This window comes from Ornithorhynchus anatinus, chromosome 2 (genome assembly GCF_004115215.2).
Source record: "Ornithorhynchus anatinus isolate Pmale09 chromosome 2, mOrnAna1.pri.v4, whole genome shotgun sequence".
NCBI classification, from domain to species: Eukaryota; Metazoa; Chordata; class Mammalia; order Monotremata; family Ornithorhynchidae; genus Ornithorhynchus; species Ornithorhynchus anatinus.
In genome coordinates, this window is record NC_041729.1 from 154,529,066 (window position 1) to 154,673,244 (window position 144,179).

Consider the following 144,179-nt stretch of genomic DNA (forward strand, 5'->3'; position numbering starts at 1 on the left):
GTGGAGTGGTAAAGTGAAGAAAAAGAGTAAGTTGAGTTTAAATGGCTAAGAAAGCCTCTGCTGCTTGTCTGCTGTGTGACCTTGTGCAAGTCACTTAACTTCTCTGTGCCTCAGTTCCCTCATCTGTAAAATGGGGATTAAAACTGTGAGCCCCACATGGGACAACCTGATCACCTTGTATCCCCTGGCGCTTAGAATAGTGCTTGGCACATAGTAAGCGCTTAGCATATACCAACATTATTATAATATGAGAACCTGGAATTTGTCTTGGATGAATGGAGACCAGAAGATTCGGAATAATGACAGGCTACATACATTAAGCTGTGTAGCCTTGTACGGAGTTTCTTTTGACGCGGGAGTGGATGGGCAACCCTCGGAGGATCTTGAGGAGTGGGGAGAAGTGGACAGAATGTTTCTTGATTCTGCAGTAAATTATTTTATTTCCCCAGTGAGCAGTAACGATTCACTTATATTTAGCAATTTCAGGGCATCTGAACTATAAAAATAATAACGCAAATCTTGGGGTACTTTAAATTTACACACAAAACACCCATTCTATTTCTTTTTAATGCTTTGTCCCAACTAAGAAACAGTGATGAAAAAAGTTCAAATTTATTTTAAAAGAAGCGATGAGAAACTCTGTATTTTTCCATTGTAGAACAAAGGTAAAGTTAGGAAGAATTCGGGCCATCAGTCACTGTTGAAATATTAATTCCATATAAGGACAAATTATTAAAAGAAATCTTGTGAAATCTTGGCACCATTACCATGGCTGATTTCTCTAAGTTATTAACTCCTTTTTATGATCCCTTATGGAAATACTCAGCTATTTTTAATTTGATGAAAGTCTGTGGGAATTATTACCCCCCTTTTATTTTTCAGGAAAAGGAAACTAAGGGAGATAAATTTCTATCTTCTTCTTCTTCTTCTTCTTCTCCAAATACCTGTAACTACTATTTCTAATGCAGCCATGGCAGAGTTCCAGGGGTAGAACTTTTTCCTGAAGGAAAACAGCTTCTGTGTTTCCATTTGTCTTCTAACTAAGAAGTAAATTAGCAAGTTTAGCCATCTAACTACTAAAATTTAAATGGAGAAAACTGTAATTGATCCATCATTGCTATTTACTGAGCACTTTCAGTGTGCAAAGCACTGTATTAAGCACTTGTGAAAGTTCAGTATAACAGTTAGTAGACATATTCCCTGCCCACAAGAAACTTACAATCAGGAGGACTGTAAATGCAAATTCTATTCACTTTCTAAAAATCATTATTTTCAATTGGGAATCATTTTTCTTTCAACCTTAGTAATTAATTCAATATCAGGTTAAAAAGAAGGGTCACAGCAGCGTGGCTTAGTGGAAAGAGCAAGGGCTTGGGAGTCAGAGGTCGTGGGTTCTAATCCCGGCTCCGCCACTTGTCTGCTGTGCGACCTTGTGCAAGTCACTTAACTTCTCTGTGACTTAGTTTCCTCATCTGTAAAAATGGGGATTAAAAAATGTGAACCCCACGTGGGACAATCTGACTACCCTGAATCTACCCCAGCGCTTAAAACAGTGCTCTGCACATAGTAAGCGCTTAACAAATACCATTATTATTATTATTATTGGTGTCGGAAACAATAATTGTGATTCTCTTGTAAATCTGAAAGCAAGGCACCTGGGATCCATACTTATTTTCTCAAAACATAATGCTGCTTTATCTGCATTTAATATGCACCATCAGAATTGGAGTTGTTCAAAACCTGGTGAACAACTTCAATTCGTTTTGAACAACTCCAATTCTGATGGTGCATATTCAATAATTAATTAGTAATTATAGCATTTGTTAAGTGCTGGCTGTGTGTTAAGCACTTTTCTAAGCACTAGGGTAGATACAAGGTGATTGGCAATCAGGTTGGACACAGTCCCTGTCCCAAATGGGGCTTCATCTCCATTTTACAGATGAGGGAACTGAGACAGAGAGAAATTAAGTGACTTCCCTTAGGTCACACAGAAGACAAGTGGTAAAGTGGGATTAGAACCCAGAGCCTCAGTCTCTCAGGCCTGTGCTCTTTCCACTAGACCACACTGATTCCTGCTTATTACATACAAGCACTGTAGTAATACATCTATGATTCTGAGTGTATATATCTATGATTCTATTTATCTATTGTGATGGTATTGATGCCTGTCTACTTCTTTTGTTTTGTTTTGTTGTCTGTCTCCCCCTTCTAGACTGTGAGCCCGTTGTTAGGTAGGGACTGTGTCTATCTGTTGCTGAATTGTACTTTCCAAGTGCTTAATACAGTGCTCTGCACACAATAAGCACTCAATAAATATGATTGGTTGAATGAATGAATGAATAGTAATAGTAGTAATAGTATTTATTCAATCATTCATTCAATCAATCGTATTTATTGAATGCTTACTGTGTGCAAAACACTGAGCTTACTGGGTGCAGAGCCCTGCATTAAGGCCTGGGAGAGAAGACATAGGTGGGAATTAGAAGCAGTGTGGCCTAGTGAAAAAAAGCACAGGACTGGGCGTTCTCATGCCAGCTCTACCACCTGCTGTGTGACCTTGGGCAAATCACTTAACTTCTCTGTGCCTCAGTTACCTCATCTGAAAAAGGAGATTAAGACTGTGAGCCCTTTGCGGGATGAGGACTGTATCCAACCAGATGATCTTGTACCTTTCCTAGCGCCAAATACAGTACCTGGCACATCGTAAGCACTTATCAGAGAAGCATCCTGGCTTAGTGGAAAGAGCACTGGCTTGGGAGTCAGAGGACTTGCGTTCTAATCCCGGCTCCGCCACTTATTAGCTGCGTGACTTTGGGTCAGTCACTTAACTTCTCTGTGCCTCAGTTCCCTCATCTGTAAAATGGGGATTAAGACTGTGAGCCCCACGTAGGACAACCTGATTACCTTATATCTACCCCAGAGCTTAGAACAGTACTTGGCACATAGCCCTTAACAAATGCTATCATTATTATTATTAACAGATACCATTAAAAATTAGATATAGTTCCAGTCAACTAATCAACCAATCAGTCAATCATAACTGTAACAGAGTTGGTAGACATGTTCCTAACCATTTACATTCTAGAGAGGGAGACAGACTTTAAACTAAATTATGGATATATACATAAGTGCTGTGGGGCTGGAGTGGGGGTGAATAAAGGATTCAAGTCTAAGTGCAGATATGACACAGAAAGGAGAGGGAGCAGGGGGAATAAGGGCTTAGCCAGGGAAGATTGATTTTAAAAGGGTTTTGAAGGTGGGAAGAGGGGTAATTCATTCAATAGTATTTATTGAGCGCTTACTATGTGCAGAGCACTGTACTAAGAGCTTGGAATGTACAATTGGGCAACAGATAAAGACAATCCCTGCCCAATGATGAGCTCATCTGTCAGATAAGAAGAGGAAGGGAGTTCCAGACCAGTGACAAGACACAGGTGAGGTATCAGTGGTGAGATAGATGAGATTGCGATATGGTGAGTAGATTGGTAAAAGCAACAAGATCAACAAAGTCATATATGAGGGTTTGAGTTGACTGAATGTTTGAAAGGCAATGGTAAGGAATTTATTTGAAGCAGAGGTGCATGGATAACCTATCACAACAAGATATGGGTGACAGCTGACTGTCTTCACATTACACAAAGATCATCAAAATTTCAAAGTTTCAAAATTTCAAAGATCATCAAAGTTTGGTGATAGACTGAATATGGGGGCTGGAAGAGGGAGGAGTCAAGCATAATTCCATTATTTTGAGAGAAGGGGAGGATGGTGGTGTTGCCAACTGTGACGGAGAAGTTAGGTGGAGGAGAGCTTTTGGGGGAAAAATGACTGATTGTGCCAACAGGCCATCAATGAAGAGATATAGTGGCGGCAGGAGACTGCTGAGAAGGAGAGAGGTCAGGCCTAGAGAGGGAGATTTGGGAGTCCATGGATGTGGTCGAGCTGCCCCAGGGAGTGCGTGTAGTTGGAGAAGAAAAGAGGGTCTAGAATGAACTTTGAGAGATGCCCACATTTAGGGGGTGGGAAACAGAGGAAAGGCCAGTGAAAGAGACTGAGAAGGAGCTTCTGAATTTAGGAGGAGAACCAGAAGACAGAATCAGGACAACCACAGTGAGATCGTGTTACTAGGAGAAGACAGTGATCCATAGGGTCAAAGTCATCAGAGGGCAAAGGTGGATTAGGATGGAATAGATGGAGTAGATTTTAGTGAAATAAAGGAGCTGGATTGTAGAGGGTCAAGATGGGACTTGGAGGAAACTAAGTAGAAGAGGCAGATGCAGCATGTCCTAGTGGAAAGAGCACAGGTCTGGGAGTCAGAGATCTTGGGACACATGCCTGCTGTTTGATGTTGGACAAGTCATAACTTCTCAGTGCTTCAGTTACCTCATCTGAAAAATGGGAATTAAAATTGTGAGCCCCATGTGGGACAGGAACTGTATCCAACCTGATTACCTTCTATCTACCCACCCCAGGATTTAGAACAGTGCTTGGCACATAGTGAGAGTTTTGATAAGGTGGGAAGGGGTGGGGTTGTATGTAGTTGGTGGTGAAGGGGTAGATTTTGACAGCAGCCTGGAGATCCCTTGAGTTATGACTGAGAAGGATGAAGGAATGGCTGAAATGGTAGGCAGAAAAAAGGAGGTGAGGGGAAGAATTTAGGGAGTCAGGCTTGATAGTTTTGATTTTGTTGATGAAGTAGTTGGTAAGATCATCGGGGTGAGAGAGGGGAAAGTTGGGATCCATGAGGTTTCAGGAAGTAAAGACCTGCAATTGTTAAATAGAGAAGTGGCATGGCCTAGTGGAAAGAATGTGGGCCTGGGAGTCAGAGGACTTGGGTTCAAATCCTGGCTCTGCCACTTACCTGCTGTGTGACCTTGGACTCGCCACTTAACTTCTCTGTACCTCAGTTACCTCATCTGTAAAACGGGGATGAAGAATGGGAGTCCTATGTGATACAAGGACTTTATCCAACCTGATTATTTTGTATTATTTAAGAAGGCATTTGTTAAGTGCTTATTATGTGTCAAGCACTGTTCCAAGCACTGGGATAGATACAAGCTAACCTTCTCACTGTGCCTCATTCTCGCCTGTTCCGCCGTCAACCCCAGCCTACATCCTACCTCCTGTCTGGAATGCCCTCCCTCCTCAAATCTGCCAAACTAGCACACTGCCCCACTTCAAAGCCCTACTAAAAACTCACCTCCTTTTAAACCTTCCCAGAATAAGCCCCCCTTTTCCTCTGCTCCCCCGCCCTCCCCATCGTCCTGATTCACTCCCTTTGCTTTACCCCCCTTCCTGCCCCACAGCACTTGCATATATATGTACATATTTATACTTGATTTTTTAAATTAATGATGTGTTTATATCTATAATTCTATTTATTTATAATGATGCTACTGATGTCTGTTCTTTTGTTTCAATGTCTGTCTCCCCCCTTCTAGACTGTGAGCCCGTTATGGGCAGGGATTGTCTCTGTTGCTGAATTGAACATTCCAAGCGCTTAGTACAGTGCTCTGCACACAGTAAGTGCTCAGTAAATACAATTGAATGAATTGAATGAATGAATGAATCTATTAGCGAATTAAACAATCTTTTTCAACTACTGAGCCCTTATCATAATCAGTCAGGTTTTTGTTCTTCTTCCTACTACTCTCTGCACGTAGCTTATGGCTGCCATATTTCCTATTAGAGTGCAAGTTCCTTAAGAGCTGTCCTTTTTGCATCTATTGTTTTTGTCTAAGCACTTAGTAGATCTCAACACACAGTAAGTCCTCAATAAATACTATTGGTTGATTGTACCACAGAACACCTATTGTCCAATCAGATGTTGTATTAGGTGGGACTTCATTCATTCAATCATATTTAATAATAATAATAATAATAATGATCTTGGTATTTGTTAAGCACTTACTATATGCCAAGCATCGTTCTAAGTGCTGGGATAGATACAAGGTAATCTGGTTGTCCCTTTTGAGGCTCACAGTCTTCATCCCCATTTTACAGATGAAATAACTGAGGCACAGAGAAGTTAAGTGATTTGCCCAAGGTCACACAGCTTACAATTGGCAGAGCCGGGATTAGAACCCATGACCTCTGACTCCCAAGCCTGTGTGCTCTCCACTAAGCCTTTAGTGCTTACTGTGTGCAGAACACTGTACTAAGCGCTTGGAAAGTACAATTCGGCAACAAATAGAGAAAATCCCTACCCAACAACGGGCGCTCAGTCTAGAAAGGGAGAGACAGACAACAAAACAAAACAAGTAGGCAGGCATCAATAGCATCCATATAAATACATAGTATTATAAATGTATAGACGTCATTAATCAAATAAATAGAATAATAAATATGTACATAAATACAAGTACTGTGGGATGGGGAGGAGGGTAGAGCAGAGGGAGGGAGTTGGGGTGATGGGGAGGGGAGGAGGAACAGAGGAAAAGGGGAGCTCAGTCTGTGAAGGCCTCCTGGAGGAGGTGAACTTTCTAGGGCTTTGAAGGTCCTCTTCTCCAACTCCCTTCTTGACCCTCCACAGCCTGGTTTTCTACCTTTCTCCCTCTCCAAGTTCACTTGAGACCTCCTCCTAGCCAAATCTAATGGACTCTATCCTAATCCTCCTTGACCTTCCAACTGCCTTTAACATATGGACTAACCTTAGTTTCACTGCTCAATCCATCAGTAGTATTTCTTGAGTACTTATTCTATGCAGAACATTATACTAAGCATTTAGCAGAGCATTATAGAGTTAGTAGACACAATCCCTGTACTCAAGATGTAACAATCTAGTGAGGGAGACAGGCACTAATATAAATTAAAGGTAGGGGGAAGCAAATGCGTTTAAAGATACATACCTTAAGTACTGTGTGGAGAAGGAACAGGGTGAGTAACTAAGTGCTAGCAGATAGGACTCACTCACGAAGGTAAGGAGGTGAGAGATCAATGAGGAAAGGCTTCCTGGAGAAGATGGGGTTTCAGTTGATTGAGTTCCGTAAAGCCAATTGTCAATCAGTCGATCAATTCAATCAATCGTATTCACTGTGCACTTATTGTGGGCAGAGCACTGTACTACTACTAATAATAATAATGTTGATATTTGTTAAGCGCTTACTATGTGCTGAACACTGTTAATGCTGGCATTTGTTAAGCGCTTACTATGTGCCGAGCACTGTTCTAAGCGCTGGGGTAGACATAGGGGAATCAGGTTGTCCCACGTGGGGCTCACAGTCTTAATCCCCATTTTACAGATGAGGGAACTGAGGCACAGAGAAGTTAAGTGACTTGCCCATAGTCACACAGCCGACAAGTGGCAGAGCTGGGATTCAAACTCATGAGCCCTGACTCCAAAGCCCGTGCTCTTTCCACTGAGCCACGCTGCTTCTCAAGCACAGGGTAATCAGGTCGTCCCACATGAGGCTCACAGTCTTCATCCCCATTTTACAGATGAGGGAACTGAGGCCCAGAGAAGTTAAGTGACTTGTCCAAAGTCACACAGCTGACAAGTGGCAGAGTTGGGATTAGAACCCATGACCTCTGACTTCTAAGCCAGTGCTCTTTCCACTGAGCCATGCTGCTGCTTCCTGTACTACTAAGCACTTGGAAGAGTACAACCCAATAGTTTCTGCTTAATACAGAGAGGGAGTTTTTTCCTAGTTCTCCTCTTACCACTCCGGCTGCTCAATCTACTGTCAGTTTTTCCTCCTCCTGTCACCCTCTAATTGTGGGTGTCCTTCAAGGGTCTCCTTCTCTACTCATTTTGCACTCATTTCCTGAGAAATTCATCCCTCCACTGTCATAGTTTTATCTACCACTTCTATTTATAGGACTGCTAAATCTATTTGCTAGCCCCAACCTCTCACCTCCACTCTTAATTTTACATTTCTGCTTGCCTCCTGGATATTTCTCCATGGATCCCTCCTGACACCTCAAGCTCAACGTATCTAACCCTAAACTCCTCATCTTCCTTCCCAAACCTTTTTCCCCACACAACTTTCCTGTCACGATTAAAAACACGACCATCCTCCCCGTCTCACAAACCCGCAATCTTAGCATTATCCTTGACTCAACACCGTCTTCCAGCCCCCATTTTCACTTCTGATGCCAAATCCTGTCGGTTCTTCCTCCACAACACTTTTAGAATCTGATCCTTCCTTCCTATCAGAAAGCCCGGTCTTCCCAGCCAAATGATGAACAGAAAGGCTCCAATTCCTGTTTCTTAAACCAAGGTGGAAGGAGGGCCATTTTGTCAGTCATGGTGTGGGAGAAGCCTGAGTTGGTGTGGTTTCTCCTCTTCCTCCCAAGTTTTCCTAGCCCCTCCGCTCTATGACACCACCATTTTGTTCCATTCCCTGGAGGTTTCTGGTTGGGGGAAGGTCGGGGCCATGTGGCTGCACTAGAAACTTTACGAATACAACTCCTAACAGCATTAGAACTGCAAGGAACAGCAAAGCAGCTGCTGCAACTTATTTTATTGCTTGTCTTTCCCACCACATTATAAGAGCCTTGTGGGCAGGAATCATGTCTAACTTTACTGTCCTCTCCCAAGGGCTTATTACAGTGTCCTGCGTGTAGTAAGTCCTCAGTAGACACCATAGATTGATTTTTTTTAGTGGTATGTAAGCACTCAGTGTCTCCTCCTCTAGACTGTAAGCTCATTATGGGCAGGGAAGGTGTCGGCTGATTCTGTTGTAACGTACAGTGCTTTGCATATAGTAAATGTTCAATAAATAACACTGATTGATTGATTGATGTGCCAGGCACTGTACTAAACTCTGGGATAGGTACAATCTAATCAGGTTGGACACAGTCCTTGTCCCATATGGGGCTCACAGTCTTCATCCCCATTTTCAGATGAGGGAACTGAGGCACAGAGAAGTGAAGTGACAAGCCCAAGGTCACAGAGCAGACAAGTGGCAGAGCTGGAATTGGAAACCAGGTCCTTCTGACTCCCAGACCCCAGCTCTATCCACTAGGCCATGCAGCTTCTCCACTGATTGACTGATTGGAACTGGGAAGGAGGAAGAATGGGGAGGACAGTACCTAACATTTCAAAGTGTCTTTGCATGTGTGGGGGAGGTGGGGAGAGGATGGTGGAGAAGGGGTGGAAGTTTATGCCACACGGCTCTTTTGCTCTGCTTCTCCTATCTGTTTGGCCTTGCCTCCTGAAAGCCCCATTCCACATAGTTCTCCAGAAAATTGGATGAACTTAGCCCCAAGCCTCCAACAAAAGGTAGATGGTTCCTTTTGGGTTAAATGAAATATTTCAAGGGCAGGATATATTTATTTATAGGTAAATGTAATAACTGTAGTTTTCATTACTAGAAATCCATGATCAGGTCATACTAATTGCAAGCAAATAACTTCCCTCTATAAAGAACGCATCCAGGTTGTGTTCAGACAGGAAAGATGGCAATTAATTGGCTAGTTTTGAAAAGGTTGAACAAAGGTGAAGTAGGTTTCTATGACCCTGGTTGTGTTTTCACAAGAGCTTGTTTATCAAGCTCAGTGGAAGGAAATCTCCAGCTTAAAGTTAAGCTGATGAGCATCTGGTGGCAGTGAAGCAGCATGGCCTAGTATAAAAAGCCTAGGCCTGGGAGTCAGAGGATCTGGGTTCTAATCCCAGTTCTGCCATTTTGTCTTCTGGGTGAACTTGGGCAAGTCACTTAACTTCTCTGGGCCTCAGTTCCCTCTTCTGTAAACTGGGGATCAACACTGTGAACCCCATGTGGGACAGGGACGAACCCCATGTGGGCCAGGGACTGTGTCCAACCTGAATATCTTGTATCTACCCCACCAGTGAGGGTAGTGTCTGGCAGTACACAGTATGAGGTTAATGAATATCATAAAAAAAGGAATGGGAACAGAATGGCATGGTGGACAGTCTAGTGCTTCTGACCCTTCATCAATCAATCAATGGTTTTCATTATGTACTTACTCTGTACAGAGCAATGTTCTAAGTGATCTAACTGGGAATTAATTCTGTGAACCCCATGTGGGACAAGGACTGTGTCCAACCTGATTAGCTTTTACCTACCTTAGAGCTTAGTATAGTAGCTGGCATATAGTAAGAGCTATAACATTATATCATGAATAAATGAAAAAGAATACAGTTTTTATGGCATTTATGGTATGGTATGGTATTTATGTTTCATATTATCTAGACCCTGAGTTGGGAAAAATAACAGGAGTCTTCATTTTAGCCTAAAGATATACTATCACTGAAAATGATTTTATTCTAGGAATTTGGAAATGTACTTGGGCACTGCAGCAGTGAGCTGGACCAGTGAGTATACAGTTTTCTTCCATGCCTAAAAGTTACAAACAGGGATTATTACTCCTGAAATCTAAAAATAATAATAACTGTGGTATTTGTTAAGCATTTACTATCTGCCAAGCACTTTATTAAGCCCTAGGGTAGGTACAAGTTAATTGGGTCAGATACAGTCCCTGTCCCATATGAGGTTCACAATCTAAGTAGGAGGGAGAATGGGTATTGAATTCCAATATTTCAGATAAAGAAACTGAGACACAGAGAAGTTAAATGACTTGCCCATGGTTACACAACAGGCAAATGGCAGAGCTGGGATCTAGAATCCAGGTAGTCTGACTCCCTGGCCTGTGCTTTTTCCACTAGGTCTCATCCAATCACTCAATCGATCAATCATATTTATTGAGCACATACTGTGTGCAGAGAACTGTACTAAGCTCTTGGGAGAGTACAATATAGCAGTGTAACAGACACATCCCCTGCCACAAAGAGCTTACAGTCTAGAGGGGGAGACAGACATTAATGAAAATAAATTAATTATGGATATGTACATAAGTGCTGTGGGGCTGGGAGGGGGAATGAATAGAAGGAAGAAGTCTGAGTGTCACAGAAGGGAGTGGAAGAAAAGGAAAAGAGGGCTTATTCAGGGAAGGCCTCTTGGAGGAGGTCTACCTTCAATAAGGCTTTGAAGAGGGAGGAGTGATCGTCAGGTATGAAGAGGGAGGGTACTTCAGGCCAGAGGAAGGGAGTGGGGGAGAGGTCGGTGACAAGATAGATGAGTTCGAGGTATGGTAAGTTGGCATTAGAGGAGAGAAGTGTACAGGCTGCATTGTAGTAGGAGAGTAGCAAGGTGAGGTAGAAGGTGCTTTAAAGCAAATGGTGAGGAGTTTCTGTCTGATGTGGAGGTGGATGGGCATTCACTGGAGGGAGTGGGGGAGTGGGGGAAGGTGGCCTGAATGTTTTTGTCAAAAAATGATCTGGATAAAAGAGTGAAGTATGGACTGAAGAGGCAGGAAACAGGGAGGTCAGCAAGAGGGCTGATAGAGTAATCAAGGTGGGATAGGATAAGTACTTGGATTCACATGGTAGCAGTTTGGATGAAGAGAAAAAAGCAGATTTTAGCTATACACGTGAAAGTTGAACTGACAGGATTTAGTGATATATTCAATTTGTGGGTTGAATGAGAGAGAGGAGTCAAATATAAGGCCAAGGTCAAGGCCTTGTGAGACAGGAATGATGGTGGTAATGTCTACAATGATGGGGAAGTCAGGGTTTGGGTGGGAAGAAAAGGAAATCTATTTTTGACACATTTTCGAGGTGACAGCAGGACATCCAAGAAGAAATGTCTTGAAGGCAGGAGGAAATGTGAGATTGCAGAGAGGGAGACAGATCAGGGCTGGAGATGTAGATTTGGGAATCTTTTTTTATGGTATTTGTTGGGTGCTTACTGTGTCCCAGGAACTGTTTTAGGTGCTGGGATAGATACAGGGTAATCAGATTGGACACAGTCCCTGTCTCACTGTCTAAATCCTCATTTTACAGATGAGGGAACTGAGGCACAGAGAAGTGAAGTGACTCACCCAAGGTAACACAGCAGACAAGTGGGGAAGCAGGCACTGGAACCCAAGTCCTTCTGACTCCCAGGCCCGTGCTCTATCCATTAGGCAACACTGCTTCTCTTCATCTGCATAGAGGTGGAAGTTAAAGCCATGGGAGCGAATGATTCTCCAAGAGAGTGGATGTGGAGGGAGAAGAAGGGCACCCAGAACAGAACCTTGAGGGACACTCACATTTACGGGGTGGGAAACAAGAGAGTCCAGGAAAGAAACAGAATCAGCCACCAGAGAGGTAAGAGAAGCAGGAGAGGCAAATGTCAGTGAAGCCGAGGTTGGATTTGGCAAGAAGGAGATTGTTTGTGACCCTTGAGAGGGTGGTTTATGTGAAGTAAGGGATGGAAGCTAGATTGGAGGGGGTCAAGGAGAGAGAACTGAAGGAGAGGAACTTGAGACAGCAGGTGTAGACAGCTCACTCAAGGTGTTTGGAAAGGAATGGTAGGAGGGAGATGGGGCGGTAACTGGCGGGAGCCATGGGGTCAAGGGAGAGTTTTTTAGGATGGGGGAGACACGGGTATGTTTGAAAGCAGTGGGGAAGAATCCAGTGGAGAGCTAACAGTTGAAGATGGCATTTAGGGAGGGAAGAAGGGAGAGGGCAAGTGTTTTGATAAGGTGCAATGGAATAGGGTCAGATGTGCAGATAAAGGGTGTGGATTTTGAAAGAAGGCAGGAGAACACCTATCAAACTACTGCTGGAAAAGATAGGAGAGTTGAAGAAGGGACAGGAGAAGGAAGGGTCTTGGGAGGGGCCGGAGAGAGCCAGGTTTCAGTGTTGGCGAGGAGGTGCAGTGACTGAATCAAGAACAGGTCGAAGATGAGGGAAGGTTCTCCATGATGGAGTTGGTGGTCCACGGGCCGCACTTGCTGAGGCTGTTGGCAGGGCTGGTTGGAGAGGGGACAGTGCAAGCCGTGGGAGGGGTTGGGGTCATTCATTCATTCAATTGTATTTGTTGAGTGCCTACTGTGTGCCAAGCACCGTACTAAGCGCTACAGTGTACAACAGAAGAGAGTACAATAAAACAATAAAAGGACACATTCCCTGCTCCCAGGGAGCTTGAGCTGACGGGGGCGGGTGCAAGGCGAGAAGGATGAGGGGTGGGGCTGGGACAGGATGGTTGGGATGGGGTGGGGGATCATGCAAGGGGTGAGGAGGGGTTGGATGGAGGAGTGGAGGGGATGTGTGGGGGGCAGCTGGAATGGGCTGATTGAGGGATGCGGGGTGAGGGGAGGTGAGATCAGGGAAGTTTAAGGGTTCCAAGTGAGGTAATCAAGTGACTTAGGCATCCGCCTATACTTTTCCATACTAGCTGCTCGGGTTGCTCTACAGTCCAATTAATCAGATGTCACATGGTAAAGCCTCTCCTCCCTCTGAATAGCTTGGTTATCGGAACACTTCCCTTGATGCAAAACCTCTATACTTGGCTCTTTGTTGCACGATTCTTTTGTAATCACCCTTATTAAAACAACTCTTTTTTATAACTTTTAGCGAGCTTGGCTTTCTAGAAGAGTTTCAAACAACGGTCTATTCTCCACTTCTTCGTAAAACATGTACCAGGAGGTACCCGGGAGACAATCTGGAAGACCTAAGTTCACTTTTGTAATTTCTGAGCTAGCTTCTGAACATGTTCTTCTTTCTTGCTCTCAAGGTTTTGTGACACATCTGCGTGGGACACCCTAATGCCCAAATTCCTTAGGCTAGCTCCCTTCAACACTGTGGACCACTCCCTTCTTGACACATTATACAATCTTGGCTTTACTGACACTGTTCTTTTCTGTTTGTTTCCCCTCTAGGCTGTAGAATCACCATGGGCAGGGAATGCGTCTACCAACTCTGTTATGTTGTACTCTCCCAAGCACTTAGCACAGTGTTCTGCACCCAGTAAATGCTCAATAGATACAACTGACCGATCGACACTCTGAAGGTTTGAATGCCGGCAATAATGTTAGAAAGCTGAAAGAGCCTTCACCCTGTTGGACTGCAGGCTGAACTGCAAGCACGACCAGACTTGCGGGCAATTATTCTTTTTTTTGGTGTTTGTTAAACGCTTACTGTGTGCCAGGTGCTGTACTAAGTGCTGAGACAGACACATGATAAACAGGTTGGACACAGCCCCTGTCCCACAAGGAGCTCAAAGTCCTAATCCCCATTTTACAAATGAGGTAATTGAGGCACAGAGAAGTGAAGTGTCTTACCCAAGGTCACGCAGCAGTCATGTGGCAGAGCCAGGATTAGAACCCGGATCCCTATGACTCCTAGGTGGGTGCTCTGTCCACTTGGCCACGCTGCAGACTGAACATGTGACAATTGCCAGTCATGCTGGGCTTTTCGGGCACCAGTCTACATAAGGGATAATGAGGAGTGGAAGGATTTGAACCCCGACTTGTATGGGAAAGTGGGGCGGGGCTGGATAATTTATAAGGACCGCCATTCCAGTCAGGAGAGGAGACTGACATATGGGCTATCCTCCGCCAACCGTGGGGTGCCCTTCTGGGGTGCCCTTCCCTCCCCACCGCCCTCCCGTGACCCACCCGGAGCCATGCTAGCCCTCTGCAGTAGCCCTCAGAGCTGCTGGTGGCCATCTGGCTGCCTGGCATGTAGCAGTTCAGGGCCCACAACATGGCCTCAACCAGGGGCCAATCGTCTCCTTGCCCCACGTGCCAGTGAAAAGGGAAGCCAGGCCGCTCCGCTTGGAAACAATTCATGCCTGCTCTTATTCTTTCCCCGGCTGTTCTGCTTTACTTTCATCCTAGGAAGTAAATCTCAAGAGCAAGAGCACCTTCATAAACATGGCAGTGGGGCCTAGTGAAAAAGAGAGCAGTCCTGGGAGTTAGGAGATTCGAGTCCTGACTTTACTACTTGTCTGCTGTGTGACCTTGGGTGAGTTACAACTTCCCAATGTCTCACTTTCCTCATCTGTAAAATGGAGATATAATACCTGTTCTTCCTACCTCTTCAGCAACGGATCCACCTGGGACAGGGGCTCAGTGCAATCTGATTATCTCATATCTACCCCAGCACTTAGCACAGCGTGCGACACATCATACACACTTAAAAAATATTGTATTGTTATTAGTACTCCTCCACAAATATTTATTGGGTACCCACTGTGAATTTCAAATTATATCTAGCACTTCTTACCTTCACGTTATTCTAAATTAACGTTAGTGGCCACAGATTGAACAATAGTTGTTATTTTACTGGAATTTTTCAGAATTAAAAGTGAACTTGCCTTCAACGCAGTTTGTAAGAAGGTCTTAAATACCTGTCGCATGGTGGTGGATTCCAGTCCCCCCTCCAAGGGGCTGCACTGAAAACTAAGGCAGGGTTAGGTATCTTACTATCAGTCCACTAAGCATTTTCTTGAATTTTACTCCAACACGTATTTTATTCAGACCAAGTTTTAGTGAAAGAACAAACAATATGCATAATTTTAGTTCACATTTTAATATTTAAAAACTATATTGTTTAACATTGAAGAAAACTTACATTTCTTTATTTACACACACAACCTGAAAAAAACCCAAAATCTATTTTGTTAGCTATGAACAGTAAAGTGTGAGGTGAATTTCAGGCACCTATCCGAAATTGAATTATACATCAATAAGACAGTAGTACTCAGCATGTACTGAAACCGAGTGAAGCCTAAAATACATTGGACTAAATATGAACAAATGTAAATTAAAGTTTTATGAAAAATATAATGTAGACATTACTTGTTGGCTGCAACACTGAAAACAGGAGGTAACCATTGCGAGAGTTTTAAAAGCTCAGCAAAACAATGAATGACCTTTAGGTTTCTCTTTCAAATTTGTGCTCATATTAAAGTAAAAGTTAAATTCAAGTTTTATACTTCCAAAGCTCCCCAAGTTTGGAAAAAGCAATGACTCCATTTTAAACTTTTATGTCCGACTCTTGTTTTTCATAAATACTGTGTAAGACATAGTACCGGTGCTTAAATGAAAGCACAATGTACACAATTTAATTGGTCACTTTTAGCTATAGTGTCAGTTGTACCACAAAGTAGTTTTAATGTAAACGATTTACATGTAGTTCAGAAAACACCTTTTTAAATAGCGAATTACACCTAACAGGAGAAATTAACTGAACTCCTGGGAAAAATTCTGACATTTCTTTTCTAAAATAAGAAACACGATTTTTAGTTCATGAGGCAACTCTAGAGTATGGGAGAGGGAATACATTGAGCTAGTTCGAAAACTAAATTAATAATCATAAAAACACTAATTCTTTATGCAGAGATACTACTTAAACACTTCTATTTCCTTGTGGATCAACAACTGCAAAAATATACAGCCTATTAATTTACAGTATATTTACATACAAAGGAAACATCTCCTACAATCAACCACAGCTGCATAGATTCTTCCTTTTAAAACATATATTTAGGCTTGTATACAGGACGGGCCCAATCTCATATGCCTTCTATATTAAAAAATTCCCATGAAGGGGAATAATATCAGAATTTGTGTGTGAATTTTTACCTCCTCTTTGCCCCTAAAGTCATCGGCAGTTTTCACTTTAAACTTTTCCCTGCTTTTCAATGAAAACCCTTCACTGCGGGCAGGGGACACATCTATCGACTCTGTCGTATTCTCCCAAGTGCTTAGTACAGTGCTCTGCACACAGTAAGCGTTCAATAAATTCAGTGATTGATGGATCGATAATGATTATCATTGAAACATTTTCTGTGCATTCATTTGGAAAATGGTTTCTGCTAACAAGGGCTTCTCCGAATGTTGGTGTATAAATGTTGCGGGTTTTACCACCCAAATAGAAAGTCATTGGCTGGTTTTACTAAACAATACGGACTCTTTTCCCTCTATTTTTATGCCATGTGAATTTTTTTGTAATTGACATTAAAAGTTGCTTTGATGGCCCTTGTATTGAGTAAGTATTGACTAATAATTTTGCTCTGAAATATAAACATAACTCATTGTAACCTTAAACACATTTCTTCCCCCTGAAAGGTGCATTTATCGTGCCATGTGACATACAAAACAATGGAACACCAACTAGGTATTCCTACTGGGGAGAGAGCCCAAATTCCTTAAACAGAGGCCCAACTTCCCACAGGAAACTTCTCTTATTTAAGGAGGACAGAATTCACTCCTTTAGACAATGAAGATAAAATCGGAGAACAAATCCTCGATCCCAAACACAGTATTTCTTCCAAGACTGTAATGCCAAAAATGTTTAAAATCTTGTATTTTTAAAGGCAAAAAGCTTCCTTTTCATTTCTCTCCAAAGCCAAAGGTAAAAGATATATCCCCAATAAGATTAGGACCCTTTCTGAACTAACAACCCCCCACCCACCCTTCCAATGTCTATCATTAAGTAAATTATGGATTTAAAATATCCTGTTACTCTATCTAGAAAGCAGTTCTAAATCCAAACTACATAACTTGCTTGCACTGTTCACAAGAGTGGAGAACATATCTACCAAAAGAAAGTGTGTTGCCATCTACTATTATGACACAGTACTCTCAAATCTACTAATTTAGCAGAGGAGCTTCTATAGATCTTTACTGTTGCTGGAATTCTAGCTAACATCTGTGATACACATATTTTTGGCTACAAGTTCACTATTTTGAACAAAGAGAATAATAGCAGTACACTTAACAGCTAATCTGGCCCAAATAATGCTATCCACCAGAGGTATCTGACAAATGACACCAGGGTTCTGTTAAGAACAAATAAACTTTTAACACAAAAAGCAGATTTAAAAGAAATTCTGTATCACAGACATCAACGAACATGTGCTTTCCTTAACAAATATCTTTTAAATCATTAAAAAATCATGTACTAACACACAAAATCCACAGATCCACAGACATCACGAAATATCTCACTTCTAATGACAGTGTTCTAAATTTACTTTGTGTGTGTAAAACTACTGTTAGAGATGAATGAGTCTTTAAGGAAATGTTAACTAGCACAATTTGAAATTTTTAAGGACTCAACTGTGTCTTTGGATAAACGGAGGAGGAAGAGGACGCCAAAGCTCAAGTTGTCTCATCAATATGAGTTTGACACGAGCATCTGTGAGCAGAATTTTGACGTTTTGGGTTTGTCTGCATTACTCCTTTAGCTAGAGTAGAAAATAAAGTAACGTAGCAGAACAGCGATGTAGTGATTCTGTTTTTCATTTACATTCAGTATATGAATTCTTGAATTCCTGCCTGTTTACTGGTTTTGATGTCTGTCTCCCTGCTTCCGGTGGGAGGAACTGTCTCTCCTTGTTGCTTAATTGTACTTTCCAAGCGCTTAGTACAGTGCTCTGCACACAATAAGCGTTCAATAAATACGAATGAATGAATGAATCCTCACCTTAGACAGATAACCCTGTAGCAGTTTCTAAAATTCTGCTGCTCTCAAGCAATATGGAAGTGCAGAATTGGAATTGTAAATAGCTTTGAATTCTCTGTATTTACTCTTGATGGAAAATCAATGGAGAAGAGATAGAAAATTAGGCTTTTTTTAAAAGGTACAGAACCTTGGTTTTACATCACTTAAATAGACAGATACAAAAGAAGTTTTCTTAGGATCCCTGAAAAGTATCTGATATAAAATAGGAATCAGTCATCCAAGATCATCCTTAATTAAATGTCTAAGAACAATTATTGTTAGTGACAAAGCTGGTGGAGATGAGTAAAGCTGCTGGGATTAGATTTTTTGACAGTTTGCTTTTATTATTTTTTTCAAGCAAAATCAGGTGTAGCAATGCTGGCCACTTTGAATCATAGAAGCCCCCAGGTTTCCAAGGCATTTGGGGCAATAGAATTGATCTGGAGCAGATCAATGCTTATGTTGGAAGGCAAAAAGGTCCCCCAGATTAATTTATATTGTTTTGCCAAGACAATCAACAGCAACATGGGTTTTAAAGAATGATCCAAATTCGAATCTGGTTTGAGGGTACACTCAAAATTACTTTGGGATAGGGTGTGCTGATAGCACCATGCCCCCCTCCCTCAACCCAACCTTGCTGGTTTTCACAGGTTGATGCTGGTTGTGCCCATTAAATATCCTACTGTGCTACACTGACCCACATAGGCTATTTACCAAGACATTGTCAAAGCAAAGTGAAATATTTACACCAATTAAGTTTGTTTGATCAAGAAAGAAAGAGTTCGGGTGAGCTGAAGAGCAAGTGGAAAACTGTTACTGAATCAGCTGAAGAAGAAAACCTTTTCCCTGCCTCCAGTGAGTGAAGACTGTGTTTTACAAAAGTTCCAAGAGATTACCTCTGGAACAACAGAATTTAAGAAAATGAAAAGTAACTGATTGTGAGTAGTAACAAGGACAAAGGCTAGGTAAAACAGAGAATGCAGTCAACGGAATATTTAAATTGATCCAAGGAGATTCTGGTAGAACTGAAATTCGAATGGGATTCCATTTGGAAAAGGTGTGTAACCATTCTCAATATTACACCTCATTTTGCTTGTGCAAACTGGCCAAGAAGGAGTGGGTTGACTTCGATGAGCCTCCAACAGAAATGCAGGGATTTTTCATTCAAGCGGGGTTTCAATGACCTTCGCTGTTGCTGGCTGAGCATGCCCAATCATAGATGACCAAAGGAATGCTTACTAAGGAAAATAGGACTCCCAATCCCAGGAAGAGAGAGGCCTAGGACAAAAACAAAAGACATTGATTCTTTCAAATAAGGCAACATTTCTAAGTGCATCAATAGCAAAGCCTGTTTACCTCAGTTGAGGAAAAAATAGAATACTTTCCCTCTAAACCTGCCCTTTGAATAATCATAATTATAACTGTGGCACTTTTTAGACACTTACTATGTGCTAAGCACTGTACTAAACCCTGGGATTGAGTGGATCAGACCACAGTCCTTGTCCCACATGGAGCTCATGGTCTGGTCAGTCCTTCCCGAGACAACAGCAGCCAGGTGTGGTGGACAGAGCATGGGCCTGGAAGTCAGATGGTCATGAGTTTTAATACTGGCTCTGCCACTTGTCTGCTGTGTAACCTTAGGCAAGTCATTTCACTTCTCTGGGCTTCAGTTCCCTCATCTGTAAAATGGGGGATAAGACCGTGAGCCTTAAGTGGGTCAGGGACTGTATCTGACCCGATTTGCTTGTATCCACCCCAGCGCTTTATACAGTGCCTGGCACATAGTAAGCACTTAACAATTACCATAAGTATTATTACTGTTTTTATAATAGCCCAAGATAACCACCAGGCCCCAGTGGACAGAGCACGGGCCTGGGAGTCAGAAGGTCTGGGTTTTAATGCCGACTCCACCACTTTCCTGCTGTGTGACCTTGGGCAAGTCACTTCATTTCTCTGTACCTCAGTTCCCTCATCAGAAAAATGTGAATTAAGACTGTGAGCCACAAGTGGGACTGGGGCTGTGTCCAACCCAATTACCTTGTATCTACCTTAGCCTCTTAGAACAGGGCCTGGCACACACACAGTAAGTGCCTAACAAATACCATCATTATTATTATTATTGCAATGAAAACTTAAGTTCTTGATTATTAAAAGGATGGTCTATACTAGAGCCAAAGAGTGTCTACTGCAGCATTCTAAGGAGGAATATCACCCCCCAAATCTGGATAATTTGGAGACTAGTTACTTTCAAACCCTGACCTCTATTTAACATGCCAGGATTACTTGCATAAAAAAGGTTCTAACTGTTTCCAGTAAGGAAGGAAATGGCACCTGGGACTTTTTTTAGCTTAGTAAATTTGCATCTGAATCCAAAGCGTTGAATTTGCAAACCAAAATATTTTCTACTTCTATCAGAACACATCTGATAGAAGAAGGTAAGGAATGAACAAGGAGTCAGCAAGAATATAATCACCAAACCCGAAATAACAACTATGATATTTGTTAAGTGCTTACCATGTGCCAAGCAATGCATCAAGTATTGGGGTAGATACAATATAAGCAGTTTGGACAAAGGTGGGGGGAGATCATGTTGAGGAAGTAGGAGAAAAAAAAAGATAGAGTAGAGAAAGTGCCACTAGCACAAATCTGGCTGTGCCCATATTGGGCAAATTATTTTTTTTTTTAGGAATTTTTTTGAGGGGGACAAAAGTCCATTTTTGGCTTCAATCTGCATAACATAGCTTAATTCTTATACATCTAACTATAATGGTCCAGGAGTTTTTATACAAGACCGTGTTTTTGGAGCTATATGCCTTAGTCCCACATCTGAGCCGGTCCCTGGGCCCTGAAGTCAGCTCATCTGCCTGAATGGCAGACAGTATATATATCAGGTTTTCCCCCAGGCAGTTGTGGTGCCCCCCAAGCCCCTGTGTGTGATCCTGCAGCAACTGCCAGAGTGCAGGCATAATCTCCAGTCCCAGAATCTCCATTCCCAGGGAATCCCCATTCCCAGAAGAGGGAATTTTCACAATAAAAATACCTTATCTGCACAAACCCAATCTAATACTGGCGAAGCAGCATGACCTAGTGGATAGAGCCTGGATGTCAGAAGGTTATGGGTTCTGATCCTGACTCTGTCACTTGTCAGCTGTGTGACCTGGAGCAAGTCACTTCACTTCTCTGGGCCTTAGTGCCTTCATCTGTAAAATGTGGATTAAGACTGTGGGCCCCATGTGGGACAAGGATTGGGTGCAATCCAATTACCTTCCATCTACCCCAGCGCTTAGAGCAGTGCCTGGAACATAGTAAACACTTAACAAATACCATAATTATTAATATTTATCAATGCTGACAAGGGGATTGACCACAGAGGAAACCGTTCTATTAGGAAACCCGAAATGGTATTAATCAGCTAAGAGCAGGGAAATTTCCTTTTAGTAGTCTGTGGGACATTTCCCCTATTTATATCAATCAGATTTATTACGTGTTTACTGTGTGCAGGCCACTGTACTAAGCCCTTGGGAGGGTACAACACAACAATATAACAGACATATTCCGTGCCCACAATGAGCTTACAGTCTGGAAGGGAAAAAGGACATTAATATAAATAATATAAATCTGTGTGTAAGTGCTGCTGGGTTGGTGGGGCAGTGACTTAAGGGAGCAAGGCAGGGCGATGAAGAAGAGAGTGGGAAAACAGGAAACGGGGGCTTAGTCAGGGAAGGCCTCTTGGAGGAGAGGTGCCTTCAATAAGGCTTTGAAGATTGGCGGAGGCGGGGCGGGAGAATAATTGTCTGTTGGATATGAGAAGAGAGGGACTTCCAGAAATCTAAATCTCTACCTAAATCCAAAATCTAAGTATCGAGCCGACTTCATCCGCTTCATCCTTGCGTGCCTTAACTCTGCCCTCTCCTCTCCCCACAGAATTATTTATCCACCTATGCTCATTGCTCTCTCCAGTGACAGACATTAACTCCCTCCTCAAGCCCCCGTCCCACTGCCTCCCCCACCCCTTGCCCCCAGTGACCTGGCCACCTACTTTATTAAGAAAATTGACACTATCAAGTATGAGTGCCCTAAAATCTCCCATACCCCTCCCGATTCTGTCCTCCCTCCTCCCCCTTCTTCAACTCTTTCGTCCTTCCTGGCAGTTACTCAAGAGATCTGCCTTCTCTCAAAATCCACCCTCTCCACCTGTGCATCCGACCCATTCCATCACACCTTATTAAAACTCTCACCCCCTTCCTTCATCCCTCCCTAACAGCCATCTTCAGCTGTTCAATCTCCAGTGACTTCTTCCCGACTGCTTTCAAACATGAGCCCTATTCTAAAAAAACGCTACCTTGATCCTATGGCTCCCTCCGGTTATCATCCCATCTCCATCCTACCATTCCTCTCCAAACTCCTTGAGCGAGTTGTCTACACCTGCTGTCTCTAATTCCTCTCCTCCAATTCTCTCCTTGACCTCCTCTAATCAGGCTTCTGTCCCCTTCACTCCACAGAAAGCACCCTCTTAAAGGTCATCAATGATCTTCTTCTTGCCAAATCTAATGGCATCTACTCCATCCTAATTCTCCTCAATCTCTCGGCCGTCCTCGCCACTGTGGATCATCCCCTTCTCCTGTAAACATGACCCAAACTCGGCTTTACTGACACTGTTTTGACACTGTCTCCTGATTCTCCTTTTATCTCTCTGACTGTTCATTTACAGTTTCCTTTGCAGGTTCCTCCTCTGCCTCCCACGCCCTAACTGAGGGGATCCCTCGAGGTTCAGTTCTGGGTCCCTTGGAGAACTCCCTTGGAGAACTAATTTGCTCCCATGGCTTCAACTAGCACCTCTTTGCAGATGATACCCAATCTACATCTCCAGTCTTGATCTCTCTCCCTCTCTCCAGTCTCACATTTCCAAGTCTGAAGACATCTCTACCTGGATGTCCTCCTTTCACCTCAAGCTTAACATTCCAAAACAAAACTGCTGATCTTCCCACCCAAACCCTGTCCTCCCTCTGACTTCCCCATCACTGCAGATGGCACCCCCATCCTTCCTGTCTCACAAGTCCATTACCTTGGCGTTACCCTTGACTCCTCTCTCTCATTCTACCCACATATTCAATCCATCACTAAATCCTGCCAGTCCCACCTTCAGGACATCAATAAAATCCGCCCTTTGCTCTGCATCCAAACTGCTACCATGTTAATATAATCACTCATTTTATCCTGCCTGGATTACTGCATCAGCTTCCTTGCTGACCTCCCAGCTTCCTGTTTCTCTGCCCACTCCAGCCCATACTTCAATATGCTGCCCAGATCATTTTTCTTCAAAGCCCGTTCAGGACACATTTCCCCACTCCTCAAAACACTCCAGTGGTCGCCCATTCACCTCCACATCCAACAAAAACTTCTCACCATTACCTTTAAAGCACTTCAATCACCTTGCCCCCTCCTACCTCATCTCACTACTCTCCCACTACAGCCCAGCCTGCACACTTGGCTTGTCTAATACTAACTTCTTCACTCTGCCTTGCTCTTGCCTATGTGGCCACCAACCCCCAACCCACATCTTGCCTCTGGCCTGGAATGCCCTCCCTCCTCATATCTGACAGATGATTACTCTCCACCTCTTCAAAGCCTTACTGAAGGCACATCTCCTCCAAGAGGTCTTCCTGACTGGGCCTTCCTCTTCTCCCTCTCCCATCTGCATTGCCCTGGCTTGCTCCCTTTGTTCCTCCCCCCTCCCAGTCCCACGGCACTTACGTATATACGTGAGGCCCAGAGAAGCAGCGTGACTTAGACGAAAGAGCACAGGCTTGGGAGCCAGAGGTCATGGGTTCTCCTCCCAGCTCCACCAATTATCAGCTGTGTGACCTTGGGCAAATCATTTCACTTCTCTGGGCCTCAGTTCCCTCATCTGTAAAATGGGGATTAAGTCTGTGAGCCCCACGTGGGACAATCTGATTACCTTGTATCCACCCCAGTGCTTAGAATAGTGCTTGGCACACAGTAAGCATTTAAATACCAACATTATTATTATTATGTATATATCTGTAATTTATTTACTTAATGTCTGTCTCCCACCCGCTAGACTGTAAGCTCGTTGTGGGCGGGGAATCTGGCTTTTATTATTGGGTTGTACTCTCTCAAGCGCTGAGTACAGTGTTCTGCACACAGTAAGCACTCAATAAATTCAACTAAATGAATGAGTGAATCTGAACAGTTGACTAAGGCTAGCGAATCTCAATCTTAAATAAAAGTTAAGAATTGAAGCAACAGAAATAAAACCAACCCAAATCCTCTGAGTTCCTTTCTCTCCATCTTGACTTATGATTTTCAAATATAAAGATGAAGGAAGAATGAAAATCAACATATTGGCAGATGTCACCCCTGTAAAATGAAAGCAGCATTGTATTAATGTACTGTGAAAGTCTAGCTTTCTGAACAATTGCTGTTACTACACAAGTTGAGTTTTAACAGGCTGTACCTACGACTCCAAAAATATCCTTCATGGAGGGTATGAAGATTACCAAGAGGTTGATGAATACCAGGAGGATGAGAGTAACCAAGATATGGCGACATAAATTGAACTTGGTCTTCTTCGCCAGTTCAAACAAAGATGAACGTACCTAAAGGCGAAGAAAACAAGAATTACCACATAAAATTAAACTGTTACTCCCTAGGACAGCAGAATTGTAGTGTTGTGATCCACCCTGAAGGCAAAGAAAACAAGGATTACCATATAACATTCAAGGGTTTCTTCTGAGGGGGGCAGAATCATAGTGCCGTGATCCAACCCTGAGCTTCTTCACCAGTGGGGAGGTGGGGCCCACATAGGCAACCTCATGGCTAAGCCCTCCCCCATTCTCCCGCTTATTGGAGCAGGGGAGAAGCTGCCATCACAACAGTTAGAATGTTGGGAAGCCTGGAGCATTTTAGCCCAGCCTGTACTAATGAGAAACTTAAGGAGCAGCAGTAGAAGTCATGAGTTTGACTGAGCACCCACATCCACTGTACTAAGTGCTTTAGAAAATACAACAGGATCGTTATTGCACTGCAATCCCTCCCTTCTTTCAAAGCCTTACTGAAGGCACATCTCCTCCAAGAGGCCTTCCAAGACTAAGCCCCACTTTTCCTCATCTCCCACTCCCCTCCGTGTCGCCCTGACTTTCTCCCTTTGCTCCTCACCCCTCCCTGCCCCACAGCACTTGAGTATGTGTCAGTAATTTTGATGAATGAATGAATGAATGAATGAACGAACAATAATTTTCTTTGCAAAAGACCCTTCACTTTCCTTATTGGGTCTGGTTTCTCAGTTGCACCACCCCAGGATACTTACTCAATTTAGGTTCTCTCTGTGACCACCTTCCCACCCAGGCTGAGAGGTGACAGCTCTGCTTTGTCAGACTGCAGAGCAGTGTTTACTTACAGTGAAAAATAGCACTGGAACTGTGAGAATGACTGCAACGATGACAGCCAAGCGAACTGTCAGGATGAGAACATCATCTTTACTCTGGTACTTGTGAAGCAGATCTGAATGTACATTTTCTACAAAACAGGACAGTAAAATTAACATTCTAGAACGGTCAGCCAAGTCAGGTGACAGGTTTTCTTGAACAACAAGTGACTGATCTTCAAACTAAAAGGCACACAATAAAATATCTCAAATTTTAAGTCAATTATTCTCAAAGCAAAATTTTAGCTCCACAAGACTAATTCTTAGCACGAGCTGTGATTCCACTGCTTATGTAGTCCTAACTAAAGGGATTGAAAAGATATTACGGTTTTATTTTTTTTTCAGTGTTTTAAAGTAAACACTTAAAGAAATCATATGTGGTGGGCAGGCTTGGTATAAATTATTTCAACTAGAAAAAACAATTGAAACAACATTTCCAAGGGAGAAAAACAAAGTCCGTTTTAGTCCAGTTCTTCCTCAATTTCAACAAAAGATTCCCTGTACATACCAAATAACTGCTGGAATCCTGCTTTCCATGTGGCCCTTCCATAGATACCAAACTTCAAACAGTCACAAATTGTCCATGGCCCAGATCCGGGCCTGCCTCAGTAAGTAAGCAAGTTGGTTAAGGCGGTTCCAAGAGCTAGCTCTCTATTGACACACATGAAGTGCCTGTGACACTACTGAAAAGGCAATTTTGGCAGGCTGCGGGATCACCTCACAAGCACACCATAACAAGCTTGGGCAGCTCCATCCCTCTCTGGAAATGAGGTTTGGCTCAGTTGGGTATCTAACAGGCCTAGGTTGGGACAAACCAATCCACAGAGGTTATGAAGAGTCCTTAGCAACCTGTGTGAAATCCCTTTTCTCTTCACCTTCCCCTATTCCTTTTTGATTTTAGTCAAAGTCCTGCTAACTGTGATGATGATGAGAGGAGAAACGCCTCACTTTCTTCACCAAAAGCCAATTTTCTCCCCAGACACTGCTTTCAGCTCTTGTCAGGTTCAGAGGCTAGGTTTTGTGCTCAGGATTCAAATTCCAATCTCGCACTTGTCAGTGTGTGGAGCTACTCCACCAGGCTCAGTCAGACTTGCGCTTTCACAAAAGTAATATGACATTTTGTGGGTAAAGGAAAAGGTGCCAGAGGGATAGCACTCTTTTAATAGAGTAGGTAAAACACATTTCTTTTAGCCTTAAAGAAAATGGTTACAACTAAGAAAAATCAGAAGAGTTGAAACTGGAAAAAGGGGTGAGGAGAAGCTTCACTAAGCAGAGAATATAGTTGTTTTTTAAATGGCATTTGTTAAACACTTATTATGTGCTAGGCACTGTACTAAGTGCTGAGGTAGATACAACCTAATTAGGTTGGACACAGTCCCTGTCCCACATGGGACTCACTGTCTTAATCCCCATTTTACAGATGAAGGAATTGAGGTGCAGAGAAGTGAAGTGACTTGCCCAAGGTCACACAGGGGAAGAATGTAGGAGCAGGACTAGAACCGAAGTCCTTAAGACTCCCAGGCCCATGCTCTACCCACTAGGCTACGCTGCTCCTTCACTAGAGCAAGAAGTTCAATTAAATCCATAAAAGTAGGACTTTTACTCCTACTTTCAAATACCATTTATTTTATGTTCCCGTTTTATCCTTCAAATATTTGGAATGATTAAGCATTTTGTGAATAATTAAACATTTTATTTATAATTTGAGAAGGGTGTCAGAAGTGTTGGCACCTGGTTCCTTCTCACTTTCAACATTCTCTCATTTTTCTATTAATGGAATTTGCCCTAATTTGCAAAAGTCAATTAAGTACACCTTTTCTGATCACTTATTTTAATGTCTGCACATTTTCAAGTGAAGAAAATAGTTTGCTAAAACCTGATTTCTCTTTTGGACATTCTTCAAAGAGCACAATATGGGATGTCACTGAAACTTGTTACTTTTGTTTCATGGTTAGGTATCACTTTTTAACTTTAGAGGAAGGAATCAGAGAAGCAGCATGGCCTAGTGGCAAGAGCACAGGCTTGGGAGTCAGAGGATGTGGGTTCTAAACCCATCTCTGCCACTTGTCCGTTGTGTGACCTTGGGTAAGTCACTTCACTTCTCTGTGCCTCAGTGACCTCACCTAAAATGGGGATTAAGGCTGTGAGGCCCACGTGGGACACAGACTGTGTCTAACCTGATTAGCCTGTATTTTCCCCATTGTTTAGTACTGTGCTTGGCACATAGTAAGTGCTTAAAAAAAATACCATAAAAAAATGAATACAGGAGCAGAATGGCCTAGAGGAAAGAACTTGGGCCAGGAAGTCAGCAGTCTTGGGGTCTAATTCTGCCTCCTCCATTCATCTCCTGTGTGACCATGGGCAAGTCACTTCACTTATCAGTGCCTCAGCTTCCTCACCTGTAAAATGGGGATTCAATGTCCTCCATCCTACTTAGACTGAGCAACCCATGTGGGACAGGGGATATGTCCAGCGTGATTAATTTGTACCTGCCCTAGCACTTAAAACAGTGCTTTTCACATAATGAGGGTCCACAAATGCCATAGGAATAATACAGGACTTTTACCTCATTTTTAAAAAAAAAGCAGAATCACATTAAGAGTAAAATTCATTTTCTAATATTTGAAGAAAATACCCCAAGTGTTATAAAGAAATTATTTTCATACTAACTCTTTCGAATGATATAAGTTTTACCAATGTATATTAGTAAGAAGAGATGAGAGCAGGTATTTCCTTACCATAGAAAGTCAAATAGCCAAAAATTGCAGTCATAAAGTACATGACAAACATAGCAAAAAAGGAAATATTGGAAACCATCTGCATTTTCTTCTGTGAACGACTGGAAAAAAAAAATTAAAAACATCATAAAAGGATCTGAACAGTATTGACACTGAGCAATTCCTAAGTAATCTCCCTTCCCTCAGATTAAAGCAGGTTTACTTGACTATAATTTCTAGAGTGACGTAGACAAAAGCTTTCTCAAGTGGAGTGCTGCTGTACACTGGTGAGTCACAGGAAGCAGCTAAATGTGTTCTGAAAATATTCTTTCTACCATTCTTGTAATTCTCCAGAAAGGTGCTTGCAGGGAAATAGAAAATGTCACTGTCCCTTGGCTCAATCCAGAAGCTCATTTCCCTTGTTTCTGGTTTTCAAGGGTTCTTTGGGGTTTCAGAATGAGAAGGAGGAGATGAGTATGCAATTAGCTTAAAAAAATTGGGATGAACTCTCCTGTAGGGCAAAGAGAACTTGGAGAAATATGGATGCTTGGAGAATACTACTTCGAGTAATCCGAATTCTCAATTTAGCGGAAAGTATGAAAATCTTTCTAGAACTAAAAGCACTGCTTAAATCTCAATTTTACCACGTCTTTGTATGAAATGATATTTAAATCCCATGTTGCAGGAGAAGTCAGTGGCAGAGTTGGGGTTTGAACTCAGGTATTCTGTTTAAATCTTCCACCTTTTACCTGATTTGCCCTAGACCAAAGTAAAGGGTATTCATTCATTCATCCATTCAATAGTATTTATTGAGTGCTTACTATGTGCAGAGCACTGTACTAAGTGCTTGGAATGTACAATTTGGCAACAGATAGAGACAATCCCTCCCAATGACGGGCTCACAGTATAAACCGGGGAGACAGACAGCAAAGCGAAACAGAACAAAACAAGAACAAGTCATCATCAAGATAAATAGAATCAAAGGGATGTACACCTCATTAACAAAATAAATAAGGTAATAAATAATATATACAAATGAGCACAGTGCTGAGGGGAAGGGGAAGAGCAGAGGGTTGTGGGGAGGGGGAGCAGAGGGAAGGGGGGGGCTCAGTCTGGGAAGGCCTCTTGGAGGAGGTGAGTGCTCAGTAGAGCTTTGAAGAGGGGAAGAGAGTTTGGTGGAAGTGAGGAAGGAGGGCATTCCAGGACAGTGGTAGGACGTGGGCCAGGGGTCAATGGTGGGACAGGCGTGAACGGGGGACAGTGAGGAGGTGAGCGGCAGAGGAGCGGAGCGTGCGGGGTGGGCTGTAGTTGGAGAGAAGGGAGGTGAGGTAGGAGGGGGCAAAGTGATGGAGAGCTTTCAAGCCAAGAGTGAGGAGTTTTTGTTTCATTGCGGAGGTCGATAGGCAACCACTGGAGGTTTTTGAGGAGGGGAGTGACATGCCCAGAGCGTTTCTGTACGAAGATGATCTGGGCAGTGGAATGAAGAATAAACTACAGTGGGGAGAGACAGGAGGAAGGGAGATCAGAGAGGAGGCTGACACAATAGTCCAGTCGGGATATTTCAAGAGCTTGTACCAGCACGATAGCCATTTGGATGGAGAGGAAAGGGAGGATCTTGGCGATATTGTAAAGGTGAAACCAGCAGGTGTTGGTGACAGATTGGATGTGTGGGGTGAATGAGAGAGCTGAATCACAAATGACACCAAAGTTGTGGGCCCATGACATGGGAAGGATGGTCATGCCATCCACAGTGACAGGGAAGTCAGGGAGAGGACAGGACTTGGAAGGGAAAATAAGGAGCTCAGTTTGGACTGTCATCCAGTCATCATGGTGCCTGCCAGAGAACGATGCACCTCTGATGACAATGGACAGGGTCTTTTTAAAGCACAAACTTTGGTCTAGCTTTGGAAAGGTCACGCAATTCTTTGCACTGTCCAAATCAAAATGGAACGAGTGGCAATTCTATCTACTTCTGTTCTCAGTCCTTGATTAAGGAATTTGGACAGCTGGGTTTGCCATAAAAACTTTGAGAGCTAGAAAGAATAATACATGCAGAAGCTCGTTCGGAAATCGCCAAAGTGAAAATTTCAAATTTCCTTATTAAATATCAAAGGAAAAGCTACACAAAGGCAATATCTCATGAAGTCCTAAAAATTCCAAATGCTTCCTAAATTTTTCTTTATTTAGAACTTACGCTGATATAAAAAATCTTTATTCAATAATTCTATTCCTTTGACCCTTATCACCATGATACCTACATGCAAAAAAATGGAACCTAAGCCACTACAATTTTTAATAAGAAAGACTAACATGAAATAACAGTTGGCATTAGAACTAGGCAGTTAACTCTTGGACAATTTAGCCTCGATAATTATTCTTTCCTTTTGGATGCCCTCTGCTTGACACCTCTGTTCAGCCTAATTAGGCAAAAGTTTTGCAAATTAACATCTATCAACAGATTTAAACATACTAGCAGATTTCTGAAGCAGGCATGATTTAAAGTTCAAACTAATCTTGAAAATCCAAAATGGTTTAAGAAAAAGCCAATGTACAACATCCCTCAAACCACTCTAATTCCTCCTTGAATATAATACTTTCTGTTTAATTCTATCTCCCAATTCATTTAAATTCTTACTTTATAACTATCAATCAATTATATTTATTGAGCACTTACTTTGTGCAAGGCACTGTACTAAGCCCTTGGGAGAATACAACACAACAATATAACACACACGTTCCCTGCCTATAACAAACTTTCAGTCTAGAGGGGGAGATGGACATTAATATAAATAAATAAATTACAGATATGGACATAAGTACTGTGGGGCTGGGGACTGGGAAAGTGATGCAGTAAAATCAGAAAAATAATCTGATATAAAAAATTGAATTAAATTTCTTACTCTTTCAGTTCACTATAAATTGGAAGCACTGATGGGTGGCAGACAAATGCAAATGCAATGGTGGGTAAAGCGTAAACCGTCTGTTAAAAGAGAGGAAAAAAAAGAATTAAGAAAATGAGACAATAAACCTGAGTGTGTCTTCAGTTTTCAGCCCTTAAAACAGCACTACAAGATGCTATTATTAGTATTACTTCATTGTCATTAAAAAGGATTCACTCAGCAACTAGGTTTGAGAGTTGCTTATTTGGCTACTAAATAAGTGGTAATAAAGGTATTTATTGAGCACCTACTGAATGCAGTACACTCAAAGACTATGAGAAATATGGAGGAAGCAGAAAACATGCTCCATGGGGCACTTACACTCGAAAAGAGGGGAACAAACATAGAAATATTGAATATGTACATACACGTAAGTGCTGAAGGTAGCCATAAGACAAGGCATAACAGTACCAGTAAACAATTGACTTTCATGGAAAATCCTCCTTAGTATTCCTGAAAGAGCTAGTCACATTCTTTTCATGCAACCACTTCTGGTTCAGCTCACCAAGAGTATTCATTAACATTCAAGAGATCATATATTTTCCTAAAAAAAACACTATCTTCACAGTCTCTGCATTGGGTGCTACTTAGGGTGTATGCACGAAACAACCAAAACCCGTTTGTCTGGAATAATGCAAAACTTAAACTCATAATTATATCAGAATTTCAGGCTGAAACAAGGGCAAGAATTTCTTTAAGGCATGCAATTCTGTGCAGATGGAACTGTCTTTGTTGAATGTTGTAGTTATGTTCTTGAGCAATGGGATTTTAAACAAAACTATGTTAAACAAATGCAATTGCCCTCAAACTAATTCATGTAAAACTGGAAGAGGAGGAGGCTTCAGGGAAAAGGCAATGTACACATGTTCCATATAAGTTTTAAATACCTTGAATGAAGTTTTCAAAATGAACCTACTTTTGTAAAAGCGCCTATATTATAATAATAATAGTACTTGTAAGTAAGTGTAAGTATTAATAGTACTTGGCACTTTACTATTTGCCAAGCACTGTTCTAAGTACTGGGATAGATACAAGGTTAATCAGGTTGGACACAGTCCCTGTCCCACATGGGGCTCACAGTCTTAACAGAAGTAATGTGGCTTCATGGCAAGAGCATGGGCTTGGGAGTCAGAGGTTGGGAGGTGGTGGGCTCTAACCCTGGCTCTGCCACTTATCAGCTGTGTGACTTTGGGCAAGTCACTTAACTTCTCTGTGCCTTAGTTACCTCATCTGTAAAATGGGGATTAAGACTGTGAGCCCCACATGGGACAAGCTGATTTCCTTGTATCTACCCTAGCACTTAGAGCAGTGCTTGACACAAAGTAAGTACTTAACAAATACCATAATTATTATTATTATTAAATCCTCCTTTACAGATGAGATAACTGAGGCACAGAGAAGTTAAGTGACTTGCCCAAGGTCATAGAGCAGACGAGTGGCAGACCTGGGATTAGAACCCACATCCTCTGACTCCCTAGCCTGTGCTGTTGCCACTAGGCCATGCTGCCTCTCAGATACCAGATATCAGTTACCTGTGAAAGTTACAAATTACATTATCAGTCATCAATGGTATTTATTGAGTGCATCCAAGATAATTATTGAGTATTTACTATGTGCATATATGTTCCTACGTATAAACTTAAAACAGCTAAAAATTCCTATGCATAAGCAACTGATAATTAGGATGTAGGGAACCCCAACCCCCAATGAATCTAAGAGCAAACCTTTTCAATCAATCAGTGGTTTAAGAAACACCAATGTATCACATCCCTCAAATCATTCTTTAATTCCTCCTTGACTATAACACTTTCTGTTTAACTCTATCTCCCAATTCATTTAAATTCTTACTTCATGGAATATAGTGATCACTCAACAAGTACCAAATACGAATAGAATCTATTGTTGTATTGAATTTTTCCAAGCACTTAGTACAGTGCTCTGCACACAGTAGGTGCTCAATAAATACTATTAATTGAACTTATTGAGTGCTTACAGACTAAGGACTGAGTACTAGGACTTTTCTATTATGTCTTTCTGATGCTTGGAAGGAGTGAATTGGACTGGTGGTCCGGCAGAGGCTTGGTGCAGAAAATATTTTCAGCAGCCAAGCATTGGCTCTGGTACCCTTCTACATTGATTGCAACGTGTCTTTCAAAGCCTCTCACTTTTTTGTTCATTGTCTCCCACTAATGCCCACTTACTTAGAGGACTCAAGATACTCCCCAACAGGTCCAGCCTTTGATCAGAGCTTCCAAAGATACAGCACCTGAAGATGGATGCCACTCCTCCTCTCTCCCCCTGGATGTAGCCTATCCTCCAGACATCTGAGTGAATGCACAAATACCCTTTAGTACAGTCCTGCTCCATAGAACAATTTCCAAGCAACCAACAATACTTATTGAAAACCTGTTGTGTGGCGATCACTGGTCTAAAAGCTTGAGAGAATACAGGGGGGAGAGCGCATGATTCCCACACCTTTGCTCTGCCTCAGAAGAAAGTCTAATAAATACTCATTAAATTAAGTGAACATCAAGACACACACCTTGGAGTTAAAGGTGACATACTTTGGTGTACATGAGTCATCGTACGTTGCATTGGCAATCGATGTTGAATTTGTGTACATTGAAATACACTTGATTTCAAATTTCTTGTAGATTACCTGGAATTAAATAAAAAATCATAATAGCAATGGAATTTATTAAGTGATTACTGTGTGCCAAGCACTGTGCTAAGGTCTGGGGATAAAAGAAGATAATCAGATTGGAACATGGACCCTGCCCCATATAGGGCTCCAAGTCTAAGGGGGAAGAAGAAAGGGTATTTTATCCCCTTTTTACAGATGGCTATTATTATGGAATCTATTATGCACTCACTAAGGGTCAGATGAGGAAACTGAGGCAATGACAGTGTTACTTATCCAATGACCTAAAGCAATCAAGTGGAAAGGCTGGAATTAGAACCCAGGTATCCTGACTTCCAGTCCCATGCTCACTGCCACCCAAAAGACCATAAACCAAATTTGCAATAAATGTATAATTATGTTATTTGTTAAACACTTCCTACATGCCAATCACTATTCTACGTACTGAGCTATAGCCAAACAAAGATACGTGTTGAAAGAGAACTGTGGCACGAAAACTCAAACTAACAATTTCAAGAAGAATTTACCACTATGAGAAAAAAAACCATGCAGCTCAGGGAAAATCCACTTGTATATCCCAGGTATCCTGGAAGGAGTAAAAAAAAAAAGTTATTATTTTAGCTTTATGGACTCTGTGATTCTCTGTTTCAAAACACTGTTAAGTTCTAACATTACACTTTCGATTGTAAAACGGTTACAACCCCTGCCCCAGCGGGAACTCAAGTTTGGAAAGGGCACTGCAGAATCAATCAATCAAACAATCGATCATATTTATTGAGTGCTTACTATGTGCAGAACACTCTACTAAGCACTTGGGAGACTACAACATAACAGAATTCGTAGACACATTCCCTGCCGACAACAAGCTTACAGTCTAGAGGGGGAGACAAGCATTAACATAAATACATAAATAATGGAGATGTACATAATTGCTGTGGGGCTGAAGAAGGGGTGAATAAAGGGTGCAAGCGCAAGGGCGATGCAGAAGGGAGTGGGAGTAGAGGAATTGAGGGCTTAGTCGTGGAAAGCTTCTTGGAGATGTGTAGAAACCACTAGCACTGTATCAGCTTCTTCTGCACAAGTTCTTGATCCCCAAGTCTTTACAGCTGAACTAAGGCTCATCCGTCCTTTGTAATAATAATTATGATGGGGTGTGTTAAGCGCTTACTATATGTAAAGCACTGTTCTAAGCACTGGGGTACATGCAAGCTGAACAGGTTGGACACAGTTCGTATCCCACATGGGGCTCACAGTCTTAATCCCCATTTTATAGATGAGGTAAATGAGGCCCAGAGAAGTGAAGTGATTTGCCCAAGGTCACACAGCAGACAAGTGGCAGACCCGGGATTGGAACCCAGGTCTTTCTGAATCCCAGGCCCATGCTCTAGCCAATAGGCCTCTAAACTCTATCGTCATCACCATCACCACCACTATTATGGAAATAATTTTAAAATTATTTTATACAAGGATATTTCACAATGCTTCTTAACTTTGGCTTCAAGATTTTGTTAAAGTTTGATTTTCATGTCTACATTAGGATTCTCCTTTGTCAAATTTTAGGAAGGAATGGCCACAAGGGCACCAACCTATAACCTAGCCTCAGCATGTGTGGATTTGATTCCCATTCTCATGATTTCTGCATATGCTTATTTATTTATATGCTTATATACTTTATGTGTACAGTAAATAGTTTACTCAGTTATATCATCTTAATATATCTGTGCTACTTCCTGATCTACCTTTGTTCTTCCTCATACTTCTATTTGAATATAATTTCTGTAAGTCTATCTTCGCCACTACACTGTAAGCTCCTTGAGGGTAGGAAACTTCTGTTCTACTCTCTCAAGCAGCTAATACAGCTTCTCAAATGTTTCTCTTGTTATGAGAAGCATCATGACACAGCGTATGGAGCGTGGGTCTGGGAGTCAGAAGGCCATGGTTTCTAATCCTGGTTCTGCCACTTGTCTACTCTGTGGCTTTGAGCAAGTCACTTCACTTCTCTGGCACTCGGTTACCTCATCTGTAAATTGGGGAGGCTGTGAGCTTCATGTGGGACAGGGACTGTGTCCAACCCAATTTGCTTATATCCACTCCAGCAATTAGTATAGTGCCTGGCACATAGTAAGGGCTTAACAAATATCATCATTATTATTAATATAATAATTGTGATATTTGTTAAGCCCTTACTATGTGCTAAGCACTGTTCTAAGCACAGGAATAGTAGAAGGTAAAGTGTTGTCCCACGTGGGCTCATGGTCTTAATCCTCAGTTTACGGATGAGGTAACTGAGGCACAGAGAGGTTAAGTGGCTTGCCCATAGTCAGACAGCAGACACTTGACAGAGCTGGGATTAGAACCCATGTCCTTTGATGCCCAAGCCTGGGCTCTTTCCACTATGCCACAATTATAATAATGGTGGTATTTGTTAAGTGCTCACTATGTGCAAAGCACTGTTCTAAGTGCTGGGGGGATACAAGGTGATCAGGTTGTCCTACGTGGCGCTCACAGTTTTAATCCCCATTTTACAGATGAGGGAACTGAGGCACAGAGAAGTGAAGTGACTTGCTCAAAGTCACACAGCTGGCAAGTGGCGGAGCTGGGATTAGAACTCATGACCTCTGACTCCCATGCCCGGGCTCTTTCCACTGAGCCACGTTAATACAGGATCTAGCCCTTAGCGGAAGCTCAGTAATACCAGTGATTGATTGACTGAGAAAGAAAGACTAGGTGTGGGTACTGTGAATTATTAATGAAAAGGAAATATTAATATCAATATTAAATGAAATATTGAAATTACTATTCAAATACGAAGCCCACATTATTTTAGGGAGAGATTTGCCCAACTTCATGCTGGGGAAAAAATATTTAGGAATTCAAAGATTTATGAACTGATGCTAAATCACATTACTCACATATTGTGAAAAACTAAAGATATCATTTTTACATTGGTTGTAGTGTGAAATGCATGGCCTTTTTTTTGGGTATGTGTTAAGTGCTTACTACGTGCCAGGCACTATTCTAAGCTCTGGGAGATACAAGGTAATCAGGTTGGACACAGTTCCTGGACCACATGGGGCTCACACTCTTAATCCCCATTGTACAGATGTGGTAACTGAGGTCCAGAGAAGTGAAGTGACTTGCCCAAGGTCCCACAGCAGACAAGTGGCAGAGCTGGGATTAGAATCCAGGTCCTTCTGACGCCCAGGCCCACGTTCTATTACACATCTCTCCACTGTTAGCCATCCCAGAGAACTTCCACCTGCTGTGCGGTATCGGTGTGGCTTAATGGAAAGACCCCGGGCTTGGGAGAGGACGAGGGTTCTAATCCCAGTTCTGCCATTTGTCAGCTATGTGACCTGGGCAAGCCACTTAACTTCTCTGTGCCTCAGTTACCTCATCTGTAAAATGGGGATTAAGACTGTGAGCCCCAAGTGGGACAACCTGATTACCTTGTATCTACCCCAGTACTTAGAACAGTGCTTGGCACACAGTAAGCGCTTAACAAATACCATCATTATTATTATTATTATTAAAGATGCAAATTACATGCACCATGAATTTATTTCAAGGAAACTTTAAAAAAATGTTGGGGTTCCCCAGAGCGTACTTTGTTACTCTGACTAAAATAACTGTTTATTCCTTCCAGACATGAAAACTGCCACCCGTCCAGCCGCTCCCAGGGGAACTAGTCATCCCACCATCTGTGCTGCCTGGGGGACCCCCCACCATTTTTAGGGGGAGGTCATGGTGGCTTTAGGTCCCTTCGGGCTGAGTTCCAGGCAGAAACAGATGGAATCAACTTGGGCCCCCATGATTTCCAGCAGCTTCAGTTCCGTTTAAATTGTTCCTATGTTGCTAACCCTTTGTGCCCTACCCTGAATCACCATGGCAACCATGGCACACTTACCTAAATTCTTAAGGAGACACAAAGGGAGAATGATACAAAATGTCACTCCCACCACAAGGATTCGTCCATCCACATACCATGCCCTGGAAAACACAAATCATGAGTCAAGACAGCTTCACTTCTAAATCGGCACTCCTTTCTGAAATATAATCTTCAACTCTATCCTATTTTCTCTGCCATCCTTTTAGACGTTCTAATTTTCCCTAGTACTAATTTAAGCAGAGTGCAGGCAAAACTGAGGTAAACCGTTGAATTTTAAGGGATTAGAGGATACTTATTTTATGAGGGGGAAAGGGATATTTTCTTTCTCTCTGCTTATAAAAGTGTCTTTCCTGTGAATAATTGAAGTGGTTTCACAATTGGACACACACATCACATTCTGTCAGGTTACAAGATGTCATTAATTATTTAAGAATATACTGCCTTTTTAGTTTTATGAAGCTAGCAATGTCGGCAAGAAGCAATTAACCACATCCAATGTTTCCTTTCTTTTGCTGCTTTATGCAGTAAACCTCTTTATCTTGAAATTAAAGGGATCTCTATTTAGGGAAGCTTGTTACTTGGACCTTCTTTAGTGAATGTGTAAATGTGTAAATCAAAAATGTATAAATTGCACTCTGAATCTTAGGACCAGTAATTTGGTAGGGATATTTGGTTGTAAAAAGAGCTACACAATTTATTCTATAAAAAATTTAGGACATTTATCTTGGTATTGAGAATTTACTCAGGGACTCCTCAGTTCTCTGAGAAAATAATGAAAATCAGTAATGACTATTAATGACAATAATTATTATGATCCTAAAGGCAATAAGCAAAAGTCAAAGTGTCAAAAATGCTCTTCTGAATTATCAAGGGCATACATGCCTTAAAAGACAGAGTCTACCTAGGTCAGGAAAATTGGTTGGTTCCCACAAGTAGTAGCCAAACTCCAAAGTGGCTGCAAACTACATGTCCATTTTAACATCTCTCGCAATAGTGACTTCAACTTGCCCTCAGATATGAGAGTAATAACTATCTCTATTTGTGTTCATTTTTCCATTTCCCAAAGAAAACCTACCACATGACTATGAGCACAACCAAAAATGGTTCACTTTCTGCCATTTAATCAAGAGAATGTTAAGGGCCATAACTAGCTGCATACTTAGGTGTCACATCAAAGAACAGACACAGTCACTGATCACAAGGAAACCAAAACTCTAATATATCTACAATGAAATTTAACTATCAAGTGAAAAGAGAAAAATTGCCATTAACTTACGAAAATGCCTCTTCTTTTCCCATAAGAAATTTTATAGCAGAGGGCAGTTCATTTTTGACTATGAAGAGGTAGCTCAGCATTGCTGTGGAGAAAAATGAATGTCTTTAAAAAGGAAACTCCTCCATGCATATTCCAGACCATACAAAGGCTACAACTGGGCTGGCCACTGAGGCCACTCACAATACCAGACACTCTTCTGTGGGCCCACAAAAATGGATACATGTTTCGCAGCAGACATTTCGTTGGTTACATAAGGAGCCAAGGCAGAGGTGGGTTGGACCCTTAAAATACCAGAAATAAAGTTAAAAAAATTCAGTGCCATACCAGTAGAGGACAGGGTTCAGGCGAGCTGAAAAAATCTAACAGTCTCGCATAAAACAGGACAAATGCCACTTTATCTATTATTTATCCCAAGCTTACCCTTAGTAACACACTGAAAAGTGCCTGGCAGTATGGTGAGTTCTAAACAAATGACAACTGCTTATTCTACAGTTCATTTTCATGTACCATGAAAGCAACAAAAGGATAGTGTTGATGGCTTGAAATATAATAAACTGTATGCAGTTTTCCAGAAGCAAGCCACATGCAGAAGAGGAATGTTCTTTTCAACTATAAAGTTTTATATGACACATGACTGTACCAAGTTTTTACATTCTAGTTACCTCCAATGTTCTGAAGAGATGTGGCTCCAAATATAACCAGTTTTCCCGGGGTGCCAAAGACTTGCTCTCCAAGCTTTTCATAAACCATACAACCTGTTTTAAATCAATACGAGGCAACATCAGAAACAACAGATGGCATAAAATCAAAACAGCTAAGACTCAGCCTCATTTGAGGGACTATTGTTTGCCTCCTCGCCACAAGAAACCAACAGCATTCTTTTTTTTTATGGAACTTGTTAAGCACTTATATGTCAAGCACTGTTTTAGGCACTGGGGTAGATATAAGTTAATCAGGTTGGACACAGTCCCTGTACCACATGGGTCTCACAGTCTTAATCCCCATTTTACAGATGAGGTAACTCAGGAAAAGAGAAGTGAAATGACTTCCTTAAGGTCACACAGCAGACATGTGGTGGAGCAAGGATTGATGATTGTAAACTTGTTTTAAATCAAACTCTTAAGCATGTTAAATGTCAAATGTGACCACCACTTCCCATTTTTAAGTTGGCTCCAGAAACAAAACAACATTAGACCCATTAAATCATCTGGCCTGTTTTTAAATACCCCAAATAGAAAGGGGCCTGGGAAAATTACTGCTCAGATTTTAATTGAAGCCAGTCTACACAGTTAGAACACAGTGGAGAGTTCATAGAATTAACCTAATAATTCAAGCCAAAGTAAGACTTTTATGTGAATATTTTGGTGTAATTAAGCTACGGTTGAGGGGTTTTTTGCCAGTGTGGTAGCCATTTATAGCCTGTCCTTAAATGCTTCTTTCCCCCCATGTTTCACTAATTTCATTCCAGTCAAGGGATTTATTCTTCTTAAATGAAACAGGACTGCTATAATGAGCAAGACATCACAATACAGATGATTTGGGAGGATAACATCAATAAAGTTCAAGTCAAGCTATCCAAGGGACCATAAAGGAAGGGAGTGGCAGTTCACAGTGACAGAACATAAATCAGCTATGTGAAAATTCCGCTGACTTCAACGTACTATTTCAATGGCTTCCGGTGTCTAATTCATTCAATTTTTAAATGTGATGTTTAGATTTCTTCATGACATTAAATGAATCTATTGCCTCATTGAGAGCATGAATGTCAAGCCATTATTAAAACTTTATTGCTTAAATGGGCAGAAACCTGAGGTTCAAACAAAACAATAGCTAATTCCTCAATTTGCTTCAGAATGCTCTAAATAAAACATGGGTCCAATAGCTTGGGGTTCAAATGGGGTTTTAGCTAATGAAAGAGGTGAAGCATTATGTTAACAATTCAGGGAGCTACAAAAATGGTAAACAAACCTTTCAGGCATTACGCTGTCCAGATTATAAAATAGAATTGCCTCATAGGGCATGCTGACACACCAGTTACTGGGTGAGTAATATTTTCTCTTTGGAACTTGCACAAATGAGAATAAATGAATAAATTCCATCTCATTTTAAATCTCTTATTTTTAAAGCCTGGGTGTGGCACTAGATTCTGTGGGACTTTAGTATGGACTGGGGATTAAGTGAGCTTTCAAATTGAAGTCAAAGAAAAGCGGATATAAATGGAAGCTCACCTTAATCGGACTATTTGTAGATTGTACATACAATAATTTAGAACAACCGTGAGCAATTTTACTCTATCTATACTGACTCTCAACACCACCAAATTTGCTGTCCTTTAAACATCCAATGTGTTTTTCCATCTTGAAATCAAACTGCTGAATATAAAGCAAGGTCCTGGGTGCATGATAGCACCACGAACATCTCTCATCCTGTCCTTTTAACACTTACTAAATTAGATGTAGCATTTCCCCAGATTACCTGTTTCTTTTGAACATATCAAGAGGAGATTTATTGAGTAAATGGACAGCAGAGTCACTGAAGTTAAAAGTATCCTGAAACAGAATAAAAGATTAGTCTCCATTATAATAGCTGAAAATGAAAAGGTTCCTGACATTGAGAGAATGTTTTTTAGACACACATTTATTTATTCAGTTAGAATTGCTCTGCTAATAGCACCTAGAGTTTGTCATTTCCTTGTCACCCTCCTTTTTGATCCACAATAAAAATATCCCATCCAACAGGTAAGTGCTGATCAGAAGCTGAATAACCCAACATTCCAACTCTTTTGCCTAATTCAGAACAAATACTCACTCCTTAAATCTGATCAATGATTTAAACTGATCCCATGACCTATTAAAGACGTTACACAAGAGTGCTTTTTATCAGTTTTAGTTTAAAGTTTACATTGCCAATTAGTGCTTAATTGGAATTCCTTGCAGTTTTTTAGCTGGCACTTTTGTCTCAGTGTTTTATTCCTACCCTTTAAAAAATGTTTAGAAAACACTCGCATCTGCTTTTAAAAGTTCCGTCATTAAACATACTCACGACTTTCCTGAAATTGCCCTAATATTTTAGTTTGGAACATCTAAACTCTTCACTATTCTCTTCTCTTGGCAAGCAATTCAGATGAATTGCCCCTGGACAACGAGGGGTGTCTGTAAAAGTAAAAGTCTCCAAAATAGCACCCACGTATTGTTTCTGCATGAATCATTTTGCTGAAGTAGACACAATCACCTTTTTTAAGATAGAAAGATAAACACCAAGAAAGTCTTCCATTTAAATTATTCACTTCCAGGCTCGTGGAAAAATAATTGTTCATAAAATGGCCTAAGGCAAACTATTTCTTAAGCAATGGAATACGAACTTCGAGCAATAATTTTCAATAGCCAAAGGGTATTTTCCTAGTAAGTGAATGCAAAGGTCTTAACGTAACACTTTGTAGAAAAGACAAAACTGGGGGTGGCTTTTGTTGCTATGGATCTCAAGGCAGAGGAGGACACAGGTTTACCCAGGAGTGAGGAGGTGGTGAATGAAGTTAGAGGGGAACTTGGAAAAAAACCACCACCACACCTGCTTTCTGTCTTCCTCCCCGACTGGTCCTTTGGTTGGCTGCCTGACCTACCCCCTCATCCCCAAAACCATTTCAAGGGTTGTTGTTCTGCGGGAGCTAGAGTGAAGTTCTCTTCCAAAGGATGAAAACGCACAAGAAATATTCTTCTCAGTTCTATCAAGAGTCTGAGAGGAAGGATTATGCTTTAAAAATTCAGAATGGAAGCTTTTAAGCATGGTTAATAATAATAATAATAATAATAATAATAATAATGTTGGTATTTGTTAAGCGCTTACTATGTGCAGAGCACTGTTCTAAGCGCTGGGGTAAACACAGGGGAATCAGGTTGTCCCACGTGGGGCTCACAGTCTTAATCCCCATTTTACAGATGAGGGAACTGAGGCACAGAGAAGTTAAGTGACTTGCCCACAGTCACACAGCTGACAAGTGGCAGAGCTGGGATTCAAACTCATGAGCCCTGACTCCAAAGCCCGTGCTCTTTCCACTGCGCCACGCTGCTTCTCTGCGTTTAGACTTTAATAAAATCCACACACGAGTATTCTTTAATAAAACCCCACACATGGGAAGGTAGGATGGCCAAGTGGATAGGACATGAAAATGGGAATCAGATCTGGGTTGTAATCCTGCCTCTGCTACTGGGCGAATTACCTATCCTTTCTGTGCCTCAGTTTCCTTATCTGTAAAATGGGGACAAGATATCACTCTCCTCACTTCTTTGACTGTTCACCCCAGGTGTCTTAGGGACTGGGTCTGATCTGATTTTAATTATATTAATGATAATTAAGGTACTTGTCAAGGACTTACTATGTGCCAAGTACTGTTCTAAGCGCTGGGGTAGAGACAAGTTAATCAATCAGGTTGGACACAGTCCATCTCACATGGGGCTCACAGTCTAAGTAGGAGGGAGTAGGATTCAATCCCCATTTTACAGATGAGGTAACTGAGGCACAGAAAAGTTAAGTGACTCTCCCAGGGTCATATAGCAGACGTAGCGGAGCCAGGATTAGAATCCAGGTCCTCTGACCCCTGGGCCTTATCAGCTAGTATTTAACTCATTCCTTGGTATATTGGAAGGTTGCAATGATTATCAGAAGTTTCAAAAGAGAAATCGTCCCACCTAAGCTCTGTCTTCCCATAGATTTTCCTGTCATTATAGACACCACCACCACCCTTCTTGTCTCACCAGCTTGTACCCTTGAAGTTATTCTTGACTCCTCTCTGTCATTCAACCCACATATTCAACCTGTCACTAAATCCTGTCGGTCCTGCCCGTTCCTCTCCATCCAAACTCCTACCATGTTAACACAATCACTCATCCTATCCTGCCTGGATCACTGCATCAGCCTCCACGCTGACCTCCTAGCCTCCTGTCTCTCCCCACTCCAGTCCATCCTTCACTCTGCAACCCGGATCATTTTTCTATAAAAATGTTCAAGACATGTCACTCCGCTCCTCGAAGACTTCAGTAGTGGCCCATCTACCTCCCCATCAAACAAAAACTCCTCACCATTGGCTTTAAAACACTCCACCCTCTTGCCCCCTTCTACTTAATCTCGCTTCTCTCCTTCTACAATCCAGCCTGCACACTTCACTCATTTAGTACTAACCTTATCCCTGTGCCTCAATCTCGCCTATCTCACTGCCAACCATTGCTTCTGGCCTGGACACCCTCCCTCCTCAAATCCAACAGAAAATTACTCTCCCCCTCTTCAGAGCCTTGCCTCATCACCCACTCCCTTCTGTGTCTCCTTTGTTCCCCTCTCCCAGTCCCACAGCACTTATATACATATCTGTAATTTTACTTGTATTGATCGTCTACCCCCCGCCCAGACTGTAGGGTCACTGTGGGCAGGGAATGTGTCTGTTTATAGTAGTATTGTACTCTCCCTAGTGCTTAGTACAGTGCTCTGCACACAAAAAGGGCTCAGTAAATACAACTGAATGAACGAATGAGTGATGGCGAGGAGTAGTATTTATGAAGCACTTACTGTGTGCAGAGTACTATACTAAGCTCTGGGAGAGAATGCACAGTTGGGAATTAGACACAGTTCCTATCCCTTGGGGGAAGCTCACAATCTAAGAGATTATAATACATAAATGATTGGATGAATATAACATAGGCCAGATACTGCAGCATGAATAAACTATTTCTTATGAGTAATTTGATCACTTTGGAGGTACAGTGATGGATTACATTACAAAGGCTGGATGCTGCCTTTGCCTGTTATGAAGGAAGGCCTATAATAACTGTATAACTGTATTTTATCCCTAACCTGGAGTCTTCAAAAATGAAATTAAAAAGTGCTGGAGCTTTGAATAGAGGCGCTGTTGGATTTATACCCACACATTGGCTTGTCTAATGCCATCTTGTGCCCATACCCATCTTATATATGTTGAACACGACTTCATTCACAGGAGCTAACATTCCAGTGCTAAAAAATTGAAAAAGCAATAGTAAGAATTGTACCTCAAATGAGATATTTTTAATGACTGTGAAATAACTGTAGTAGGAAACATATGTTAAGGGACATTAGATCTTATAATTTAAAATTTTTATGGAATATAAAATTTAGACTCAAAAATAAAAAGTGAGACTATAGAAGAGCACTGAAATGACTTCTAGCTGTATTTTGACTACAGTGTCTCATCCTGATTGGTTTTATTTTCATAATAAATGTAATTTATTATGTAATTTATTTATATTGATGTCTGTCTCCCCCGTAGACTGTAAACTTGTTGTGGGCAGGGAATGTGTCTGCTTATGGTTACACTGTACTTTCCTAAGTGTTCCTTCCTAAGTGTACTTTCCTAATGTGCACAGTATTCTACACATAGTAAATGTTCAATAAACATGATTGAGTTAGTGAGTGATGCACAAATCCAAGACAACATGAGAAACTATCACACCCAAGGCCAGAGAATGTTACCCTAATTGCTAAAGGATCGAGTCCTCGTTATCTTGTGTAAATTTAGAGAATCAATCTATCAATCATTCAACCAATCAATCGGTGATATTTATTGAGCTCCTCCTGAGTGCAGAGTACTGTACTAAGATCTTTTGAGACTACAATGGAATAGGTAGACATTATCTGTGTCTTCTAGGAGTTTATGATCTAGCAAATTCAGTTGCATGTCCTGTTGAGAAGAGTGGAGATCTCAGTTTCAAGTTCAGTACACAGAATTTCAGGAAATTTTCAACCTAAATCCTGGCCAAAATCCTGGTTGTATGCTCTCTGTGGGCAGGGAACATGTCTACCAACTTTTATATCATATTCTCCTAAGCATTTAGTACAGTTGCTCTGGAATACATTAAGCACTCGAGAAATATTACTGATTGACTGAAGAATACTTAGAGTCACTGGAGGAGTCCCTGGATCTGTGAGCCATTCCTGGGTTCTAAAGCCCTTCATTTTCCCCCTTCCTGGGTTCAGCAGGATTTGAGGATACCTGCTTAGTGAATCCCCCAACCTGGCTCCTCTATAGCTGCCACCATCTCTTGTCTCAAGCCCAGGCATATTCCTGAAGGCAAAGGAGAAGCAGTGTGACCTAGTGGGTAGTGCATGGGCCTGGGAATCAGAAGGATCTGGGTTCTAATCCCCCTCCACCACTCATCTGCTGTGTGACTTTAGGCAAGTCACTTCATTCCCTGTGGCTCAGTTACCTCATCTGTAAATGGGGATTAAGACTGTGAGCCCCACGTGGGACAACCTGATTATCTTGTATCTACCCAGTGCTTAGTTCAGTGCCTGGCACATAATAAGTACTAAATACCAAAAAAAAAAGAAAATGAGCGGGGGTATTCAGGGATCAGCCACCAGAATCCTCCAGGGGCTGGCTACTGGAAATTTGTGGAGAGGGAGCTCTAAAACTCTCCCCTCATTGAGGGTCTTCCTCCCCAATTACGTGTCGCTTCCCCCCAGCACTCAACATGCTTCCCAATCCTTTCCTTGATTGGCTCCCTTTCAAAGTAATACCACATAAGGCATCCCTGGCTGCTCAAGTGAATGCCTCCCAACTCCTCAAGAACCTCCAGTGGTTGCCCATCCACTTGCACATCAAAAAGAAACTTTTCACCACTGGCTTTAAAGCACTTAATCACCTTGCTCACTACTTCTTCACCTCACTACACTCCTACAACCCAGCCCGCACACTTTGCTCCTCTAGTGCTAACCTTTTCACTGTACCTCGAGCTCATCTATCTCACCACCGACCACTCGCCCACGTCCTGCCTCTGACCTGGAACACCCTCCCTCTTCATGTCCGACAATGACTTTTCCCACCTTCAAAGCCTTATTGAAGGCCCATCTCCTCCAAGAGGCCTTCCCTGCTTAAGTCCTCTTTTCTTTTCTCAACTCCCTTCTGTGTCGCCCCTATACTTGCTCCCTATACTCATCCCCCCTTCCCAGCTCCACAGAACCTATGAATAGAACTGTAATTTATTTATACATTCTGTCTCGCCCTTTAGACTGTAAGCTCATTGTGGGCATGAACTGTGTTATATTGTACTCTCCCAAGTGCTTAGTCCAGTGCTCTGCACACAGTAAGCACTCAATAAATACAACTGACTGACTGAACTTCCTTCAGGGAGGGGCATTTAGGAATCCTTTGCCAGAGCTCCTCTCCCCATCCTGAGTTGGAGACTGGTTAAAGTGACTGCTAAAGGCCATATTTTTATAAGATAAAAATCTGGACTGACATTTCATCCACAGACAAGAGAGGCGTAAAACATAAACATGACAAAATAGAACCTTGAGCCAAAGAATGAATGCTTTAGGCAAAGGGTGGAGCTGTTCAGTTCGGATGGTATTAAAATATTACGCACGAGGCAGTAGATCACCCTCAGTTATTAAAAACAACTTGGAGCCCAACAAGTGAACTTCTTGGAATTCATATCACTTACATCGTAAATGATTCCTAAACTATGTGTAATTTTCCACTCTACAAAATAACACTCTTGGTAGTCATCAAACGCTGACTATAGGCCAAGCACTGTGCTAAGCACTGAGGTAGATACATGAGATAGTGAGAGAAAACAAAGGGTGGGACCAAAAGCATGTCCATGCTAACTGTGTTCATGAAGCGATCATTTATTTTTCCCCTAGTATATACACTACTTTTTTGGTAGCACTGTTTTGTTCTTCTGAAGGTTTGTTCTATTCTCCTTAGTTACATGCTTCCATCCCCTTTCCCTCTTTTTGGATTTCAAATGCTGGATGTGTCCCTTCCCCTCTTTATTTTTAACAAACAGGAATCTCGGTTGCCAATGAATTTGGTGCCAGCTAAAAGACAACAATTTTCTCTGCATTTCATTTCTAAGGAAACATGACTATTACTCAAAGAATTTTGAAAGTGAATAGAAAAGATTGACAGGGCAGAAGAGTAAAATGGAACACACAGACTTTCTGGGGTCCCCAGTAAAAGCTGTATTCCTTTACTGATTTTCACCTAATTCTCTAAAGTTTTTTGTTGGAGATCTTATTTGGTCTTTTAGCAGTGGCAGAAGCCTTTATATGCATTCACAAAGTTACCTAAAGAATTATTAGCGTTTTTGACTCGATTCATATTAACCCTACGTGGACATGATTCTTGTTTTGTAGACAATAACAAGAAATAAATGAAAAGCACGGCTCATTCTATAGGAGTAGGGTATTTGCCAGGGCACCCAGCTGGAAGATTTTCCAATGAACCATGGCAACCCTATATTCTCAAGATAAGCAACACGGCCTAGTGGATAGAGCATGGGCCTGGGAATCAGAAGGTCATGGGTTCTAATCCTGGCTCTTCCACTTGTCTGTTGTGTCACCTTGGGCAAGTCACTTAACTTCTCGGTGCCTCAGTTCCCTCATCTGCAAAATGGGGATTCAATATCTGTTCTCTCTCCTACCTAGACTGTGAGTCCCATGTGGGACCTGATTATCATGTACCAACTCCAGCACTTAGTACAGTGCTGGATACACAGTAAGTGATTAACAAATATTATTATTATCAGTCAATCATATTTACTGAACACATAGCATGTGCAGAGCATTGTACTAAGCACTTGGGAGAGTACGATATAATTATTATAATTATTATCCTCCAGCTTAGAGCAGCAAATTTGGGGTGGGAGTGGGGTGTGGCCCTCTTTTCCAGGAAAATATAATAATGAATACTTTTATAAACAGTAATGCAAGGCCCCAGAACATAATTTTCCCAAATGCGATTTATGCCCTACAAGCTATAAGAGGACACTGCAACAAAGTAAATGAAGGGGTGGGATTTCTTGTTTGGTCCAGAAGTGATTTATCATTAGAGTGGTGAACTGCAAACACAAGAAGATGCTTCCCTCTAAAAAAAAAAAAAGGATGATGGAAAAAATAGTAAGTCAAGCCTAGTATTAAAAGTGGAATTAAATAAAGCAGCGTGGCTCAATGGAAAGAGCCTGGGCTTGGGAGTCAGAGGTCATGGGTTCGAATCCCAGCTCTACCACTTGGCAGCTGTGTGACTATGGGCAAGTCACTTAACTTCTCTGTGCCTCAGTTATCTCATCTGTAAAATGGGGATTAAGACTGTGAGCCTCATGTGGGACCAACTGATTACCCTGTATCTACCCCAGTGCTTAGAACAGTGCTCTGCACATAGTAAGCACTTAACAAATACCAACATTATTAATAAAGGGTAATAAAGGAAGATGTGTCAACACAGAATTGTTTTAAGCTCTCTTCACTACTACTTCTTTTGCTGAAAGAAAGGAGACAAGCTTTGCTTTGTAAATTCATGATTTAATGTAGTTTTATAATCAATGACAATATGATGACAATATTATTACTGATGATAATAATAATAATAATAATTATGGTATTTGTTAAGCATTTACTATGTGCCAAGCACTGGGTTAAATAAAATATAATCAGATTAGAGATAGTCCCTACACCACATGGGCTCTCAGTTTAAGGGAGATGCAGAACAGATAGATAATCCCCATTTTTTAGATGAGGAAACTGAGGCACTAAAAAGTTCAATGACTTGCCCAAAGTCACACAGTAGGCACATGGCGGAGCTGGAATTAAAACTCTGGTCTCTGACTCCCAGCTCTGGATTCTTTCCAGTAGGTCCAACTGCTTCTCTAATTTGCTCTCTGTATTTGTTCTCTGCTTGTCTGGAAATAATTCTCCAATTATTTACAAATTCTTAATTAATATACTAGGGAGTGGCAATAAGCTCTGTGCTTCTGGGCAGCAAAATAATGATTAAACCATGGGAAGGCCCAGAGCATGACAGCCTCACAGGAAGAAATTAGGGTTAAACCGGACCAAGCTGGAGGAGTGAGTGGGGAAGGAGGTCATTGAACCCTCCTCCCCCCCCCCAGCCCACCAGAGGCCTGGAACTTCATCAGAGAGAAAGGAGGTCAGCCTCTATGGTCCCTCCTCTCACATCAGGAGCCTGAGAATAAGGGACACTGAACACTCTTCCCACCCCCCAAAGCCCCTTCTCTGACGAGCCAAGGGGAGGGTCGCCAATTTCCTCCCACTCTCCCAACCTCGCACACCCTTGGCCTGGAAACAGTCCAGAGGGAACTTTAACTCGTCCAATACTTCGGTTTATTTTTTGATACACTGTGATACACATTTTCAATGGGTACAATGTTAGGGAAATAAGATAAGGGATCCCTGCTTTAAAGCAACATTCTTACATTTAATAGACTTTGAATTTGGAAAATCAGAAGCAAATCTAGAGTGGATGGGTTAATAACTGTATTACTTGTTAAGTGTTTACTATGTGCCAAGCACTCTTCTAAGCACTGGGGCAGATACAAGTTAATCAGGCTGGACATAGTCCCTGTCCCACATGGGGTTCACACTCCTAATCCCCATTTTACAGATGAGGTAACTCAAGTGAAGTGACCTGTCCAAGGTCACAAAGGAGACATGTGGCAGAGACAGGATGAGAACCCAGGTCCTTCTAACCCCCAGGCCCATGCTCTATCCCCTAAACCACGCTGCTTTGTTATACTTGCCTTCCAAAAATATTAGAACTGTAAGAAAAGACTGATGCTCTGAAACTTTGAACATAATTCACTGTATCCAGTTAATCACATAAAGGTGAACTTGACTGGACTGAAATCTAAGAGCAGGCTAATTTCTGTGTTATCCTTGTGACCACTGAAAGGTTGAAGAGCTCCAACCAAAAATGAGCTGACGGTTTTATCTTCCACAAGTCTGGGTATTTTAAAGTCTTCACCGTATGAATGATAGCTGACCTGATAACTCCCTACTGTTACAGTTCTCACAAATTCTCAGCCTAGAAATGTTTCAGGTCTTCTTCAATTTCTGTTCAGGCGAAGCTGACAAGTCTGATTACTCTGGTAGTGAAGTCATAATATTTTAATCAATCCCTTGATAAAACAGAACTTCAAGAGTCTCAAAGAAAGAGGGCACTCACATTATATGTGCGGAAAATATAGACACTTAAAAAAATGAAGCACTTCAATAAATTTTAATCAGAAGCCCTACTTTTCCTGACCATATCCAAAGCAGAGAGGTATTATGACCAGCTTAGATTGGTTTTTAAAGAATTAGAGCATGTTTTTTATTGGAATAATACCAAGATAATTAAATCGTACTGATTTAAAATTATTGAAAAACGTTTTATTTAGCTCCAGATAGAAATTCACTTGAAATTTCAATTAACCATATGAATTTCATCCAATCGATGGTAAAAGCATAGTGGATAGAGCACAGACCTAGGAGTCATAAGGTCACGGGTTCTAATTCCGGCTCTGCCACTTGTCCCCTGTGTGACCTTGGGCAAGTCACTTTACTCCTTTGCACTTCAGTTACCTCATCTGTAAAATGGGGATTGAGAGAGTGAGCCCCATGTGGGGCAGGGACTGTGTCCAACCTTATTTGCTTGTATGCACCCCAGTGCTCATAGTATGCGCTTAACAAATACCATCATTATTATTTATTGAGCACTTATTGTGCAGAGCAGTGTACTAAGAGCTTGGGAGCGTGCAGTGGAACAATATTACAGACACATTCCTTACCCACAATGAGCTTTCAGTCTGATACCAAGACCATCCAATCTGCTACCAGGTTAATCCAACCACTTATCCTATTCCGCCTTGATTACCATGTCAGTCTCCTTGCTGACCTCCCTGCCTCCTGTCTCTGCCCACTCCAATCCACACTCTACTTTGCTCCCTGGATCATTGTTCTACAAAAACGTTCAGTCCATGTTTCCCCACTCCTCAAGAACTTCCAATGGTTGCCCATCCACCTCTGCATCTAACGGAAACTCCGTACCATCGGCTTTAAAGCACTCAATCATCTTAGCCCCTCCTACCTTACCTCCCTGATTTCTTACTACAACCCAGTCTGCACACTTTGCTACTCTAATGTCAACCTTTTATTATACTCTTCCAGCCAATGCATAGAGTAGGTGTTCAATGAATATTATTGATAGATTGAGAGTTGAATGTTGAAACCCAGCAGCTATTTGATAGAACTACATGCCAAAATATCATGGTTGTGCAGAAGTTCCAAATTTTCCAGGATTGGGAAAAAGGGTTAGCTAGAAGCCAGACAGGAAGTGAGATCTTTTTTGCCATGTGAAACAGGGAGCGGAGACTGTATGTGAAGATGCTTCTGATATACCATCTAGGTCTGCTCACACAGAGAAGGGTGCTGGTGAAGTTAAGTTGGATGAATGCCCTTTTTCAATGAGCCAAAGTTTGCTTAAACTCTAGAATGCGAATAAGTCTAGACAAAGCAAATATTTTGTTCCTTGGTTTTATTTTATGCTCTTAACTAATGCTATGTTGTGGGCAGGGATTATCTCTATTTCTGAATTATGCCTTCCAAGCACTTAGTACAGTGCTCTGCACACAGTACGTGCTCAATAAATATAATTGAATGGATGAATGAATGTGCAAGATTGCAGTTTGTTAAACGGTAATTACTCATTTGTTCTGAAACTAATTCCCTTAATCCACATTTTTGACCTTGATGGAATGCTTTCATATAACACTCTTAAAAAAACCCAAACCCTGTGAGCATTTTGTTTTTCTAGGATATCTAGGCTGACATTTTGCACTTTTGGAAGTTAGGAGAGTGACGATGATAAAGTAATGGTCAAAGCCAGACTAGGAAGTGGAATGGTCTAGTGGAAAGAAAACGGGCCTGGGAATCAGAGGATCTGGGTTCTACTCCTGACTCCTTGACCGTTTTTCCCAGCGTCACCTACGGGCCAGACTCATTATCAAGTGGCAGGACAAGACCATGAACAATGAAGTTATAGTGTGCCTTACTGTAGCATGTTGCTATATTTGCGATCTCGCTTTTTATTGTTTATTGTCGTCAGATTTTGAATTTGATCAGGTCGCCCCTTAATCGAGTCTACCCCCGACCCTGGTCATCACCCCTTTTATTAACACGACTATATTGTATCATACTGTATCATGTTGCTATATTAGCACCACTGTATTGTATCATATTGTATCATGTTGCTATATTACCGATTTCGTTTATTACTGTTTATTGTTGTCAGTGCTGCCACCCACCTCTCTGGCCTCGCCATGTCCCTCCTCCCCCCCTCCCCCCTCCCGCCCCTTCCTATCCTCCCCTTCCCCTTCCCCTTCCCCTCTCTCGCTCAGCTCTTTCCCGCTCTCTCCTCTGTCTCCTCCCCGCCTCCTCTCTCCCGCCCTAGAACCCCACTTTACCAGCGCTACCCCTCTTCCCCCTCCCCCTACTCTTCCCCCCACCTAACCCCCTCTTCACCCCCTCCCCCCTTCTCTCTTCCCCACCCATGCCCCATCCCAGTCCTCTTGTCCCACCGCCACCCCTCATCCCCCTCTCCTCGTCCAGGGCCCCGCCACCTCCTTCCCATCCAAACCCTCCCCTCCCCCCGCCCTTCCCCCCCTCCTCCCCTTGCACCCACAGCTACTTTCAAGTGTGGCCTCTGGAACCCCCGCTCTGTTACAGGCAAGCTACCTTTCATCCATGACCTTTTCCTCTCCCGCTCTCTCCTCCTCCTCGCCCTTTCGGAAACGTGGCTCTCTCCCGAAGACACGGTCTCCGCCGCCGCTCTCTCCAGCGGAGGCCTCTCCTTCTCCCACTCCCCCAGACTCACCGGTAAGGGAGGAGGCGTCGGCTTCCTCCTCTCGCCCCGATGCCGCTTCCGCACTATCCCTCCTCCCCCCTCCCTCTCCTTCCCCTCCTTCGAAGCCCATATCATTCGCCTCTACCACCCACTCCAGTTACTTGTCGCCGTCATCTACTGCCCTCCCGGTCCCACCTCCGACTTCTTCAACCACCTTGACCCCTTTCTCACCTTCCTTCTCTCCTTCTCTCTGCCCACTCTGATCCTTGGAGACTTCAACATCCATACGGATGTACCCGACGACTCCTCTGCCGCCCGCCTGCTATCCCTCCTCGACTCTGCCGACCTCCTCCTCCACCATACCGCGCCCACTCACCGACTCGGTCACACCCTCGATCTCGTCATCTCCTACCGCTGCACTATCTCCTCACTCACCAACTCTGAAATCCCTCTCTCGGACCATAACCTTCTCACCTGCCTCATCTCTCACACTCCCTCCCCCTGCAAATCTTCGCTACTGCCCCACAGAGACCTCCGCTCTCTCGATCCCATCCGTCTTTCCAATAGCATCTCGCCTCACCTTGCCGCCCTGTCCTCTCTTCCCACTCTCGACGATCAGGTCTCCGCTCTCAACTCCACCCTCTCTACTCATCTCGACTCTCTCGCCCCCCTTTCCCTCCGCCGCTCTCGCGCCACTAACCCACAGCCCTGGATCACCTCCTCCGTCCGCCTCCTACGCTCCTATGCTCGAGCTGCTGAGCGCCGCTGGCGAAAGTCCAAGCACCAAGCCGACCTCACACACTTCAAATTTATCCTTTCCTGCCTTAACTCTGCCCTCTCCTCCGCCAGGCAAAGCTTCTTCTCCTCCCTCATCGACACCCATGCCCGTCACCCCCGCCGATTGTTCCGGACCTTTAACTCTCTCCTTAGGCCCCCTGTTCCTCCCCCTCCCCCATCTCTCACCCCTAATGATCTGGCCACCTATTTCCTCACGAAAATCAACACGATCAGGTCTGAGCTCCCCAAAGTCACCCCTCCGCCTCTCCCCTCCCCCCCAACAACCCCCTCCCCTACTTTCCCATCCTTCCCTGCAGTATCCTCAGAGGAGATCTCCTCCCTCCTCGCAAGTGCCACCCCCTCCACCTGCGCCTCGGACCCCATTCCCTCTCACCTTCTTAAAACCATCGCCTCTGCCCTCCTCCCTTCCTTAACTTCTATTTTTAACCACTCAATCTCCAAGGGCTCCTTCCCCTCTGCCTTCAAACACGCCCACGTCTCCCCCATCCTAAAAAAACCCGCTCTTGACCCCACTTCCCCCTCCAGTTATTGTCCTATCTCCCTACTACCCTTCCTTTCCAAAATCTTAGAACGAGTCGTCTACAATCGATGCCTAGAATTCCTTAACTCCCATTCTCTCCTAGACCCCCTCCAATCTGGCTTCCGTCCCCTCCACTCTACCGAGACTGCTCTCTCTAAGGTCACCCATGACCTCCTTCTTGCCAAATCTAATGGCTCCTACTCCATTCTGATCCTCCTTGACCTCTCTGCTGCCTTTGACACTGTCGACCATCCCCTCCTCCTCCATACCTTATCTCACCTTGGCTTCACGGACTCTGTCCTCTCCTGGTTCTCCTCTTACCTCTCTGGCCGATCATTCTCGGTCTCCTACGCTGGAGCCTCCTCCCCCTCCCATCCTTTAACTGTTGGAGTTCCTCAAGGTTCAGTTCTTGGCCCTCTTCTGTTCTCCATTTACACTCACTCCCTCGGTGAACTCATCCGCTCTCACGGCTTTGACTACCATCTCTACGCAGATGACACGAGATCTACATCTCCGCCCCTGTCCTCTCCCCCTCCCTTCAGGCTCGCATCTCCTCCTGCCTCCGGGACGTCTCCACCTGGATGTCGGCCCGCCACCTAAAACTCAACATGAGCGAGACTGAGCTCCTCATCTTCCCTCCCAAGCCCGGTCCCCTCCCAGACTTCTCCATCACCGTGGATGGCACGACCATCCTTCCCGTCCCGCAGGCCCGCAATCTCGGTGTCATCCTTGACTCGTCCCTCTCGTTCACCCCACACATCCTATCCGTTACCAAGACATGCCGGTTTCACCTCTACAATATCGCCAAGATCCGCCCTTTCCTCTCCACCCAAACGGCTACCTTACTATTACGGGCTCTCGTTATATCCCGGCTAGACTACTGTGTCAGCCTTCTCTCTGACCTCCCTTCCTCCTCTCTCGCCCCGCTCCGGTCTATTCTTCACTCCGCTGCCCGGCTCATCTTCCTGCAGAAACGATCTGGGCATGTCACTCCCCTTCTTAAACAACTCCAGTGGTTGCCTATCGACCTCCGCTCCAAACAAAAACTCCTCACTCTAGGCTTCAAGGCTCTCCATCACCTTGCCCCTTCCTACCTCTCCTCCCTTCTCTCTTTCTACCGCCCACCCCGCACGCTCCGCTCCTCTGCCGCCCACCTCCTCGCCGTCCCTCGGTCTCGCCTATCCCGCCGTCGACCCCTGGGTCACGTCCTCCCGCGGTCCTGGAACGCCCTCCCTCCTCACCTCCGCCAAACTGATTCTCTTTCCCTCTTCAAAACCTTACTTAAAAATCACCTCCTCCAAGAGGCCTTCCCAGACTGAGCTCCTCTTCCCCCTCTACTCCCTCTGCCATCCCCCCTTTACCTCTCCGCAGCTAAAGCCTCATTTTCCCCTTTTCCCTCTGCTCCTCCACCTCTCCCTTCCCATCCCCACAGCACTGTACCCGTCCGCTCAACTGTATATATTTTCGTTACCCTATTTATTTTGTTAATGAATTGTACATCGCCTTGATTCTATTTAGTTGCCATTGTTTTTACGAGATGTTCTTCCCCTTGACGCTGTTTAGTGCCATTGTTCTTGTCTGTCCGTCTCCCCCGATTAGACTGTAAGCCCGTCAAACGGCAGGGACTGTCTCTATCTGTTGCCGACTTGTTCATCCCAAGCGCTTAGTACAGTGCTCTGCACATAGTAAGCGCTCAATAAATACTATTGAATGAATGAATGAATGAAAGTTCTGGAACTCACTACATTCTCCTAGTAGCGAGGACGTTCACCTTAAAAGAGCTATAATGGGAGGGACCTAAGAGGAGAATGAGCGACAGTAGGATACACAAACAGCTCCTGTTTCAAGGCATGAAATTGGGACACTGAAAGCAAGGAGGGCAGAGGAAACGTTTTAAGGACCCGGTAAAACGAAGCCTCACACAATACTGAAGCCTCTAGATGGGAAGCACAGTGTGAGCGGGGAATGTGTCTCTTTTATTGCTATACTGTACTCTCCCAAGTGCTTAGTATAGTGCTCTGCACACAGTAAGTGCTCAGCAAATACGATGGAATAAATAAATACTGCATCCCAGCTGAAAACCTAAAGGTAATTTCTGAGTACCGACCTGCATGGCACACTGCAATCAAGCAAGGACTGACTCTCTTTGAGCAAAAAACTTTCACATAAAAAGAAAGAGGCAAAAGAGAAAACATCATCAGGTGCTTCATTCACTGTGCAAAACACCACAACAAAGGATAAACTAGCTTGTTATAGGCAGGGAACCTACTAATTCTGCTGCATTATACTCCCCCAAGTGCTTGATATGGTGCTCTGAATATAGTAGGCACTCAGTAAATACCATTAATGAATTAATTGATTATGCCCAGTGTGACCAGTACTCTTGTCCTGGCTTTTCACCCACACATACACTTATAGTGAACGTCACCATTAGTGGGGTCTTTTTTGAATACTCAAGACAACTAAGTGGCATTTTTTTAAGTAGGATTTGTTAAGTACTTACTATATGCCAGGCACTGTACTAAATGCTGCGGTAGGTACAAGCTAATCGGGGCTGTCACAGTCCATGTTGCATATGGGGCTCACAGTCTTAATCCTCATTTTACAGGTAAGGGGTACAGAGAAGTTAAGTGACTTGTCCAGAGTCACACAGCAGACATGTGGCAGAGCTGCGATTAGAACCCATCTCCTTCTGATTTCCAGACCTATACTCTATCCACAGGACCACATGTGTAAGAAATTACATTCTCGGAAGACAAGGAAATAGGATGGGAAGATGAGAGGTTAGTGAAGATGAGAGATTAGTCAGGGAGGGTAGACTAAAGGAGATGTGATTTCAGAAGCAGCATGCCTTAGTGGAAAGAGCCCGGGCTTGGTAGTCAGAGGTCGTGGGTTCTAATCCTAGCTCTGCCACTTATCAGCTATGTGACTTTGGGCAAGTCACTTAACTTCTCTGTGCCTCAGTTATCTCACCTATAAAATGGGGATTAAGATGGGGATTGTCCCCATGTGGGACAATCTGATTACCCTGTATCTACCCTAGCGCTTAGAAGACTGCTTGGCACATAGTAAGTGCTTATCAAATACCATCATCATCATCATTTCAGAAGGGCACTGAAGGTGGGAAGAGCAGTTGTCTCCTGGATGTGAAGGGGAAAGTTCTAGGAAAACGGGAGGGTGTGACCAAGAGGTCAGCAACAAGAGCAAACAGAGGCACAGTGAGTATGCTGGTATTAAAGGAGCAAAGCGTGCAAGCTGGAATAGAGTGGGGGACGGGTGACCATAATTAGGAAGAAGAGAGCCAACTGAGTGCTTCAAAGCCAAGGCAAAGAGTTTCTGCTTGAGCAGGGGAGGGGAGGGCAACCACTGGAGGTTTTTGAGGAGTGGGAAGTCGTACCACAGGGAATAGGGGTCATCACAGAAGACATCTCACCTAAGTCACTGCTTCTGCCAAGATATCCATCCGTATCCCACAACAACTCTTCCCCAGACTAATCTCTCATTTCCCCTACTCCCTCTCCCTTTTGTGTCACCTATGCACTTGTATCTGTACCTTTTAAGTACTTGATATTCGACCCATAATAATGTTGGTATTTGTTAAGCGCTTACTATGTGCAGAGCACTGTTCTAAGCGCTGGGGTAGACACAGGGGAACCAGGTTGTCCCATGTGGGGCTCACAGTCTTAATCCCCATTTTACAGATGAGGTAACTGAGGCACTGAGAAGTTAAGTGACTTGCCCACAGTCACACAGCTAACACATGGCAGAGCCAGGATTCGAACCCATGACCTCTGACTCCAAAGCCCGTGCTCTTTCCACCGAGCCACGACCCATCCCCAGCCCCATAGCACTTTTTTATTGTACATGTTAAGTGCTAACTATATGCCACATACTGAACTAAGTGCTGGGGTAGGTACAGGTAATCAGGTAGGACGGAGTCCCTGTCCCACAGGGGGCTCACACCCTATGTAGGATTTAATCCCCATTTTATAGATGAGAAAACTGAGGCACAGAGAAGTTACATGATTTCCCCGAGGACACACAGCAGGCAAGTGATGGAGCTTTGGTTAGAATCCAGGCCTTTTGGCTCCCAGACCCATGTTCTTTCCAGTAGGCAATGCTGTTTCACTTATGTACATCCCATAATTTATTTTAATATCTGTCTCCCCCTCTACACTGTAAGCTCCTTCATGGTAGGGAACATGTCTACCAACTTCGTTGCATTGTCCTCTCCCATGTAAATTACACACAGTAAATGTTCCACTGTGTGACCTTGGGCAAATCTCTTGTCTATGCTTGAATTACCTCATCTGTAAAATGGGGATTAAGATCGCGAGCCCCACGTGGGAAAAGGACGATACCCATATGATTAACTTGTACCTACCCAAGCACTTAGTAAAGTGTCTGGCATGTGATCGGTGCTTAACAAATACCATTAAAAAAATGCCACTGATTGACTGAACACAGGATCCACCCGACACCCTAGTATTCCATGCTTCTTCCCCAATGCATGTTATCTCATTTCCCTGGCTCTAACCCCCTCTTCATCATCATCATCATTCATCACCATCTTCAACAGTGGTATTTTTTGAGTGCTTACAGTATGCAGAGCACTGTACTAAGGACTTACAATTCCACTTTACAATTCTACTGACTTCCAATAAATCATGGCTAGTGCCTAATGTATTCAAATTCAAAACCTAAATATTTTTGTTAACGGGCAAAGCTGGATAAGATGCACACAACCAAACTGAAAGGACTTGTGGCCAACTGAAACAGTGTCACTCTTAAGCATTCCAATCAATCCAAAAAAACAAGTCCCACCCTCAGCTGAAAAAAACAAGTGGCGTCTTCAATAAGGTCCAAGAAAGTTTCCAAAGGTTCGCAGTGAATAGATCACCAGTGGGCCCTCCAAGAGTCAATTGGGATTTTTTACCGTTGCCATTCAAAAAGAATTTGGACCAGCTTGCTACCCCAGGGCTGGACAATGATTCTGGAAAAGTGCCTTCGACCTGTTGAAACCTGCCAGTTACATCTTGGCTTTTAGCAGTTGCATAAACAGTTGGTCTTCTAGTGACCACAAATCCAAAGCCATTTAGATTAGGAGGGAGAAGTCTGAGTTTGTGTACCAGTTCTGTTCCCCTGTTAGCAAATACATAAAGTTTAGCTGATATCCACAGTATGGAGTCCTAGCTGTTAAGGCTGCTTCGCTGAATCCTCAACTGCTAACTCTGAATACTCCTTTCTCATTGCTGTTATCTCCCCCATCCTAAGAAAGCCTTCTACGGAACCCACTGTCCCAGTGAGCGATCACCCCATCTTCTTCCTCCCATTTCTGTCTAAATTCTTCCAATGGGCAGAATACGTTCGGAACCCCCAGTTCCTCTCAAACATCTATCTTTGAACCTCAAGTGCCTTGTTTATGTCCCCTTCCCTACATCCACTAGGCTCATTCTCTACAAGGTCATCGATGACAGACCCCAGCTCTTCCCACCTTCAAAATCCTTCTGAAATCACATCTCCTCCAGGAGACCTTCCTCGAATAGTTGCTAATCTCCTTCACTTACCACTTCAGCACTTCCATGCCACCTAGGAAGATTGAGTATTCATTTCCCCCATAGCACATATGCTTATCTTACCTATAAACCATGCTCTTTCCCATTGTACTTTCCCAAACACTCAATACAGTGCTCTGCTCACAGCAGCCACTTTAATATATACTTTTGATTGTTACTTCAACTATCTCTGTTCCTTTGGCTCTTAAGACTAGTATTAATAATAATATTGATAATAGTAATAATTATCGTATTTGTTCAGGATTAACTAGTGCCAAACACCGTACTAGGCACTGGAGAAGACACAAAATAACAGTCAATCCTATTTATTCAACCAATTGTATTTATTGAGTGCTTACTGTGTGCAGAGCACTGTACTAAGTGCTTGGGAAAGCACAGAATAACAGAGCTGCTGGACAAGTTCCCTGCCCACAATGAGCTTACACTCAAGATGGGAGAGTCCTTGCCCTTCATAGGACACATAGTCAAAGTTGGAGGAGGAAGAACAGGTAATGAACCCCCATTTTATTCATTAATTCAGTAGTATTTATTGAGCACTTACTGTGTACAAAGCACTGTACTAAGCATTTGGGAGAGCACAATATAACAATAAACAGGCATATTCCCCGCCCACAATGAGCTCACAGTCTAGAGGGGAAGACAGACATTAATATAAATAAATAAATGACAGATATGTGTATAAGTGCTGTAGGGCTGGGAGGGGGGTGAATAAAAGGAGCAAGTCTGGGCGACACAGAAGGGAGAGGGAGAAGAGGAAAGGAGGGCTTAGTCAGGGAAGGCCTCTTGGAGGAGATGTGCCTTCAATGAGTCTTTGAAGTGGTGGGGAGAGTCACTGTCTGTTCGATTTGAGGAGGGAGGACATTGCAGGCCAGTGGCAGGACATGGGCAAGGGGGCAGTGGCAAGATAGACAGATGAGGAAACTGAGGCACAGAGCAGTTAAGTGACTTACCCAAGTTCACATGGCAAGCAATTGGCAGAGCTGGAATTAGAACCTAGGCCCTCTGACTCCCAGGCCTGTGCTCTTTCCACTAGGCTTCTCAGATAGGTCTAAGAGGATGCCTTAGCCACTAACAACTCCCACTGCCTCTTTGATAAAAACACAGGTTGGTCACATGTCCTTCTAGCAAACAGTATTTTGAAAGTTAGCTACAGAAGAACCACCTACCACATCTATAAAAGGGCCAAAAATATGAATGGGCCACAGCAGAGCAAAAAAAAAATCCCAAGGCTTATCATTTCCTCCAGGCATAAAATCGGACACTTTTAAGTTAGAAAATGGAACAAACATTTTACAACAAGTCAACTGCCAACAGGTAGTATTCGTGTTACACTCAGCAGACAAAGGACTTGCACAAATGGAAAATGAACAACAATCTACACATCACAGTCCCAAAAGAAATCAAGAAAACCAGGATAGAAATCAGGTACATTCAGTTCTACCATAAGGCAGATTTTCACTTTTTCAAATGCTGCATTCTTCAGTAGTTAGGAGAAGATTGAAAATTGGACAAATATAAAATTTCTCGTCACAAGATTCAGCTCTTACTATGAAGCACAGCAGAGCAAACTCAAAAAAAGGTTTAGATATACTCGGTTCTCCTATAACCACAGACACCACCACCATCTTTCCTGTAAACTTGGCATTATCTTTGATTCATCTCTCTCGTTCAACCCACAATGTCAGTGTCATGAAATTCTGTCAGTTCTACCTCAAAACATCACTAAAATCCACCCTTTCCTCTCCCTCCAAACTGCTAATTCAAGCTCTAATCATAACCCACCTTGATCCTGCATCAGTCTCCTCGCTGACTTCCTGGCCCTCTGTCTTTCCCCACACCATACTTCACACTGCTGCCTGGATCACTTTTCTAAAAAAAGTTCAGTCCATATCTCCCCATTCCTCAAGAAACGCCAATGGTGACCCATCCACCTCTGCATCACACATATGCACCTTACCACTGGCTTTAAGCATTCAAGCAGCTACTACAACTCTTAACAAGAAGCAGCATGGCTCAGTAGGAAGAGCACAGGTTTGGGAGTCAGAGGTCATGGGTTCTAATCCCAGCTCAGCCACTTGTCAGCTGTGTGACTTTGGGCAAACCACTTAACTTCTCTGTGCCTGAGTTACCTCATCTGTAAAATGGGGATTAAGACTGTGAGCCCCAAGTGGGACAACCTGATTACCTTGCATCCCCCCAAGAGCTTAGAAAAATGCTTGGCACATAGTAAGTGCTTAACAAATGCCATCATTATCATTATTATTACCGCTGCCTAATCAGCACACTCAGCTCCTCTAAGGCCAACCTACTTTCTGTAACTTCTGCTCATCTAACCTGTTGCCAACCTCTTGCCCATGTCCTCCCTATGGGCCTGGAACTTCCTCCCCCTTCATATCCGAAAGACCTCTACTCTCCCCGCCTTCAAAGATCCTCTAATTATAATAATAGTAATTATGGTATTTGTTAAGTGCTTACTATGTGCCAGGCACTGTACTAAGTGCTGGGGTGGATACAAGCAAATCAGATTGGACCCAGTCTCAATACCCATTTTACAGATGAGACAGTAAAGTGAAGTGAAAGTGAAAGCCAGAGAAGTGAAACGACTTGCCCAAGATCACAAAGCAGACAAGTGGCAGAGCCGAGATTAGAATCCATGACCCTCTGACTCCCAGGCCCGTGTTCTATCCTCCATACTGCTTCTCTGAAAGGTCTTCCCTGACTGAGATCTCATTTTTCCTCTATCCAACCCTCCCCTCTGTGTTGACTAAGAATCTGGCTGTCTAGCCCTAAAGCACTTTGATATTCAGCCCGGCTTCACAGCACTTTTGCAAACGTTAAACATTCTTATATTCTACTATTTCCACTAAGCCTAATCTATTTTAAGTATCTCCCCGTATAGACTGCATAGGTGTTGGGGGCAGGGATCACATCTCTCAACTATACTGTACCCTCCCAAGGGCTTAGTATGGTGCCCTGCACACAGTAAGTACTCAGTGAATACCAGTGACTGATTGATTGATTGATTGATCCTAAAACATGTGGGGGGGGGGGGTTACAGTCTTCATGAATCTGGTGTGAAAGATCATTCAAATTGTACCATGCATGTCTTCATCGTGCATAAACATGCACAAACTCTTCTTCCAACACTGCATTCTGTCCAAAAAGATGCATTACTATCAGAAGAACGCTCCCTAATTCCCCAACAGCATTTTCACTAAAAGCAAAGTGAAACGAAACGTGCCTTAAAGACGAACTGAGTCTACCTTCCTTTAGATGTAAGACTAAGACTGTGTAACCTCTTCAGTAATATCTATTTTGACTGCTAAATTCTTAGGGGTTTGTGACTTTTAAAACCATGAACTGATTTACCTAGGTTAGTAAAAAAACAAAATGTTATTCTCAATGGTTTATAAACACTCTATAAATGCAAGTATTCTTAAAAAAACAGTTTCAACAGACAGTGCTTAAGCACTTACCAAAAGAGTACTTACAAAAAGAGCAGTATTCCTGTGTTTGCTAATGCGAAGGCAAGTCCTAAAATTCCACTGCCCATGATGGCATTGCTTAAATTAAAAACAGACATCCCTAATGAGGTGGTTCCTGGAATCTGTACAAAGGGAAAAATTATTAGGGAAAGTGCTTTGATTTTAGCAGTTCATATCCTAAATCAAATAAAATTTTGAGTTACTGCAGAGAAAACAAGCCAAAAGTGAAATTCAATGGAACCTTTCACAGAGAAACAATAAACCCTGTTCTGAATTATCGAATTATTGCATTACAAAAAATGACTCAAATTAAGGAAAGATATTCAGGGAGACACTGTATTCAGTATAAAGCCAATTAGATGAACTTAGGTTATCCCAAAAAGCTGATTATCCAGACAAGAACTGCTTGAAATAACCCCCACGAATTTGTATAAAGGAATAAAGCAGGACACATTTATGTTTCAGAAAGTCAAATCAAATAGGTTTTTTTAGTTACAATTGCCTGAATTAACTTCAGTTCAATTAATTGGGCAATCATTTTTCTTCCATTTACATTGATGTTAGCTTTATCCTATATTAGGTCAATTATATATGCAATGGCTCTAGTAATTTAGAACCACATGCTCTTCTACACTGTAACTGAAATATTTCCAAATTAAGTAGTGGGACTTACATATTCATCACATTTCTTTTTTTCCAAGTGACTGTTGGTCAGGCTTCTTCTACTCTCACGATCTGAAATAAACTTGCTGTAAAGAGAGATGGTCTGTTTTTATTAAGGCAGTTACAAAATAAAAATTGTAAATCTTGACTATTTAATGATCATTTTCCAAAATAGAATGTACAAAATAGGATACAATTTTGTGACTGCATTTGTTATGGAAAACATTAAGTCCATAAAAACTATATATATCACTTCAGTAAGAAATTTAACAAACTGTTCCTCTAAAAAAGCATGGTAATCAACTTTCATATAGATTTTTATCTGACAATGACATCCTATATAAAGACTTGGAAAGATATAATTGTAATGTCTTAAATGAAACAAATTTTTAAAGGTATGCCTTTAAAAAATAAGTTTTACTGTGGATCACTTTCCACTTATTTGTTCACCTTGATGTCTTCTTTCTGCAGTCTCCTCAATTTACTGTTGATTTTTAGGTGCTAGTATTTTTTGAAGAAAAATTGCTCATAATGGAAGCATACTTTTAATGGGAACTCAACACTGCCTAAGAATTGAATTTTCATTTCCCTGAAACTAAATTGTTGTTCGGTCATTTGACAGGAAGTTATCATATGGCTTGAGTAATACCTATTAGAGATGAGAAATAGTCTAGTAAAAAGCAATGGCACAGGTGTCCCAAATGACTAAAAGTGTGCACAACTCTTCCTTAACACATTTTTACTACACATATGGGGAATATTCCAATATCTCACATCTTTTTAGAGAGAACCTTATGCAACATCAGAAGAAGCGTATGTGTAGTGTGGTCTAGTGGAAAGAGCAAGGACCTGGGAGTCAGAGGCCCTGGGTTCATTCATTCATTTATCATTCAATTGTATTTATTAAGTGCTTACTGTGTGCAGAGCACTGTACTAAGTGCTTGGGAAAGTACAACAATATACAGTGGCAACCCCTGCCCACAATGAGCTCACAGCCTACAAATAAATATTACATATAATTATATATACATTTACATTATTTTATATGATATAAAATGTATATTTTTATATATTATTTTTATAATATATAAATTATATTTATGTGCTGTGGGGCTGGCGGGAGAAAGAGCAAAGGGAGCAAGTCAGGGCAACAAAGAAGTGAGTGGGAGATGAGATGAGGGTTCTAATCCTGGCTTTCCACTTGCCTGTTCTGTAACCTTGGGTAAGTCACTTAACTTCTCTGTGTCTCAGTTTCCTCGTCTGCAAAATGAGGATTCAGTACCTGCTCTCCTAATTAGAGATTAGACTGTAAGCCCATCATTGGGCAGGGATTGTCTCTGTTGCCTAACTGTACATTCCAAGAGCTTAGTAGAGTGCTCTGCACATAGTAAGTGCTCAATAAATATTATTGAATGAATGAATTGTGAACGTCAAGTGAGACCCCTGAGACCCCTCTCAGACTTTGTCGTGATTAACTTATGCTCACCCTGACACTTAGTGCTTGAAACATAGAAAGCACTTGACAAATACCATAATAATACCAACAATGCATGGAGCTCTGATCAATATTACATACTAGAGGGTGTGTTTCCTTTTTGTGGCATTCATCTAGAACAAAACCTCTGGAAAACTATGGATAATGTTTTCCTAACCAGAGCTGCCTCAATAGTGGGTTGTGTAAGTAGTGGGAAGAATGAGAAAGAAAAAAACAAACCTGATTTAAATGTATTATCTAGATCACCTGACAGGGTTGTTTCTTGCAGGTAATTGTGATTAGGCAGAGTAATACTTCCTGCTGCAAACAATTCTGGCATGTTTCTATAACAGACCAGATACAATAACCAATAAACTACTATTTTTAACATTAGGCCTATATGAGTTAGTTTGGGGATATGTCTGTGATATAGCACATTTCTCAAGTTCCATTTGCCGGAGGAAGAACAATGAGCTCCTTGTGTGGGGGCCACGCAGTTGATGGCCCAGAAAAAGAGGGAACTGAGTTTTAGCCACAAGCCCAGACATCTGGAGAGAGGATATACGACTGCATTAAGGTGATGACAAAAACTCCTTTAAACCGTTTGCCTCTCAGAGCAGTTTCCTGTTTCTTCTGAAGATAAACAGCTCATTGTGGGCAGGGAATGTGACTGTTTATTGTAATACCGTACTCTCCAGAGCACTTAATACAGTGTTCTGCACACAGTAAGTCCTCAATAAATACAGCTCAATGAATGAATGTATCTGTTTTATTGTTATATTGTACTCTCTCAAGCGCTTAGTATAGTGCTCTGCACACAGCAAGCACTCAATAAATACGATTGAATGAATGAATACACATAAATGCGTTGACTTAGTCGGCAGGAAACGTGTCTACTAACTCTGTTATACTGTGCTTTCCCAAGTGCTTAGTACAGTGCTCTGCACATGGTAAGTGCTCAATATATATGATATATGGATTGATTGGTATTGGATCTGTTGGAAGTCATGAATATAAGGACTGTGTTTTGCTTTAAGTTCGTTTTGGGCAAGGACTGTGTCTATTTATTGTTCTTTCATTCATTTAATTCACTCATTTATTGAGCGATTACTTGTGTGCAGAGCACTGTACTAACAGCTTGGAAAGTACAATTCAGCAACAAATAGAGACAATCCCTACCCAACAACGGGCTCCCAGTCTAGAAGTGAGGAGACAGACATCAAATCAAGTAAACAAGCATGCAGTTTCTCTGGCTGGCTTTTCGGGCCTACAGCAAGTAGCTGCTTTCAGAAGAATGAAAGGCAAGCAGAGAAGGAAATCAACAGAAACCCCACAACTAACAGATACTGTTGTATTGTATTGTCCCAGGAGCTTAGTACGGTGCTCTGCACACAGTAAGCACTCAATAAATATTCATTCAATAGTATTTATTGAGCGCTTACTATGTGCAGAGCACTGTACTAAGCGCTTGGGATGAACAAGTCGGCAACAGATAGAGACAGTCCCTGCCGTTTGACGGGCTTACGGTCTAATCGGGGGAGACGGACAGACAAGAACAATGGCAATAAATAGAGTCGAGGGGAAGAACATCTCGTAAAAACAATGGCAACTAAATAGAATCGAGGCGATGTACAATTCATTAACAAAATAAATAGGGTAATGAAAATATATACAGTTGAGCGGACGAGTACAGTGCTGTGGGGATGGGAAGGGAGAGGGGGAGGAGCAGAGGAAAAAGGGGAAAAAGAGGGTTTAGCTGCGGAGAGGTAAAGGGGGGGTGGCAGAGGGAGTAGAGGGAGAAGAGGAGCTCAGTCTGGGAAGGTCTCCTGGAGGAGGTGAGTTTTAAGTAGGGTTTTGAAGAGGGAAAGAGAATCAGTTTGGCGGAGGTGAGGAGGGAGGGCGTTCCGGGACCGCGGGAGGACGTGGCTCGGGGGTCGACGGCGGGATAGGCGAGACCGAGGGACGGTGAGGGCGGCGGAGGAGCGGAGCGTGCGGGGTGGGTGGTAGAAAGAGAGAAGGGAGGAGAGGTAGGAAGGGGCAAGGTGATGGAGAGCCTTGAAACCTAGAGTGAGGAGTTTTTGTTTGGAGCGGAGGTCGACAGGCAACCACTGGAGTTAAGAAGGGGAGTGACATGCCCAGATCGTTTCTGCAGGAAGATGAGCCGGGCAGCGGAGTGAAGAATAGACTGGAGCGGGGCGAGAGAGGAGGAAGGGAGGTCAGAGAGAAGGCTGACACAGTAGTCTAGCCGGGATATAACGAGAGCCCGTAACAGTAAGGTAGCCATTTGGGCGGAGAGGAAAGGGCGGATCTTGGCGATATTATAGAGGTGAAACCGGCAGGTCTCGGTAACGGATAGGATGTGTGGGGTGAAAGAGAGAGACGAGTCAAGGATGACACCGAGATCGCGGGCCCGAGAGACGGGAAGGATGGTCGTGCCATCCACGGTGATAGGGAAGTCTGGGAGGGGACCGGGTTTGGGAGGGAAGATGAGGAGCTCAGTCTTGCTCATGTTGAGTTTTAGGTGGCGGGCCGACATCCAGGTGGAGACGTCCCGGAGGCAGGAGGAGATGCGAGCCTGAAGGGAGGGGGAGAGGACAGGGGCGGAGATGTAGATCTGCGTATCATCTGCGTAGAGATGGTAGTCAAAGCCGTGAGAACGAATGAGTTCACCGAGGGAGTGAGTGTAAATGGAGAACAGAAGAGGGCCAAGAACTGACCCTTGAGGAACTCCGACAGTTAAAGGATGGGAGGGCGAGGAGGCTCCAGCGAAGAAGACCGAGAATGACCGGCCAGAGAGGTAAGAGGAGAACCAGGAGAGGACAGAGTCCGTGAAGCCAAGGTGAGATAAGGTGTGGAGGAGGAGGGGATGGTCGACAGTGTCAAAGGCAGCAGAGAGGTCAAGGAGGATCAGAATGGAGTAGGAGCCATTGGATTTGGCAAGAAGGAGGTCACGGGTGACCTTAGAGAGAGCAGTCTTGGTAGAGCGGAGGGGACGGAAGCCAGATTGGAGGGGGTCTAGGAGAGAATGGGAGTTAAGGAATTCTAAGCATCGATTGTAGACGACTCGTTCTAGGATTTTGGAAATATGACTTACTATTATTGGCAGAATGTACCCTTCTGAAAATGGAGAACTCAATGCCTGCTCTCACTTCTGGTCTGCCCAAGTTCCCTTCTCCCGGATGTTCTTCAGGAATCCCTGGCCACGGCATGAGGTGCACACCTCTGAGAAAGAAAGGCCTAGGCACCTAGGATACATGCTAGCCATAAATGGAGCACTGAGGGATTTTCTGCCCATACCCACTAGGTAAGGGTACTTGGAACAGAGTCCTCAAGGGAACAAATCCGATCCTGCTCCAAATTGAGGAATGTAGGCCCCAGCTCAACCCCAGCTTGGCCTAGCCACAGACCGCTGCTCTATCAAAATCTAGGTCAAGTCAGATTCTCCTAGCATCTCCACATGCTTCACACACTCATCCCATGAAGATACTGTTCCATAAATTACAGCTTCAGTGCATTAGTTAGAATTACTAGCACTCGGTTATACTGAGTAAGATACTGCTTCGGGGTATTCAATGGTTTTCTCATATCCTGAAAGAATGAAAAAAGCTTCTAAACTACTAAACAAGAAAACTGGTTCCGCATCAGGGAGAAATTGGCTCACTGGCAATGAAGTAGTAAATGGTATTTTAGGAAATACCTCCATCACCTTACCGCCTCCCACCTCATCTCCCTTCTCTTCTTCTACAGCCCAGCCTGCACACTCAGCTCCTCTGGTGCTAACCTCCTCCGCTCCTCTGCTGCTAACCTCCTCCGCTCTTCTGGTGCTAATCTCCTCACTGTGCCTCGTTCTCCCCTGTCCCACCATAGATCCCTGGCACACATCCTACCTCTGGCCTGGAATGCCCTCCCTCCTCAAATCCACCGAACTAGCACACTTCCCCCATTCAAAGCCCTACTGAAAGCTCACCTCCTCCAGGAAGCCTTCCCAGATTATGCCCCCCTTTTCCTCTGCTCCTCCTCCCCTCCCCATCACCCCGACTCCCTCCCTCTGCTCTACCTCCCGCCCTGGCCCACAACACTTGTATATATATGTATATATTTATTCCTCTGTTTTTATTAATGTGTATGTATCTATAATTCTATTTTTTTATATTGATGTTATTGATGCCTGTTTACTTGTTTTGATGTCTGTCTCCCCTTTTTTAGGCTGTGAACCCGTTGTTGGGCACGGACTGTCTCTGTTTATGACTTGTACTTTTCAAGTGCTTAGTACAGTGCTTAGTACTCATTCGCTCTCACGGCTTTGACTACCATCTCTACGCAGATGACACGCAGATCTACATCTCCGCCCCGTCCTCTCCCCCTCCCTTCAGGCTCGCATCTCCTCCCGCCTCCGGGATGTCTCCACCTGGATGTCGGCCTGCCACCTAAAACTCAACATGAGCAAGACTGAGCTCCTCATCTTCCCTCCCAAACCCAGTCCTCTCCCAGACTTCCCTATCACCGTGGATGGCACGACCATCCTTCCCGTCTCTCGGGCCCGCGATCTCGGTGTCATCCTTGACTCGTCTCTCTCGTTCACCCCACACATCCTATCCGTTACTGAGACCTGCCGGTTTCACCTTTACAATATCGCCAAGATCCGCCCTTTCCTCTCCACCCAAACGGCTACCTTACTACTACGGGCTCTCGTTATATCCCGGCTAGACTACTGTGTTAGCCTTCTCTCTGATCTCCCTTCCTCCTCTCTCGCCCCGCTCCAGGCTATTCTTCACTCCGCTGCCCGGCTCATCTTCCTGCAGAAACGATCTGGGCATGTCACTCCCCTTCTTAAACACCTCCAATGGTTGCCTATCAACCTCCGCTCCAAACAAAAACTCCTCACTCTAGGCTTCGAGGCTCTCCATCACCTTGCCCCTTCCTACTTCTCCTCCCTTCTTTCTACCGCCCACCCCGCACGCTCCGCTCCTCTGCCGCCCACCTCCTCACCGTCCCTCGGTCTCGCCCATCCCGCCGTCGACCCCCGGGCCACGTCCTCCCGCGGTCCTGGAACGTCCTCCCTCCTCACCTCCGCCAAACTGATTCTCTTCCCCTCTTCAAAACCCTACTTAAAACTCACCTCCTCCAAGAGGCCTTCCCAGACTGAGCTCCCCTTCTGCCTCTACTTCCTCTACCACCCCCCCTCCACCTCTCCGCAGCTTAACCCTCTTTTCCCCCCATTTCCCTCTGCTCCTCCCCCCTCCCTTCCCATCCCCTCAGCACCGTACTTGTCTGCTCAACTGTATATATATTCATTACTCTATTTATTTTGTTAATGAATTGTACATCGCCTCGATTCTATCTAGTTGCCATTGTTTTTACGAGATGTTCTTCCCCTTGACTCTATTTATTGCCATTGTTCTCGTCTGTCCGTCTCCCCCGATTAGACTGTAAGCCCGTCAAACGGCAGGGACCGTCTCTATCTGTTGCCGACTTGTTCATTCTAAGCACTTAGTACAGTGCTCGGCACATAGTAAGCGCTCAATAAATACTATTGAATGAATGAATGAATACAGTGCTCTGCACACAGTAAGCAGTCACTAAATATGATTTTAGGAAAGTCCTTAGATTCTGCCTTTTAAAAATTGTGATTTTCACCTCTATTTCCTTTACATTTTGTGCCCGTTTATAACACATCATCCAATCCTCCAGATACCTTGTTAATCAATCAGTTAATTAATGGTATTTATTGAGCACTTACTACATGCAGAGTGCTGTACTATGCACTTGGGAGAGTACAGTACAAAAGAGTTAAGAGACACGTTCCCTGCCCATAATGAGTTTATAGTCTAGAGGGAGAAAGCATGTTCTTTAAAAATCATTCCCAGCAGCTTTCATCAATAAAGCCCTGAGATCCCTAAAACAAAGATTTTTCCCCAACCAAATCACCTATTAAATAATCAGGATTTGTGGTCTGTCATTTAATTGTTTTAATATTTATATTTTCAGATGTTGGGAGAACAGGTGCGAGAAGCAACTTGGGAATTCTGAACTGATTTTTCCTTTAAAAAGCTAATAAAAAGGCTTGGTTTAGAATGTCATCCAAAATTTTTAAAAAAACACAAACAGCTGAAATCCCAACATAAAGTACGCAGCGAGGCCTAATGGATAGAGGCATGGACCTGGGGGTCAGAATGACCTGGGTTCTAATCCCAGCTCTGGCACTTGTCAGCTGCATGACCTTGGGCAAGTCACTTAACTTCTCTGGGCCTCAGTTACCTCACATAAAATAGGGAATAAGACTGTAAGCCTCATGTGGGAAAGTCCATCATTTTTATTGAACATTTACTGTGCAGTGCACTGTAATAAGTGCTTGGGAGAGTACACTATAACAATATAAACACATTCCTGCCAATATAAACACATTTTAGTGCCATTGTTCTTGTCTGTCCGTCTCCCCCGATTAGACTGTAAGCCCGTCAAACGGCAGGGACTGTCTCTATCTGTTGCCGACTTGTTCATCCCAAGCGCTTAGTACAGTGCTCTGCACATAGTAAGCGCTCAATAAATACTAATGAATGAATGAATTCCTGCCCACAGTGAGTTTACAGTCAGAGGGACTGAGTTTACAGTCAGAGGGACTGTGTCCAATCTGATAAGCTTTTATCTATCCCAGTGCTTAGTACAGTGCCCAGAACACAGAAAGCCCTCAACAAATAACATAAAGAGCAGCATGGCGCAGTGGATAGAGCAAGGGCCTTGGAGTCAGAAGGTCATGGGTTCTAATTCCAGCTCTGCCACTTCTCTCCTTTATGACCTTGGGAAAGTCACTTTACTTCTCTGAGCCTCAGTTACTTCATCTGTAAAATGGGGATTGAGACTGTGAGCCCCATGTTGGACTGTGTCCAACCCAATTTGCTTGTATACACCCCAGTGTTCAGGACACTGCCTAGCACATAGTAAGCACTTAACATATAACACAATTATATTATTTTTAAAGTAAACAAAAAAAAACTGACTTTGTTCTCCTAGCACTGAAGCTATGCTCATCTTAACATATATAGGGGTGGAGGGGGAGGTATGTGAGGAAAATGAATGACAGAATCCTATTAGCTACTTTATGGGGAGCTGAAATTGGGAAAAGCGAGAGCCAAGGGGACAGAAGAAGCAATTTAAGTATGTAGTAAAGCAAACGTGCAGTAAAGCTGAAAACTGGGAGTCAAAGGCTAAGGACAGACCTGCATGACTCATAGGTAGCAAATACAGAATGGCTCTGAGCGAAAATTTCACACAGAAAGAAACCCTTATAACTTGAGATGCAGTGTGCCTAGTGAGTGGGTAGAGCACGGGTCTGGGGGTCAGATGGACCTGGATTCTAATTCTGTCTCTGCCACTCATCTGCTGTATGAGCTTGGGCAAGTCACTTCACTTCTCTGGAATCCCAGCTCTGTCACTTTCTCTGCTGTGTGAGCTCGGGCAAATCACTTCACTTCTCTGAGTCTCATTTACCTCATCTGTAAAATGGAGATAATAATAATTATGGTATTTGTTAAGCGCTTACTTTGTGCCAATCACTGTACTAAGCACTGGGCTAAATATGAGCAAATCGGGTTGGATGAAGTCCCTGTCCCATATGAGGCTCAGAGTCTCAATCCTCATTTTACAAATGAGGTAACTGAGGCACAAAATGAAGTGATTTTCCCAAGGTCACACAGCAGACAAGTAGCGGGGATGGGATTATAATCCAAGACCGTCTGACTCTCAGGCCTGTGCTCTATCCACTATGCCATGCTGTTTCTCAGATGAAGACTGTGAGCCCTATGTGGAACAGGGACTGTGTCCAATGTGATTAGTCTATATTTACCACAGTGCTTAATTCAATGTCTGGCACATAGTAAGCATTTAACAAATATCTTAAAAAAACTTAATCCATCAGTGGCATTTACTGTGCAGAGCACTATACTAAATCAATCATTGATATCGAGCATCTACTATGTGCAGAATACTGTACTAAGCTCTTGGGAGAGTACAAGTTGGTTGACATGATCCCTCCCACAAGCAACTTACAGTCTGGGGGGGGGGGGGGATAGTCATTAAAATAGATTAGAGATAGGGGAAATATGTGTAAGAATATTTACATAAGCATTGTGAAGCTGGGGTGAGTCTCAAATTGCTTAAGAGGTACACAGCAGAGTCAAGACAGAAGGGAAGATGCATAAGGGAGGGTGGAGGCAAAAAAGAGAAAACAGCACCAGGCACTGCAAACACTATATACAGCAATGCAAGACTGCCATTTTGTATGCCCAATGAAGTTGGAGCAGTGGATTCTACACCGGCTTTTTCAACCACATCTGTACCCACAGGTGAATGTCACCAACAGGGGTGTTTTCTTCTAATAACAAAGACAATTATGCACATAAAATCCCATGCGCTCACTCCAATGAGCCTTCTCTTCTTCATACCTATTATTGAACTGAAAAAACCCACCAGTCATTTTGAGATCTTATGTATTTATTTCTCTCAGCACATGTGTAGAAACGTTGATTTAATTATACAATTCATGGTTTATTTTCATTACTCTAGTTATATATAGTTAAACCCATCTCCTCCTTTAGTGTATAAAGTAATTGTGGGTAGAGAACTTGTCTCTATTTTCTTTGTTCTTTCCCAAATGCTAAGAACAGTACATTGCACCCAGGAGATACCTAATAAATACTACTAATGCTAATATTACTAATAAATATTACTACTACTACTACTGAGAAGCAGCATTGTCTCTGACTTCCTAGTCCCTGGGAAGTCAGAGGACCTGGGTTCTAATCCCAGATCCACCATTTATCTGCTGTATGACCTTGGGCAAGTCACTTAACTTCTCTGTGTTTCAGTTCCCTCCTCTGCAAAATGGGGATTCAATACCAGATCCCCAATTTACTTAAGACTGTGAGTCCCTTGTGGGACCTGATTATCTTAGATCTACTCCAATGCTTAGTACAGGGCTTGGCGCATAAAAAGCACTTAACAAAAACCATATTAAATAAATAAATAAATGAACTATTACTAACTCTAAGGGTGACGGGGAGAAATTCAGTCTGAATTGAGGATTAATCCAAATTCATGCATTTTTTAAATGTAGTTTAATTACAAAATTGTGGAGTAATTTTCTCTGTATGTCTGTGGGTGTAGTTGTGTGTATGTCTCTGTGTGTCTGTATATGTTTAGGGATGTGTGTCTAAGGGTTGTGTTGAGTTCAGTAATATCTTGTGGAGGCTTCTATTGGGTTTTTTTATCATCTTACATCTCTCTGTCCACAGCTTAGTCAACAGGAAGTGCTCTAAGCATCTCTATTTCTCTGATTTCCCTAATGCTCTGTATATTTTCTGGTTGCTAGTCTACAGCTTTATTAATGTCATTACACTAAGACTGTAAACTTGTTGTGGGCAGGGAACGTGTCCCCACAACTCTTATAATGTCCAGGCCTGGGAATGAGATTCGGTTCTAATCCTGGCTCTGCAATTTGTCTGCTGTTTGACCTTTGGCACATTATTTAACTTCTCTCTGCTTCAGTTCCCTCATCTGCAAAGTGGGGATTCAACATCTGTTCTCCTTCTTTGACTGTAGGCCCCATGGAGGACCTGATTATCTTTTATCCACCCTATGGCTTAGTACAGTGCTTGGCACATAGTAAGCACTTAACAAATATTATTATAATCATAATCATCATTATTATTCTCCCAAGTATTTAGTATAGTGCTCTGCACACAGTAAGTGCTAAAAAAAATACCACTGATTAAATATTAAAATATTTTTACCCTGAATAAGTATTTTGGGGGACAACAATGGACTGTAAAGCTCACTGTAGACAGGGAATGTGTCCGTTTATTGTTATACTGGATTCTCCCAAGCGCTTAATATAGTGCTTTGCACAGTAAGTGCTCAACAAATATGACCAAATGAACAATAGAGTAAAAAGAGGGAGCAAAAAATGCCAAAATTAATGAAGTTCTACTGTGCTCCAAAAAAAATCTAGAAATCATAATGGGTCCTAAAGTGCAAATTAGAAGATGTTTAGAAAGTAAACTACAGTATGACAGAGCATGAAGAAAATGAAAAAATTCCCCCTCAACTTTGGCACTGTTCAGGTTCTTGCTGGAACACTGTCTAATTTTGGTCTCAGTAACTTGAAAATGCTATGAAAAAGTTGGTGAGGGAAACAAAGGAGAGCTACAAAAGTGATTAGGAATAAGGGGCAGCTTACTGTGTGGAGAAAACTTGAGGAGAGTCAGGAGAACCGGGTTCTCCTTCCAGTTCTGTGAAACACCTGTTGGCTGACTGAGCCTGGGCAAGTCGCTTAACCTTTCCGAGTCTTGCTGTCCTCATGTATAAACTGCAGATAAGATACCTGCTCTCTCTACCTCTTTGACCGTGAGCTGTAGGTGAGACCCAAGAGGTAACCAGTATGATTATCTTGTTTCTTCTCTAGCACTTAGAACAGTGACCCTTAAAAGTCACTGTTAATTCGAAAAACTGGGATTATCTCAGAGGACTTTAAGGGTAATACTGTTTATCTTGAAGAAGAGCAAGACTGGGAAGCAGTGTGGTCTAGTGGAAAGAGCACAGGCCTGAGGAGTTCTAATCCCAGATCTGCCAAATGTCTGATGTGTGGCCTTGGGCAAGTCACTTAAATTCTCTGTGCATAAGTAACCTCATCTGTAAAATAGGAACTAAATCCTTCCTTTGACAGACTTTGAGTCCTTTGTGGGTCAGGGACTGTGTACAACCTGATTACCTTGTATCTAACCCTGTATTTAGAATAGTGCTTGACATGTAGTAAGTGCTTAATACCATAAAAAAAATGAAGAGATGGCACTGGGACAAGAATTCCAAGTCTAAGGAGATAAAAAATAATAATGATGATGATGATGGTATTTGTTAAGCGCTTACATGTGCCAAGCACTGTTCTTGAGGAGGTCAGTGACCCCACGGGAAAAAAATGGCATGATCCTTGACTCATCACACATTCAGATCCTACCAGTTCTACCTTCAGGACATCTCTAGAATTCACCCTTTGTTTTCCACCCAAACTGCTACCATGCTGATCCAAGCACTTGTCATTTCTCACCTTGACTACTGCACCCTTCTCGCTGACCTCCCTACCTCCCGTTTCTCCCCACTCCAGTCCATATTTCACTCTGCTCCAAGGGTCATTTTCCTAAAAAATGACTCTTCCTGTCTTCCATGTCCCTGTCTCTTTGCTCCTCAAAAACCTCCAGAGGTTGCTTAATCCACCTCTGCATCAAAACAGAAATTTTTACCTTTGGCTTTAAGGCATTCAATCAGCTCTCCCTCTCTTATCTTACCCACTGATTTCCTCCTACAACCGGGCACCACACTTCACTCCTCAAACTCCAACCTACTCATTGTACGCTGTTTTCATTAGAGGAGCGGCGTGGTGTAGTGGACAGAGCATGGTCCTGAGAGTCAGAAGGTCATGGGTTCTAATCCCAGCTCTGCCACCTGTCTGCTCTATGGCCTTGGACAAGCCACTTCATGTCTCTGTGCCTCAGTTACCTCATCAGTAAAATGGGGATTGAGACTGGGAGCCCCACGTGGGACAGGGACTGTGTCTAACCCAATTTGCTTGCATCCACCCCTGTGCTTAGTACATTGCCTGGCACATAGTAAGCACTTAAAAATACTGCTTATTTTGCCACCAATTCTTTACTCAGTTCCTCCCTCTGACCTGGAACTCTCCCCCTTCATATCCGACAGAACATCACTCTTCCCACCTTCAAAGCCAGCCTAATATCACAATTCCTCCAAAAGGCCTTCCCTGATTAAGCCCTCCTTTCCCCTACTCCCTCTCCCTTCTGCGTCGTCTATGCATTTGGTTTTGTACCCTTTAAACTTTGATACTGACCCAGCCTCAGTACTACACCACTTATCTACATACCCACACACCTTAGGCCTTGTCCCCTATCTGTATTTGTTTCAAACTCTATCTTCCCCTCTAGACTTTATGCTTCTTGTGGGAAGGGATTGTGTCTAGCAACTTTACTGTACTGTCAACCAAATGATGGTATTTATTGAGTGCTTACTGCCTACAGAGCACTGCACTAGAGTACAGTGTACTTTAAAAAGCATGAGCTGGGGAGTCAGAAGACATGGTTTCTAATCCCAGCTCCGCCACTTATCAGCTGAATGACTTTTGGGCAAGTCACTTAACTTCTCTGGGCTTCAGTTTCTTCATCTGCAAAATGGAGATTAAGACTGTGAGCCTCACATGGGACAACCTGATTACCTTGTATCTACCCCAACACTTAGAACAATGCTTGGCATATAGTAAGCACTTAACAAATACCATCATTATTATTATTATTACTAAGCACTTGGGAAGACAAAGTACAACATATATTTTCCCAAGTTTTTAGAACAGTGTTCTGTGTAAAGTAAGCACTCAATAAATACCACTGATTGATTCCCACATAATAATGTTGGTATTTGTTAAGCGCTTTCTATGTGCAGAGCATTTGTTCTAAGCACTGGGGTAGACACAGGGTAATCAGGATGTCCCACATGAGGCTCAGAGTTAATCCACATTTTACAGATAAGGTAACTGAGGCACAGAGAAGTGAAGTGACTTGACCACAGTCACACAGCTGACAAGTGGCAGAGTCGGGATTCAAACCCACAACTTCTGACTCCCAAGCCCAGGCTCTTTCCACTGAGCCACCCTGCTTCTCTGTGAAGCTTCTCTGTGAAGGGAAGGGAATCCGACTCCAAACACCCCAACTACTCATAAATATGACTGAATGAATAATCCCCATTTTAGAGATGAAGGAATTGAGGCACAGAGAAGTGAATGGACTCACCCAAGATCACACAGCAGACAAGTGGCTGAGCCGGAATTAGAAACCATGACCTTCCGACTCCCAGGCCTGGGTTCTATCCACTATTCCACGCTGTGGGTTTTACACAGGGCTTGTCAAATGGGCTCTCTGTCTGTCTGTCTGTCTCTCTTGGGATTTTTCAGGATGGGCCTGGCTACAAACCAGAGACAAGAAGCCCCTTTTGGAGTCAGACGAGATCCAGGCAGAACGGGAGCAGCAAACACCGTAAGTTATTTCTGCTTGCCTGTCTTCCCTAATGGTTTTGAAGACGGGGTGGCCAGGCGAGAGATACGAACAGTGCCTCGGTGACCTGCTCCAAATCTGAGACCTTCCTGTAGGCCAGAAATCTGAGGTTTGGCCCCATCCCACCCAGTTGGGAACACAGCTGTTTTAGATACAGCCCTGCTAACTTGATGTGCCCATGGGGGAAGAGAAGAGTCTTGTGTCTGAAAAGACCAGAGGATAATCCCAAACCTATGCAGTGTTGGAATGAGAGCTATAACAGCTTGATGCAAACCAGGACAGGCCCTGATCTAAGATATACAGTGCACTTACACCTTACATGGTAGAAGTTTACCTTGGGTACTTTTGAAAAGAGCACAATCGAAAAACAAGAAGTAGGGTAAATGTGGATGCTTCGCTCTAGAAGCAGTAAGGCTTTATGGAAACAGAATGGGCCCAGAAAGCAGGAGGCCTGGGTTTTAATCCCAGCAGTGCCACTTGCCTGAGTGACCTTGGGCAAGTCACTTAACTTCTCTGGGCCTCAGTTACCTCATCTGTAAAATGGGGTATGAGCCCCAGGTGGGACAACCTGATTACCTTGTAACCCTCCCCCCAGTGCTTAGAACAGTGTTTGGCACAAAGTAAGCACCTAACAAATACCATTATTATTATTATTATTACTTAGCTTCTCTGAACCTCAATTTCCTCATCTAAAAAATGATGACTAAATATCTGTTTTCCCTCTTACTTAGATTATGAGCCCTTTCTGGGACTGTGTCAGACTGTGTCTGACCTGATTATCTTGTATCTATCACAGTGCATGGCACACGGTAAATGGTTAACAAATACCACTATTATTATATTTCTGGCTAGAAAGTATTATTTTCTGTTGTGGGTCATTCACTTGTCAAACTCCATAGTTGACATAACAGGAAAAGGAAGAAGAATGGCTTTTAGTTTTAAGGAAGATCTTTCTGTATACAGTAAACTAATCTACCATAAATTAGTCATAAACCACCCAAGTAGTTTAGATTGTGGCTCGACATGACATTATGCGGAAATACATTTTTAACAGCTGGACTTACAGGGTGAGGGAGAAAGAGTAGTTTACAGAAAGAGTTTTTATAGAATAAAGGATATTTCTACAGTTTATACTAAGGACAGCTTCTGCCTGTGCCCGAACTGCCTGTTTCAAAAGATTCAGTGATGCTTAAAAATGTTCCAAAGTTCAATGTTTATCTGAAACTTCTGAGACCACATTGTTGAGCATAAACTACTTTTGATGATACTGAGAAAATAATAATAACAAAAATAATAATAACTCCTCTTGATATATTTATGCATTTTCGCTTTGGGTCTGGAGAGATACCAAGAATTCTCAGGTGTGTCGAAATGGAAAAGCATGCTAGCTGAGCCACTGTAGATGCAAATAAAGATTTTGTTTCATTGCATCTTGTCTGAAAAACATACTTTGTTTTTATTTTTTCAGATTGATGCATCCATTCTTCACTTTGTTTTCCTCTGAGCGCTAGTTCTTGGTCATTATTTGACTTTACAGGGTAAAGAAATTAAGCCACATGAACATTATAAATGAAGATGGACAAAAAAGGGCAGTAGAGGGTATACTGAAAATATGCACAGAACAACAACAATCAAGTGGTGCAGACCCACAATCCCTCTCTACACCACACAGATTCTTAGTCACAGTTTGTGGAAAGGCGAGATCACTTTTGGCCTATATCCTGATTAAGTCAGGGGTGAAGAATGAATCATCCTCTAACAAATAAGTGGCAATTGCGGACAAACCAAATAATTTTTGTTCACATTTAAAAGAACCAAGGATCTCAAGCAGCATAACTGATTACCTTGGTTATGGCCGCCTAAATATAATCCAAAAGGGAAAAGTTAAAGGGAGACTTCAGAATTGAAATTTAGGCTTGGAGAATGCCGCCTAACTTTGCCCTGTCGGTTTTTGACATTTAAAGCGGTTCTTGCCTTCATCAATGGTCACTTGCTGTGGGAATTAGAATTAGATCATTGCTTTGTAACCACAGAGAATGAAAACTATTTAACACCCTAGGCTTCTCTATTCAAGCTTCTCTGTAGGTGGTGCAGTACATATTAATATATATGAACGAGGATATCATTGTTCATCAACCAAAGGCATTTACTGAGAGCTTACTGTGTGCAGAATACTGTACAAAATGCTTAAGAGAGTCCAATACAGTACAGTTGTTAAACATGACACCTACCCACCAGGATCTTACAATCTAGTGAGGAAGACAGACCTTAAAATAGATTAGATAGCGGAGGTGGTTGAGGGAGGGGTAAGTATCAAAGTGCTTGAGGGGTACATAACCAGATGCAAGGATGTACTGATTGCTACAAATGCCCCACAGCTGTGGTAGTTTCCATGCTAACTCCCAGCCCCGTAATCCACTGCTGAGGTGGAGGATTCCTGATGGAAACTTCTAAGAAGCTAAAATAATGATGGTACAGTACTCTGCACACAGTAAGCGCTCAATAGATATGATTGAATGAATTTGTTAAACACTTACCATGTGTCAAGCACTGTTCTAAGAGCTGGGGTAGATACCAGCTAATCAGGTTGGACACATGGGGCTCAGTCTTACTCCCCATTTTACAGATGAGGTACCTGAGGCCCAGGTCATGCAGCAGACACGTAGCGGAGCCGGGATTAGAAGCCAGGTCCTTCTGACTCCCAGGCCCAGGTTCTATTCACTAGGCCATACTGCTTCCCTATGAACCCTCCCTATTCCTTTCTTGCCTTAAAAGGAAACGAATCCACTGAACATGAGTCGCCCCATCCAGCATTTAGAGGCCCTTTAACACGGCCCCCTTTTCCCTCCCTCCCCACTGTCGTCCCGACAGCCCCTTCTATGCATAATGGCTCCAGAGAATATCTGTGGGGTTATGGGGTTTTGGAGATGGACTGGCTGGTGTGTTAATAATAATAATTCATAGTAATGGTATTTAAGTGCTTACTATGTGCCAGTTACTGTACTAAGTGCTGGGGTGGATACAAGCAAATTGGGTTGGAAACAGCCCGTCCTACATGGGGCTCACAGTCTCCATCCCCATTTTACAGATGAGGTAACTGAAGCCCAGAGAAATGAAGTGACTTACCCAAGGTCACATGGCAGACAAGTGGCAGAGCCAGGATTAGAACCCATGACCCTCTGACTCCCAGGCCTGAGCTCTATCCCCTACATCATGCTGTTTGTTGGGGGCAGAGTGTAAAATGTGGGGTGGGGTAACTAATGTACTTTGAGTCATGATGTTTCTGATGCTGTGTGGGAGGAGAAAGGAAGAGGAAGGAAGGGGAGAGCAGGGAGGTTCATTTCCTAATCTCGGGCAAAATGGCACAGCTAAAATAGTGCAACGTATAACCTCCAGTCAGGGACTGCATCCAGCCTAATTTGCTATCTATCGCAGAGTTTACAACTGTTCGGCACATTTTTATTTTTTGGTGGTTTTTTTTAAGTGGTATTTGTTAAGCCCTTATTTTGCATCAGACACTGTACTAAGCACTGGGGTAGATACAAGTTAATGAGGTTGGGAACAGTCCAGGTCCCGCATGGGGCTCATAGTCTTAATACCCATTCTCGAGATGAATAGCTGAAGCAGAGAAAAGTTGAATGACTTGCCCAAGGTGGCACAGCAGACAAGTGGCAGAGCTGGGATTAGAACCCTGGTCCTTCTGTCTTCCAGACCCTTGCCCTATCCATTAGGCCATGCTGCTTAACAAATACCATAAAACATATATACATAAATATATATATATATATTCATTCAATCATATTTATTGAGTGCTTACTGTGTGCAAAGAACTGTACTATTCATTCATTCACTCCATCGTATTTATAGAGCGCTTACTTTGTGCTCGGCACTGTACTAAGCACTTGGAAGAGTACAGTATAACAATAAGGAGACACATTCCCTAACCAAAACAAGCTTACAGACTAGAGGGGGAGAAAGGCATTAATATAAATACATTACACAATAAATTACATTTATTATATATAAATAAAACCATTCAGAATGCGACACACTAGTCAAAATAAAGCTAGGAGTCATTTAAGTGTTTTCCTGTAGTCTCATTTTTTATTTTTGAGTCTAAATTTTATATTCCATAAAAATCTTAAATTATAAGATCTAATGTCCCTTAATATGTTTCCCACTACAATTACTTTACAGTCATTAAAAATATATCATTTGCGGTACTATTCTTACTATTGCTTTTTTAGTTTTTTAGCATTGGAATGTTAGCTGCTGTGAATGATGTTTTGTTCAACATATTTATCAATAATAATAATAATAATGGTATTTAAGTGCTTACTATGTACCAAGCACTGTTCTAAGCACTGGGGTAGGTACAAGCTAATCAGGTTATCCCACTTGGAACTCACAGTCTTCATCCTCATTTTACAGATGAGGTAACTGAGGCACAGAGAAGTTAAGTAACTTGCCCAAGATCATAAAGGTGACAAGTGGTGGAGGTGGCATTAGAACCCATGACTTCTGGCTCCCAAACCCATGCTCCTGCCACTAGGTCATGCTGCTCTGCATGGGTGTAGGGTGTAGGCACAGGATGGCAAAAGATAAGCCAGTGTGTGGGTATAAATCCAACAGCGCCTCTATTCAAAGCTTCAGCACTTTAAAATTTCATCTTTGAAAATTCTAGGCTAGGGATATAATACAGTTGTACAGTTACTATATAAAACTGAAAGATTTGAAAGAATAAACAAATCACTCTTCTGTCTGCTTCATCTGCTATTGCTGTCTTTCCCCAACAGATGTCACATATGAATATAAATCGGGAAGCAGAATGGTCTAGTGGTGGAGCACGGGTCTGGGAGGCAGAAGGATTTAGGTTCTAGTCTTGGCTCTGTTATGTGACCTTGGGCAGATTACTTCACTCTTCTGTGCCTCAGGCTACCTCATCTGGAAAATGGGGATTAAGACTGTGAGTCCCATGTGGGACATGGACTGTGTCCAACCTAACTACCTTGTATCTACCTCTATGCTTAGAACAGTGCCTGGCACATAGTAAGTGCTTAACAAATACCATAAATAAAAGGTTTTTTTTAAATGAATTACAGCTAATAGAGCATGGCTTGATGAATAATTCAGAAGAAAGAATATCAGAATACTTTAAAAAAGAATTTCTTGCACTGGATACAGAAGGCATCACTTAAAAAAACAACTCACCTATTTATTTGTCCATTTTCAACTTCTGTAAAATCATTGGAGTCATTACTGACATTATCATCTTCCGGGACAGTCATATTCTGCAACTCAGTTAATTCCAGTCCACTTTTAAAATGCATCATGGCTTTGGAAGAGTATGCTTCCAAAGTTTTCTTCAAGTTTTAAGGATTTTTGGAGTGTATATTTATCACAGGAGGGCACCAACCCTAAGCGCTTGATATACCTGAAATGCAATAAAAATAGTTAAAATATTTTGATAACATTTCTGATCAGAAATAACTGAAACAGTTAAAAAAATTAATTTTTCTTAAATAAACATGGTATTTTTAACCCTCTTTAAGGAAAAGTAAGACTATATAGATAATAATAATAATAATAAAGATGGTATTTGTTAGGTGCTTACTATGTGCCAAGCAGAGTTCTAAGCGTAGGGGTAGATACAAGGTAATCAGGATGTCCCATGCGGGGCTCACAGTCTTAATCCCCATTTTACAGATGAGGTAACAGGCACAGAGAAGTGAAGCAACTTGCCCAAAGACACAGAGCTGACAAGTGGCGGAGCCAGGATTAGAAGCCATGACCTCTGACTCCCAAGCCTGTGCTCTTGCCATAGTCTAGCCTCTACTCTTTGTTCTCCCCTTTGAACTATGAAATGTCATATATTAGAATTTTTATTTCTTAAAGCCCTAAGTATACCAGTTGCAGGCAACCTAGAAATATGCTTTTGTACAGTGCACTGCACACAGTAAGCACTCCATATATACCACTGATTGACTGATCATTAGCAAGTTCCTTCTCAAGAAAATCTCTTTTAAAATGACTATGATCCAGTTATTTAATATGCAAGATCAAAACTTTGTAATTGGTGAAAATTGCTCAAAAAAGTAAACATCTTCCTTGGACATCCTATCTTAATAAAAATGTAAATCCAAAAGGAACAACATTGTGAGTAATCAAATTCAAACATGATGAGCAACCCAAGGCATATAAATCGGTATTTTTAAACTCAGAAAATGTTTATATTCCGATGTAAGTGGTTAAATCAATCTCTTCAGTGGAATCAATCCACTTAAAGGAAACATAAATGAGACCCATAAGGATTTGGGATAATCCATCTGAAAATAAATTTATTCATAGAAATCTAAGAATATTTCAGAAACTACATTTTGCTGCAATGAGTTGATTTTTCAAGGTAACATTCACTTGGTTTAATATTACATTGGGAAATACAAGTCTCTACTTCAAAAGTAGAGGGCTGTATATTGAGATTTAATCACTACTCCATTTCAGAGGTAGAAAATTTAGAAAATCTGGTCTTCCAGAATATACCTGAGATATATTATTTTTGGAATATCATTCTGTAAACCATGATATAGAATACATTTGTCTTCAAATAATGAATCAAAAGACAGCATTTTTAGGAGCATATAACAACATACACATCACCCCATCTAGGTCCCCTTCCATTCTCCCTCTACACCCACTCTCTTAGAATACTCATTCGCTTCCATGACTTCAACTACCACCTCTATGTGAATGATTCCCAAATCCATATCTCCAACCCTGATCTCAACTTGAATGTCCTGCCATCACCTCAGCCTTAGCATGTCTAAAACAGACCTCATCTTCCCACCCAAACCCTGCCCTCCCACGGACTTTACCGTCACTGAAGACAGCACCACTATTCTTCCTGTTATCCTTGACTCCTCTCTCTCATTCAACCCATATATTCCATCCATCATTAAATCCTGTAAATTCAACCTTCACACCATCGTTACGATCCATCCTTTCCTCTCCATCCAAACTGCTACCACGTTAATCCAAGCACTTCTCCTATCCTGGCTTGATTACTGTATCAAGCCTCTTTGCTGACCTCCCAGCCTCCTGTCTCTCCCCAGTCCAGACCACACTTCACTCTGCTGCCCAGATCCTTTTTTCTACAAAAACATTCAGTCCATGTTTGCCCATTCCTCAAGAACCTCCAGTGCTTGCCCATCACCTACACCTCAAGCAGAAACTCCTCACCATTGGCTTTAAAGCATTCAATCACCTTGCCGCCTCCTACCTCACCTCACTACTCTCCTATTACAATGCAGCCCACACACTTGGCTCTTATAATGCCAACCTACTCACTGTACCTCCGTCTCATTTATCCTGCTGCTGACCCCTCGGCCACATTCTGCCTCTGGCCTGGAATGCCCTCCCTTTTCAAATCTGACAATTACTCACCCCATTTTCCTCCAAGAGGTCTTCCCTGCCTAAGCCCTGGTTTCCTTTTTTCCCCACTCTCTTCAGTGTCACCCAGCCCCACAGTACTTATGTACCTACCCACAAATTATTTATGTTAATATCTGTCTCCCTCACAGACTGTAAGCTCACTGTGGGCAGACGAGTCCATTATATTGTGTTATGCTCTCCCAAAGAACTTAGTATAGTGGTGTGAACTGACTGATTCATTACTGAACTAACTGAATCCATCTCTGACCAAAAGGTTTAATCACTTGATCCATTTTGGTCATTAATCCCTGAATGGAAGTTTTCTCTTTCTTGGGATCTAATTTGTTATAAAGGAGGTCCTATCTACTGTTCTGCTAGGGAGCAACATGGCACCCCAACTTTTTTTTTACTTTGTATATACACAAATCACATCTTTTTTTCATTCATTCATTCAATCATATCTATTTAGCGCTTACCGGGTGCAGAGCACTGTACTAAGCACTTGGAAAGTACAAATCAGCAACAAACAGAGACAATCCCTGCCCAATAACGGGCTCACAGTCCAAAAGTGGGGGGACAGATATCAAAACAAATACACAGGCAATAACAGCATCAATATGAATAAACAGAATTATAGATATTACACATCATTAATAAAATAATTATATATATATATAGATACACACATACACACAAGTGCTGTGGGGCGGGGGGTAGGGCAGAGGGAATGAGTTGGAGCAATGGGGAGGGAAGGAGGAGCAAAGGAAAAGAGGGGCTAAGTCTGGGAAGGCCTCCTGGAGGAGGTCAGCTTTCAGTAGGGCTCTGAAAGGGGGGAAGTGTGCTAGTTTGGTGGATTTGAGGAGGGAGGGCAATCCTGGCCAGAGGTAGGACGTGGGTCAGGAGTTGACGGCGGGACAGGTGAGAACGTCACACAGTGAGAAGGTTAGCGGCACCAAAGGAGCAGAATGTGCGGGCTGAAGGAGAGAAGGGAGGTGAGGTGGGAGGGGACAAGATGATGGAGAGCTTTGAAGCCAACAGTGAGCAGTTTTTGCTTGATACAGAGGTTGATAGGCAACAACTGGAGATTTTTGAGGAGGGCAGTGACATGGCCAGAGGGCTTCTGTAGAAAGATAATCCAGGCAGCAGAGGGAAGTATCGACTGAAGTGGGGAGAGAGAGGAGGCTGGGAGATCAGAAAGGATGCTGTTGCAGTAATCCAGTAGGGATATGATGAGAGATTATACTAACAGGGTAGCAGTTTGGATGGAGAGGAAAGGGCAGATCTTTTTAAAGGAGTTAGCCTAATGTCTTCATTTGAAATGTGTCCTTAAAGTGGGACTTTAAACATACACCTTTCAGTTGATTTTAGGAAATAGTAATTAACAATTATGGCACTTGCTAAGTGCTGGGGCTATGAGATCTGAAATCTTCATTTGCTCTCTAGACTGTTAAACTCGTTGTGGGAAGTGAACATGTCAACCAATTCTGCTGCACTCTACTCTCCCAAGTGCACTCTACACAAAGTAAGTGCTTAATAAATACCATTGATGATGATGACAGCGTTTTTTCAAACGAGGTGATCTGGATATCGCCGATCCATGTTGCTTTCCTTCCCCAGCTACGTTCACCATTAATTCAACTGGCCTTGTTGGCTTTCTATTTCTTTAGTTGTTTCACAATTGACAGAAACAGATCTTTTCAGTCATTATTCCTTGGGTCTCCCAACTTGTCCTTTAGAGATTTATCTCTATCTAGCTCAACCTCTTTTTTATTATTATTATTAGGGTATTTGTTAAATGTTTATTATGTGCAAACTATTGTACTAAGTGCTGGGGTGAATACAAGCAAATCAGGTTGGACACAGTCCCTGTCCCACATAGGGCTCACAGTCTTAATCCCCATTTTACAGATGAGGAAACTGAAGCCTAGAAAAGTGAAGTGACTTGCCCAAGTTCACACAGCACTGAAGTGGCAGAGCCTGGATTAGAACCCATGACTTTTTGACTCCCAGGCCCGAGCTCTATCCACTAGACCACGTTGCTTCTCTTGTAACGACAACTTTAATTCTTGAATATGTGGAAACATTTTCCCCTCTAGACCATAAGCTAAGAGTGTGCAGGGAACATGTCTGCTAACTCTATTGTGTTCTACTCTCCTCAGCACTTAATACAGTGCTCTGTATATAGTAAGCGCTCAATGAATATCATTGATTGATGTGACTGATTATATCTACCAAGCACTTAGTACAGTGCTCTGCACACAGAAAGGACTCAATAAATACAACTGATTAACTGATTGATTTCCCTTTCCAATTCTGCTGCACCACTTGCAAAAATACCCCATGTTCTATTTGCCATCAAAACTTATTAATTCCTCCCCGTTGGGTTTTCTAATACAACTGCAAAAGTTCTGGTGAGCTGCCATCCCCCCACTTGACTCCTCTGAGCACATTCATACAGTAAGGGCAATTGAACATTTTTATTTCAGTCACATAATCGTGCCGCATTTCCCCCTGAAAAACCCATGCCTCAAGTTAATTCCAGTTGAATCAAAAATGACATTAAATTCTGATGAGTTAAAATGCTTCCTGTAGAGCTTCGTTTTCCCCCAAGAGGTGCTAGTGTCCTAATTCTTTGCATCGCTTCCATTGCCATTGGCCACGATAAGCTGAGGGAGAAGAGAAGAGGGTCGACAGATGGGAAGAGCTGAGCTATTGGATACCATTTCCTCTGACCCTGGGGGCTCTTCATGAAAGGTGCCAGGCCTGTGCCCACAGGTTAAGTCCTGTTTTTTTGCAATCCACAAGCCCAAAAACCAACCAGGATTTGGAAGTCTCAGAATTTTCAGTTAGCTGGCAGAAGGAGTGAATGTGGTCACAAGTTGCAAATCTTGAACAAAATCCAGCTTGTTCTCTGATGGTATGCAGTCCGAGGTCATTATTGATGTGGTTACTCTGGTGAAGATTTTGTATATTTGTAAGAAAGTTATTGGATAGTAGTTTTGAAGGTCTTCAGAGTCTTCTTTCTTCATCAACAGTATTGTCCGTTCTTTTCCATGCAGTCGGCAGGCTGTCGTTCATAATGGGCCCATTGAAATGTTGTGCCAGGGCTTTTGAGGTAAACCTTCTGCTTTGAAACATTCCAGTCATATATCATTCCTGCCTGGGACAGTTTTTACATTTCACACTCTGAACAGAATGTTCCACTTCTTCCCAAATTGCTTCTGGGACTGGTTCTTCACTTACTCAAGAGACTTACTGTGACTTTAGAGAAGGAGCGATCACTGTAAAATGTGATTTTGATCCTATTTGCCATCCTTGACTTTCAATTACTAGATTCTGTGTTTCAGCTTTATATTTCTTCAGCTCTTCTCAAATTCTCCCTCATGTTTTGTTCTTAATCTCAACATACTTCCAAACAATGCTTGTCTATTCCCTGTCCTTCCTTCTGCCTCTGCCCACTTCAGTCCATACTTCACTTTACTACTGGGATCCTTTTTCTATAAAACTATTCAGTCCAGGTTTCCCCACTCCTCAAGAACCTCCAGTGGTTGCTCATCCACCTCTGCATCAGAAAGAAACTCCTCACCATTGGCTTTAAATTCAATTCAATTTTTGAGTGCTTAGTGTGTGCAGAGCACTGTACTAAGTGCTTGGGAGAGTACAATACAACAATAAACAGACACATTCCCTGACCACAACACGCTTACAATCTAGAAGGGGGGAGACAGACATTAATATAAATAAATTACTGATAAGTACCTAAGTACTATGGGGCTGGGAGCGAGGAAGAAAAAAGGGAGCAAGTAAGGATGACACAGAAGGGAGTGGGAGAAGAGGAAATTTGGGGGCTTAGTCAGGGAAGGCCTTTTGAAGGAAATGTGCCTTCAATAAGGCTTTGAAGTGAGAGGGGAAAGCAGATGTCTTGTAAGTAATTGTGTCTTACGCACTTTGATGTCCTGTTCCAAATTCTTGGTCACTTTTTTTTTTAATTCTGTCTGCATTAAAGTCCCTTTTCTTCACCTCTTGAAGCACATCTTTGAGCTTTCTTAAAACCGAGTTGGTCGCACTGGGCTGTACACTTCTTCTATCTCCAATATGCTGTGATGTCTAAATGGCACTAAGTATCATAACTGTGGGTGTCATAACTGTCACTCTCTTTCCCAAGAACTCCATGATCCACTTCACAATAAATCCAAAGCCTTTGGGTCGATTTTATAGTCTGCATTTCCATTAGACTGTAAGCTCCTTGTAATCAGGCAACAGGTCTTTTGCTACTTTCCCAAACTCTTAGCACAGTGTACTGCGTTCCAAAAGCACTCAGTAAATATCATTATTAATAATGTTAATAATGTTGGTATTTGTTAAGCACTTACTATGTGCCGAGCACTGTTCTAAGTGCTGGGGTAGATACAGGGTAATCAGGTTGTCCCACGTGAGGCTCACACTTAATCCCCATTTTACAGATGAGGTAACTGAGGCACAGAAAAGTTAAGTGACTTGCCCACAGTCACACAGCTGACAAGTGGCAGAGCCGGGAGTCGAACTCATGACCTCTGACTCCGAAGTCCAGGCTCTTTCCACTGAGCCACGCTGCCTCATTATTACTTCTTCTTTGCAATGGCCTATGTGCTGACAGTGTTTGCTTAAACCCAGGCATCTATGAGTAGCCCATCTCATGACAGGATTTGAAAATCCTGGCCTCCTCAAAGCAATTTGAATCTTTCTCCATTGTATCTTGTGCAGCCCCAAAGGAAGTTGTTCTTTACCCTCATTTGCCAGTTTGTACCACTTCATTCCCCTCTCAGGATTGCTCCTGGAGAGTTTCCAGTACTGTTCTAGTCTTGGCTATGGGAGGGAGAATCGAACAGAGGCATACCTATTCCATTCCTAGCTTGGGCAGTGGCTAGTGATTGGAAGGCAATCTGCTACAGGTCAAAACTCATCTGTGCTGGGCAGCAGCAGCATGGGAAAGAATTGAGGGCAGAGACCTTGTTTACTGAGTAAACCACTTCTGTACTTTTACCAAGAATATTCTATGGACACACTACCGGAATGATTGCCGATGGATCTGGGGCATTCCGGGAGCGATGTGTCCATGAAGTCGCTATGGGTTGGAGACAACTTGACAGCATAAGACAAGACCACTTCATTTGGTATTCATTATTTGCCAATTTTTGGCGGGGAACTCTATGGCTGCCTATCTTTGGATTATTTGACTGTGATAGATCTCTCACTTTCACCAGGCTGGTTCTTGAATGATAGGGGCATGATCATATATTTATAATTCTATTTATTTATATTGATGCCTGATAACTTGTTTTGATGTCTGTCTCCCCTCTTCTAGACTGTAAGCTCAGTGTGGGCAGGGACTGTGTCTCTTTATTGCGGAATTGTACTTTCCAAGCACTTAGTAAGCACTCAATAAATATGACTGAATGAATGAATGAACAATCAAAGTCACTAATGTTCAAGATTCTAACTTGACGTCTTAGTAGCTGGGCTCGACCTAACAAAACATACAGACTACTGAACTTCTCACTATAGAGCTCCCACAACAGTGACAGAGAGATGTTTTTTGTGAGTACAGCTTTATCTATAAAATCTATATACTATAAAATCATTTAAAAATCTATAAAATGCTATTCAATACACATAATAATTATTGTATTCATCAAATGCTTACTATGTGCCAGACACTGTACTAAGCACTGAAGTAGAGACAAGATAACCAGGTTGGACACACTGTCTGTCCCACACGGGGCTCACGGTCTTAATCCCCATTTTACAGATGAGGAAAATGAGGCACAGAGAATTTAAGTGACTTGCCCAAGGCCACACAGCAGACAAGTGGTGGAGTCTGGATTAGAATCCAGGAATTCTGACTCCCCGGCCCATGCTCTCTAAACTAGGCCACGCTACTTCTCATGTAACTTTCTTCCATTACAGGTAACTCTTGATTATGCAGTGGTAGGTTATAAAATTTTGCATTAGCCATAAAACTTGTTCTTTTTTCTCTCCTTCAATGGGAGAGACATCTACATCTCAACACTGTTTAGACAGGTAGGTCACAACCAAAGCAAAATAGGTCTGGTTGAAAGAAAGCAAAGGAGTTGCAGGGGAGGAAAGGACAAAAACACAGAGAGTGAAGGACTGGTATGCCTACATTTTCCAGAAGCTATTGGGGCATTCAGGGAGGAATCTGCCTTTTCTGCCACAGGTAGTGAGTTCTTCCACTCTCTGGGAAAAGCTGAGGTAGAGCTTGTTTTTTTCCTAAGGGTGTGCTCAGAGGGAATCTTCTCTCTGCCTATTGCTTTTGCTCCAACTGGTAGATTACCTCTTCCTCTGGTTGCTGACTGCATACCCACATTCTGATCTGCCAGAAGATTTCCCAACGGTGAAATCGCTTATCTTGGCTAAACCAAGTAATGGGGCCAAGTGAGAAGCAGCATGGCCTAGTGGAGAGCGCACGGGTCTGGGAGTGAGAAGGTCATGGATTCTAATCCAGGCTCTGCCACTTGTTTGCTGTGTGATCTTAGGCAAGTCACTTTTCTTCTCTGTACTTCAGTTACTCATGTGTAAAATGGGAATTAAGAGTGTGAACCCCTTGTGGGACATGGACTGTGTACAACCAGATTAGCTTTACCCCAGTGCTTAGTGCAGTGCTTGGAACATAGTAATAATAGTAACCATGGTATTTGTTAATCGGTATCTGTACTATGTGCCAGGCACTGTACTAAGTGCTGGGATGGATACATGCAAATCGGGTTGGACACAGTCCCTGTCCTATATGGGGCTTGCAATCTTAATCCCCATTTTACAGATGAGTTAACTGAGGCACAGAGAAGTAAAGTGACTTGCCCAAGGTCACACAGCAGACACGTGGCAGATCCGGGACCAGAACTCATGACCTTCTGATTCCCAGGCCCATGCTCTATTCACTACACCATAGAATGCGCTTAATAAATACCATTTTAAAATGTCTGTGGTAAAACTGGACAAGGTGATCTAATTTGGAGTTACTTCACTTTTAAACTGTTTCCACGCCTTCCCTAAGGAGAAGCACCATGATGAGAACCATGTTTGCTTTGCAGACCATAACCAAGTAACATTTTAAAATCTCTCTGCATCTTTTCATTAATCCCTGGGTCTTCAGTGACAAATCCCAGTGTTTGAACAGTATTACTGGTTCCTCCTTAACTTTGGCGATTATTTCGTTTGAGGACCTTGTTCAGGTATGATTACCAGGGCTTTTCTAGAACTAGTTTCTCTATCCCCTCTTTTCCTCTGCGAGGTGCTGAATATAAGAGGGTGCATTTCAATTTCCACCCTTATTCAGTGTCGTGCAGCAAGAAGGCCCCAATTTTATGAGGCATGTGCATTTCTGAGTCTAAAAGTACCTTACCTACTAAAACCAGACATGAATCAGAGAAGCAGTGCGGCCTCATTGACAGTATGGGCCTGGGATTCAAAAGGACCGGGGTTCTAATCCTGGCTCTGCCACTTATCTGTTATGTACCCTTGGTCAAGTCATTTAACTTCTTTGCTCCTCAGTTACCTCATCTGAAAAATGGGGAGTAAGACTGTGAGCCCATGTGGAACATGGACTGTATCCAACTTGATTAGCTTGTATCTACTCCAGTGCTCAGTACAGTGCTGGGCATAGAGTAACCACTAAAGAGATACCATAAAAAAAGACTGATTGTTCAGTGATACTGACACTTTCAGCCTGTCCAGGTCATGTTACTCTCACAACTCAGATAGCTATTCATAATCAAAATAATTCAAGTAAATGTAAAATTCTAATTGTTTTCCAGTCAGAAAGCACTGATGAAGAAATCAGCAAGAATGTAAAGGCCAGGTAGATGGAAGGGCACCATGGCTCAGTGCACAGAGCCCAGGCTTAGGAGTCGGAGGTCATGGGTTCTAATCCCAAATCCGCCACCTGTCAGCTGTGTGACTTTGGGCAAGTCATTTAACTTCTCGGTGCCTCAGTGACCTCATCTGTAAAATGGGGATTAAGACTGTGAGCCTCATGTGGGACAACCTGATTACCCTGTATCTACCCCAGTGCTTAGAACAGTGCTTGGCAGATAGTAAACGCTTAAAAAATACCAACATTATTATTATTAATATTAAGGGCACCCATTTGATGCAATGAGGAATCTCCTTGTTTAAAAGCAGGAGTCCTTGCCTCATACAGTCACCAAATAAATTTTCTAAAAGGAGAAGTTGATTAATTTTGATACACCTGGGTACTGGGAGTTGGTAATCAAGCCCTGAGGGAAACAATGCACACTGTTATGAAAGCCTTTGATATTCTTTGACATAAGCAGGCTTAAATTTCAATTTCAGGGCTTCTCAATATTGTATTTGCATGGATGCTTGCATCCATTTTGCCATTTAAAATACAAAGAACATAAAAAGTGTATGAAAAGGAAATGAAGAAGATAATGAAAATGAAGAAGGAAATGAAAAGGTAATGACAGGCAAGGACAGTTGTGTAATGGGGCAATAATAAAGAAGTTAATCCTTGAATTAATTTAAGAAATCCAGAATGGTTTAACATCCTTTGATAGTGGTTAATTGAATGGTTCTAACAAATGGTAAAGAGCCATTTGGTTCTTTAAATAGCAAAGCCATATATAGTAACTATAGGAACAATAAGAAAATCAATGCTCTAATATATCCCTACGCTAATCAGTCAATCAATGGTATTTATTGAGCGCTTACTGTGAGTACAGCAGTGTACTAAGCACTTGGGAGAGCACAATTATTCAATTTATGTCTGTCTCCCCCCTAGACTGTAAGCTTGTTATGGGCAAGGAACTTTGTTAATTCTGTTGAATTGTATTCTTCCAAGTAAGCACACAGTAAGTGCTCAATAAATATGGTTGATTGATTGATACAATGCAACAGAGTTGGCAGACACATTCCCTGCCCACAGTGAACTTACAGTCTAGAGAGGGGAGAAAGACATTAATATAAATATATAATTTATAGAAATGTACCTAAGTGCCATGGGGCTGAGGGTGGGGCAAAAACCAAATGCTCAAAGGTCACAGAACCAAGTGCACAGACCTAATAGCTTAATGTATGAACATAATCTTAAAAGTAACAGATGTCTAATCAAAAATGTTTGTTCATGTGTGCCAAAAATGAACCATAATTAATACACTTTAAAATTTATGTCTTTTTTTAGAAGTAGCATTTATTTTACCATTTACTGGGCACCCACTAGGCACTGTACCAGATGATGAGAACATAAATTTGTTGTGGGCAGGGAATGTGTCTGTTTATTATTCTAATGTACCCTCTCAAGCACTTAGTACAGTGCTCTGCACACAGTAAGTGCTCAGTAAATGTGATTGAATGAATAATCTGCATATGAAAATGCATTGCTTATCCATGACTATTAATTCCTATGAAAAGCAAACAAAAGAAAAGAGACAAATACTAACTTTTGGGCTTTTCAACCACCTTTCATTAGACTCACCCTGACTTTCTGACAGGACTTTGGTATCAATCAGTGATATTTATTGAGTACTTACTTTGTGCAGAACACTGTACTAAGCACTTGGAAAGTACAATTCAGCAATAAAGAGATGATCCCTATCCACAATGGGCTTACAGTGGCGGGGGCGCGGGGGAGGAAGAGGGGGCGGGCAGAGACAGATATCAAAACAATTAAACAGGCATCAATAGCATCAGCATAAATAAATAGAATTATAGAGATATACACATCAAAACAAGTAAACTGGCATTAATATAAAGAGAATTATAGATATGTACAAATATACACAAGTGCTGTGGGGCAGGGAAGGGGTACAGCAAAAGGAGCGAGCTGGGGTGGTGGGGAGGGGAGGGGGACCTGAGGAAAAGGGGGGCTTAGTCTGGGAAGTCCTCTTGGAGTGGGTGAGCCTGCAGTAGGGCTTTGAAGAGGGAGAGAAGTGTGACTGTTTGGCGGATTTGAGGAGAAGGACATTCCAGGTTAGGGGTAGGGTGCAGGACAGGTGAGAATGAGGCCCAATGAGAAGGTTAGCATCAGAGGAGTGGAGTGTGTGGACTGGGATGTAGAAGGAGAGAAGGGAGGTGAGGTAGGAGGGGGCAAGGTGATGGAGAGCTATGAAGCCAACAGTGAGGAATTTTTGCTTGATATGGAGGTTGATGGACAACCACTGGAGATTTTTGAGGAGGGGGGGTTACATGCCCAGCGCGTTTATGTAGAAAGATAATCCGAGCAGCAGAGTGAGGTATGGACCGAAGTGGGGAGAGACAGGAGGTTGGGAGGTCAGAAAGGAGGCTGATGCAGTAATCCAGTCAGGATACGATAAGCGATTGTATAACAAGGTAGCGGTTTGGATGGAGAGCAAAGGGCGGATCTTGGCGATGTTGGGAAGGTGAGACTGGAAGGTTTTGGTGACAGATTGGATGTGTGGGGTGAATGAGAGAGCAGAGTCAAGAATGACACCAAGGTTGCGGGCTTGTGAGACAGGAAGGATGGTAGTGCCATCCACAGTGACAGGCAAGTCAAGGAGAGGACAGGGTTTGGGAGGGAAGCTAAGGAACTCTGTCTTGGATATGCTGAGTTTTAGGTGGCAGGAGGACATCCAAGTAGAGGTGTCCTGAAGGCAGGAGGAGATGTGAGCTTGGAGGGAGGGAGGGAGAGAAAACAGGGGAGGAGATATAGATTTGGGTGTCACCTGCACAGACATGATAGTTGAAGCCGATGGAGCAAATGAGTTCACCAGGGGAGTGAATCTAGGAGAGTACAATCTAACAATATAACAGACACATTCCCTGCCCACAATGAGCTTAAAGTCTAGAGGGGGAGACAAACATTACTATAAATAAAATTACAAAAAATTTAAAATACTGTGGGGGGCGGTGAATAAAGGGAGCAAGTCAGGGCAACGCAGAAGAGAGTGGAAGAAAAGGAAAAGTAAGCTCCCTGAGGGCAGGGATCATGTCTTTTGACTCTACTGTGCTCTCCTAAGTGTTTAGTACAGGGCTTGGCAAGGAGTTGGCACTCAATAAATACTGCTGATTGATTAATAGTTGAGGATCACTGCCCTAGGTGACAAGTGAGGTTGGGACTAGTGGCTGGATCAGGCTGACCCAGATCCCAGAGCCTTGGGCATGTGAGCAGTGTGAGAATAACAATAATAGTAATGTTGGTATTTGTTAAGCACTTACTATGTGCAGAGCACTGTTCTAAACCCTGGGGTAGATTCAAGGTAATCAGGTTGTCCCACATGAGGCTCACAGTCTTAATCCCCATTTCACAGATGAGATACTGAGGCACCGAGAAGTGAAGTGACTTGCCCAAGGTCACACAGCTGACAGGTGCAAGAGCCGGGACTAGAACCCATGACCTCTGACTCCTAAGCCTGTGCTCTTTCCACTGAGCCGCGCTGCTTCTGGAGACTTGCCAAGGAAAGTTATGGGCTACATTCATTCATTCATTCATTCATTCATTCATTCATTCATTCAATCGTATTTATTGAGTGCTTACTGTGTGCAGAGCACTGTACTAAATGCTTGGGGAAAGTTCAATACAGCAATAAAGAGAGACAATCCCTACCCAAAACGAACTCACAATCTGGGGGGGGGGGGGGGGGGAAGACATCAATACAAGTAAACAGACATCAATATAAATAAATAAAATTACAGATAAATTTCATAAGCACGCTGGGGCTGGGAGGGGGTGATGAGCAATGGGAGTGACTCAGGGTGACATGGAAGGAAGTGGCAGGGAGGGGAGGAGGGGGAGAGGGCCATGCCCTGAGGCAGAGCACTACAGTGGCTGCGGAGGGTGCTTGCAGCCTGGAGGGGCCCAGATGCCAGCGCCTAGCAAGGTGTGGGCACCTCACTGCCTGGGGGGAAAACGGGCCAGTTGGGACCACTGCCCCTCCGGCTCCAGCCCTGGCCCCTAGTGGGGCTCTTGCTGGCAGCCTGGGGGCTCCTGTGGGGCAGGGCGATATGTATCCACCCAGTGCTTAGTACAGTGCCTGGCACAAAGTAAGCGATTAAATACCATCATTATGATGTGTTTCCCTACTGCACATCCACCCCAGGGCTCAGTACTACGCTCAGGAGAGCTGAGTCCTCAGCTCTGATTCATTGACTGAGTATACATTCAGTTGTATTTATTGAGAGCTTACGGTGTGCAGAGCACTGTACTAAGCACTTGGGAGAGTACAACACAATAATAAAAAGACATCTGACAATTACTCTCCCTCCCCTTCAATGTCCTGTTGAAGGCAGATCTCCAAGAGGCCTTCTCGAAGTTCCCTTTCCTCTTCACCCACTCCTTTCTACATCACCCTGACTTGCTCCCTTTGTTCTTCCCCCCTCCCAGTCTCAGAGCACTTTTGTAAACATCTGTCATTTATTTATATTAATGTCTGTGTCCCCGCCCCCCCCCCCCCAGTCTGTAAGCCCATTGTGGGCAGGGAATGTGCCTGTTTACTGCTGCATTGTACTCTTCCAAGCACTTAGTACAGTGCTCAGCACAAAGTGCTAAATAAATACGACAATGAATGAATTAATTAATTAAGAGAGAAGTTGGTGCCAGGGGGTACTACTGGAACAAGAGTGGTGAGCCAGGGAAAAGAAGGACATCCCACTTTCATCTTAGACTGAGTGCCACGTGGGACAGGGACTGTGTCTCACCTAATTATCTTGTATCTACTCCAGCAGCTTAGAACAGTGCTAGACACACAGTAAGCATTTAATAAATGTCACCATTATTACTAATTGAACATTTAATCACTTTATTTGGGACTTCTCTTTCGTGAGAACCTTGGGATGCATTTTAGAGTGGGATGATAGAATTTAATGAATGCTTACTCTGTGCAGAGCACTGTACTAAGAGTACAACATTCATTCAGTCATACTCATTGAGCACAAACTGTGTGCAAAGCACACAGAAGAGTACTCTACAACCTGCTGTGGTGTTGTGTGACCTTGGGCAAGTCATTTCACTTCTCTGGACCTCAGTTACTTCATCTGTAAAACGGGGATTGAGACTGTGAGCCCCACATGGGACAGAGACTGTGTCCCACCTGACTTGCTTGTAACCAGCCCAGCACTTAGTACAATGATGGGTACATAGTAAGCATTTAACAAATGCCACAATTATTATTATTATTATTATCTCTGCCCTCAAAGAATTTACAACGTAGCACGGAAAACAGACATTGAAATAAGTTATAGGTAGGCAATAGGCAATAGATTATAAAGATACTCTTTGAAGGCCCAACATATTCTTGTAGCCTAAAAATATATTAGATTTTTATTAATTTTTCAACTTTACGACACTACTTGGTCTCCTTCCAAGAGGAAGGCACGATCAACTAATGTGAGCCAATGAAACCATCCTATAACTCTATTATTGCAAAGAGAGATTTAGTCATAAAGTGCATATTATATTAAGAGCTAAATTAAATCTAGAGCCAGGGCAGGGTTGTCAATATTGCCAAAATTCACATGATGAAAAAATTGCTGGACTAATTTTAAGTCATTTCTCACAACATACTTTTTGGGTTGAAATTAATCTGGATTTGTTTCTGACCCAAGGGAAATACTTGACTCTTTTTACACTTAATCTAAAATATTCACTATGTAAATGTTTTAATGCTTCCATTAAACGAATTGCTGTAAAATTAAAATCACCCGGTCAAAATGTAAGCCACTGTATGTCATCCTTTCCTCACCAAAATGGCCTTTTCTTGGAAAAACACAGGTAATGAATAATGCTTGAAGATGTCGTGCAGTGGCAAACATTAAAAAAAAACCACCTATTAAATATGCCTTGATCGTTCATGGGTGATTCTTGGAAATCATTTCGAAGTACGGAGAAATAGGGAACAGAGAATGAGCCACTGGGGTTTTGGCTGAGGTAACGGTATAATTCAGTTCCGTACATCAGAGCTGGAGTGAGCCGCCTCTACAAGTATCCTATTCATACTCTGACTCTGCCACAGCCAGTTTATACAGGAGCAGGAAAGGGAGGTTCCCCCTCCAATGAGCAGTGCTACAGTGGAGCATCTCCAAAGATATTCATTCAGTAGTATTTCAATAGTATTTATTGAGCGCTTACTATGTGCAGAGCATCAATCTCCCCCACAGTCTCTTAGCTCCACATCTCTCTCCACTTATCTCAGTATTTAAGATATCCATGACCATTTTGGGCAGTAGCAATTTCTCTGGCTGTGCTTGTAGCCTGTGAGCTCCAGAGGCAAGGCCTGGGTCTAACCTGATTATCTCACGTTCCTGCTGTGTGACCATGGGCAAGTCACTTCACTTCTTTAGGCCTCAGTTCCCTCATCTGTTCTCCTTCTTATTTAGACTATGAGGCCTATGTGGGACATGATTATTTAGTATCAACCCCACCTTATAGTACTGTGCCTGGCACAGAGTATGGGCTTAACATGTACCCATGTTAAGATGATTAATGTAAGGGGTGGAGGGTGGGGAATGGTTCTGGCCAGTGGAATGATCACAGGACTGGGTATCAAAAGACCTGGATTCTAATCCCAGCTTTTGACACTTGCCCTCCATGTAATGTTGGGCGAGTCACTTCAATCAATGGGCCTACCTTCATCTGTATAATGAGGATAAAATCCCTGTTCTCCCTCTCCCTTAGACTTTGAGCCCCTTGCGGGCCAGGAACTGTGTCCAATCTGCTTATATTGTGTCTACCCAACGCTCAGTACCCAACATGGAAGCGGCACGGCATAGTGGATAGAGCAAGGGCCTGGGAGTCAGAAGGTCATGGCTTCTAATCCCGGCTCTGCCACTTGTGTGCTGTGTGGCCTTCGACAAGTCACTTCCCTTCTCTGGGCTTCAGTTATCTCATCTGTAAAATGGGGATTAAGACTGTGAGCCCTATGTGGGACAGGGACTGTGACCAACCTGATTTGCTTGTATCCAGAATTTAGTATGGTGCCTGGTACATGTAAGCGCTTAACAAATACCATAATTATTATTAGTAGTAGCAGTACAGTACTTGGCACTTATCAATGCTACAATAATTACTCTTCTGGGGAGGGGCGGGAGGAGGTGGGCCTGTGGCTATTACTGGATCAGATCCACCTTCAGAGAGAACCAGCTAGATGGAGCTAACTAGGCCAGGCTCTCTGGGAAAAGTGAGGTAACTGAACCTCCTTTCTGCCCAGACCTTGTCTTGTCTTTTACCTCCCAAATCTCTGTAACTGTCATTTAGCATACCTCTCTCCATTCTTCAACACCTCCAAAGGCTACTTATTTTCCCCCCACAGAAAGCAGGAACTCCTCACCACTTACCTATTACTCTGTCAAGCAGTCAATCAAGCAGTCAGTGGTATTTATTGACTGCTTATGGGTGCAGAACACTGCACTAAGCACTTGGGAAAATGCAACACAGTTGGAAGACATTTCCTATGAGTTTACAGTTTTCTCTCCTTTAAAGTCAACATTTTAACTATACCCACTATACCCATTAACTATTCTCTCTTTCCCTTCTATATCATGATTACACTTGGATCTGTACCCTTTAAGCACTTGATATTTACCCCACCCTCAGCCCCACTGCATTTACATACTTATCCACTATTTATTTTAATGTCTGTCTCCCCCTCAAGACTGTAAGCTCCCTATGGGCATTGAGTACATCTACCAGCTCTGTTGAGTTGTACTCACCCAAGCACTCAGTACTGGCCTCAGTAAATACCACTGACTGATTGCTTGATCGTGCCGTTAAAACACTCACTGATCTCTGACTCCTTGAACATGCCATTACCTGGAACTCTCTCCCCCTTCAAACCTGCCAAGCCATAGGTAATTCATCTTCAAAGCCCTACTGAAATCCCATCTCCTCCAGGAAGTCTTTTCCAATTAATGCTACACCAATCAATGGTATTTATTGAGCACTTCCTGGGGGCATAGCACTGTGCTAGGTGCTTGGATACATACAATATAAAAAAGTTGGTAGGCATGTTCCCTGCCCACAAGGAGCTAACAGCTAACATCAACCTTGCCCCCTCCTACCTCACCTTGCTTCTCTCCTTCTACAACTCAGCCCGCACACTTTGCTCCTCTAGTGCTAACCTCACTGTGCCTTGATCTCACCCAAGTCCTGCCATTGGCCTGGAATGCCCTTCCTCCTCAAATCTGACAATTACTCTCCCCCTCATCAAAGTCTTACAGAAGGCACATTTCCTCCAAAAGGCCTTCCCAGACTAAGCCCCTGCTTCCTCTTTTCCCACTCCCTTCTGCTTCACCCTGACTTGCTCCTTTTGTTCTTCCACCCTCCCAGCCCCATAGCACTTATGTACATATCTGTCGTTTATTTATTTTGTACTGATGTCTGTCTCCCCTCCCCCAGACTGTAAGCTTGTTGTGGGCAGGGAATGTGCTTATTGATGTATTGTATTCTCCCAAGCGCTTAGTACAGTGCTCTGCACACAGTAAATACGAATGACTGAATGAATGAATCAACCTAACAGTCACCCATGGTACTTAGGTATTTAAATCGATCATCAGCACTTACATATATATCAATTTATACATTATAGTCTATATCAGTGTATTATATTTATCCCTTTATTTCATCTTTCTATACTCCTGCTACTACAAGGTGTATTCCTCCTGCCGCCACTACACCCAGGTCAATCAATCAATCGTATTAACTGAGCACTTACTATGTGCAGAGCATTGTACTAAGAGCTAGGGGGAGTACAATATAATAGAGATGGTAGACTGTTAGAACGCAGCTTTTGGCCGGTTATTTTGATTATAACACTGTTAGGGAATTAGAGAATGTTTATCTAACAACATGAGTGCATTCGGGAACAGTCTGTTCAGAACAAACAACTTCTACCCATGAGCCTTTCCTAAGCACCGTACACATCACCGTGGCATTTCCTGCGTATTACTGTGGCCCGGCAATGTGAATTTTCCTTAACAAAGAGTTTCATGACGATGCACCCCCTTCATTTCAAAGAAATGCATTTATTTGTAAATAATCTGTCTGCTTGTCTCCCCTAGTAGACTGTGAACTCCTTGAGAGCAGGAACTGTGTCATTTTCTTGGATTGTACTTTCCTAGTACTTAGTATGATGATGATGATATTTGTTAAGTGCTTAGTATGTGCAAAGCACTGTTCTAAGCGCTGAAGAGGATACAAGGTGATCAGGTTGTCCCATGTGGGGCTCACAGTCATCCCCATTTTCCAGATGAGGTAACTGAGGCACAGAGAAGTTAAGTGACTTGCCCAAAATCACACAGCTGACAAGCGGCAGAGCAGGGATTTGAACCCAAGACCTCTGACTCCCCAGCCCATGCTCTGTCCACTGAGCCAAGCTGCTTCTCATTGTGCTCTGTACATAAAAAACCATTGATAAATACTATTGACTGATTTATTGAAATGTGTTCCCCAGCCACCTTCTGCCTCACCAAACATTTAAACTAAGACTTGCCATCCATTCAGACGCATTCCTCGGGAAGGCTGAAAGTTGGACAGCTGGTAGACGCTGATGACCAAATGCCATATTTATGACGATGCAGCTGTCAATCCAGCAGTCATGTGGATTGACTGAGAGTCGTGCCATATGGGAGGGAGTAGAGAGGAGTGACCGCAGGTGAGGCTTTCGGCCTGACAACAGTCCAAAGACTAAACAGTGAATTGAAAGAAAGTGCTCATGTCACAGAAACTGGGGGGTGTTTTAATCCGGTCTGTTAAAACTGGTCAGTCTGGGCAAACAAAGCTGCTGGAGAACAATTCAGTTAGTTTCCAATCAGCATAACAGTAAACTCTCAATTAGAAGGGGTGGATCCCTTCTCACCATTCAGGTACTGTTCACTCACTCCTCTCAGAGAAGGCTGATGGAGAGAAAGGGAAATGGAGCTCAAATTGGTTATTTTTTTTTCCAATCCCGGCTCTGACACTTGTCTGCTGTGTGACCTTGGATAAGTCACTTAACTTCTCTGGGCCTCAGTAACTACATCTGAAAAATGGGGAGCGAGACTGTGAGCCCCACGTGGGACAGGGACTGTGTCCAACCCGATTTGCTTGTATCCATCCACACCAGCGCTTAATACAGATCCTGGCATATAGTAAACACTTAACAAGTAACATAATTATTAGTATTTATTTCATAGTTTAAACAATCATCGAATGGCACCTACTGAATACCTACTGAGTCCTCAATCCTACACCAAGGGCTTGGGAGAATAAAGTAGTGATAAAAACACACTGTCTCTGACCTCCAGTTTACAATCTGGGGGAAACACACAAAAATTATTTACAGAATGAAGGTGGGAGGAAATGCACCAGGATAAAACAGCTGAAAAAATAACTGAATGAATGAAAAAATGAAAGAAGACACATGTACACAAGTGCTGAGGATACAGTTCAAGTACTTAAGTGGCATGGGCAGCTGTTGGTCTGATTTGTGAATTAACAGGGGAAGGCTTCCTGGAGTAGGTGGAAATTTAGAAGGGCTTTAAAGACAGGGACAGCTGCAATCTGGTGGATTTGTCTGGTGGGAGAATTCCAGTCTCTGGGGGCAGCATGAGCTAAGGGTCAAAGGCAGGGCTGTTGAGAATGTGATAGACAGGAAGCTTGAGACTGGAATAGTGAAGCAGCTTGGCTTGGTGGAAAGTGCCCGGGCTTGGGAGTCAGAGGTCATGGGTTGTAATCCTGGCTCTGCCGCTTGTCAGCTGTGTGACCTTGGGCGAGTCACTTAACTTCTTTGGGGCTCGGGTACCTCATCTATAAAATGGGGATCAAGACTCTGCGCCCCACATGGGACAACCTAATTCCCTTGTATCTACCCCAGTGCTTAGAACAGCACTGTGCACTTAGTACGTGCTTAACAAATACCAACATTATTATTATTGAGAGGAACAAAGGGTGCCACCTGGGGAATAAGTGTTAGGTGAAGAAAGCGTGTGGTATTTGTTAAGCACTATGTGCCAAGCACTGTACTAAGTGGTAGGGTATAGATACCAGATAATCAGGTCAGATATTAGAGGGACAGAGTTGGTGGACAGCCTTGAAGACAATGAAAACAAATGCCTACTCGATACAGAGGTAGATAGGTAACAATTTTAGGTAATCAAGGAGGGGAGGGATGTGCAGCAAGAGATTCTGTAAGGTGGCCCTATAGCTCAGGGGTGAGAGCACTGGTCTCGTAAAGCAAGGGGCATGAGTGCAAATCTCATTAGGGCCTGCTCTGTAATATTTTACAGAAGCAGCATGGCCTAGTGGATAGAGCACGGGCCTGGGAGTCAGAAGGATCTGGGTTCTAATCCCGGTTCTGCCACTTGCCTCCTGTGTGAACCTAGGCAAGTCACTTCACTTCTCTGTGCCTCAGTTACCTCATCCGGAAATTAGGGATTAAGACATTGAGGCCCATGAGGGACACGAACTGTGTCCAACCTGATTAGCTTGTCTCTTCCTCAGTGCTTAGTACAGTGCCTGTCTTATAGTAAATGCTTAACAAATATATATATAAAAAAAGATCCATGGTGGCAAATGGACTGGAGTGGGAAGAGGTTGGAGGTAAGGAGGCCAATGAAGAGGCTGATAAAGTCATCGGACCATGATAAGACTTAGAACTTTATGCTACCTGGACGAGGGGACGGGAAAAGGCAGAACTAGGAGATGTTATGGAACTGGCAAGGTGTAGCAAGCAGCATGGCTTAGCAGATAGAGCACAGATCTGGGAGTCAGAAGGACCTGGGTTCTAATCCCAGCTCTGCCACATGTCTGCTGTGTGACCTTAGGCAAGTCGCTTCACTTCCTCTGATGCTAACCTCACTTATACTCGATTTCACCCATCTCACCGCCGCCCCCCCCCCCCCCCACCCTGGTCCAAGTCCTGCCTCTGGCCTGGAATGCCCTCTCTCCTCAAATCCGACAGACGATCACTCTCCCCCCGCTTCAAAGCCTTATTGAAGGTACATCTCCAAGAAGCCTTTCCTGACTAAGCCCTCCTTTCTACTCCCACTCCCTTCCACGTCACCCTGACTTGCTCTCTTTGCTCTCCACCCCCCAACCCCATGGCACTTATGTGCATATCTGTAATTCTGTAATTTATCCATTTGCATTCATGTCTGTGTTCCCTGCTCTAGACTGTAAATTCATTGTGGGCAGGGAATGTGTCGGTTTATTACTGCATTGTACTCTCCCAAGCGCTTAGTACAGTGCTCTCCACACAGTAAGCGCTCAATAAATAGGACTAAATGAACTTCTCTGTGCCTCCGTTACTTCATTTATAAAGAATGGGGCTAAGACTCTGAGTCCCAAGTGGGTCAGGGACTGTGTCCAACCTGATTAATTTGTATCCACCCCAAAAAATAGAAGAACGTTTGGTACACGGTAAGTCCTTCGGAAGACCGTAATTATTATTATTATTAATTATTTGAAGAATGTGAGGGCTGAAGCAAGGAGTCAAAGATGATGCCAAGATTGTGGGCTACTAGGATAGGGAGAATAGTGGTGTTATTGACAGAGACAGGAAAATTAGGTGGAGAGACTGGTTTGGGAATGGGAGGATAAAAAGTTTAGTTTTGAATGAAGAAACTGGGGAAAAGCTGAAACCAATGGCTAAGGCCTGGTTATTTGTGCATTCATTACGGCTCACTTCCATTAACTGGGATGACCAAGAAGACAAGATGAATTTCCAAAATCTGGGATGGAACCACAAATTCTGACTCTAGTCATGTGTTCTCGACAATGGACTTGGCTGTGCTGAGAACACTGGAGAATCTAATCCCCAACAAATGCAAAATTATATGACAAATCAGTCCACCAGTTGCCAAGCACTGCTTTTATTTCCAGTGTCCTTCTGACGTCAATTTTTTTTTTTAAAAAGAAGTTATTGTACCAATATGTTCCCTACTGTCAAGGTGACAAATGACAGACGCCCTACGCACTGCCCTCTAGCAAACAAGAGATTTAAAATCTCTTCCCCCCAGACCCCCATGATTTGAAACAATAAACTTGTGAACTAGTCTCCTGAACAGTGGTCTGTTTCAACTCATTTAAGACTTCTGAGTTATCTTAAATTTTAAGAGAAGCAGCATCGCCTAGTGGATAGAGTCAGAAGGTCATGGGTTCTAATCCCTGCTCCGCCACTTGTCTGCTGTGTGACCTTAGGCAAGTCACTTCACTTCTCTGGGCCTCCGTTCCCTCATCTGTAAAATGGGGATTAAGATGCTGGGCCCCGTGTGAGACAGGGGCTGTATCCAACCCAATTACCTAGTATCTATCCCAGCACTTTAAACAGTGCCTGGCACCTAGTAAGCACTTAACAAATACCCTGATGATAATATATTAATTGCTAGATCTCCGGTGCATTTCTGTTGGAGACCGTAGTTGACCGTAGTCTCCACCTAATTTCCTGTCTCTGTCAGGACTGTTGGTTGTCCTGTGTTTGGGTCATTTCCGATCCGTGACAGCAGCACCAGCTTCAGTGAGGATACACAGACACAAAGGATTTCAATTTTAGCACCTCCTTCCAAGCAAGGACAAGAACCTTTCACAGTGCATGCCAGCATAGTGACGTCGAGACCGCCAATTTTTTTTTTTTTTTTGCTGCCATAATCTACTTCCTACCTTTTCGATTCATCATGAAAGCAGAGAGCAGTCCCTGGGTTTTCGATGCAATCTGGGAGAGAGCCGGAGAGGGATCAGATCGGGAGGAAAGGATCCTATTTAGGAGATGCTCCTGGAAGCGGGTGGGGAAAAGGGAGAGACAGTGTTTTCCTTCCCTTGAAAGCCTGGCCGAGTTTTGGTGCCTTTTGCAGAAGTCTCAAATACAGAATACAGTTTGCATTCTGCCTTTTGCAGAAAACTCCAGACACAAATGTATGGATGGGAGGGGAAGCAGGAAATATGAGGGAGCCCTGGCCCAAGGTGGGTGGGTGAGTGAGTCACCCCTTCAAAAGTCACCCTGGCAACCCAGTAATGACCCTGTCCCCTTTTTTCCTTGCAAATGACTTTTTTTTTTAATTTAAAAGCATTTCCTCGGGGCAGGAAAGGACAGTGAGTCACCGTGGACGTCGTTTTGCAGTTTCCTCCACATCCTCCCACTCATCGAGCTGGGGGAGGGGGGAGGGAAAGGGGGGAAGGAGGGAGGGAGGGAGGGAAGGAAGGAAGGAAGGAAGGAAGGAAGGGAGGAAGGAAGGAAGGAAGGAGGGAGGGAGGGAGGGAGGGAAGGAATGGAGGGGGGAAGGAAGGAATGGAGGGGGGAAGGAAGGAATGGAGGGAGGGAAGGAAGGAATGGAGGGAGGGAGGGAGGGAAGGGAGAAAGAAGGGAAGACAGGAGGGGGAAAAGGAGGGAAGGGAGAAAGGAAGGAGGGAAGGGAAGAGGGGAGGAAGGAGGGAGGGAAGGAAGGGGGAAGGAGGGAAGGGAGAAAGAAGGGAAGGAAGGAGGGGGAAAAGGAGGGAAGGGAGAAAGGAAGGAGGGGAAGGAGGAGGGGAGAAAGGAGGGAAGGGGAAAAGAGGGAAGGGAGAAAGAAGGGAAGAAAGGAGGGGAGAAAGGAGGGAAAAAAGGTGGGAATGGAGAAAGGAAGGAGAGGAGGAAGGAGGGAAGAAAGGGGGAAGGAGGGAAGGGAGAAACAAGGGAAGAAAGGAGGGGAGAAAGAAGGGAAAAAAGGAGGGAAAGGGGAAAGGAGGAGGGGAGGAAGAAGGGAAGGGGGGAGGAGGGAAGGGAGGAGGGGAAGGAGGAAAAGGGGGAAGGAAGGAAAAAATGAGGGAAGGGAGAAAGGAAGGAAGAAAGGAGGGATGGGAGAAAGGAAGGAAAGGAGGGAAGGAAGAGAAAACGTGGTCATTTTAACTCCCTGTCAGTCTCTGGCTGTACCTTTTCAGCAACAGATAGGGGTCGGAGGATGGAGAATAATAATAATAATGGCACTTTAAGTGCTTTCTATGTGCAGGTACGGTACTAAACACTCGGGTGGATTCAAGCAAATCGGGTTGGACCCAGTCCCTGTCCCATGTGGGGCTCACAGTCTCAATCCCCATTTTGTAGATGAGGGGACTGAGGCCCAGAGAAGTGAAGTGACTTGCCCAAGGTCACACCATAGACAAGTGGCGGAGCGGCATTAGAACCCATGGCCCTGGCCTCCCTGACAATCCTGCCCCTTTTTAAATACCCTTTGGGGGAAGCAGGGAAATTCCCCAAATTCCACAAACTGAAAGACTTTCTCCCCCGCACAGATATGAGTGGTTTGCGCCCACACGGAGTCACATTCAGATTATTCAAACACTCACAACGGTTCTCTCTGCCTTGGGACTGGAATATTTATATTGCTCTTGGGTACTTTATTTGATGCCCGACTCTACGTAGACATAAAAAAAAAAAGCCCAAAACCCGAAAAACAAAACCCAACAATAAAAACCAAAGCAAAAACCCAGAAACGAAAAAGGACAGCCCCTCAACGTGCAGGTGAAGCATCCATGCATTGTTTGTTTCTCGCCAGAATGTGGAGGGAGGAGGCCATAGGCGTGGACAGTACATCTCCATAGGTCTCAAAAACGGTCCTTTTTCTACATATTTTCTCAACACCGAACCCTGGGTTTGGAAGCTCCAAACATTCGCGCATTCATTTCACATCAAAACAAACAAAAAAAAACAAGGGTTTTTTCCCCAGGTCCCCCGGCTTACTTCACCTTGGCCAGAATCTCCGGCCTTCCCTTGGCTCTTTCCTTCTCCCCTCCCTCCCGCCAAAGAGAAGAAAGCCGGAGAAGGGAGAATCATCTTACCTTAGCGAATAAAAGGATAGGATGGAACAGAAGAGGCCTTCAAGGTGTCCTCCACATCCCCTCTTTTTTTCTCCCGGCCTGATGTCCTTTGTGGAAAGATGAGGACGCCTGGGCGTGGGGCTGCAAAGAAGATGCAGAGCCTCCTGCAGAATGAAAACAAAAAAGCCAAAAAAAAAAAAAAAGACCCCCACGGAGGTATTGTCCGCTGCTGAGGCTGGGAGGGAAGGGGATGGGGAGCTGAAAGAAGCGGGGAGGGAGGAGGAGGAGCAGCAGCAGCAGCAAGGAGGTGCTGGGCGACCTTCACCAGGAGCAGCGTGGCTGATTCCAGCCAGTGCAAACAGTCACTCCTGCTCCTCCTCCTGCTCCTCCTCCTGCTCTTCCTCCTCCTTCTCCCTCCTCCCCAGGGCAGATTGCATCAGAAATCCCCTTCCCCCTCCCGACGCCCGCACCCTCCCGGCCGCACGGCGGGGCCCTTACAGTGACGGGTCCCGGCGGTGGGCTCCCCGGTTTGTGAGCATTCCGTCCGGGCCCCGAGCAACGGGCCTCGGCTCCCACGCTCTGCTGCGGGCTAAGCCCGGAGACGATGCCGCTCGCCCCGCCCGGATTCCAGGACAGTCGCGAGGGGGCGCTGTGGCTGCTCCTCCTCCTCGTGCTCCTCCTCCTCTTGCTCCTCCTCGTGCTCCTCGCGCTCGTCGTGCTCCTCCTGGTGCTCCTCCTGGTGCTCCTCCTGGTGCTCCTCCTCCTGGTGCTCCTCCTCCTGTTGCTCGTGCTCGTCGTGCTCGTCCTCGCGCTTGTGCTCGTCGTGCTGCTCGTCCTGCTCCTCCTCCTCGGGCTCGTCGCGCTTGTGCTCGTCGTGCTCCTCGCGCTCCTCCTCTTCGTGCTCCTCGCGCTTGTGCTCGGCGTGCAGCTCCTCGAGCAGCTCCTCGTGTTCCTCCTCCTCGTGCTCCTCGCGCTTGTGCTCGGCGTGCAGCTCCTCGTGCAGCTCCACGTGCAGCTCCTCGTGCTCCTCCTCGTGCTCCTCGCGCTTGTGCTCGTCGTGCACCTCCTCGTGCTCCTCCTCCTCTTCCTCCTCCTCCTCGTGCTCCTCGTGCTCCTCCTCCTCTTGCCCCTCCTCCTCTTGCTCCTCCTCGTGCTCCTCGTGCTTGTCGTGCCCCTCCTCGTGCTCCTCGCGTTTGTGCTCGTCGTGCTCCTCCTCGTGCTCCTCGCATTCGTGCTCACCGTGCTCCTCGTCCTCATGCTCCTCGCACTGCTCCTCGTGTTGCTCGTGCTCGCCGTGCTCCTCTTTGTGCTCCTCCTCATGCTCCCCCTCATGCTCCACCTCGTGCTCCTCCTCTTGCTCCTCATGCTTGTGCTCGTCGTGCTCCTCGTGCTCCTCCTCCTTTTACTCCTCCTTGTGCTCCTCGCACTCGTGCTCACCGTGCTCCTCTTCCTCGTGCTCCTCATCCTCGTGCTCCTCGCGCTGCCCCTCCTCGTGTTGCTCATGTTCGTCGTGCTCCTCCTTGTGCTCCTCCTCATGTTCCTCCTCGTGCTCCTCCTTGTGCTCCTCATGCTTGTGCTCGTCGTGCGCCTCCTCCTCTTGCTCCTCCTCGTGTTCCTCGTGCTTGTGCTCACCGTGCTCCTCCTCATGCTCTTCGTGCTCCTCCTCGTGCTCCTCCTCATGCTCCTCACGCTCCTCCTCATGCTCGTCGTGCCCCTCTTCTTCATGCTCGTCGTGCTCCCGCTTGTTGTGCTCCTCCTCCTCGTGCTCCTCGCGCTCCTCCTCGTGCCCCTCGCACTCCTCCTCGTGCCCCTCCTCCTCGTGCTCCCCCTCATGCTCCTCTGCTCGTGTTCGTCATGGTGCTCGTCGTGCTCCTCGTCATGCTCCTCCTCCTCAGGTTCCTCGTGCTCACCGTGCTCCTCCTCCTCGTGCTTCTCCTCGTGTGCCCTTCGTGACCCTGCCACTGCGCCTCCTCATCCTCCCACTGCTGCACCTGCACCTGCCCTCCTGCTCCTAATATTATAGCGATACCATGTGTTAAACGCTTACTATGTGCCAAGCACTGTTCTAAGCACCGGGGTAGGCACAAAGTAATCAGATTGTCCCACGAGGGGCTCCCAGTCTCAATCCCCATTTTCCAGAGGAAGTAACTGAAGCCTAGGGAAGTGAAATGATGGCCTTTCTTAAGCGCTTACTATAAGCCAAGCACTGTTCTAAACTGGGGTAGATACAGGGTTATCAGGTTGTCCCATGTGAGACTCACAGTCGTAATCCCCATTTTCCAGATGAGGTAACTGAAGCCCAGAGAAGTGAAATGATGGCCTTTCTTAAGCGCTTACTATATGCCATCTAGTGTTCTAAGTGCTGGGATAGATACTAGGTAATCAGGTTTTCCCACATGGGGCTCACAGTCATAATCCCCATTTTACAGATGAGGGAACTGAGGCACAGAGAATAATAATAATAATTTTAGTATTTGTTAAGCACTTACTATGTACTGAGCACTGTTCTAAGCACTGGGGTAGATACAGGGTAATTAGGTTGTCCCACGTGAGGCTCACAGTTAATCCCCATTTTGCAGATGAAGCAACTGAGGCACAGAGAAGTTAAGTGACTTGCCCACAGTCACACAGCTGACGAGTGGCAGAGCCGGGATTCAATTCCATAACCTCACACTGCCCAAAGTCACAAGGCTAAGTGGGGGAGGTGGGATTAGACAATTAGACTGTGAGCCCGTCATTGGGCAGGGATTGTCTCTTATCTGTTGCCGAATTGTACATTCCAAGCGCTCCGTACAGTGCTCTGCACATAAACACTCAATAAATACTATTGAATGAAATGAACCCACGACCTCTGACTCCTAAATCCGCGCTCTTGCCACTAGGCCATGCTGCTCCTCCTGCTCGTGCTCCTGCTGCTGCTGCAGACTGAGCCCCCCCCCTTCCCTCTGCTCCTCCTCCCCTCCCCATCTCCCTGACTCCCTCCCTCTGCTTTAATAATGTTGGTATTTGTTAAGCGCTTACTATGTGCAGAGCACTGTTCTAAACGCTGGGGTAGATAAAGGGTAATCAGGTTGTCCCACGTGAGGCTCACAGTTAATCCCCATTTTACAGATGAGGGAACTGAGACACAGAGAAGTGAAGTGATACCCACAGTCACACAACTGACAAGTGGCAGAGGCAGGATTCGAACTCATGACCTCTGACTCCCAAGCCCGTGCTCTTTCCACTGAGCCACGCTGCTTCTCACGCCCCACACCACTTGTGTATACATGTACATATTTATTCTACTTATTTTATTAATGAGGTGTATATATCTATAATTCTATTGATCTATTTTGATGCTATTGATGCCTGTCAACTTGTTTTGTTTTGTTGTCCGTCTACCTCCTTCTAGACTGTGAGCCTGCTGTGGGCAGGGATTGTCTCTCTTTGTTGCTGAATTGTACTTTCCAAACGCTCAATACAGTGCTCTGCACACAGTAAGCGCTCAATAAATATGATTGAATTAATGATGCTCCTCGTGCTCCTGCTCCTGTTGCTGGTGCTCTTCCCCTTCCTCTGACCTGCCTGGGAAAGGTGTTGCTCCAGAGAAGGAACAGATTGGGGGGGGAGGGGGGCGGGAAGGGGAGGAAAGTGGTGCCCAGGGAACCAGGAGTCCAGGACCTGCCCTGCCCTGCCCTGCACTGCTCCAGGCGGTGCAGCCCACCTCCTCCCCCCGGGCCGAGGACGCTCCCATCCCATCCCATCCCCGGCTGCACGCCGTCCGCCCCGATACCCCCATGCCCTGATGACCCCCTTGCCCCACCGCCCCAGTACCCCTGTCCCAACAACTCAGCGCCTCGAGGGCTCTCTGGGCTCGGGACCAGCCCAATAATACCATGGCTGATGGATGGACTGGTGAGCTGACCCTCCCAGGGAAACTGCCCTCTCTTCTCTTCTCTCTGTCCTCTCCTTTCTTCTCTCCTGTCTCTTCTCTTTCCTCTCTCTTCTCTCTCCTCTTCTGTCTCCTCTTTCCTGTCTCTCCTCTTCTCCTTTCTTCTCTCTTCTCTGTCCTTTTCTCTCCTCTCTTCTCTCTTTCTCCTCTCTTTCTCCTCTCTTTCTCCTCTCCTCTCTTCTCTTTCTACTTTCTCTCTTCTCTCTCTTCCCTTTCATGTCTCTACTCTCCTCTCTTCTCCTCTGTCCTTTTCTTTCCTCTCTTCTCTCTTCTTTCTCCTCTCTTCTCTTTCCTCTCTGCTTTCTCCTCTCTTCTCTGTCCTGTCTCTCTCTTTTCTTCTCCTCTGTCCTCTTCTCTCTTCTCTTCTTTCTTCTCCTTTGTCCCTTTCTCTCCTCTCTTCTTTCTTCTCCTCTGTCCTTTTCTCTCCTCTCTTCTTTCTCTTCTTTCTTCTCTCTTCTTTTTCCTTTCTCTCCTCTCTTCTTTTCTCTCCTCTCTTCTTTCTCCTCTTCTCTCCTCTCTTCTCTTTCTCTGTCTACTCTCTCCTCCTTCCTCTCTCCTCCCTCCTTTCTCCTTTCACCTCTCCCTCCCTCTCTCCCTGCAGCTGGCTTCATTCACTCGTGCAGGGGATTTCGGTGTGTGGTTCCCTAAAATGGCGACAGGAAATCCCACCTGTCCATCAACCATCAACTCCGGCATTACAGGGAGGGTTTGCAAGAGGGAAAGTTTTCTGTTGCATCAACAGGCTCGTTCTTTCTCCTTCAATGGGTCAGGCATCTGGTGATGTCCAAAACAGGAAGGAAAGGTAAACTACCAGGCTACATCAAGAAAGGAGAATGAGCCTGAGCATGTTTTCAGTGCTTCTTCGACCCTCGTGTTTGTCTCTCTCTTCTGCTGACAGAAATATAAGCTCCAACCTCAATGGCTCCTTTAAACTATTCAAAACATTAATTAGTAAACATTTTTAGTTTTCTCTGCTGAAATGCAGATGAGTGGCATCTCTCTTGTAAAAATTGGCCAACTTAGAAAGATGTGAAGATAGAAAATATAGTGGTCAGTCTTTGGAGAGATAAAGCCAGCCTTATTTAAAAAAAAACAAACCAGCAAACATGTTTTTTACCAGTCAATCAATCAGTGGTACTTAATGAGGGTTTACTGTGTGCAGACCACTGAACTAGCGCTAGGAGAAATACAGTAGTAATAACTGAGGAATTGTTAAGTACTAACTGCATGCCAGGCACTGTACTAAGCGCTGGGATGAATACAAGCAAATCAGGTTGAACACAGTACCTGTCCTACATGGGGCTCAGGGTCTTAATCCCCATTTTATGGATGAGGGAATTGAGGAACAGAGAAGTGCAGTGACTTGCCCAAGGTCACACAGCAGACTAGTGTCAGAGCTGGGATTAGAACACAGGTCCTTCTGACTCCCAGGCCCATGTTCTATCCACTAGGCCATGCTGCTTCACTACAACCATTAGAGTACAAAGGTACAACAGATTCTCTAGATGCGACCCCTGAACACAAGGAGTTCACAGTCCTCAGGGGGAGACCAACATTAAAATGTTAGGGATTGGCTAGTGCCACCTCATTTTTCCATATTTTGGATTGGGGCTCAAGCTACTGGGTCTATTCTATTTTTCCATCATGGATTTTAGGCTGTGAAATTCCAATCTCCTGCATCCTCCTGATTGACTCAGGAGTTCCCTTAAAGGATAATTGCCTCCCTGAAATGCCGAAAGCTTACTGCTGCTCTGATCATCCTGTTGTCTTCAATCAACCAATCAGTAGTATTTACTGAATACTTAGTGCAGAGAACTGAACTCTCTTAGGAGAACACAATAAAATTAAAGAAAGAGTACAGGACTGGCAGTCGGGAGACCTGAGTTCTAATCCCAGGTCTGTCACTTGCCTGCTGTGTGAAATCAAGTCACTTGATTACTCTGTGCTTTACTTTCTTCATCTGTAAAATGGGGATGGATCAATCAGTCAGTCAACTGTACTTCATTCAGTCGTATTTATTGAGCTCTTACTCTGTGCAAGCCACTATACTAAGCACTTGGGAGAGTACAGTATAACAACAGACACGTTCCCACCCACAGCGAGCTTTCAGTCTTGACGGGGAGGCAGACAGTAATATAAATAAATAACTAAATAAATTACAGATATATACATTCGTGCTGTGGGGATGGGAGGGAGGATGAATGAAGGAGCAAGTAAGAGCGGTGCAAGGGAGTGGGAGAAGAGGAGAGGAAGGCTTCTTGAAGGAGATGTGCTTTCAATAAGGCTTTGAAGTGAGGGAGAGCAATTATCTGTCTGATAAGAGGAGAGAGGGTGTTCTAGGCCAGAGGTAGGATGTGGGCAAGAGGTTGATGGCGAGATAGAAAAGATCGAGGTACAGTGAGAAGGTTAGCACTAGAGGAACAAAGTGTGCAGGCTGCGTTGTAGTAGGAGAGTTGTGAGGTGAGGTAGGAGGGGCAAGATGATTAAGTGCTTTAAAGCCAATGATGAGGAGTTTTTGTTTCGACGTGGAATGCTTACTGTGTGCAAAATTCTAGGTGTTTGGGAGAGTACAACATAGTAATATGAGAGGTGGTAGACATATTGCCGGCCCACGGCGAGTTTACAGCCTAGAAGAGGAGACACACGTTCATATGAATAAATACATTACGGATATGTACGTAAGTGCTGTGGGGATGAGGGATGGGTGAATAAAGGGAGCAAATCAGGGTGATGCAGAAGGGAGTGGGAGAAGAGGAAATGAGGGCTTAGTCAGGGAAGGCCTCTTGGAAGAGATGTGCCTTCGGTAAGGTTTTGAAGGTGGGGAGTGTGATTGTCTGTTGGATATGAACAGGGAGTGGGTTCCAGACCAGAGGCAGGATGTGGACGAGAGGTCCAGAGTGAGATAGACGAGATGGAGGATGGGGGGGCAGGTTGGCACCAGCGGAGCCATCCTTCGATTGTGAGCCCCGTGTGCAGCAGAGATTAAGTCTGATCTGATTGTATCGTATCTGTCTCAGGGCTTAACACAGTGTTCGGCCCCATGGTAAGCGTTTAACAGTTACTGTGATCCCTGCCCTTAAGGATTTTACAATCTAGCAGAAGAGACACTAAAATAAATTAATGGTAAAGGGAAGCAACAGAATGTAAAAAATGTACACATTCTATGTAGGGATGGGGGAGGGCCTATCCAAGTGCTTAGGTAATTTGTAAGCAGTGGGCCCAGGATGGCAGCAGGATGAGAGTCCAAGGCTAGGGTCTGAAATAGCTCAGATTGGTCTTGTCTATCAGGTGGTTCCCAAATTAGGGTAAGAATAGGGTAAGATGTGTAAGGGCTTCCAGACGTCTCAACAAAGCAGCATGGCTCAGTGGAAAGAGCATGGGCTTGGGAGTCAGAGATCATGGGTTCAAATCCCAGTACAGCCACTTGTCATCTGTGTGACTTTGGGCAAGTCACTTCACTTCTCTGTGCCTCAGTTACCTCATCTGTAAAATGGGGATGAAGACTGTAAGCCCCACGTGGGAAACCTGATCACCTTGTACCCTCCCCAATGCTTAGAACAGTGCTTTGTACATAGTAAGCCCTTATTTGTTTTACTCTCCCAAGCACTTAGTACAGTCCTCTGCACACCCTAAGCTCTCAATAAATACACTTGACTGACTCCTGCTCTAGGCATCTTGGAATTAGGCCGAGGTCTAATTTCCCTTGAGACCACCAGCCCAGATAAAAGCAACAGTCTTGTATGTAGGTGAATCTGGCCAGCTTGGCCCTTGTCTCCACTCCCTCACTCTCTCCACTCTGATCTCTCATTTTTTTCCTCTCTCTCCCTTTGTCCCTTTGCACTTTCCCTTTGCTGTCTCCTTTTTTCATCTTCTTCCTATCCTCTCTCTCTCTCTCTGGCTCTGTCTTTTTCCTTTTTCTGGTCCCACCCAAAGGGGTCAGATTCTGTAGCTGTAAAGGTACAACTCCCTCTTCCTGGCTCTCGTCATGCATTCGTATTTTGGGCCCGTGGTTGTGTCATGCGGATTCAGGCCATAAGAGGAATTTTCCACTAAAAAAAAAATTTGGCACCGGCACAATGGAGAAGCGACTATGAATTAAGAAGTTATTTCTGTAGGTAGTGACCCCTATCTGTTCCAAGTTATTTTTATGAACCCAAGTTTTGCCCAGATAATTTCTAACAAGACTTTTTATTTAATTGGGAAATTTTATTACTACCGTGTTTAGTCGTAACATGAAGGCTGCAAATGGATGAAAATATGCCTACCTTTCTTCAACCAATGGGATTTTGGGGATAATTACAGCTCCATTTAAACCCAAAGATCATTATTACTAGCTTTTCACTTAAGTGCACAAGCTATGCCTTCGGTTCCAAAAGTCCACTTATATAAAATCCTGAACTATGTCCTACACAAATGGCTGATGTAATACAAGAATCCCAACTTTATGTCCAATCCCTGCAATCAGTGATATTTTTTAAGCTCTTAGTGTTCACAGAGCACTATACTAAGCCCCCAGGAGAATGCCATTGAGAAGAGAGACATGATCCTTGCCCTCAAGGAGCTTACAGTCTTTAATTCTCTCCATGCTTCTTCTTCCCTTTACCCCGCCTCCTCCCTGCCACTTCCCAAACATGGACTTGGCCTAATTCCTCCACTCTGTCCAGGATCCTGGGGCAGAGGTGCCAGAGGTAGGGGCCAGGTAGAAGGGACAGAGCTGTTAGGCTTCTCTGCTGCCTTGATTCTACGCTGCTTTGGGCTGAAATGGAAAAATCATCACTTGATCATCCTCCTGCCTCACCTCCTTCTCATATCTCCGAACACACATTGGATGTCCAGTTTCTCCATTTCATCCAAAAGTAGCACAGAATCAAGATGAAATAGAAGAGGGTGCCTAAATTATTCATTCAATTGTATTTATTGAGCGCTTACTGTGTGCAGAGCACTGTACTGAGCACTTGGACAGTACAATTCGGCAACAGATAGAGGCAATCCCTACCAGCAACAGGCTCACAATCTAGAAGGGGGTAGACAGACAACAAAACGAAATAAGTAGACAGGCAACAATAGCATCAAAATAGATAAATAGAATTATAGATATATGCACATCATTAATAAAATAGAGTAATAAATATGTACAAATATACACAAGTGTTGTGGGGTGGGGAGGGGGGAGAGCAGAGGGAGGGAGTCAGAGTGATAGGGAGGGGAGGAGGAGCAGAGGAAAAGGGAAGGTCCATCTAGTATCTCTGCCAACTCTACTTCACCCCAATTCTGCACTGCTTTTGGATGAAACAAAACATTCCATTTCCGGATGTCGATGCTGGAAGCAGAAGAGATTGTGATGGCTTTCACTAAGGCTAGAATTCTAGCTCCACCACCAGATGAAATTCTTGATTTAGAAAGCCTTACATCAATTTTCAAGAAAGCAGAAGAACTCTTAAAAATGATTAAAGATAAAGACTCAGCAAGATGAATTCAGATGTGTGCACAGATGTTCGGAAGAACTTAGCCAGATACTGGGTGCTTCATGAAAGAAAGAGGAATGCTGTTCAACCTAAAATGGGGCACCTTTTTCATCTAAGTGGATGAAGCAGCATGACCTAGTAGAAAGAGCACAGGACTGGGAGTTAGTGGATGTGGGTTCTAATCTCTGCTCTGCCACTTGTCTGCTGTGTGACCTTGGGTAAGTCACTTAACTTCCCTGTGCCTGTTACTTTAATTCATTCAGTTGTATCTATTGAGTGCTTACTGTGTACAGAACACTGTACTAAGCACTTGGGAAAGTACAATACAGCACCACAGTCTCAATCCCCATTTTACAAATGAGATAACTGAGGCCCAGAGAAGTGAAGTGACTTGCCCAAGGGCACACAGCAGGCAAGTGGCAGAGCCGGCATTAGAACCCACGACTTTCTGACTCCCGAGCCTGTGGTCTATCCACTACCCCATGCTGCTTCTCTGAGCGCTTGGGAGAGTACAGTGCACCAACAGACATATTCCCTGCCCACCAGGAGTTAACAGTCTAGAGGGAAGACAAACGTAATATAAATAAATAAATTACAGATGGGGGCTGGGTGTGGGGATGAATAAAGGGAGCAAGTTAGGGTGACACAGAAGGGAATGGAAGAAGGGAAAGCGGGGCTTAGGGAAGTCCTCTTGAAAGAGATGTGCCTTCAATAAGGCTTTGAAGCTGGGGAAAGAGTAATTGTCTGTCAGATTTGAGGAGGGAGGGTGTTCCAGGCCAGAGAGACAACACTGGCAAGGGGTTGGTGGCAAAATAGAAGAGATAAAGGTACAGTGAGAAGATTAGCAGTAGAGGAGCGAAGTGTGAGGGCTGGGTTGTAGTAGAGGAGTAGCAAGGTGAGATAGGAGGGGATAAGGTGATTGAGTGCTTTAAAGCCAATGGTGAGGAATTTTTGTTTGATGTGGAGGTGGATGGGCAACCACAGGAGTTTCTTGAGGAGTTTCTTGTCTGTCTCCCCGGATTAGACTGTAAGCCCGTCAAAGGACAGGGACTGTCTCTATCTGTTGCCGACTTGTTCATTCCAAGCGCTTAGTACAGTGCTCTGCACATAGTAAGCACTCAATAAATACTATTGAATGAGTGGGGAAACCTGTCCTGAACGTTTCTGTAGAAAAATGATCTGGGCAGCAGAGTGAAGTACACACTGGAGTGGGTAGAGACAGGAGGCTGGGAGCTCAGCAAGGTGGCTGATACAATAATCAAGGTGGGAGAGGATGTGATGTATTAATGTGGTAACAGTTTGGATGGAGAGGAGAGGGTGGATGTTAGCGATGTTGTGAAGATGGAACTGACAGGATTTAGTGATGGATTGAATATGTGGATTGAATGAGAAGGACGAGTCAAGGATGATTTGTAAAATGGGAGTTAAATCTGTGAGTCCCATGTGGAACATGGGCTGCGTCCTACCTGATTACCGTATATCTACTCCAGTGCTTAGTACAGTGCCTGGCACATAGTAAGTGATTAACAAATACCACAAAAAAAAGTAAAATCATTACCGCTACTGGGAGAGCAAGCTTCTTGCCTGCAGACTCCTGCAATTGTATTACAACTCCTTATTTAGTTAATGTTGTGATTTTATGTTTTGAATTTCTGTGATAGAGAGTAAATAGTAGTTTAGTGATGTTTGCAATTTTATATTATTTTTCCAGAGGTTCTGGAAAGGATCCCAATTTACAACATGCCAGTCTCTGGGAAGATAGCCTAAATTGGGCTGGGATGTGCTTGAAAGCGTAACACGCTGTATGGTGCTTGCCGAAACTTGTAATCCTGTGGCTGATCATCATTTTAGTTAATCATTCTCTTCAGTCCATCAGTGGTAGTTATGGAGTGCTTACTATGGGCAGAGCACTGTATTAAGCATTTGGAGAGTACAATACAAAAGAGTAGAGACGAGCCCAGCCCATAAGGAGTTTACAATTAGACGGGAAACAGACATCGAAATAAATTACAGAGATCTGTGAACATAAGTGCTATGGGCTAGGAGATGGGTGAATATCAAGGGGCTTAAGGAGAACAGAGGCAAGTGCTTCAGGCCACGCAGGAGGCAGGGCTTAAACAGGGAAGTTACGGTTTAGGCCGGCTTAGTTGCATATACTTTTATGTTTTTTTCTCTCCCGTTCTGTGTATGCTCCTTGTGGGTCACCTCGTTATTCCGTTCTCTCCAAGTGCCTAGTACAGGAAACCGGATTGGGAGGCGGCGGAGGGTGCTCTTTCGAAGCCCACATCATCCATCGCTACCACCTATCTACTGCCCAACTGATCCTATCTCCAATTTTCTGAGTGATTTTGATGGCTTTCCCTCCTTTCTTCTCTCCTCCTTCTTCCCACATCAATCCTTGAGGACTTCATATCCATGTGGATATTCCTTATGACCTCCCAGGTGCCAGCTTACTTTCACTCTTCAATTCCACTGACCAGTTCCACCCTACCTACCTTACTTACCAGCTCAGTCACACGCTCCATCTCATTATCCCTAAGCATTGTACAATCTCTAACCTCGCCAATTCTGAAATCCCAATCTCCATCCGCAACCTCCTCCTCTGCCTTCTCTCCACATATCACCTGCCTGCTTGAGGAGCTCATCTGCTCCCACAGTTTCAACTAGAAGTTTCAATGAGAAGCAGCATAGCGTAGTGGATAGAGCACAGGCCTGGGAGTAAGAAGGTTGCAGGTTGTAATTCCGGGTTTGACACTAGTCTGCTGCATGACCTTGGGCATGTCACTTCACTTCTCTGGGCATCAGTTACCTCAACTGTAAAATGGGGATTGGGACTGGGAGCCGCATGTGGGACAGGGATTGTGTCCAACCTGATTTGCTTGTATTCACCCCAGTGCTTAATGCCTAGCAAATACTAAACACTTAACTAATACCACAATTTTTAACTACCCTCTTTGTGCTGATGATTCCCAGTTCTTCCTCTTCAACCCTGACCTCTCTGTACTTGCAACCTCTCATTTCCTCCTGCCTCTAGGACATCTCTACTTGGATGTCCAATTGACACTTCAGTCTTTTTTTATGGTATTTGTTAAGTGCTTACTTAGGAGTCTTAACACTGTTCTTAGCACTGGGGAAGGTTTGAGTTAATTAGGTTGGGCACCGTCCTTGTCCTGCATGAGGCTCACAGTCTAAGTAGGAGGGAGAGCAGGTATTGAATCCCTGTTTTATAGTTGAGGAAACTGGGGCACAGAGAAGTTAAGTGACCTGCCTGAAGTCATAGTAATAATAATGTTGGTATTTGTTAAGCGCTTACTATGTGCAGAGCACTGTTCTAAGCGCTGGTGTAGATACAGGGTAATCAGGTTATCCTACGTGAGGCTCATAGTCTTCATCCCCATTTTACAGATGAGGGAACTGAGGCACAGAGAAGTTAAGTGACTTGCCCACAGCTGACAAGTGGCAGAGCCGGAATTAGAACCCATGACCTCTGACTCCGAAGACCATGCTTTTTTCACTGAGCCACACTGCTTCTCTAAGTCATACAACAAGCAATTGGTAGAGCCAGGATTGGAACCCAGGTCCTCAACAAATTTAAACTCAACACATCCAAAACTAACTTCTCAACTTCTCTTCCAAATCCTCTCCTCCTTTTTTCCTATCACTCTTGGCAGTATCTTCATCCACTGCATCTCTCACAAACCCACAACCTCGTCACTGTCCTTAACTCCTCTCTCTCCTTCAATCTGTACATTCATTCAGTCACCCAATCCTCTCAGTTTTTTCTTCACGACATCTCCAGAACACACCTCTTCTCCATCCAAACTGCTCCCACACACTGGTCCAAGCACTTGTCTTGATGACTGCGTCAGCCTCCTCGCTGACCTCACTAGCTCCAGCCTATTCCTTACATCTAAACTCTGCTGCCCAGATCATTTATTTAAAACATGATTCTGTGCAGGTCTACCCACTTCTCAAAACTTCCAATGGTTACCCATCCTTCACTACATCAAGCAGAAACTCCTCACCATCAGCTTTTAGGCACTTAGCTCTATTCTCCTCTACTTATCCTCACTCCTCACCTCTCCAATCCAGCCATACACTTCATTCCTCGTTTGCCAATCTCACTGAGCTTTGGTCTTGTCTCTCTTACCATCATCCTCTTGCTCACACCCTCTCTCCAGGAAGCCTTCCCTCCCTAACTAATCTCTCTTCTCCTCACCCTATCTTCCCTTCTTCTGTGTCACCTGAGCACTTGAGTCCTTACCCACTAAGCACTTTGGTACTCACTCCTGTCCCCCGGTAGCACTGATGTACATATCTTTAATTATTTTGCTTCCCACTACCTGAAATTTATTTCAATATCTTTATCCCTCTCTCAATTGTAAATTCCTCAAGGTCAGGAATTGTGTCCATTAATTCTATTATACTCTTCTAAGCACTTACTACAGTGCCTCACACAGAGTAATCCCTCAATAAAAACTAATGATGGATTGATTGACTGATTGACTATCTCTTTGGAAACTAAGGGGGGCACAATGTCAGTTGGTTTTCCTTCCCCTGGCTGGCAGCCTTGGGCCCTAGTCCTAGCCCTAATCAGACCCTGGCTCATCCTAACCAGCTTCATATCTGGACCAGCTACTTCTCTCATCCCTAGTCCATAAACCCAGTGAGGTGGCCATGTACCTGTCTCACCCCAAGTCCCTCAGACATGGAGGATGCTTGAGGTATGCTTCCACCTCCACCTCAAACAAAAACTCCTCACCATTGACTTTAAAGCACTTAATCACCTTGCCCACTCCTACCTCACCTCATTATTCTCCTAATACAACTCAGGGCGCACACTTCAATCCTCTAACACTAACCTTTTCACTGTACCTTGATCTCGTCTATCTCATCGCTGACCACTCGCCCACATCTTACCACTGGCCTGGAACACCCTCCCTCCTCTTATCAGACAGATAATTGCTTTCCCCCACTTCAAAACCTTATCTAAGGCACATCTTCTTCAAGAATCCTTCCCTGACTATGCCCTCCTCTCCTCTTCTCCCACTCCCTTCTATGCCGCTCTTACTTCTCCTTCATTCATCCTCCCTCCCATCCCCACAGCAAATATGTATATATCTGCATAAATCTGAAATTATCTATTTATTTATCTATTTATTTAGATTAATGTCTGTCTCCCCCTCTAAACTGTGAACTCACTGTGGGTGGGATTGTGTCTGTTTGTTGTTATGGTGTACTGTCCCAAGTGCTTAGTACAGTGCTCCGTACACAGTAAGCACTCAATAAACACGAATGAATGAATGAAAGAGAGAAAGAGAGAAAGAAAGAGAGAAGGAAGGAAAGAAGGAAAGAAGGAAAGAAGGAAAGAAGGAAAGAAGGAAAGAAGGAAAGAAAGAAAGAAAGAAAGAAAGAAAGAAAGAAAGAAAGAAAGAAAGAAAGAAAGAAAGAAAGAAAGAAAGAAAGAAGGGAAGACAAGTGTTGGGGCTTCAGAGCTACCAAGATAGCGTGAACCTTTAGGGACCACTCTGCTTAGAGTGGGCTCTAAACTTAGAACAGTGCTTGGCCCATAGTAAGTACTTAACAGATACCCTAATAATTATTATTCTTATTATTAGCCAGGGCCACCGCTACCGCCACCCTCCCCCACCACCACTACTTCATGAGGGTCAGCTTAGCTCTCCATCTGGGACCGGAAACCAAAACCTCTGCCCATTGGCTGATGATGATGGTGGTGGCAAAGGAAAAGATGACATGGAGGCAGAGAGTAAGTGCTTCTTTCTCCTCCACCTTCTTCCTCCTCCACCTTCATAACCCCCTCTTTCAATCAGTTGATCATATTAGTAGCAGTAGTAATAATAATAATAACTGTGGTATTTGTTAAATGTTTACTATGTGCCAGGCACTGTACTAAGCACCGGGGAAGATGCAAACTAATTAGGTTTTACTCAGTTCATGTCCCACTTGGGGTTCACAGTCTTAATCCCCATTTTACAGATGAGGGAAGCGAGGCCAAGAGAAGTGAAGTGACATGCCCAAGTTCACTTAGCAGACAAGTGGCATAGCCAGGATGAGAACCCAGGTCCTCTGACTCCCAGGCCTGTGCTTTATTCACTAAGCCATGTGGCTTCTCTAATTAATTGAGCATTTACTGCATGCAGAGCACTGTACTAAGCTCTTGGGAGAGTAAAATATAACAGAGTTTGTAGATTTGGTCCCTGCCTTAAAGGCGCTTAAAGCCTACAGGGGGAGACAAACATTAATATAAATACATAAATTATCGATGTGTACATAAGTGCTGTGGGTTTGAAGGTGGGGTGAAAAAGGGGATTAGATACAAATGCAAGGGTGACACAGTAGGGAGGAGGAGTGGGGAAAATGAGGACTTAGTCGGAGATGTGATTGAAGATGGCTTTGATTGAGAGGAGAACGATCGTACTTCAGATGTGAAGGGGGAAGGAATTCTGGGCCAGAGGCAGGCAGTGGGCGAGGGGTCAACACTGAGCTAGATGAGATCGAGGTACAGTGAGTAGGTTGCTGTTAGAGGAGTGAAGTGAACGTGCTCAGTTGTGGCAGGAAATCAGCGACGTAAGACAGGAGAGATCAAGTTGATTGAGTGCTTCAAAACCAACTGTAAGGAGTTCCTGCTCGACAGGACACAACATGGCCTAGGATAAAGAGCACAGGCCTGGAGTCAGTTGATCTGGGTTCTAATCCTGCCTCTGCCACTTGTCTGCTGTGTGACATTGAGCAAGTCCCTTCACTTCTCTGTGTCTGAATTATCTCATCTGTAAAATGGAAATTAAGACTGTGAGCCCCATGTGGGAAATGGACTATGACCAACCTGATTAGCTTGTATCTACCCCAGGACTTAATACAGTGCCTGGCACATAGTAAGCGCTTAACAAAATGCAGAGATAATAATAATTGTGGTATTTGTTAAGCGCTTACTGTGTGCCGAGGACTGTACTATTTGCTGGGGTGATGAGAAGCAAATCCCAATGGACACAGTCCCTGCCCCACATGGGGCTCAGAGTCTCAATCCCTATTTTCCAGATGAGGTAACTGAAGTACAGAGAAGTGAATTGGCTTGTTCAAGGTCACACAGCAGAGGTAGATGAGCAACCACTGGACATTCTTGAGGACTGGGGAAACATGGACTGAACTGTTTTGCAGAAGAACAGCCTGGGCAGCAGAGTGAAGAATGGACTCTTCTCTTTCTAAGCCTACTTTCCCTCCCATCTGCCCCTCGTTTTTTCCCCCTCCCTCACCTCCCTCCTACCCACATTAGCCTATTTCTCAACATTCTGCTTCCACTGTGTCCTAGTGCCTAAAGAGAAAACTGGGCAGCCATGATAAGAGAAATTTACCAACATCCTGAAGTTATTTCTTAATGAAATGTGTGGTCAAGTGAGTGTCGATGGAGTTTTGACCAATTCATTTCCTATTACCTACAGATTTAGGAACATGGCATATTGGGCCTCCACATTAAAAAAAGGAAGGAAGAATTTGCCCATAAATCAGTCAGCATTTCTTGTTTATTAAGCCAGCAGATGGTTCTTATACATTTACGTGTTTCATTTTATTTTAGCTGATATGACCAGAGTCCTTTCTCTGATTTAGCCATTTATGTACCAAGGGAACCCTTAATATCCTTTATGCCTCCTCTACATTTAAACATCAGTTTCTTGACTTCTATCTGAAGCTAAGAGGAGAGTTACATTCTATTCTATGCACTGCTATACAACATAAGCATAATAATAATAATAATTATGGTATTTGTTAAATGCTTACTGTGTGCCACACACTATTCTAAGCACTGAGGTTGATAAAAGGTAATCATGTTGGACACAGTCCCTGTCCCACACAGGGCTCACAAATTTATTCCTCATTTTACAGATAGCACAGGCACAGAGAAGTGAAGTGACTTATCCAAGGTCATGCAGGAGACAAGTGGCAGAGCCAAGATTGGAACCCATGACCTTCTAACTCCCAGGGCTGTGCTCTATCCTACACCATCTGCTTCTGTTGTGTAGACTTTATCATGTGATAGAGTCTATATAACATAATACCTAGCTATGTGATATAACATAAACATCATGTTATCTGCCTACTGGACACTGTACTAAACTCTTGGAAAATATATGTACAGAAGAAACATAAAATGTGATTTCTGCCCTTGAATCAATCAATCAGTTGTATTTATTGAATGCTTAGTGTGCAGAGCACAGTACTAAGCACTTGGGAGAGTACAACACAACAATATAAAAAGACACGTTCTCTGCCCAAACTAAAAGAGTTTACTATTTAAAGGGGAAGATAAGCAGGAATAAATTGAAAACAGACTTACTTGTTAGGTTTAAAAGTTTGAGAATAGATAAACAAAATAAACTGATGGGTAAGTAAATCAACAGCAGGTAAGCAGCAAGTAATACCTGTAAAGGAGTGTTGAGCTAACTGAGAGAATAGCAAAAACAGGGAAGGTGGGATTAATCAAGGAATGGAGGAAGTGGGTCCTCAAGCAGGGGAGGGATGTGGTTTGTTGTAGTTATTCCAGGAAGGAGGAAGGGTGTGAGCAACTCTGAAAAAGAGTTAAGAACAATAGTAAAATAAGGGACAATGAAATCTATTCCTCCCTTCCAGCTGCATGAAAGCATTTTCAATTCTTCAATAGAACATTGAATAGAATAAGAAACAGAGTGACGTAGTGGGTAGCGCATGGGCCTCGAGTAAAAAGGATTTGGGTTCTAATCCTTACTCCTCCATTTGTTTGCTGTGTGACCATGGGCAAATCATTTAACTTCTCTGTGCCTCAATTAACATCTGTAAAATGGTGATTAAGACTGTGAGCCAAGCAGTGAGTAGAAAGAGCACGGGCTTGGGAGTCAGAGGACGTGGATACTAATCCCAGCTCCGCCACTTGTCTGCTGTGTGACCTTGGGCAAACCACTTAACTTCTCTGTGCCTCAGTTACCTCATCTGTCAAATGGGGATTAAGACTGTGAGCCCCACATGGGACAACCTGCTTACCTTATATCTACTCCAGTGCTTAGAACAGTGCTTGGCACATAGTAAGCACTTTAGAAATACCATTATTATGATTACAGTGCCTGAAACGTAGTAAATGCTTAAGAAGTGCCCCCACTCCAAAAAAAGGTGCTCTATTGATGCAAAGATTTATAGTTTTTTACTCTAAGGTTTTATATGCATCGATTTTGTGGGCACCAAAGTGCAGCCCTTCAATTTTATATTTAATGACTGATTTACTTGCCAAGTTACCTTCCCCAGGAGTTAGGTAGGCAGATATAGCCCTTACCTTGAACAACTTCAGATAATTAAGAATAAAGAAAGCTTGCATCTACCCCAGCACTTAGTATAGTGCCTAGCACATAGTGAGCACTTAGCAAAAAAAATTAAAAAACTTAAATATGTAACACTACAACCTAATATATCAAATCCATTCTTAAATGAATTTTGAAGCTTTGACAGAAGTCTTTGTCCCGTAACTGCAAATTCAAAACATTTCTGCAGTTCAATTGATCTTAAAATAAACCTTCAGTTTTAAAAGATGGCATTCAAGTCATTTTATAAAGAGACCTTAGTCAGTGTTTACCGGGAAAGTGAAAAGAATGGTTGGCTAATTATCTGATTAAATTGTTCTTTGTAGACAAACCATTTGGAAAATTCAGGTCCCAAAATATCTTTGCTGAATTATTTAAATACTTTCCTTAGGTATTCATTTCTCTTTGTGTAAACAGGGAAGCAGCGTGGCCTAGTGGAAAGAACACGGGTCAGGAAACCTGGAGACCTGATTCCTGATCCCAGCTCTGACACCAGCCTGCTGGGTGACTTTTGGCAAGTCACTTACCCTCTCTGGGTCTCCGTTCCCTGGTTTATCAAATGGGGATAAGACACTTGTTCTCCCTACTTCTTACACTGTGAGTCCTACATAGAAGGAGGACTGTGTCCAGTATGATTATATTGTATCTACCCCCCGTAAGTGCTTTCAGTAAGTACCATTGTTATTAAAGTTCTATAAATCTGCCTATAGTTAATTATCTTTTTGAAATGCATATTACATTTCATGATTCAAAATAATTTCATATTTCTAGAGTTTATATTGTTCTTATAAGTATTATTATTTAAAATTGTAGCAATCCTACAGCTAAGAATACAAATTAATTTATATTAAGTGTTAATTTAATATGGACTCAATAATCCCGAAATCTTCTCCTGCACTCTTCATCTTATTGAAAATCCCTTGAAAGACAAATAACATGCTTTCCATGTGAAAAAAGGAGAGAATAATTGAAACTAAAAAATAGGTTAGTAGTTATTATTGTTGTAATTGTCAAGCTTTTTCTAGGTGCCAAACAATGTACCAAGGGCTGACCATTCATTCATTCATTCATTCATTCAATTGTATTTATTGAGTGCTTACTGTGTGCAAGGCACTGTACTAAGTGCCTGAGAGAGTACAATATAACAACAAACAGGCACTTTCCCTGCCCACAACGCGCTCACAGTCCAGAGAGGGAGAAGTCTAGACTAAGCCTAGAGGGAGATGGACATTAAAATAAATTACAGATAAGGGAAATGTCACCATGTTTGGAAGGCCAAATGACTCGATTTAGATGAGCATATTTTGGACACATAATCAGGAGGATTAATTCTCTGGAGAAGACACTAATGCTAGGAAAAGTCCAGGGAAAACATGGAAGAGGCAGAACTGCAGCTAGATGGATAGAGACCGTAACTACGATAATGGGAGAATGGTTAGAAAGACTGCAGATTATGGCAGAGGACAAGATGTTCTGGAGATGGTACATCCATGGAGTCATTGTTAGTCGAAAATAACTTGATGGCATTTGATAATAAGGCCATGTCAATAAGTGCTGTGGGGCTGAGTGTGGGGTTAATATCAAGTGATTAAGGAGAACTGATCTGAGTGCAAAGGCGATGCAGAAGGGATGGTGGGTAGGGGAAATGAGAGCTATGTGATGAGGAGATGTGATTTTAGGAGGGCTTTGAAGGTGGAGATGTGATTTTAGGGGAGCTTTGAAGGTGGGGAGAGTGACAATCTTAGTGTCTTGGATATGAAGGAGGAGGGAGTTTTAAGCCAGAGGAAGAACATGAGCAAGGGGTTGGCAGTGGGAGAGATGAGATCGAGGAACAGAAAGTAGGTTGATATTAGAGGAGCAAAATATGGGAGTTGGATGGTATTAGGAGATCAGTGAGAGTAAGATAGGAGGGAGGGAGTTGATTGAGTGCCTGAGGGTAAGGAATTTCTGTTTGATGGAGAGATGGATGGGCAACCAATGGAGGTTCTTGAGGAGTGGGGAAACATGGACTGAATGTTTTGATCCAGACAGCAGAGTGTAGAATGGACTGGACTGTGGAGAGATAGGAGACTGGGAGGTCAGTGAAGAATTTGATGCAGGCAAGAGGTGATGTGATAAGACCTTGGATCAGTGAGGTAAATAGTTTGAATGTAGAGGATGGATTATAATAATAATAATAATAATAATGTTGGTATTTGTTAAGTGCTTACTATGTGCCGAGCACTGTACTAAGTGCTGGGATAGATTGTAGTTAATCAGGTTGGATCAAGTCTCTATTTCACATGGGGCTCACACTTCGAGAAGCAGCATGGCTTAGTAGAAAGAGCACGGGCTTGGGAGTCAGAGTCATGGGTTCTAATCCAAGCTTCGCCTCTTAGCAGCTGTGTGACTTTGGGCAAGTCACTTAACTTCTCTGTGCCTCAGTTACCTCATCTGTAAAATGGAGATTAAGACTGTGAGCCCAATGTGGGGCAACCTGATTTCCTTGTACCTACTCCAGCATTTAGAACAGTGTGTGGCACATAGTAAGCACTTAACAAATATTATCATTATCATTAATCTCCATTTTACAGATGAAGCAACTGAGGCCCAGAGAAGTGAAGTGACTTGCCCAAGGTCAAACAGCAGATCTGTGTCAGAAACGGGATTAGAACCCAGGTCCTTCTGACTCCCAGGCCTGTGCTCTCTCCACTAAGCCATGCTGCTTCTAGAGATGTGAAGGATTTCTCGATAGATTGAATGTGCAGGTCGAATTGAGAGAGATGTTTAGCGAGACTGCCGAGATTAGGGGCTTGGGAGACAGGGAAGGTCATGGTGTTATCTACAGTGCTAGGAAAGTTGGGGAGGACAGGGCTTGGATGGAAAGATGAGTTCTGATAATTTACAATACCGTAGTTAATTTACAATTCATATACATCACCGGGGGTCACATCAGGTCAACATCCTCCCACTTGTTTTTCTATTCAGTTACCCAGGAGTTCAGTATGGTGCTCTGCACACTAGATGTTCAATAAATACTATTGATTGATTAACTGAGATAGAACCAGTGCAACAGGGCTCGGGACAGGAAATGATCCTATTTCAAAAAAGACAGGCAGTGTGGGCTTAGTGCTTGGCTGATGAGGGGAGAGTGGAGAGAAATGGGGTTGGGCATGAAGCAGTGGTGACAGAGGTCTCTTCAGAGCTGTTGGGATATGGGGGAACAAGTTCCAAGAAAAATCTATAGTGGACAAGACAGAGAGTGTGTAGGGAGAGTGCAGGGAAAAGTCACTGTCCAATTTCTCTCCGGAAGAGGAAATTTTACCGAGTGAATTCTGCAAATTAGACTGGGAGCTCCACATGGAACAAGGACTGTGTCCGATCTGTTTGTCATGTATTTACCCCCAAAGTTTAGTACAGGGCTTGATCCACAGTAAGATCTTTGTAAATAGTAAAAAAAAAAAAAAAGGTAACGATTCACCAGTCTGTGTCTAACTTGATTTTCTTATGTCTTCCCACAAGTGCTCAGTACAGGACTTGGTATGTAGTAAGTGCTTAACAAATGTAATAATATAAGGAAAGAGTGGAGGAAAGAAAGAAAGAGGAAAGAGTAGAAAATAAATGCAGATATGACAGAAGAGAAAATCCAGGAGTGAAGAGTGAAGGACTGTGAATAGAGAAAGTCTTGGTTCTGATCTTCTACCTGACGTCTGACTGATCTTATATTGGACATCTGACCTAAATTCAGATTTTTCAGGAATTTGAGAAATATTGATCTAGCTATTTATCATTAAAATTTTAAAAATCATTTTCCTGCTAAAAAGTGTTTAATGGTAAATAACTCAAAATTTAAAATATATTTTATAACTTGTAATATGATTGTTTAATGGTATTTTTTAAGCACTTACTTTGTGTCAAGCACTGTTCTAAGGGCATATTATATATGGATCAGAGATACTCAGGCATGAAATGCAACAGTCTTGAGAATACGCAGGCAACAATTAAAGTCAGATCAAAACACATGCTTTCCTATCTTTTAAAAAGCACATATTTACAGGGCATAAGTGGCTCTTCTTCACACCTCATTTGAAATAAATTAATTATCCCTTCATGTACAAATGGATTCTTCGGTTCTTACCTCCCACTGAAGTCCAGAGTTGTTAAGCACGCATAAGGAGACTTTAGGTGGGATTAAGCTGGGATGAGAGTGGTTGAGAAGTAGACTGTAATTCAAACCACATAATAGGTTACGGTTTATTTATAATTGTGTTTTTTCTTATTCGTGAATACTTAAAAGTGCTCTAATTCAAGATGAGATATTAACTCTGAACGTTGATACTGGATGAAAAGACTTAGGTATCTCAACTGAGTATTAAGGCACTTTTTTCTGTGTTCAGGGCCACCCGAACGGCTGAAGCATCACCCCAAGAATCAAGGGGCTCTTTTTTACAGGTTTTTTTTATGGTATTCAATCAATCAGTCAGTTGTGAGAAGCAGCGTGGTTTAGTGGAAAGAGCACAGGCTTGGGAGTCAGAGGTCGTGGGTTCTAATCCCAACTCCGCCACTTGTCACCTGTGTGACTTTGGGCAAGTCACCTAACTTCTCTGGGCCTCAGTTACCTCATCTGTAAAATGGGGATTAAGACTGTGAGCCTCCCGTGGGACAACCTGATAACATTGTATCTATTCCAGTGCTTAGAACAGTGGGGAGGAACAGGGGGCCTAAGGAGAGAGTTAAAGGTCCGGAACAATCGGCGGGGGTGACGGGCATGGGTGTCGATGAGGGAGGAGAAGAAGCTTTGCCTGGCGGAGGAGAGGGCAGAGTTAAGGCAGGAAAGGATAAATTTGAAGTGTGTGAGGTCGGCTCGGTGCTTGGACTTTCGCCAGCAGCGCTCAGCAGCTCGAGCATAGGAGCGTAGGAGGCGGACGGAGGAGGTGATCCAGGGCTGTGGGTTAGTGGAGCGAGAGCGGCGGAGGGAAAGGGGGGCGAGAGAGTCGAGATGAGTAGAGAGGGTGGAGTTGAGAGCGGAGACCTGATCGTCGAGAGTGGGAAGAGAGGACAGGGCGGCAAGGTGAGGCGAGATGCTATTGGAAAGACGGATGGGATCGAGAGAGCGGAGGTCTCTGTGGGGCAGTAGCGAAGATTTGCAGGGGGAGGGAGTGTGAGAGATGAGGCAGGTGAGAAGGTTATGGTCAGAGAGAGGGATTTCAGAGTCGGTGAGGGAGGAGATAGTGCAGCGGTAGGAGATGACGAGATCGAGGGTGTGACCGAGTCGGTGAGTGGGAGCGGTATGGTGGAGGAGGAGGTCGGCAGAGTCGAGGAGGGATAGCAGGCGGGCGGCAGAGGAGTCGTCGGGTACATCCGTATGGATGTTGAAGTCTCCAAGGATCAGAGTGGGCAGAGAGAAGGAGAGGAGGAAGGTGAGAAAGGGGTCAAGGTGGTTGAAGAAGTCGGAGGTGGGACCGGGAGGGCGGTAGATGACGGCGACAAGTAACTGGAGTGGGTGGTAGAGGCGAATGATATGGGCTTCGAAGGAGGGGAAGGAGAGGGAGGGGGGAGGAGGGATAGTGCGGAAGCGGCATCGGGGCGAGAGGAGGAAGCCGACGCCTCCTCCCTTACCGGTGAGTCTGGGGGAGTGGGAGAAGGAGAGGCCTCCGCCGGAGAGAGCGGCGGCGGAGACCGTGTCTTCGGGAGAGAGCCACGTTTCCGAAAGGGCGAGGAGGAGGAGAGAGCGGGAGAGGAAAAGGTCATGGATGAAAGGTAGCTTGCCTGTAATCGAGCGGGGGTTCCAGAGGCCACACTTGAAAGTAGCTGTGGGTGCAAGGGGAGGAGGGGGGAAGGGCGGGGGGAGGGGAGGGTTTGGATGGGAAGGAGGTGGCGGGGCCCTGGACGAGGAGAGGGGGATGAGGGGTGGCGGTGGGACAAGAGGACTGGGATGGAGCATGGGTGGGGAAGAGAGAAGGGGGGAGGGGGTGAAGAGGGGGTTTGGTGGGGGGAAGAGTAGGGGGAGGGGGAAGAGGGGTAGCGCTGGTAAAGTGGGGTTCTAGGGCGGGAGAGAGGAGGGGGGGAGGAGACAGAGGAGAGAGTGGGAAAGAGCTGAGCGACAGAGGGGAAGGGGAAGGGGAAGGGGAGGATAGGAAGGGGCGGGAGGGGGGAGGGGGGGAAGAGGGACATGGCGAGGCCAGAGAGGTGGGTGGCAGCACTGACAACAATAAACAGTAATAAACGAAATCGGTACTATAGCAACATGATACAATATGATACAATACAGTGGTGCTAATATAGCAACATGATACAGTATGATACAATATAGTCGTGTTAATAAAAGGGGTGATGACCAGGGTCGGGGGTAGACTCGATTAAGGGGCGACCTGATCAAATTCAAAATCTGACGACAATAAACAATAAAAAGCGAGATCGCAAATATAGCAACATGCTACAGTAAGGCACACTACAATAGTGTTAATAAGCAGGCGATGACCAGGGTCGGGGGACGAGCCGACCCTACCCGATCAGACTCCAAGTCAAGCGGCCAGCGGCCGAGAGAGTCCCGGAGCTCATGACCAAATAACCCTGTGGCGGCGGGGGGGCCCTGAGGTTGTCCGGGGTGGGTGGCGGCCGTAGGCGGCGGCTAAGGCAAGGTAACATGGTGAGAACAAGGACGTCGTCGCCCGGGGCGGGGGCGGGAGAGATGAATCACCTCAAGAGGGAAGAGGGAGTGAGGCCTTCCCAAAATGGCCACCTCAGGCAGAGTGGGGGCTTCCTAAAATGGCCGCCTCGGGCGGAGTGGGGGAGCGGTTGGGGAGCACAATGTCCCCGGGCCCGAGCAGGGGGACACAATGTCCCCCGAGGACACAATGTCCTTGGGGCCGAGAAGGGGAGCACAATGTCCCCAGGATCGAGAAGGGGAGCGCAATGACCCCGGGCCCGAGTGGGGGGGGGAGTGGAATGGGAGCTGGTGGTTGGGGGTCTGTGGGGGCGAAGATCCTTAGTGTCGGAGTTCCCGAGCGGGGGTGCGGAGGTCCAGGCTGCGAAAGGCTGAGGCGGGCGTGGGTCCGGACAGTCCGAGGCTCAGCTCCCCGGTGGAGGCGCAGGAAGCGCAGATGAGTCAGCGAGCGGTAGGCGAAGGGGGGCTTGTCGGGAATCGGGGCAGGGGCCGGGTGGGCCGAGGCTGCGCCTCAGGGGAGCAGAGATCCCGAGCCCACGAGGTAATGGCTCCAAGGGTCCGGGCGATGACAAGGCTCAGCTTCCCGGGAGAGGGGGGGTGGTCTCGGCGTGGATGAGTCGGCGGTCGGCGGCCAAAAAGCCGCTAAAGTCGGCGGTCGGTGGCCAAAAGGCTGCTAAAGAGCTAGGCTGGAAACGGGGGGCAGGCAGCCCAAGGAACCACCGCCTGGGAGGAGAGCTCCAGAGTCCATGTGGTGGTCGATTCGGCTGGGAAGAGGGGGCCCGGCGGTCTGAGACTTACCCCCAGGGGAGCAGAGATCCCGGGCCCACGCGGTAATGGCTCCAAGGCTCCGGGCGATGACAAGGCTCAGCTTCCCGGGAGAGGGGGGGTGGTCTCGGCGTGGATGAGTCGGCGGTCGGCGGCCAAAAGCCGCTGAAGTCGGCGGTCGGTGGCCAAATAACTCTCTCCTTAGGCCCCCTGTTCCTCCCCCTCCCCCATCTCTCACCCCTAATGATCTGGCCACCTATTTCCTCACGAAAATCAACACGATCAGGTCTGAGCTCCCCAAAGTCACCCCTCCGCCTCTCCCCTCCCCCCCACCAGCCCCCTCCCCTACTTTCCCATCCTTCCCTCCAGTATCCTCAGAGGAGATCTCCTCCCTCCTCGCAAGTGCCACCCCCTCCACCTGCGCCTCGGACCCCATTCCCTCTCACCTTCTTAAAACCATCGCCCCTGCCCTCCTCCCTTCCTTAACTTCTATTTTTAACCACTCGATCTCCAAGGGCTCCTTCCCCTCTGCCTTCAAACATGCCCACGTCTCCCCCATCCTAAAAAAACCCGCTCTTGACCCCACTTCCCCCTCCAGTTATCGTCCTATCTCCCTACTACCCTTCCTTTCCAAAATCTTAGAACGAGTCGTCTACAATCGATGCCTAGAATTCCTTAACTCCCATTCTCTCCTAGACCCCCTCCAATCTGGCTTCCGTCCCCTCCACTCTACCGAGACTGCTCTCTCTAAGGTCACCCATGACCTCCTTCTTGCCAAATCCAATGGCTCCTACTCCATTCTGATCCTCCTTGACCTCTCTGCTGCCTTTGACACTGTCGACCATCCCCTCCTCCTCCATACCTTATCTCACCTTGGCTTCACGGACTCTGTCCTCTCCCGGTTCTCCTCTTACCTCTCTGGCCGATCATTCTCGGTCTCCTACGCTGGAGCCTCCTCCCCCTCCCATCCTTTAACTGTTGGAGTTCCTCGAGGGTCAGTTCTTGGCCCTCTTCTGTTCTCCATTTACACTCACTCCCTCGGTGAACTCATCCGCTCTCACGGCTTTTACTACCATCTCTACGCAGATGACACGCAGATCTACATCTCCGCCCCCGTCCTCTCCCCCTCCCTTCAGGCTCGCATCTCCTCCCGCCTCCGGGACGTCTCCACCTGGATGTCGGCCCGCCACCTAAAACTCAACATGAGCAAGACTGAGCTCCTCATCTTCCCTCCCAAGCCCGGTCCGCTCCCAGACTTCTCCGTCACCGTGGATGGCACGACCATCCTTCCCGTCCTGCAGGCCCGCAATCTCGGTGTCATCCTTGACTCGTCCCTCTCGTTCACCCCACACATCCTATCCGTTACCGAGACCTGCCGGTTTCACCTCTACAATATCGCCAAGATCCGCCCTTTCCTCTCCACCCAAACGGCTACCTTACTGTTACGGGCTCTCGTTATATCCCGGCTAGACTACTGTGTCAGCCTTCTCTCTGACCTCCCTTCCTCCTCTCTCGCCCCGCTCCGGTCTATTCTTCACTCCGCCGCCCGGCTCATCTTCCTGCAGAAACGATCTGGGCATGTCACTCCCCTTCTTAAACAACTCCAGTGGTTGCCTATCGACCTCCGCTCCAAACAAAAACTCCTCACTCTAGGCTTCGAGGCTCTCCATCACCTTGCCCCTTCCTACCTCTCCTCCCTTCTCTCTTTCTACCGCCCACCCCGCACGCTCCGCTCCTCTGCCGCCCACCTCCTCGCCGTCCCTCGGTCTCGCCTATCCCGCCGTCGACCCCTGGGTCACGTCCTCCCGCGGTCCCGGAACGCCCTCCCTCCTCACCTCCGCCAAACTGATTCTCTTTCCCTCTTCAAAACCTTACTTAAAAATCACCTCCTCCTAGAGGCGTTCCCAGACTGAGCTCCTCTTCCCCCTCTACTCCCTCTGCCATCCCCCCTTTACCTCTCCGCAGCTAAAGCCTCATTTTCCCCTTTTCCCTCTGCTCCTCCACCTCTCCCTTCCCATCCCCACAGCACTGTACTCGTCCGCTCAACTGTATATATTTTCGTTACCCTATTTATTTTGTTAATGAATTGTACATCGCCTTGATTCTATTTATTTGCCATCGGTTTTTACGAGATGTTCTTCCCCTTGACGCTGTTTAGTGCCATTGTTCTTGTCTGTCCGTCTCCCCCGATTAGACTGTAAGCCCATCAAACGGCAGGGACTGTCTCTATCTGTTGCCGACTTGTTCATCCCAAGCGCTTAGTACAGTGCTCTGCACATAGTAAGCGCTCAATAAATACTATTGAATGAATGAATGAATGCTTGGTACATAGTAAGTGCTTAACAAATACCATTATTATTATTATTATTAATCACTCAACCGATCATATTTATTGAGCACTTACTCTGTGCAGAGCACTGTACTAAGCGCTTGGAATGTGCAATTCGGCAACAGATAGAGACAAACCCTGCCTAATGATGGTCTCACAGTCTAATTGGGGGAGACAGCAAAGCAAAACAGAACAAAATAAAAACAAAACAAAAGCCCCTTGTCAGCTATGTGACTTTGGACAAGTCACTTAACTTCTATTATTATTATTTGTTGAGTGCTAACTAAGCTTTGGGGAAAATACAAGGTATTAGGTTGGTCATAGTCCCTATCCCATATGGGACTCACATTCTTAATTAGGTGGGAGAAGAGGTATTGAATCCCCATTTTACAGATAAGGGAGGGAATTGAGGCACAGAGAAGTTAAATGATTTACACAAGTGATTTGCATACAGCAGGTAAGTGACAGAGCTGGGGTTAGAACCCAGGTCCTCTGACTCCCAGGCTGCTGCTCTTTCCATTAGGCTAAGCTGCTAAGCATTTATTAAGTGCTTATTTTGTGCTACATACTGGGGTAGATACAATCACATCCAAACATTATTCCTATCCCATGTGGGACTCACAGTCTAAGAGTTGGGGTGAGCTGATGTGCTCTTCCCATTTTACAGAATAATAATAATAATTGTATTTGTTGAGCACTTACTAGTAGTAGTAAAAGTATTTGTTAATCAGTTAATCAAACAATTGTGGCTTAGTGGCCTAGAGCACGAGCCTGGGAGTTGGGAGGTCATGGGTTCTAATCCTGGCTCTGCCACATGTCTGCTGTGTCACCTTGGGCACATCACTTCTCTGGGCCTCAGTTACCTCATCTGTAAAAGTGGGGATTAAGAGTGTACGCCCTATGTGGGACAGGGACTGTGTCCAACCTGACTACCTTGTATCTACCCCAGGGCTTGGAACAGTGCTTGCCACATAATAAGTGCTTAACAAGAACTATAATTATTATTTTTAGAGAAGCAGTGTGGCTTAGTGGAAAGAGCACTGGCTTGGGAATCAGAGGTTGTGGGTTCTAATCCCGCCTCTGCTACTTGTCTGCTGTGTGATCTTGGACAAGCCACTTAACTTCTCTGTGCCTCAGTTACCTCATCTGTAAAATGGGCATTAAGACTGTGAGTCCCTTGTGGGACAACCTGATTACTTTGTATCCATCCCAGTGGTTAGAACAATACTTGGCAGATAGTAAGCACTTAACAAATATTATTATTATTATCATTAATCAATGGTGTTAATTGAACACCTACTGTATGCAGAGCATTGTACTAAGCACTGGGGAAAGTACAATACAGAAGAATTTACAGACATGTTCCCTGCCCATAATGAACTTACAATTTTTAAGTGCTTACTGCGTGCAGAGCACTGTACTAAGAGCTGGGAGAGAGCCCCTAACGAGTTTACAGTCTTTATTAAGTGCTTACTGTGTAGAACTCTGTACTAAGAGCTGGGAAAGAGCATGAAGTTGGCAATTAGTCACAAACCCTATCCCTCCAGGGGCTCACCATCCCTTCCCTCACTTACTATGCTTACTAAATGCTGAAATAGATACAAACGATTAAGATTAGACATAGTCTCCACCCTATACAATGTAAGGGGGAGGGAGAACGAGTATTGAATCTTATTTTACAAATGGGAAAACTGAGCACAGAGAAGTAAGCAACTTGACCAAGGTCACAAAGCAGGCATGTGGCAGAGGAGACTGATCATGTGTACTTTCCAATGTGCCACACTCCTACCCATCTACCAGTTCATTGCACCCCTTGCCCAGGGAAACATGTTGGGCGCGATGAGAAAGGGCAAGAGTCACTGTGCAGACCTCTGTTTGGGAATTTCTTCCCAAAGGTTCTTGGACCTCAAATCTTCATGACTCGACTGAAGTCTCTCTATCCTTTACAATGGGAGTCCCCACCATCTATCAGAAAATAATAGCAATAACAATAGTATTTGTTAAGTGCTTACTATGTGCCAGGCTCTGTACTAAGTACTGGGGTGGATACAAGCATATCCAGTTGGACCCAATTCATGTCCCCTACAGGGCTCACATTCTTTATCCCCATTTTAAAGATGAGGTAACTGAGGCAAAGAGAAGCGAAGTGGTTTGCCCAAGGCCAAACAGCAGACAAGTGGCGGAGTCGGAATTAGAAACCATGACCTTCTGACTCCCAGGCCTGTACTCTATCCACTAGATCATGCTGTATGCGGGTGTATATCCAGGTGGCTCGTTTCCTTTAACCCTGCCCAAGCCTGCCCAAGCAGCCTTTGTGTGGACCCTCTCTGGCCCTGCAGATCAAGTTGAGCTCCAGCGGGCTTTTCTTGCCAACAACTTGAGTCAGGCAGAGGCAGATCACCTCTTTTTTTTTTATGATGTTAACCACTTACTATGTGCCAAACACTCTTCTAAAGGCTGGCAGTATTCATTCATTCATTCAATCGTATTTATTGAGCACTTACTGTGTGCACAGCACTGTACTAAGCAAACGGGAGAGTACAATCAACAATAAACAGGTACATTCCCTGCCCACAATGAGCATACAGTCTAGAATGTTGGAGACCGACATTAATATAAATAACTAGATACAAGTTAACTGGATTGGACATAGTCCCTGGCCCACAAAATATTATTCATTATTATGGGGCTCACAGTCTAAGTAGGAGGGAGAATGAGAGAACTGGGCAAAGTGAAGTTAAGTGGCTTGCCCAGGGTCACACAGCAAGCAATTGGCAGAGGCAGAATTAGAACCCAGGACCTTTGACTCCCAGAAGCAGCGTGGCTCAGTGGAAAGAGCATGGGCTTTGGAGTCAGGGCTCATGAGTTCGAATCCCAGCTCTGCCACTTGTCGGCTGTGTGACTGTGGGCAAGTCACTTAACTTCTCTGTGCCTCAGTTCCCTCATCTGTAAAATGGGGATTAAGACTGTGAGCCCCACGAGGGACAACCTGATTCCCCTATGTCTACCCCAGCGCTTAGAACAGTGCTCGGCACATAGTAAGCGCTTAACAAATACCAACATTATTATTATTATTGTGCTTTCCATTAGGCCACATTGCTTCTTCCGTTCCCTTTATGGAATGATGGGTCCAGGCCCATTTGGGGGAGAGCCATGAAGGCAGCTCATGTACACATGAGCAAAAAAGCCTCCCCACCTCACCTGCTTCCTTATTACCCAGGAATGTTATTTGGAATCAACCTGAATTTCTCCCCTTGCAGCTGGGATGATGTAAGCAATCTGCTTCCTAAAAACCTGTCACCCTTTTCTGGATTCTTTCCTTGAAAAGGAATTCCATCTGTGACCCCGAAAGGGACACCAGAAAAGTCACAAGCTCCATGGGGTCATAGAGCTTGTTGTGGGCAGGGAATGTGTCTGTTTATTGTTCTAGTGTAATGATAATAATAATTATTATTATTATGGTGCTTGTAAAGCACTTACTACATACAAGAGAAGCAGCATGGCATAGAGGATAGAGCCTGGGAGTCAAAAGGCCATGGGTTCTAATCCTGTCTATGCCACATGTCTGCTGAATGACTTTGGGCAAATCACTTAACTTCTCTGTTTCTCAGTTACCTCACCAGTAAAATGGGGATTGAAGCTGTGAAACCCATGAGGGACAGGGATTGTGTCCAACACGGTTTGCTTGTGTCTACTCCACTGCTTGGCACATAGTCCTTAACAAATTCCATAATAATAATAACGTTATTATTATTATTGTAACTCTATTGTATTGTTCTCTTTCAAGTGCTTAGTACAGTGCTCTGCACTCTGTAAGCACTCACTAAATGCCATTGATTACTATTATTATTATTATTATCATTATTATTATTATTATGATATTTGTTAAGGACTTACTTTGTACCAAGCACTGTTCTAAGCACTGGGGTAGATGTAAGGTTATCAGGTTGAACACAGCCCCTATCCCACGTGGAGCTTACAGTCTAGGTAGGAGGGAGAAGGATTTCATCCCCATTCTACAGATGGAGAAACAGAGGCCCAGAGAAGTTAAGTGACTTGCCCAAGGTCACAGAGCAGGCAAGTAGCAGAGCTGGGATTAGAACTCAGGTCATTCTCCCCCGATTAGACTGTTCTCCCCCAATTAGACTGTTCTCCCCCGATTAGACTGTTCTCCCCCGATTAGACTGTAAGCCCGTCAAAAGCCAGGGACTGTCTCTGTTACCGATTTGTACATTCCAAGCGCTTAGTACAGTGTTCTGCACATAGTAAGCGCTCAATAAATACTATTGAATGAATGAATGAATGAATGAATGAATGAATTCTGACTCCCAGGCCCACACTGTTGTCATTAGGGCACATTGCTACAGTGCTCAGCATATATTTGTACATATTTATTGCTCTATTTTATTAATGATGTGCATTTATCTAAGATTCCATATATCTATTTTGATGGTATTGATGCCTGCCTGCTTGTTTTGTTTTGTTGTCTGTCTCCCCCTTCTAGACTGTGAGCCCATTGTTGGGAAGTGATTGCCTCTATCTGTTGCCGAATTGTACTTTCCAAGTGCTTCGTACAGTGCTATGTCCACAGTAAGCGTTCAATAAATACGATTGAATGAATGAAAGAATGAACATAGTAAACACTCAAAAAATACAAGTCATTGATTGATGGATGGACATCGCCTCCTGCCTTTCTCCTTTAGGCATGCCCCATTTCCCTCATGCAGAGAGAATTTGTGTTTGACCACAGTTTGCATGTGTCCGGGCAAGGGAGAGCCCAGGGGCTGGGGGATGCTAGATTCTACTCAAGCATGGCCTAGTGGAAAAAGCGCGGGTCTGGGAGTCAGAGGATGTGGGTTCTAATTCTGGCTCTGCCACATGTCAACTGTTTGACCTTGAACAAGTCACTTAACTTCTGTGTTAAGTGTAAAATGGAGATTAAGACTTGCAAACCCCATGTGGGACAGGGACTGTGTCCAACCCGATTACCTTGTAGCTACCCCAGTGCTTAGAACAGTGCTTGGCACATAGTAAGTGCTTAACAAATACCACAATTATTATTATGAATAAAATTGCTACTTTCAAGAGCTTTGTTATACTAAAAGAAAATGAAATGATTCT

The 144,179-nt window shown here is 44.0% G+C and overlaps 1 protein-coding gene and 1 non-coding gene across 3 annotated transcripts; one reads left to right on the forward strand and one right to left on the reverse strand.

Moving 5' to 3' along the window:
* Positions 1–15,232: 15,232 nt before the first annotated feature.
* On the reverse strand, positions 15,233–111,202 carry SLC38A1 (solute carrier family 38 member 1). Of its 2 annotated transcripts, XM_029057629.2 has the most exons (18): positions 111,077–111,202; positions 110,600–110,742; positions 108,449–108,560; positions 84,628–84,850; positions 64,844–64,919; positions 64,177–64,292; positions 41,620–41,693; positions 39,807–39,899; positions 39,145–39,226; positions 37,887–37,969; positions 34,507–34,565; positions 33,881–33,997; positions 31,300–31,379; positions 28,421–28,521; positions 25,656–25,774; positions 24,714–24,855; positions 24,519–24,616; positions 15,233–19,513 (listed from the first exon to the last, which is right to left on the reverse strand). In XM_029057629.2, exons 4-18 carry the CDS (start codon positions 84,747–84,749, stop codon positions 19,412–19,414), a joined length of 1,464 nt encoding a protein of 487 aa, XP_028913462.1. In that variant the 5' UTR covers positions 84,750–84,850; positions 108,449–108,560; positions 110,600–110,742; positions 111,077–111,202; the 3' UTR covers positions 15,233–19,411. The 2 variants fall into 2 exon arrangements, with proteins under 2 accessions (XP_028913462.1, XP_028913461.1); XM_029057628.2 differs by lacking the exon at positions 108,449–108,560 and having other exon boundaries at positions 111,077–111,201.
* On the forward strand, positions 91,640–91,777 carry LOC114809306. The gene has a single exon (XR_003757093.1). It is a non-coding gene; the product is annotated as a small nucleolar RNA SNORA7 (small nucleolar RNA).
* Positions 111,203–144,179: the final 32,977 nt, after the last annotated feature.

Bases quoted from the DNA above. Each gene is read 5' to 3' on its own strand.
- SLC38A1 (XM_029057629.2), bottom strand. From the start codon at position 84,749: ATGATGCATTTTAAAAGTGGACTGGAATTAACTGAGTTGCAGAATATG. The intron at 41,694-64,176 runs GTAAGTACTCTT...ATTCTGTTTCAG, and splicing joins ACAGGAATACTGCTCTTTTT to GATACTTTTAACTTCAGTGA. The intron at 19,514-24,518 runs GTTGGTTTTATT...TTTTTGTCCTAG, and splicing joins AAGGAACTCAGAGGATTTGG to GCCTCTCTCTTCCTGGGATT.